Source organism: Cornus florida, unplaced genomic scaffold (assembly GCF_030987335.1).
Source record: "Cornus florida cultivar Cherokee Brave unplaced genomic scaffold, ASM3098733v1 CherokeeBrave_3.0.0_Hap2_Chr06, whole genome shotgun sequence".
Taxonomy (NCBI): Eukaryota; Viridiplantae; Streptophyta; class Magnoliopsida; order Cornales; family Cornaceae; genus Cornus; species Cornus florida.
The window spans coordinates 95,860,569-95,990,137 of NW_026775576.1; the positions used below are offsets into that span (position 1 = coordinate 95,860,569).

General features: G+C 34.1%; 8 protein-coding genes across 21 annotated transcripts; 4 read left to right on the forward strand and 4 right to left on the reverse strand.

The window, feature by feature from the left end:
• Positions 1-5,160: 5,160 nt before the first annotated feature.
• Positions 5,161-8,999, reverse strand: LOC132313086 (APETALA2-like protein 3). Its single transcript, XM_059811732.1, has 10 exons — positions 8,016-8,999; positions 7,768-7,793; positions 7,604-7,634; positions 7,412-7,499; positions 7,178-7,323; positions 6,931-6,975; positions 6,723-6,826; positions 6,458-6,594; positions 6,230-6,349; positions 5,161-5,602 (listed from the first exon to the last, which is right to left on the reverse strand). Exons 1-10 carry the CDS (start codon positions 8,531-8,533, stop codon positions 5,351-5,353), a joined length of 1,467 nt encoding a protein of 488 aa, XP_059667715.1. The 5' UTR covers positions 8,534-8,999; the 3' UTR covers positions 5,161-5,350.
• A 5,136-nt stretch (positions 9,000-14,135) lies between these two features.
• On the reverse strand, positions 14,136-18,421 carry LOC132313087 (large ribosomal subunit protein uL4-like). Its single transcript, XM_059811733.1, has 2 exons — positions 17,247-18,421; positions 14,136-14,523 (listed from the first exon to the last, which is right to left on the reverse strand). Exons 1-2 carry the CDS (start codon positions 18,351-18,353, stop codon positions 14,410-14,412), a joined length of 1,221 nt encoding a protein of 406 aa, XP_059667716.1. The 5' UTR covers positions 18,354-18,421; the 3' UTR covers positions 14,136-14,409.
• Positions 18,422-20,421: 2,000 nt separating this feature from the next.
• LOC132313088 (uncharacterized) lies at positions 20,422-26,195 on the forward strand. The gene is made up of 2 exons (XM_059811734.1): positions 20,422-20,626; positions 25,771-26,195. The coding sequence occupies exons 1-2, from the start codon at positions 20,467-20,469 to the stop codon at positions 26,040-26,042; spliced, it is 432 nt and encodes a 143-aa protein (XP_059667717.1). The 5' UTR covers positions 20,422-20,466; the 3' UTR covers positions 26,043-26,195.
• A 153-nt stretch (positions 26,196-26,348) lies between these two features.
• LOC132313089 (uncharacterized) lies at positions 26,349-36,549 on the forward strand. Its single transcript, XM_059811735.1, has 3 exons — positions 26,349-26,772; positions 26,872-27,038; positions 35,961-36,549. The coding sequence occupies exons 2-3, from the start codon at positions 26,924-26,926 to the stop codon at positions 36,197-36,199; spliced, it is 354 nt and encodes a 117-aa protein (XP_059667718.1). The 5' UTR covers positions 26,349-26,772; positions 26,872-26,923; the 3' UTR covers positions 36,200-36,549.
• Positions 36,550-46,186: 9,637 nt separating this feature from the next.
• LOC132313090 (zinc finger CCCH domain-containing protein 11-like) lies at positions 46,187-56,323 on the reverse strand. Of its 2 annotated transcripts, XR_009483386.1 has the most exons (9): positions 55,920-56,323; positions 55,540-55,624; positions 54,598-54,738; positions 54,376-54,470; positions 52,312-52,500; positions 52,088-52,218; positions 51,883-51,985; positions 47,412-47,640; positions 46,519-46,657 (listed from the first exon to the last, which is right to left on the reverse strand). XR_009483386.1 is itself a non-coding variant. In XM_059811736.1 (8 exons), the coding sequence occupies exons 1-8, from the start codon at positions 56,088-56,090 to the stop codon at positions 46,481-46,483; spliced, it is 1,092 nt and encodes a 363-aa protein (XP_059667719.1). In that variant the 5' UTR covers positions 56,091-56,321; the 3' UTR covers positions 46,187-46,480. The 2 variants fall into 2 exon arrangements, 1 of the variants encoding a protein (XP_059667719.1); XM_059811736.1 differs by lacking the exon at positions 47,412-47,640 and having other exon boundaries at positions 46,187-46,657; positions 55,920-56,321.
• Positions 56,324-61,541: 5,218 nt separating this feature from the next.
• On the reverse strand, positions 61,542-74,602 carry LOC132313091 (thioredoxin-like protein AAED1, chloroplastic). Of its 4 annotated transcripts, XM_059811737.1 has the most exons (9): positions 74,287-74,599; positions 74,040-74,181; positions 73,825-73,870; positions 73,001-73,060; positions 72,559-72,595; positions 70,626-70,705; positions 70,369-70,460; positions 62,362-62,422; positions 61,542-61,918 (listed from the first exon to the last, which is right to left on the reverse strand). In XM_059811737.1, exons 1-9 carry the CDS (start codon positions 74,582-74,584, stop codon positions 61,859-61,861), a joined length of 876 nt encoding a protein of 291 aa, XP_059667720.1. In that variant the 5' UTR covers positions 74,585-74,599; the 3' UTR covers positions 61,542-61,858. The 4 variants fall into 4 exon arrangements, with proteins under 4 accessions (XP_059667720.1, XP_059667721.1, XP_059667722.1 ...); XM_059811738.1 differs by lacking the exon at positions 72,559-72,595 and having other exon boundaries at positions 73,015-73,060; positions 74,287-74,601; XM_059811739.1 differs by lacking the exon at positions 73,001-73,060.
• Positions 74,603-80,094: 5,492 nt separating this feature from the next.
• On the forward strand, positions 80,095-92,861 carry LOC132313094 (two-component response regulator-like APRR7). Of its 4 annotated transcripts, none has more exons than XR_009483388.1 (12): positions 80,095-80,243; positions 80,511-81,111; positions 84,358-84,519; positions 84,643-84,776; positions 85,177-85,344; positions 89,664-89,838; positions 89,989-90,388; positions 90,497-90,711; positions 90,793-91,250; positions 92,238-92,287; positions 92,379-92,469; positions 92,593-92,861. XR_009483388.1 is itself a non-coding variant. In XM_059811742.1 (11 exons), the coding sequence occupies exons 2-10, from the start codon at positions 80,760-80,762 to the stop codon at positions 92,262-92,264; spliced, it is 2,091 nt and encodes a 696-aa protein (XP_059667725.1). In that variant the 5' UTR covers positions 80,095-80,243; positions 80,511-80,759; the 3' UTR covers positions 92,265-92,287; positions 92,593-92,861. The 4 variants fall into 4 exon arrangements, 2 of the variants coding, with proteins under 2 accessions (XP_059667725.1, XP_059667724.1); XR_009483387.1 differs by having other exon boundaries at positions 92,384-92,469; XM_059811742.1 differs by lacking the exon at positions 92,379-92,469.
• An 8,439-nt stretch (positions 92,862-101,300) lies between these two features.
• On the forward strand, positions 101,301-107,659 carry LOC132313095 (WRKY transcription factor 44-like). Of its 7 annotated transcripts, none has more exons than XM_059811744.1 (8): positions 101,301-101,556; positions 101,719-101,804; positions 102,278-103,282; positions 104,488-104,940; positions 105,032-105,163; positions 105,364-106,100; positions 106,264-106,422; positions 107,177-107,659. In XM_059811744.1, the coding sequence occupies exons 4-8, from the start codon at positions 104,725-104,727 to the stop codon at positions 107,361-107,363; spliced, it is 1,431 nt and encodes a 476-aa protein (XP_059667727.1). In that variant the 5' UTR covers positions 101,301-101,556; positions 101,719-101,804; positions 102,278-103,282; positions 104,488-104,724; the 3' UTR covers positions 107,364-107,659. The 7 variants fall into 7 exon arrangements, with proteins under 7 accessions (XP_059667727.1, XP_059667729.1, XP_059667728.1 ...); XM_059811746.1 differs by having other exon boundaries at positions 102,278-102,991; XM_059811745.1 differs by having other exon boundaries at positions 102,309-103,282.
• The last annotated feature ends 21,910 nt before the right edge of the window (positions 107,660-129,569 follow it).

Here is a 129,569-nt window from a genome sequence, read left to right on the forward strand (position 1 = left end):
TTGGTTTCTTTAACTATTGTTCTATATTCTAATTTTGTAAAAGAGCTGGTCCTTTAAATTAAATACCATTTTTTTTATTTGAAAGATGAATTCAGTTAAAGAGTTTGTATAATTGTGTGTGTGTATATATATATATATATACAGCTTATAATTAGCATAATTACTTTTGTTTGGCTATCTACAGAATTGACAGATGTCACAGATTATTTCTTTGATTGATTTTACTTGGTGATTGTCCTAAAAAACTCAAAAGTTTATTCTTTTTTCAACATGAATCAATAATGCTGTTGATGCAACAATGAAAAGATGTGATTTATAATTGACAAATATGAAAACCCCATTTGTTTTCAATGTCTAGGCAAGTACGCACTACTGTACTAGCAATAAAATTGGCGTTGACCGGACAATTTTGTAGTGGTAAAGCCATAGTTTTCAGTATGGGAGTCAACATCAAGTCTAATAAATTCGATCCTATCCATATTTTCTACTATTGATAAGAATAATGATATAATCTTTGAAATTTAAGGACCCAATGGGAGAGTTGAAACTTTGAAAGATCCCTTATCCTAGTGTGACTCGCAGGGATGGGTCTTAATATTATGACCTTTAAATACCAAAAGGAAGAGTTTTTATTTATTTTTATTTATTTAAATTTTTTTTTTTTCTCTCTCTATTGCTCTCTCCTGAAATTTATTTTATTTGAAAATGAGTTGTCTCACAAACAATCCCATTGGTGAGTGAAGGCTTGTGTTGAGTTAGTCTATTTATTATTAATTTTTTTTTAAATAGAGAACTCTTTTAACCTGATCAAAATTTTACGTATCGAATTAAAGATGTTTGAGTTTATGAAAACACGCCTTCACCACTTGACCACCACCAGGAGTTGGGCCCAGTCGAATTTGACTTCGAGCTTGAAGTTGTAATACAAGGCTACGAGGCCTTAATCACACAAACTTGGTATCGAATGGGTCAAACCATTATTGCAACTTGCAAGCTCTATAATAAATGGGCTTAAGAAATGAAACTACAATGTCAAGGCCCAATCGAAAGGAGACTCTCTAGACCAATTAAGTCTCATGGGTCAATTCTAGAATAACCAAGCCCAACATGGCCAGCCCACTGTTTTGTGTGTGTGTGTGTGTGTGGAAACGCACATGGCCAGCCACATTCACGTACTATTATTATGCAGTGTCTGGACCTAGAAAAGGAAAAGATACACAATTTGTAGTCAAATGAAGTGATGGAGTGAAAGGAAAAAAGATGGAGTTATATGATGCATGCATTGGAGTGGTAGGTTAATTTGTATATGATTGTTGAATTATCACATGTGGGAAAGAGGAGAAAACAGTTATTGCTTCCATCATGTTCATGTTGCTGATCGATATGCACTTATATATATATATATATGAACATACATATATATATATATAACAAAGTGACAATTGTATGTCTGTGCACTACAGAGACATTTTGTAGATATATGGACAATTGACAGTAGTTTGTGCGCACTAAGCTCATGCCCAAATTTCAAAGAGACGAAAAGCCATTAATAAATACACTGTGTGTATACATATATATGTACAAATTTATATGAACAAGTAACAATGAAAAAATAGGTAAACAAAACTTGCTAACTAGAGTGAAGTGACAAGTGAAGAAGAGTTTATAGCTTTGGTTCTAGGATTCTATTATACGTAGCGTGCTTCAGGAAGAGATCTCAGGACTAATAACCATTTAAGAATTCAATGGGTTGGCATAGGCTACCTACCTATTCATTCTTCTATATATAAGTGTGTTTTTGTTTGACAGGTGTCCAATTTTTTTTATTTTGGATTGTCCAAAATATATGTCTCGTTTTAAAAATCATATTATTATTTTTTTATAACATTATCAATTTAATCTACTTATATTAAACTTATAAAAAAAATACGTAAATCAATGAGAACTCCCGGATGTATTTCGAATGGAGGGAGTAATAATAATAAAAGAAATAAAGAGAGAAAACATGTCACAAGTACATATTGGTTGTTTTATATCATAAGAGACATTCTTATATGAGTGTCAAAAACCTCTCAATGTGCAATCGTCGTAGAACATCTAGAAAAATTAAGTTTTGTTTGACTCCACCTTTTGTTTTTTTTTTTTTTTTATTTAAATGATTTTTTTTCACTCTTAAAAAACGTCACATGTAAGTTGATGAGATTAAAAGTAATAATGGGTCAGGTTGAGTCTGGTTGGATGTCATTCAAAACCCAATTATTTTTAATTATTTATTTTAACCTCATACTAAAATTAATGCAATTTATAATTTCCAAACTACATATTATAATGTTACAAAAGTAGAAGTATATAATTGATAATAATAATATTAATTAATTAATTAATTAATGTAGTAGTAATTCCTCCCTCTATCTCATTTTAATTATCGCCTTAAAAAATCGTGACTCACAAATTACTACTTCCGTCTCACTTTAATTGTTGCCTTCAGTAATTACTCCCTCTGTCCCACTTTAATTGTCACCTTCAAAAATCGTGACTCATAAATTATTACCTCCGGACGATAATTAAAGTGGGACGAAAGTAATAATTTATTACAAAAAAAGTATAATTGACGACAATTAAAATGTAACGGAGGTAACAGGCATAATTAAAGTGGGACGAAGGTAAAAATTTATTACAGAAAAAGTAGAATTGAACAGTAACAAGGATGGTGACAAGTAAAGGGCCCGTAAAACCAAAGCAGTGATAGTGCACCGTACAACAATGGACAGCAGCAATTGTGGGTGTAACTGTTGTAAAAAGGTTTCCCACTTGGCCACGTGTCGGTACAGGGTGGGGAGTTCCTTGATGTGAACAGTACCGCTGATATTGACAATTCAGAAATAATAAATTCTCTTCCCCGACGCACTGATGATGCCACCATCTTCTTCACTTTCTTCATTCATTTGGCGCCAGATCTTTTTTTCTTCTTTTTTTTTTTTTTTAATTGCTGTGTGTATTTGAAATGAGAATTTAATGTGCCTATTGGCATGTTCTTTTAATTTATGAGTTGAGTTAATCTGAAGCAACATACTAGCACATTTGATTTAAATTTTTAAATAAAAAATAATTAATAATTACAGTAAATTAATAGACTTATTTTTTTTTAATTCGTTAATAATGTAACACATAAGAAAGTAATATCTCTACTTAATTGTATTTGATATAAATAATAAATTATAAATTATTTGATTAGATAATTCAATATAATGTTTGGTTAATACGCAATTTGTATTGATTATTTTATGTTGATAATGTCTGAATTCGTCCAACATAATCGCGGGACTGATACAGGTGATAGACACTGCCGACCATGTACTAAAGTTGTAAGGTTATAATTGAACCAAACATTGGCGACTAAACAAGGAAAAGAATCATTGTCAAAAACTAGCCGACAAAATGGAGTGAGGTCATTGCAAGGTACTAAGGGACCAATTTCCTTATCGTTAAGAGTTGAATTCATTACCCAACGTGGAAACTGAAACATGCACTTTTTTGAATCTGCTACTGCTACTTACTACTTAGAACACCAATTACGAGGTCTCTTAAATTTAAAAGACCAATCTCTCTCTCTCTCTCACAGAGGCCACAATCAGCAAAAACTCATTAAAACATATGTATAGAAACAGCTAAACATAGAGCCCAACAACAATTGAGGTGAGAAGAGGTAGAAGACAAGTCAATTTGGCCTTGAATTCTGTATTGATTCATCAGATCAGATGGTTAAGAAAAGAACAGTGTATCAGTAGTAGTAGTAAAGTGAGAGATACGGACGGCTTGTAAAAAGGCTGTTATTGTAATCTCTCTCTCACACAGTCACACACAGCTTTTCACGCTGCCCATAAACATAACCATACAAATATACGGACTTCTACTTTTTTAATCCCATGCAGGATGCAGCCAAGCAGGTGTACCTGTACCTGCTGCCTGTCTATATGCCAAAGCCGATAATTCCGGGTATCACTTTTCTTCTTTCTTTTACACTTTTACTCCTAATAAATATATATATATCCGCACACATGTATGTGGTGTTAAAAAAAGAGGAGGGAATAGAACTCAATTCATATTCCCTTTCACATATTCTCTCTCCCTCAATTGCTACAGTTGGCTTTAATTTTGAAAGTTTGGTAGTTTCTATACAATCACAGAAAATTCATAATCACTATAACTCAATTATTTTCTTTCTTTCTTTCTTTCTTTTCTCTCTTAGTCAAGTGCAAGGATTGATTGGTGGATTTATGGGGGCTCATTTACCTTCCAAAAGCCCAAAATAAAAGGTTGCAAGGCATGTAATACCGTGACAAAATACAATGTCAAAAGAGTAAATAATTTGTCATAAATACCCTTTCCTCTAAAATAATAATAAAAAAAGAATAGCAAAAACCATCTAAGATGATGTTTTAAGTACTTTGCTCCTCTAGCAATTATAATATATATATATATATATATATATATATATATATATATATTCATATTAGGCAAGACCACATTTTTTATTGGCTTTTGGTAACAATTAGATTAAAATTCAACCAGCATGATTTTTAGTATCAATATTTAGAGAAATCGTGGCCAATTACATGCAATCACTAAGTAAAAAAAATTAATTACACAATTACATACCATGTAATAATTTTTCCCACTATTCATATCAAAGAACAATAAAGATTAGATGTGAATTTTAGACTTTTCCTCCAACACACCGTACAAATAGGATCAACACGACCTTAAAACTCAACAAAGTGTTTTTCAACCAGTTAGAAGTCAGGCACATGATTCGTGTTATAAATACACCATTTCATAGGTTGACTTGAAAATAGTTTCAAGGACAAAATGATGACAAAAAAACAAAAACCATAAAAGGATCCAACCAAACAAGGACAATCAATGGTTCTAAAGAAATGATCAGATTGGGATAAATTGATAATAAATGATATTTCAATGGGTTTTAAATGCACAAAGACCCTCGGAAAATGACATTGCATATAATTTTTGGGAAGCTTTCCCACACAAATGACCTTGCCTGCGAATAATTTTTTATTCTGGAAAAAAGAATTTTCAGTGGACCAAAAAGAACAAGAGAACAGAGCACCATAATAACACAAGAACCAGGCAAAAGATGTATCCTGCGGAAAAGTAACAATTTCTCATACCACCAGGGGAAAAAAACCTAGATTCAGCAAGCTTTTGGTACAGTAGGAGATAATTCAATTAGAACCCTAGTTTGCTTCTTTTTTTTTTTTCCTAATCCACTTTGTTCCTATACAAAGGAGAAAATTTTGGATTATAGTTCTGTTTGTACCTGCTAGAGGTTTCAGATCCTGAAATGGTATTGGGATATGCTGTTAGTATTGGTGATTGGTGGAGAGTAGTGGTGGTGAAGGATATTAGGAATGTGAGGTTGATGAACAGCAGCTGATGAAGCAATCATATTTGAAGTAGCGAATCCTGATGATGCTGCAGTAGAGAAGAGCGATCCTGGGATAGCCCCGACATAAGGGCCCTGGAATTGCCATGCCCAGTTGGGGAAAGAATCAACTTCCATTCTCCTCTCTATTGCTCTTTCCTGTAACAGGAGGAGATCATGGCCTAGTTAATTAACAAAACTTGGAGTTCCTCTCAGCAAGGATTGACAATAATATCATGTATTAACTATCGACAATAACTAGAAGGTCATTTGTCAATGTGTCAGAAAAATGTGGCATAGTTAATTAACAGAAGTTGGAGTTCCTCTCGGCAAGGATTGACAGTAATATCATGTATTCACTATCAATAATAACTACAAGGTCATCTGTCAATTAGTCAGAAAATTAGATGGACATATGCAACATCATAAAGGAAATTTAATACCATTAGGAAACTTCATAAACTTCGCTCAAATTTCAGGCTAGGTGGAAAATTTGCAGAAAACTAACTTGTATCGATGAAATTAACAAGTAAGGTGATGTTGCTGTGAGTAGGCAGCTAGTTAAGTTTTTGGATGAGGTGTCAACATCAAAATATTTTCATATAAAGAAAAACCCAACAGAACTCATGGAATTCCTCCATATTATCATAAATGAATTGAAGAAGCTATGGCAACAAAATTGAAGGAGCCGGTTGGTTTAAAGTTCTGAGCTCGGACAAATGTGAAAAGGAAAATGCATTTATATACTTCAAGAACCATCTTATTGAAATATTCAAATAATATCACCTTATAGATGGGAAAGGTACTGATATTCGCACCACTCCAAAGAGGAGGAGGGTGCTCGGATATCATTGCTGGGCCATTTGGTGGTTGAGGCCGCATTGTTACTGAAGCAGAGTTCTCAACCTGTAAGACACACAGAAGCACGAGGTGAGCTGAGACCTGGCCTAAAATTTAAATTCCAAATGGCAGAACTGAACTAACAAAACTTTGGATATGTGATTTCATAATTACCCTTGTTCTCATGTCCTCAGGCATGGGATATGAGCCATGTAGGAAATGGAACTGCCCCACATTTTTGTTGTCCTTTTGGCTACCAGCAACATGAGGAGGTGCAATGCCCAAGTTAAGATCAAGATTGTGGCTACTGCCTGCATCAAAAGTGTTGAGGAACAATTTTTATCAGAACTATGAAGAAGGATTAGTTTCCTATTTGCAAAAGAAATGATGGGAAATTCTTACACAGATTAGAAAAAACAAGAACTTAGACAAGTGTTACCTTCATTATCAGCCTCAGAACCCAACTCCCCTTCATAAGTGCTTGCCTCAAAGTTGGTGACTGCTTCCCTTCCATTGCATTTGATAGCAGCCTTGTCATAAGCCCTGTTTATCACCGACCAAACAAGTATTAAGTCAAAATATCAAAATCTTGGCAGGCCAAAGTTACATCCAGCACAAAGAAGGGTAAGTTTTATGATCGCCACAACCTTGCGGCATCCACCTCGCTGTCAAACAGGCCGAGATATATATACCTGCACAGATGAAAATAAAAACCAATCAATGAATACAGTACTATTCATCACATTTTTGGTTCTCTCCCTCCCATCTATCCATTGTTTCATTTCACGAGGGGAAATAATTAGTGTTATTTCAGTTCATGAAATCACAAAATCTCAATAGGCAAATCCAAGAACAGCAACTACAAAGATAATTTCAATCCAAATTGTTCCTCACTTCTTGCCAAGGAATTGCCCCATTCGAGCTTCCCATCGCCCACATTTATGCAGGGTTACTCCCCTGTATTTTGAGCTTCCTCTTGAGAAGCCGGTGCTCTGACGACGAAGGATATGAACAAATTCTTCCTTTGTCAAGTTCCTCATCTGCAAAAAGTAAAAACAAAGCAATTCCTAACTAAGTGTCTTACAGAACTTGAGCATTGAGTTTAACTAACAATCTACCACAGAGCACCTGCTTAAGATCTTCCTCATAATCGCTGATAGTGAAATTGATATCAGCATCCACTCCACGGAACTTTATTGCCGCCCGATCATATGCTCTGAGATCATAAATCAATATTACCACAAACTTCCAACCTCAATCACACGAGAAACATCAAATAACAAAACAGTTTAAAAAAATTCAGCCCATTAAAATCATTACCTAGCTGCAGCATGTGCAGTGTCAAATCCCCCTATATAAATCAAACATACAAATTCATGAAAACAAGTCATATCAGCAACTAAGCACAAACACATTAATGACTTGCTTTCTGGCGGAAGTAATAAACAAAAGTGCAACTAAACTCACAGATTACATTTCCTTACCCAAATACACTTGCTTCCCACAGTCCCTGTTACAAACACAAACAAGGCATTAAAAAAACCCCAAAATAATGTATTACAAATAAAATCATAGGCACAAATTATTCTAAATTCAATTCCAAGTAATAATTTGCAAAGAATCAATATGCTCTCAGAAATTTCACTACCAAATATACATACAAAATAAATAATGTAGACTAAATCATACAAAAATGAACGAAATATTCCAAGAAATTGTTCCATATACTAACCAAATATGCGATTCCCATCTTCCCGTTCTCCGATAAAACGTAACACCTCGATATTGCGAGCTCCGAGACCTCGGTCCCCTCCGACTCTTCTTCACCTGTCGTGGCACGATCCTCTGCTCCGGCAAACCACCGTAATTCCCCTCCTTAAACGAATGATCCAACCACGGACGCTGCGAAGAAGACGCCTCTCCGCCTCCACTCGGCGGAAAAAGCTGCTGCGCGACAAAACCTGACCTAACGCTCCGATTCTCATCGTCTTCACCTTGATTACAATCTATATTGCCTTTCAGCACATTGAAGTTATACTCAATGGCATAGCTGTTGCGATGATTGGCGTGAGTAGAGCAAGAGTCCTCATCGCCGCCGAAGCTGGTGGTTTCCGCATTGACGACGGAGGAATTGGAGGTGGCGGAACAGTCCATTTGGCCGCCGGAAAATTCCAGAAACTTCTCCTTAACCATTTCCAGTCCATCTGAGGCTGAATCAGTCGAAGCAACACTCAGATTGAGGTCTAACATCTCTCCGCTCCTCAATTCTTATCAAATCCCTAGCTATCACGCAGCAATATAGTCTATATATGAACACAAAACACAATCGGATCAAAATACACTAAAGAGACTGAAATTTTATAGGAAATTATGAGTTTGATAAACAAATTCCAGAGAGAGAATCGAACGAATTGTATGAAAGAGAAACAAGGATCAAACTAACAAAAGAAGAAACGAACAAAAACATGCTTAAATATATATATATATATATATATAGAGAGAGAGAGATATATAGAGAGAGAGCTACGATATGATTACGGTTGGGAAGAGTGGAAGCATTATTTTTATCAGTTTAGTGAGAGAGAAGAGAGATTTATAATGGAAAGTAGAAATCGGTTACCGACGAGAAGAGGAATCCCGGCCGGCTGTCGGGACTCAGGTAGAGAGAGAAACAGTTGTAGAGAGAGAAAGTCGGACGTTTTTTGTGTGTGCTGGTGTCTGCTCCCGGAGTAAACAACAAAGAGGGAGAGAGTATTTTAAGTTAGTGGCGCGTGGGGGAACGCACGAGTCACGTGAGAGACAACTGCAAACTAGCCCTTGAACTTTCACACATTTCTAAATTGTTCCAAAAAAATTATTCCCAATAATTTCCAAAGCTTACCCTATTCAAACCAGCGTAACTCAATGATTAAGGGGGTAGTCTGAGCCCATAGCCCTTTAGTGATAGCTCGTCTGCCTTATTCCATAGAGGATACAGATGGAAGTGAATATATGATTTATGTATTAGTTGTACCTAATCACCTATAAAAGAGTATAAGAACCACAAAAAAAAAAAAGAAAAAAAAAAGAGGTTCTTTTAGCAACATCATGACAAGAGAGTATTAGTAATTTTATTTTATTTTATTTTTTGGATAAAAGTTCACAAGATTTCTTACAAAATCATTCTTATACACTAGGATAATATTTTTCCCCTCAAGAAAATAGAGGAGAATAATATTCACAATCTACTTCTTCTTTTTTTCTTCAATTGAACTTTTTAATAAATAAAATTATTAATGAACTCTATAAAACGTGAAATGTAAATTTTTTGAATAATCGTAGAGAATGTGTTTCGATAGGATAATTATTTCATTTTTTATTTTTTTTATTTTTTTATATATAGAAAAAGAAGAGTACAAGCACTCATCTCTCATTTCTGAAAAGAGATCAAAGTTTTAAAAAATGGATTTTTGTTAACGTTTTTGTTTTGGGGTTTACCAAAACATAAAAAGGAGGTTTGGGGTTTTTTTAACTGTAGATGATGGATCAAAATTAAAGGAATGAGTGACTTGAGTGTGACTACACATTTTTAACTTTTAAGTGGGGGGTTGTGGGACCACCCGCTAATAAGCCTATGACGACTGACACTCCACGCTCCACTCCATCGCGCGTGCTGTTTTGCATCTGCAGTAAGGAGATAAGGGAGAAAAATGTATGACAAATCCTGTTCACATAGTCACATTCTGAATTGTTGTAGCATCAGTATGAGTGGCTCTTACTACTTTTCAACAGTTCTGTCGATTCAAATTAGCAACTCTAATGCCACCAAAAAGATTGTGTCATTTTATGTTTAATTATGGTGATAATGCATATATATATATATATATATATATTTATATGTTTTAAGGTCGGTTGAAACGATGGACATCAATTTACGTATGGACCTCTCTTGGTGGTGGAGTTTCTTTGCTCCTTGTCGAATTCATACGTGAATTGAAACGTTTTATAGTAAACTCCAATTGAATTTGTTTTCCGGTAAAAATTCACTCCAATTAATCGCCAAATCAAGGGGACTTTATGCAATTTCATTGATTATATTTTAACAATAAGTAAAAAAAGTAATCCCCTCTATTAGTTAAAAGGGGTTTTTGGTGAATTTTTTTTTTTTAAAGGGAGGTTTATTGTAAAATTTGAAAGGGGTTTAATACAATTAGAAGCTTATTCCATACATTATGAAGATTATTGAAATGCTGACTTTTAAATTGATCTTACTTACACATAAAAGGTATTCTCAAACGGTGCATGCCAACATCATGGTATGTCCGACTCATTCGATATCTACTGAGAGTGAGACTATATCAAACGGTGAGAAAAGAAAACTCACATGAATTCGAATGATAGTATTGTCTTATGCTCCTTCCGTCTCAAAAAAAAATCTTTTTTGAAAAATTGTGACTCACAAACGATACATATCAATAACATAATATGTCCGACTCATTTGATATGTGTTGATAGGGAGACTATGTCAAACGGTGAGAATAGAAAACTCATATGAACTCGAATGATAAAAGAGAAATAAAAAAATATTTGGTTGTATTCATCAAACACAAGGTTAATTAATTTCCAGTGACATCAACTCTGTGTGGGAGGAATGACACTGGTGGATGCACTTTTCATCATGTGTTAGCTTGAACCAACCGATTCATGAGACTCACCAACCAAAGACTACATTATAAAAGGTCGGACCCGCCATCGAACATCTTCAACCTCACTTCTCACTTTTCGCTTTAAATTTTGTTGAACTTTGCCAAAAACTTGCATAGTTACTCAATTGAAATATCCTACCCAAATCAAATCATTAACTGGTGAATACTATATACACACACATATATACATACATATACATACATATATATTTGGATAGAGACTTCAAATTTTTTCTGTTCATTTTGTGTGAAGACATAAACGTGTATCAAGTAAGTCTAAAAAGGGCTGAGTATGAAATACACGGTTTTTGTTATATGGTTTTGTGTTCATAAATCTTGTAATTATTAAAAAAATTCAGAAGATTGATCTCTACATTGAAAAGATAAAAGAAACAATGAGTCAACATAATACAAACCATGTCTACCAGATAGGAGCTTAACATTTTTTTTTTTGTTAAAAGACGAATGTTTTTGAATTGAGGGAAGTTTTTAAAAGTTGCAAAATTTGATGTAATATATGAACAAAATTGAACTAAGATCAAGTTGTAGATGGTCGGCTATATTAAAATCTCACTAACTAGTACTAGTTTAGCAAAACATATTGCCTTAATGTTTGTGTTATTTTACATGAATATATAACTCGAGGAAGTTGACATTATGATAAACAAAACCACATTGGTTCTTTGCATATGCATTGGATTCAAACCAAATCAAAATGAAATTAAAATTCCTTAGTGCTTCAAAGCTGGATTCAAGTCCACTTGTGAAAGTACCATAATAGCGCCAGATTTGGACAATTTGGTTGGTGGCTCCCACAGCATTATAAACCGTTGATATCTAGAGAAAAGATTATAAAATTCGGGACTATAAATAGCGTACTCTTGACCAATCAGGACACAGAAAAACTCCACGCGACAAGCAAATAATTTAAATATTATAAAATAAATCACGTAGTCCTGACCCATCAGGACACAAAAAGGCTTAACTACACAATTAGATATCATTACCACTGGGACTCTAAATAAAACACTATATCTCTGATTTGGTTTACAAATAAAATATCTAAAAAGGTATGGAATAATTTACAAATAAAATCGATTGTGTAATTCATTTGTCTAGAGTTTGATTAGACTCCACAGAATTTTAGATGGCCATTCAATATGTAATCATTCAATCCATTTATCAAAAGGTTTAGATGGCATTTCTATTTTGAAAGAAATTATTTTTGACAACTCCGAAGAAATCAAGGCACTTTGAGACTGCTATTATTTAGGATTAATTTCAATAACATCTTTTTAGATTAGACCAAATATCACTTTGAGATATCTTTTGAAAGTAGCTACCATTTAAGTCCATTTCTATTTTTCGGTGGTAAAAAAAATGAAAAAAAACAACTTTATTCAAACAAATCAATATTGGGTTTGAGGGTTTTGTGTGGATCAGCTAGAAGTATTCAAGGACGATTTATTATCAGATTTTTTATATGGGTCCATGTTAAGCCATCGGTTTTCAAAAGGTTCAGAACAGAGTCTAAAGGAGTAAGGACAACCCACGTTAGTTTAATAGGTAAGAGACTGTAAGAGATTGTGGGTCTGTTGAATTTGAACTTCTCAAGATGGGATCGACTGTTGAGGTTGAAAACAAAGATCCATGGCATGTAACTGAGGCTATATGCCACCGAAATTTTGTTATATGGGTGATTGATATATTCTATGCAAGTTTTATATACTTCGTTAGTTAAGAAATAAAATTAAGGTTTTGGAATTTGTTTATTTTTACATTTCTCTTAGAATCGATGATATTGGAAGAAACCATTATCGGTAACAATAGAATAGTAAGAGTTGCAAATTCCAAGAAAAAATAGAGGGGCGGTGGAGAGTTGCAAATTCCGGTGACAAGTTGACGAACCAATGATGGGTGTTGGGTTGGGATTGGGATTGTGTGGGAGGTGGTGGTGGAGGATTTCTGTGTGTATATCTATATATATATATATATATATGTATATATGTCTATGTGTGTAATGTGTATATATATATGTCTCTGTATATATATATATATATAATTTGAAAATTTACAACTTTTTAGGGTTAGTTGAACAAATTTAAAGCGTGATTAAGTTATTTTATGCCGTTTATTTTATGCCGTACGCTGCGTACCAGAACTGTTTAACTAACGGTTAGGGTCTTAGTGAAAAACGGAACAAAGATTTGTAACGTGAATGATACTTATTTTCAAAAGACGATTGAAGATAATATTTGATCAAACTGAGGAGGTGTTAGTGAAATTAACCCTTTTCTTAAAATACTTCTAAACTTTTGTTACAACATCCAAATTCAAAGAGACATCAAAACCTTCCGACTATTGAAAACTTCGTACAAATAAGTAAATCACTTGCCGTCCAAATAAGTAAATCACTTGCCGTCTTTTAGGAAATCAAACAGACCTTAAGTAAAGCTCACTTAATCCACCCTCACACTCTTTTATGCATTTCAATAACAATCACAAGATCAACTTTATAATTGGGCTTCTAGAGAATTAATGGCCTCGAAGTTTAAAAAGGCTCAGAAATGCAATCTACAGGGAAGTACATTTTCGTAATAATCCCCTCCAAGCAAACCAAATATGATTAAATTTAAAAAATAGCTCTTTCTTTTCCCAAAAAAAAAAATCAAACACCTTACCCGGAAAAAAGAAAAAAAACACAACTTCAAAGCCCAATAAATTCAATCAAGATAGATAGCAGAGAGAGAGAGAGAGAAAAAAAAAAAAAAAAAAAAAAAAATCAAATCTGACAAATCATCAGTTCCACCAACAAAAGATCTACCTAATTAGGAAAAGAACTAGACCAGCCCTCTAATCCTACATTAATAAACAGTAAATTATAAATGACAAACACTATAATGAACCTTTCAACTTGAAACAGAATTACGCAAAAACACAGCAGCAAAGTTTAAACCGACCCACCAAACTTTAACAGGACAGGGGAGAAAGAGTAAATAATCAAATCAAAAGGGCACTGAGCCAAAAAATATGGAACAAGTGCTAGAATCACTGGCAAACATAATGGAGTACGAATAATAATACTAAGGGAACAAATGCTCTGGACTCCAAGCATGCTGTAAAGGCATTTAATTGAGTCCACACAACAAACCAACTTTAAACAATCATTAAGAAACTAAAACCAATTTCAAGTAGCAAACCACAATGATAAATATTCAACTTCCGTTTTAACAAAATTGCTTCACCGGGACAGAAAAGGAGACACCATAACATGGAAGGTAATTGACTCAGCAGACGAACAAAGTAACTTATTCTAGTAATTTCCCTCCCATTGAATCTAATTAATGTCTTGAAATGCAAACAAAACACAAAGACAACACAAAAAGTAACCAAGGATTAACTAAATAGATTCTAAGAGAATTTCAGTAGCTTAAAATCAGATCATTGGGAGACACCCAACCACTTTGAGAAGTTCTCGAACTCGGTGTAATCGCTGTCTGAGATCATTGTCTGGTACCACGCCTTGCCACCAGCCCTAATTGAAGCCGCCTCCTCCTAACAAAGTGAAGGGAAAAATGAAACAAAAAGAGGTTAGCCCAATTTCAAAAAAATCCAGTTTCCTCGACACACAAAAATTATATAAATTTAAAAAACTTCTGACATTCATGAATAAGCCGAGTAAGAAAGGCCACTGAACCAACTACCAGGAAAATAGACAGTGAAGAAGTACGTGAAGGAATCTCTCCAACCATAGGTTGTGAAAATTAAAAGAATAAGACTCACAAGTATGAAATCCATTTAAAAGAGAGCAATAACAATACACCTTTGAAAAGTACATCAGATTGAAAAACTCATAATATCATTGATATTAGAAACAATTAATTTAAGGTGGTGTAGGAAAGTTGTTCAAAAGTTTAATGGCAGAAGGATGCAGCACTAATTCCTTCTTTTTTTTATAAAAAAAAAAGAAAAAGAAAAAGAAAAAGAAGAAGAAAAGAGATAACACATCACGGATTTGCCTGTAAAAAAGCCCTAGAACAGACGTGCAATCAAATGGCACCAATAAACATTGAGTGACACTCTGGGAAATGCTAATGATAAAACCTTTTTTGAAATAATACCAGTACCACCAGGTGGTGTCACAACATTTGTATGACATACAAGTAGAGCTATTTGACAATTACTATGCTTAAAAAACTAAATAACCACTTCTCCAGACTCCTGTAAATGCTCTTAATTTCAATAATTATAATAAAAAGTAGAGTATGTAATCCTCAAACAATTCAATGTAAAAATGAAAACAGTATACAATTAAAGTAAAATAAATTTTTTTTAAAAAAAAAAGTCTTTTATGGAATCTGTAGGAAAAAGTCTTTTATGGAACCTGTAGTGTTTTACATGTTCATCAGCTGCACAGTTAATGGTCTAGTCAATCTTTTCTAGTTGAGAAGCCGAATAGAAAACACTCCCATATTACTCAAAGTAACTTGTGTGTTTTTCTGCCTTTCTAAATTTGGTTAGGAGTTAACGTTCTTTTTTCATTGCACAGATAAACAAAAACAGACACATCTATGTGGATGTGGGTAAATATAGACCTAGTTTCTATGCATATTACCTGAAAAAAATGGATATTACACTAAATGTGCAGTATGCAAAAATTTTGATGGTACTATGAACTCACTGAGATTGTGATCTATATTTGTTAATTTAATGGGTAATCCTTATTATGGATCTTTTTAGAATAGTTATGCATTCAACTTTTGAAGATTTAGTGTTTCTTTATTTATATAAACATAAATTGAAATATTTATGGAGGAAAAAAAAAAATAACAAGTTTAATTGAATGAACATTCCTTAATTAAACTTGGCAATTTTCCACCATGACAGGCGACAGTCGCCCTGGACAATCGACCAATCACAACTTTGAAATAAATAGGACTCCTTTTCCCACCATTCTTCCTCTTTTCAGTTGAGTTTAGGGGTAAAAAAAATGGAATGAAAGATTAGGGTTTAACCAATTTATGGCACAGAGAGTAAAATTCCAAGAGAGAAAAAAAGGAAGAATGGTTGCTGTTCACAGCTGTTGTGATTTGTTTAGGCAAGTGTCTAGTGACAATCGCTAGGACTCTTCCCCGCCATTCACTTGTGCCACAAATTGGAATCTATCTTGTGACACAACTTGGAACAACCTAAACCCTATCCAATTTTTTTTAACCCTAAACTCAACCGAGCTATGTCAAGACCCTATAGCACTCCCAACAAGTCATTGGGGAAAACAACAATAAAGTACCCATTGAGAACTGAAGAAGGAAAAAATAACAAAAGAAAAAGAGCAAACTAAAGACCAAAGGGCATCTATCCCAATGGTATAATGGTAGAACCTCCCTCTTCACAAAGAAGAGTAGAAATGTTCTACCCCGCGTAAGCAAAAGTGTGTGTGAGTACTTACTTGATTGAAAAAAAATAAAAAGAGAAGAAACGTGAAATATGGTATGTTTTTTTCAGGTAAGTACTCACACACACTTTTGCCCATGCCCAGGCTCGAATCCCTCCCCCTCCTATAGGGAGCTTATACTATTGGGCTCGAGGCCCTTTGGTTATGCCATTTATATTTAAAAAATGGCATTGCCGATCAATTAAAGTTGTTTTTTTTTCATAAATACTATTTAGACGATTCTACTCAATCTTCAAAACTTGAATTCATTCACTAAACATCCGTAAATTTGATTGTGTGGCCATTAACTTAGCAAGCATGGATCACAACCTCACAAAGTTCATGGTAACTTCATACCGACCTAATATGCATATAACCATATGTCTGTGTATTTGTGCATTGAAGTAGTCCCTAGGGAGTCGGAAAAACATCACAACAGTTAACATTTCAATAATACTAGCATACAACTAACAAAAAACAAAGATAAAACAAGTCACTAACCTTTTACCAAAATTTATACAGGCATTTATACAACTAACACAAGTAATATATGCATGCATGTGTATTGTCGATCAATTATATTGCATTCCACACAACATTCACCAAGCATAACCATAACAAAAAGTAAAACCAAGCTAAAACCATTCGTTTCCCAGACAGTTATCGCATCTATTTAATACGAGAATTCAACAAGATGAAAAACCAAACACAGACATGCAACATACATTTCAGCATTCACAGGGAGACTAAGATACGTGAAAATATAACAAATTAATAAAAAAATGTGCAAGCATGCATTAAAAAAAACAAATTAAAAAGTACATGAAAATAGAATTAAGTATACCTTCGTGATTGGCTTTCTCTTCTTATCAAGCTTCTCCTTCTTTGCCTTCACGCGCTGAGCCTCAGCCAACAGCGCCATCCTCCTCGCGGTCTTTGCGTAGGGATTCAGCTTCAACATAGTATTAAGATTCTTCAGTGGGTTCTTCTTCATTGGAGCTCTCTTCACCTCCTTCTTGATCGGCCTCACAACCGACTGAACCTCATCGGAGTTGATAATCCTAGCCAGGTCCGCATTGACCATCTTCGACCTGGGCAACACATACCCCTTCTTCTTCAGGGACGTCTTCTCAAAGGACCCATAAATCGAATCCAATTTCTCAAATGCAGACTTGGTCCAGATAATAAATCTTCCCAAATGTCCTCCCGGAGCGAGCTTCAGAAGATTCAGACGATCAACGTTTGCAACCTCAACTCCAGGGATGTTCCTGAAGGCCTTCACAAGCTTCGAGCCCTCAGTGCCGTATACAATAAGAGGCCCTTTGCGAGAAATGTAGCGGCGATTGCGCATTTTCCCCTTACCAGGACGAATCGAGTGGCTTTCCTTTGCCTTCTCGACGTCGGTATAAGCTCCAATCTGCTTGAGGACTTTGATAGCGCCCGATGTCTTCTCGACACTCTCGACTGAATCGTTGATGACAAGGGGGATTTCAGGAACGGTTTCGATGCGGTGGCCACGGGCCATGACAAGGGAGGGGACAGCGGAGGCGGCGATGGCCGAAGCGACGGCATATCGCTTCTGGTTGATGTTGATCTTGCGGTGCCATTTTCTCCAGATCTTGGTGGGAGCGAACATTCGGCCACCGCGGCACATGTTACCGAAGGCACCCTGACCTGCGCGGTGGGTACCGCCGCCTGGGACACGGGGGATACGGGAAACAGCACGGCCGGTACCCCATGACTCGGCGGAGGTCTGGTGGCCGGCCTTCTTGGAGACGGCGTAGGGCTGGCGGTGGTTCTTGGAGATGTTGGCGTGGACGAAGTTGACTATGTCCGGTCGGATCGAGGACTTCATAACATCCGGCAAGGGGAGGGAGTTGGTGGCTCCATCCGTGGCCATGTCCGATTCGAGGTGGTGGACGGTGACGAGAGGGCGAGCTGCGGCCGACATTTTACGATTGTTTTGGTGGGGATGGGAGAGTGAGAGCTAGGGTTTTTGGGTTGGAGGTGAAATTAGGTTTTAGTGTGACGTGACATATATATAGAAGTGGGAATGAGGTTTAATTACGGATGCGCCATTGGGTTAAGTGGTGTTTGGTGATGGGTTCTAGACAAGGTCTAAATTTTTTAAAGGCAAGGCCCACCACAACACTGGCCTTTGGGAGGTGGACTACTGGTCGTTCATGTTCCTTTTTAACAGGCTTCAATTGGGCTTGTAAATTTTTGAGCTTCCATTTTTTTTTTCGAGAGCTTCCACTTGCTTGACTAAAAAATTGTCTTATAATTGAAATATATAAACATTATATATTAATATTAGTATATAAAATAATTAAACTAGTTGTAACGTTATATCTCTTTGCCTTCTAGAGCAAAAAAAATCCAAGGTTGAATATTTTTATAGACAAAAATATAAAGAGATTGGTCTACCTTGCAATAATTTTGTGATGCTATATTTAACCCTAACGAAGTCTTTGTGTGCACAAGTTCAAACTTATTTTACTATTCGAAAAAAAAAAATTCAAACTTATTTTGTTTCAACTTGTCTAATAAAATTTGACATAAATTAGTTCATTCTTAGAGCTCAAATTTTCTAATCAATGATTTGAAGGACTAACAAACAAAGATCTAGGCAGTCTCATTCATGGATCATGGATCATGGATCGAGGTTTAACCTCAAAAAGAAGAATGTAAGTTCATGGTAGAACCCTCTAATTATAACTTCTAATCCGCTCAGATGTGGTACATATCAAAAAGTATGAATAGGAGTAGACATGAACACAGTAATACGGTAGATATAAAAGAAAAAAAGTAAGATAAGGATACGAACCGGATACGTTAAAAAATAATAGTATGATATGTATGTATATATATATATATTATTTTTATTTTTATTTTTTTACCTTTTTATTCATATAATCTTAAATAAGATTACTAATTTGAAGTTTAGAATTAGATGTTTGTTATTTTTGTTTTCTTAAATTTTATATTATTTTTAAATTGCATTGAATCATATTCTTTTAAAAAATATAATTACAAATTCCTATTCTGAAAGTGTTCTAAATGTATCCATATTATGTCTCGATCGTGTCAAATTAGAAAATAAAATATTCAATAATTAGGTATCTAACACATCCATGTTGTGTTGTAATTGTGTCCAATCAGAAAATAAAATATTCAATAATCAGGTATCTAAGACATGTTCAAGCCGTGTATAGAAGTGTCCAAGTGTTCAATAGATCGTCAAAAAAAAAAAAAAAATGATATACATATATATATATATATATATATATATATATAATTTTATTTTACCATGAATATGTTTGTTATTTTTTTTTTCTTAAATTTTATATTATTTTAAAATTTCATTGAATCCTATTTTTTTAAAGAAAAAGTATAATTACACATCTATCATTGAATCGTTTTTTTTTTTTTGACCATACTACTTTAAGCCCAGCCCAAAAAAAATAAAAAAATAAAAAAATAGTAATGGTAACCCAGTCCAAAGTTAGTTTAGCCCAAAATTAATCCACCCCATTTAGAAAGGCTGGATTCACCCTTAGTTATCACTATCATGTCCGTATTTTGAAAGTGTCCAAAACATATTCATGTTGTGTCTTAGTCTTGCTCTTTCACAAAACAAAATATTCAGGTATCTAACAAGTGTTTGAGCCATATTTGTGTGTAAGGGAAGTGTCCAAATGTTCCATAATGACACAATCGCATAAGATAAATATCATGTTTTTTTTGAAAAAATTATTTGTTGTAATAGTCAACAATGATGTGGTGTAACGGACTACTACAAACACTTAACCAAAACATATATATCATTTTATTGTAGGTTCACCCTCTTTTGATAAAGTGTTTGTAATCGTTTGTTGCACCGTGCTTAACTTTTCACGCATTTGTTTGTTCGATTGAAATAAAAAATAAAAATAATAATAAAAATAAAAATAATAGACTTGTATACGCGTCAAAATGTGATATGGTACAGAGATACTCCACTTTCTCTATAAAATGGTGTGGATTAGAAGTTTGGGGCTGAAATTGTGATCAGAAGAAACGAAATGGACATTGGACTGCCACTTGGAAACATTACGTCGAACAGTTTGTTGTCGACTTCTTCAAGAAACCAAAAGCTTTTCAGACTCAGCTCTTCAAGAAGGGACTCCCAACCACCACCGCAACAAAACGGTGACAACGACGGCAACAACAAAAACAACACAGGTAGCTCTTTCTTGCCTTCTTCTGTCACACTGTCACACACACATATGTCAATTGCTTTATGTTCTTAATTTGTACATTTTCCATTTATTCTGATTATATAGAACTCCAATTTAGCTGCTGGATTAACCACTGATGCAATTCCCATAAAATGAAATTCTGACCGTCTGGCTGAACTACTTTGTAACCATTCAAAAAGTCTTCTATGTTTGTGAAATAATAATTGGTCATACGTTTTAGTGTGTGCATATATGTGTGTCTACACTCTTGGGAACATTAAGCATTCAAAGTTTGACTTGATTGTACTTGGAATTTCTGACTGAGAAAATTGCTGTTTTTTGCCACTCAAATATCCAAGTATGGGTTTTGTCAATAAATAAATAAAATAAAATAAGAGACTCCTGATAAAAGGTTGAATTGCTCTTCCTTGTATTGTAGTACTGACCATATTCTATAGGTCGAAGATTTTTCATTATATAGAAAAAATGGTGTTGTAGGATTTACAAGATTAAATTCTATTTCAGTTTTGTTTTTGGGTTTGTTTGGGATTCATTAGATTATGCCACGATCTATTGGAGAGGGTGTATAGTGGGGGCCCAAGCTCGTGACTCTTGGAGGGATACTCCTTTGTGCATTTGGTGGTGTCTATGGCTTGAAAGAAATAGGAGATCCTTTGAAGGAAAGGAAAATCATGTTGGGTCATTGAAATTTTCCATTCTTAACACCCTTTTTTGTTGGGTTTTAGGAAGAAATTGTAAATCATTGGATGAGCTTGTAGAGTTTTTGGATTTGTTGAGGGTTTAGAGGTCCTATTTGGCATTGTGCTGTTTTTGAGGGACACGTTCCTCTTTTGAACGTTTTTAATGAAATTTTACTTATAAAAAAAAAAAAAAAAAGGAAAAGTTATGGGTATATATGTTCATTCTTGTGCAATTTATGATTGTAAAGTTTTTCCCATCATTGATAAGAAAAAGGTCCAGACTTAAGCCACGTAGAATTCTTGCCTAAAGAACGTCAAACATTTTATTCTTTGTGTAGTCTCCCCGAGTATTTCATTTGACATACATAGGAATTTTTCCGCTCTCCCTGCTCCACTGCTTTTCTCTAATAGCTGATGCATTAACAGCATTCCAAATTCCAATTGGATGAAATCAAGCTCTTCAAGCTTGCTAGTTACTTGATTATGACAGTATTATTAAAACCTTCAAGTATCTTCTACAACAATATAAGAAATGCAAAGGAGACATAACCAAGCAACAACTAACTAAAGAAAAAGTGTAGTCTTCCCATTGGAGTAGTCTAGAGTAGATCATTGCAGGACTATAAAGGTGGAATTAGTGAATGCTTTGATGAATATGCTTGTATTTGTAGAAATGTTGAAGATGTGCTTAGGAAGGTGCTGGAAATGGTCGGTCCAATGTACGCTCCTTTTATGGTGTGGTTTTGATGAGGGCATTAAATATTTCTTTTGATTGGATTTTGGTGCACAACCACTCCTTCCATGGCCGCCTATTTTTAAGTATGGATGACAATATTGGAGGCGATTTTGATCATCAACAATTTGGTGCAGAGGAGCTAAATTCTTACAAAATGGCGTTCTATGTGCAAAAGGTAGAGGAAATTGTTAGCCATCTTTTGCTACATTTTAGGTAGCTAGGGAGCTATGGTTCCTTTTAAAGTTCCTATATCTTGTTATGCTAAGTATGGCAGGGGATTTTGTCAGGTTGGTCGGGATTTTGTTTGGTCACACATGAGGAAGCTGTAGGAATTAATCCTCTTATGGTGGTGCATCTACAAAAGGAGGAATCAATAGACTTATGAAGGAATAGTGCTTTCTACACACATTGATGCTGAACACTTCTTTTTCCCCTTGAGTTTCCCTTTCTCATTAGATTTGTTTGTTAAGTTCTTGGTCAATATGTACTTTTCAGCAACCAAAAAAAAAAAAAGTTCTTGGTCAATATGTATTTTGACTGGGGTCTACTCATGCAATATATACTAGAGGTTGGGTCTATTTTCAATCGTTCTCTTCTAACACCCAGTGGATGCGGTAATGACCTTATAGAAGAAGTATATCCTTATAAGGACGCATTCATTGTTATGGGAAAACTCTTCAATTCAGTTGATATTACAAAAGACAAGTGGATAACTATATCCTTACAAAAAAAAAACCATTGCGTCTTCGTCACTGCTTGAACTTAAATTTTATATTTCAAGTTTCAAGACATCACATAAATAAGCATTGATAGCCCCTAAGAAGTTTAAGAAAAAGCACACATAAAAGAAAGAAATTTTAGAAGATAGTTTGATTTCATGATGGGCCCCACAATCAAGTCCTAGGTTGTTTTGAGTGATGGTTGATATTTTCTTTAATTAATCTTCTGCTGATTTGTTATACTTTATGCTTCATTTAATTTCATGAATTAGGAGTACCTGGTAATCGTGATGTTTCTGCAGGAGGGTTGTGGTGGTGGTCTGTGGATTCTATTTATCGATTATGTTAAAACATTTCCAAGTCCATGGTTATGGAGTCCTAGTCCTATTAGAGTGGTGAGTTTTTAAAAGTCTCTATATATTTATGCAACTCTTTGATTCAATAAAGAATAAGTTTGTGAAAACTTTCATCAATCGGCGGATATGTTATTTGGGGATTGCATGATGTAGTTCTCACACCAAGGGTGATGCCTAAGGGACTCTAATAGGAGTGTTCCTGACTCTGTTATTTTCTTCTTATTCTCTTGATTTTATGTTCTTTATTATCTGTTAAAGCCCACAATTAAACCTTCTTAACCTATTTCTCTAGTCAAAATTCTATTTGTCAAGCTTAAACATTGTCTACTTTAATCGTTGAACCTCATCAGCCATAAAGAACATAAACCTACCCCTAGTTACTCTTCACTGCTCAAGGAAGGGCCCAAAGTTTTTGTCTTTCCTCGCTAACTCTGAAAGCTGTACCCCTTCTTACACCATAACAATCCCTAAAACCACATATTTCCAATGACATTCAGCTATAAGATACTACAATTTATCAGTCCTAAAAAATCACTTTAATGCCTCCCTATTTCAAATTTGGTACCATTGGTAGCTAGGAAAGGTTTTTTTTATGCACTTTCCTTCATCAACTATATCTCGCCATAACCTGGAAATACTCATCAAATCTCTTTCACAACCCTACTGAAATCCAAATATATTGGTTCACTGTGAGGATTTCACTTTGTATCAAACTTAAATTCTGAAAAGAAGAAAAAAAAAAAAAAAAGTGATTGAGTAGCCTGATAAACCTTGTGCCCTTTTCAGGAGGAGTTGCTTTTCCTTGATGTTAGGAGTCGCTAGACACTCACAGGACAGAGATACTGAAGTCCTTACAAAGCCAGTACCACAACTTAACCAAAAATATGAACCATGGATCTCTACCTCAACCCATGTTCAACAAATATTAGATTACCAGACTACTCTTGAATCTAAAATAGGAGAAAACATATATTGAAGTGACCAATGGCATCTCAACCTAAAAATAAACATGTTAGGAATTTTTTTATAACTGAATACCGCTACATAATATTCCAAGTGGATTTCGGTTAGAAACTGAATCAGTTTTCAATTTATTGTTGCTTCTCCTTTCGTTTCTTATGGACTCCATCACGGGTATATCATGAGAGTGCATATTCCATCACCTATGTAATTATAGCGTCTTTTGGTGTTCTTTTCATTCTTTCCTCATTCGGAGGGACTTCTTTAAAATGGGAATTGCAGTTATTTTTGTCTCATTGTACTTTGAGGGAACAGATTGGGGATTGATATCCAATTTCAAGTTCTCCTTCCATTTGGAGTTTAAGATTCCCTTCTTCAGGTGTTGATTTTATGATGTGTTACACAGGTTTAAAGCAATTTCAGTCTCATTGACATTCTTTGACTCTTCAAAAGTTCATCCCATCGGGGTCTTGTCCTGTCTTCATGTTTTTATGTTTCATCTTGTTTTTTATATTGTTGTAGTGCTTAGCTGAGCCTAAGCAATGGAACTGCTTTGCAAGGTAGGTGCTAATCATATGACCCTACGCGCGGGAATATATTGCCAAGCTCATGTTTATCTCATTATGACATTTGGAATATAAAATATCTTATCATGGTAGGAGAAGAAAGTGAATCCTACTTCCTTCAATTATGGAAAGGTTCGTGACTGAGAAAACACAACTTAGGTAATTCCTAGCATATTTATGTGTGGGCCATTAGGAGTTAGGACTAGCCAGCTTCCTCATCTTCCAATTATGAGAAACTTCCCACTCCCCCAAACACTTGCCTCAAATATGGTAGTTGTATCTGAAATTGTAATCCTTCAGTTTGGTGTTCGTGTTGTACTGTTTCTAGATTGTGCATCAGACATGTATATGAATAACAAGAATCAGAACAAGCATGCTCAACCATCAGTTCGAACTCAACTTACGTACCATAAATTTGCCGATTACGGTAACTGCATAGTTGAATAGGCTTGCATTAGTTGTTTGCTATGAGAGAGCTACTTTTGGGGCTTTCAACATGAAAAATAAATGTATACATTCTACTTGAGAGAGTCATCGATACATAAACTCTCAAAACTCACTCAAGTTAAAAGTTCTGGGCTACATAATCCAAGCCACTATCGTTCGACATTTGAGTCTTTACCTTTACCCTTCAAAACTAAAGGCTTTTTGTGCTGAAGACAACATTGCACACCTATGATAAGATTTCATCATCATCCTTGCATTATTCCCATATGATAAGATTTCTTATTAGCTTATGATCTCTTTTTGATCCCACAAATGTGGGATGCTGGGAGGGGGAAACCAAGTAAAGCATGAAAGGGAAATAGACGATGCCAATGTACAATCTAGAGTAATACATATGATATCAAGTTGAGGTTGCAAAGGCACTAATCTGTTATCATCTTATATTTCAATTAAATTTTCAAAGCAATTATGCTGTAATTATAGGCTTGTCTGCGGCATGCTTTTCATAATTCTCTTTGGAACAAAATGAACTGATACTTTTACTGCATGTTTGGTTCTTATTTATCGATGACATCTTACTTGTTTTAAGGTATTCACATTGCTTGCATGCGCTGTCCAAACGGAATAATAACTCTTGCTTGCATTGTTTATGTGCATTATCAGGAGGTGACAAATTCTCAACAGATTGGGACAAAGCCTGGTCAAGCTTCAAAAAGCAAGGGAAAAAGACATTCTTCTCTCAATTCTCTCCAAACAAGTATGTGAGCTGGAATCCTAGGCGTTCCAACTATCCGCTGTCTGAGGAGGTTGATCCCATCAAGAGAACAGAGAAATCAAACCTCATGTTATGGACCAGTCCAAGGTTCACTCTAGCAGTGGCCATTGTAATAGTCACATTTCTTTTGGTGTACACCATTCTTGCTCCAATTAAGTGAATTTTACTTGATTCGATATTATGGAGGTCCTGTGCTGTAAAGATTCGATAATGTTTCCAAGGAGATGGGCATAGAGGAGGGATTTTGTAAATTGTATATTAATGCTGCTACATCTATAAATAAATGCAGCTGATCATTGTTCTTCTTCTATCATCTCATCCCCCTCCAATTTTCTAGGGTTCTCTTTAGTGGCATGTAATTTCATTGCTTCACTGGAAATTTGGCAGTCATTGTTATATTAATAACATCCTGTAAAGATAATTTGTGATGGATGTCACCCATTAATATGTTGGTAGGAGACACTCGAATTTATTGGCTATTGAATTGGGAAAGGAACTGATGAATTTTAAGGATGCCAACAACTTTATATTGAAGATTTCTTCTCAAACAGATTGTCTGTTACTGATAAGGGTTTCGAACGGAATGTGCAGAGACACTCACTTGGCAAATGGGAGGTTCTAAAGTTTGGGTTATAATTTCTCCACTCTGTTCCATTTGAGGCTGGTGCTAGCTTGCTGTTTCCTTTTTCTTTTTCTTTTCCTTTTCGTTTTTTCTCCATAAAGGAGGAAGGTAATTTTCACCTTAGTAGCCTTTATTATTTTCTTCTTTTCTGTCACTAGGTGGTTCATCACTGTTTTTTACAATTTCTTTGTTGCTGATCTGAGGACTAATGGTAGCACTAGAAACAACTTTGGGGTAATCAGATTGGGTTGGTTGAAACCTTAATGGGGTACTTATCTTTCTTTTGCTATACATGATTTATTAGTTTACTGAAACGTGGCTCTAATACCTTTAATGTTTCCACTTTGTGTGTTCCCTTCTTCACCAGAGTCACCAGTTTGGCTTCTCTGCTATTCCCACCTAGGCCGTAGCTGAGCTTTATGGGAACATTGAATCTCGCATGGATTTGGAAAAACTCAGATATCGAGTCTTCAAATGGTAGTGTCGTTAGTTTGTCTGCTGATACAGCATTTGATGAAGTACATTGGGCAGCAGGTGACTTGACTTTGCTTTAAGCTTTTGATTCTTTAGCCAGGCATCACAATACTCTTATTACCTTGTATTTCAAAACATGTTCATTGCACATTGTTTAGTTATCCAACTGTGCTGTGGACCCAGATGCTACATCATGAATTGATCACTTACATGCGTGTGTGTCTTTATATATACATATATGTATATGTTATGCATGCATAGTCTGCATTATTGTGGAAGCCAGGTTTGCTTGGACTGAAGCACGTGAATAAAACAAGCTTCAAAATTATACAGATTGCAAAACTATTGGGGATGAAAAGATGTTTGTGTTCGGAAACGTGCTAGTTTTTAAAACTTTTCGAGGGATTTAAATTCATAGATCTTGATTCATCACATAGAGACAAGTTTTATGCAAAAAATAAAATAAAATATGATGTATTATTCAACTAAAAGATTGAATACTTACATCAAGGTTTGAGTAAACCTCAGATCTCTCCTCTAAAGTGAATGTTCTCACTTATTGTAGATCCCTTTTGCTACATGCATTCTCCTTGGATCTCCATCTTCTTGGTAATTGTTTTGCCTTTAGGAATCACTCATATGCCTCCATGAATGACCTTGGAAAACTAGGCTTGTGGGAGCCTCCATTAAATGAGAACATAAACCCTAATTTTCTAGAGAGAGAAAATTTATTCCTTTTTCCTTCTCATAAAAATCACACCCTAAAATATACATAGATCATGTATATTTATAGGCAACATAAAAATAAAGAAAAGGAAACAACAAATCCTTCTCCATCTCTAATTCATATGTCTCAAATCTAATATGATTCCAATATCAAGTTGGGCTATGAGTGAGAATCCATTGGGCCTATTATTTTATTGGCTACAATGAATTAATAATTGGCCCGGTCCATGGACCCAATTCAACTAATTCATAAATTAATTTCTACTCCACTAAAAGAAATTAATTGAACTCCAATTAAATAATAAATAACCTCTAAGTCAATATTGCACTTTGACCCCTCTATGCATAATTAGTTATCGGATAAATATAGCCATCAATCCGACTACTTAATTAATATATTTATTTTGTTACCTTTGATTATTTCTGGCTCGATCACAATAAAACATTTGTTTGACAAAAATAATAATTTAAATAAATAAATATATAATAAATCATTTTGTCTAAAAACACACGAAGGCCTTCGAATTTACTTTGTGATCAACCATAATCAATACAAAATAAATACAAGTAGCAATGATGCAAATATTGAAAATATAACCCTCTAACTATTAATTACATAACTACCCAAAGTGTCGGTCTAAGGATCCCGAAGAATCCGCCGAACAAATCAAAGTAATTATTAATTAATAAAAGAGTCTATACTTTTCTCATGCTTAAGAGTCAAATGCCAAGACGGTGATAGGGAGTAATTGCATACGACGGCTCTCGCAATATATCTCAACCTAACGCGGATCCAGTTCAAGTCTTAATTAATTATGAGTCCATCCATAATTACCGACTATGAACAATTTATAATTACTATTTATATATCATGCATTGATTGTCATCACATACATATATATGAATATTTCTTGTAATTAACTGGACACTATCAATTTCATAGTGAATCGAAACATAATACATTGAATTCACCAATTATATAAATCATAAATATTTCAGATATGTCAGGAACATATGTCAATACAATCCAGATAGGAATTTGCTATGCCAGGGCATATAAATCCCAACAGCTCCCACTTGCCCTCATAGCCAATTCAAATTGCACCTAACTCCAATGTTATCCAGATGATGATCAAAATTATTGATCAATGACACCTTTGATAATGGATCAACAAAGTTGTGTTCCAATGCAATGTTCTAGCTATAAGTACATTTTCTTGCCGGACAATATCATGTAGAACATGATACTTCCTATCAGTGTATTTTGTTCATCTATGGAACCTTGGGTAATTGGTTTGGACTACTTCTGCACTATTGTCGCAATATAGCTCGATAGGCAAGCTAGTATGCTCCACAACCTCTAAATCAGTGAGATCAAACCAATAGGCTTATATTGCCACTTTTAAGGCTGCAATATACACCACCTGCAGGTTTGAGTCAACAGTTGAAATCTGCTTGACAATCTACCAACTGATTTCCCTTCCATTAAGTGAACATACACTAAGTCATGAACCTCATAGTATCTACTTCTGATTGAAAATCAGAACTAGCATACCTGACTAGGACCATATCATCACATCCATAAATGGGTATGATGTCATTGATTCTCCTTAGGTACTTAATGATATTTTTCACAATAGACCAGTTGTCAAGTCCAGTATTGGACTGATCTCTACTGACTATCCCTACCATGTAGCGGATGTCTTGTTTGGTATAGACCATGGCATATATGAGACTCTCATTTGCCGAAACATATTGTTCCAGTCTCATTTGCTCAATCTCCTCTGCTAGTCTTGAAAAACTACTTACTAGAGAGAGCTATCCATATCAATAAAGCAAGAACTCATTCTTTGAGTTATGCATACCAAACCTGGTCAAAACTTTATCAATGTAGGATTATTAAGATAAGCCTATTTTCCTTTTAACCTGATCTTGCAAAAGCTTGATCCTAGGAATATAGCTTACATCTTGAAATTCCTTCATTTAAAAGTAATTGAACAACTACCTTTTAATTGATGACAAAACTTCCACGTCATTATAAATGAGTAGGATGTCATCAATATATAGAATTAAGAAAAATAATGACATTCCCTTGTACACTCATGATTTATTCACTAAGAAATCTTCTGGTATCTTTTTGTAGATTAACTTGCCTTCCATAGGAATCACCCTACTAGAAAGTTCTACAAGATCCCAGAATTTATTAGAATACATAGATTCCAACTCTGATTTCATAGTAACTCACCAAAACGATCTGTATCCACATCGGTTCACGCTTCCGTGTAGCTTACTGGGTCCAACTCATGTTTAACAGGGATGTCCATAATGGTCTCACCTAAAAACATGATTCTGTCGAATTGGATGATAATCCTCCCACTACATCAATGTACCGATGCAAGAATCTGTGTAGTAGATGATGCTAACGCATCAATAGGGAATTCATATATTATTCTCAATCTCTATAATAAGTGTGTTCACATGTGGTACATCTGGTACTCATACCAAATTCTCTAACATTATGCTACTAGGTATGTGATTCATAATATGATTCTCCTATAGATAAACAGTGAGTGAAAACAATCAACTTTTATCTTTGAGATCATAAAATAATCCATCCTAGTGACATTTAGAGTAGCTATCAAATCTAGCATGCCTATGATCTGCTTCCAACTTACTTGTCCATATCAAGCGCACATGTGCAAGACTACCCCATATGTGCATATGATTCAAACTAATATTTAGTCAAAAACACAGCTCAACGGTATCCTTGAGACAGACTAAGATGGAATGCAGTTCATAATGCGCATCGATGTCATTAACGCTAAACTCTTAAATGAAAGAGATAATGTGGCATTACTGATCATAGATCTAACCATGTTAAGTGGAATTCTGTTATTCCTATTTGACACCTAAATTAATTTAGCGTCAATTGCGGAAAACTGGTACACAACACCCTCATTGACCATATAGTCTTTGCACTATCCCAAGAAATACTCAAATACTCGATCAGATCGAAGTGTCTTGATAAGTTTACCTAATCTGAGCTCCACATCAGTCTTGACCCTCTCAGAATATACCAAAAGTATAAGACTTGTGTCGCAACAGGTAAATTTATCCAAAACGTGAGTAATCTTGATTGGATGTTCATAAGACTACACGTGTACGTGTGTACCGACTCCAATTGTTCTTTATGTCTATTTCATTTGGCTGATTAAGCCCTTAGAGTTATCTATCCTTCAAAACAAGATTCACAAGTTTGGTTTAGGCTCCTCTGCCTCACTAGGTAATAAACCTTCTTTAACCAATCTTTAAATCTCATTTTGATTGATTACAACCCAAAAATAGACACCAAAAATACAATGAGTCAGGAATAACAAATTTTCTCTTAACATTCAATCTAGAAGATGCAACATTAATTTCTACATCCTGCAAATCTTAAGAGCTTGTGATTATAGTATATTAACCATCTTTCAATACACCAGAAGCAATCACATATCTATTCAATTTTATAAAACCAGTTTTACAAAATAACGATCTAGTTTTTTTTTATAAGCCAAAAGTGAAATAAGAATGAGATTGCGTTTCACTTCTGTGCATAAAGATAGTTCTCTAATACTAATATCCTCATACTCTCTAATTTCAGATGTAATACTCCCACTGACTTAGTTACAACCTTGGCATCAGGTCAAAAGATAAATATATACACATATCATCAAGGCTTCTGGATTCTTGAAATCCTTACAATAAATTGCAAACATGTTTAGTGGCTCCAGAATCTATCCATCAGGAATCAATAGATACAACCACATAACATGGCTCAATGATTAAATATATATTTTCCTATGCCACGTCATTGCTTAGACAGTTTGTCCTTTAGTGTCTTAGTTAACGGCAAAAGAAACAGTTTCATTCGCCCTCCACATACACTGCCTTATTCCCTTTAACCTTTTAGATACCTATGTTTTGTGCTAGCCTAGTCCTATTATCATCCTTCTTCTTTGCTTTGCCCATCCACTTGGGCCTAGAAGAAGATAGTATAGACTAGGTTAGATTGATAGGAACGCCCATACTCTTGATTATCCCTTCTTCTGTTACCAATTCTATAAGAATATCAGCGAGTGTGAACTCAAACTGATTCCTTATTTAGTTCACTCTAACAGAGTCGAATGAGTTTGGTAACAAGGCAATAATCATGTCAACTTGAAACTTACCACCCAAGTCAGCCTTATTGATCTCCAGCTAATTTTTAAATAATAAACAATCATTTTCCAAAATTTGATTTCAAACTGGTATTCATCAGGCTATCTTGATGGTATTTAAATTTGACACAGTACTTAGGCATATGCTCTATCTAATCTCACCAAAATATCTCATTGACATTTAATATGATACTTGAAGAAAATAAAATAATACAAATGTTAGCTTTGGAGTATATTCGAGCTAAACTCTAGAATATTGCACCAAGTCATATCATTCGCCTTATCTAATTTATTAAAAGCATTAATGTCAAATTTGGTATCTCAAAGTAAAAGAGATAGGTATAGGAGTAATAAACACATTTTGTACCCTTACGTTGTGAATAAAATATCTAAGTTCATTTTCCAGTCATTATAAATAAGGTCCAATATCATAGAATATGTAAGCAAGTAGATAAACTGGATTAGACATAATTAATCTGAATATAAATGCATTCATACAATATGCAAGGTGAACTATTAATAATGTCATGCATATTTAAAATTAAAATGAGCTTGTTAACCACATAATACAATAAATCTCAATCGAATAGGAGATCATTATCATTATTGGTGAACAATCCCTTTTAATTAATGCGGGTCCCTCAACTCTGTAGTATAATAAATCAACCAATCAATATGTCAATAACTTATCCTGTTGGAGGAGTTCATTATTACTATTGTTGAGATTCATTTACTATTAGGTGAGCACTTCCATTAAAATAGTATGTGGGTCCCTTAACCACTGCATGAAAAATCGGACAACCAATACACCAATAACTTATTCGGTTGGCGAAGTTCATTATTGCTATTGGCAGGCAAATCCCATCATCTCCATATCTCTTAAGACAATGCCTTGTCTATCTATATGAAATGACTCCCGATTATGTTTAGCCTTTCTAAAATCACCTAGTGTAGACCACTCCGTTGGGGAGCTAACACTATTGATTTTAGATTGAGTGTATAACATTATTAATGCTCTAATGAAAAATAAAACATTAAATATGTTGTCATTATAATTTAGACTCTTTAAATCATGCGTAGGGCCTTATTTTTAAAGATCTAATTACAATGAACATTTAATATTTTTATTTTCATGAGACAACCATTCTTGTAATATTAAGACTCTTCAAATCATGCGTGGGGCCTTATTTTTGAAGATCTAATTACAATGGTTTTAATAACGAAGGCCATTGGGTAATGTATAAAAATCCCCGCTCCCACTCAATTTTTAGTCATTAATAATTAGGGTTTTCAATTTACATGATATAATGCATGCAAAACGTCTTGATTTTAATCCCATTAAATTTAGAAAATATTTGGACTTTAAACGATTCACTAATATTTAATTTGAAGCACACTTTAAAAATAATTTACAAAAATAATTTTTCGTTTCCCAATAAGTGCCCTCAAATTAATTAGTAATCTAATCCAATTAATTTTCATAATTTAATTAATATAAATCAAGCCATTTAAATAAATATCATGGATCCAATGCATGAACAATAATAATTAGCAATTAATTATTTCATGCATCACATACAACAATAAATGACAGATAAAGCAAATTAAATGGCCAATGGATTCAGCTTTTAACATTTAAAAACTATTCTTGCTGTACGGGCATCCTTCAACTGTCTGTAAACACCCATAGGAAGCTTGTACGCGTCAGGAGAAGCAAAACGCCGCTTAAAACGAGCCCGGAGGACCTTACACGTGCTGGCACGCGCCTAGGGCAAGCTGCACGTGCTCCCACGCGCTCCCACGCGCCGGCATGCGCCTGGGGCGCGTGGAATGCACACTCACGCGCTCCCACTCACCGCCGGCGAAGCTCCGGCCACCGGAAAAACGCCGGAAAAATTCCAAAAAATCCAAAAAAATGCCAGAAAATTAAATTAAGCCTCAAAAAATTCCAGAAAAATTCCAAAAAATTCCAGAAAATTACTGAAGCATAATTTAACCCTTTTGGACCTTCTTGAAGCTTCATAGCATCCTTTGATGAATATTACATGGCTTTAAAAATATTTACAACTTGAAATACAATGGAAAAAATAAATTACATCATTGAACTTTCAAACGGCTAAATCAAAGCCTTAATTACATTCATCCAAAGATAAAATTACATTCATTTAACCTATAAGCTTCATCCATGGCCCATCCATACATCATCATTCATTCACAATTATTCATACATCATTATATATCAATATATATCAACATATTAAATCATACATCAACATACATCAATAAAAATATATATGAATATAATTTTGGATCCATGAATGATGATTTTCATAAAATCATGATCTCTAGTAATGAATCAAACCATGCTCTGATACCACTGTTGGGAAACGTGCTAGTTTTTAAAACTTTTCGAGGGATTTAAATTCATAGATCTTGATTCATCACATAGAGACAAGTTTTATGCAAAAAATAAAATAAAATATGATGTATTATTCAACTAAAAGATTGAATACTTACATCAAGGTTTGAGTAAACCTCAGATCTCTCCTCTAAAGTGAATGTTCTCACTTATTGTAGATCCCTTTTGCTAGATGCATTCTCCTTGGATCTCCATCTTCTTGGTAATTGTTTTGCCTTTAGGAATCACTCATATGCCTCCATGAATGACCTTGGAAAACTAGGCTTGTGGGAGCCTCCATTAAATGAGAACATAAACCCTAATTTTCTAGAGAGAGAAAATTTATTCCTTTTTCCTTCTCATAAAAATCACACCCTAAAATATACATAGATCATGTATATTTATAGGCAACATAAAAATAAAGAAAAGGAAACAACAAATCCTTCTCCATCTCTAATTCATATGTCTCAAATCTAATATGATTCCAATATCAAGTTGGGCTATGAGTGAGAATCCATTGGGCCTATTATTTTATTGGCTACAATGAATTAATAATTGGCCCGGTCCATGGACCCAATTCAACTAATTCATAAATTAATTTCTACTCCACTAAAAGAAATTAATTGAACTCCAATTAAATAATAAATAACCTCTAAGTCAATATTGCACTTTGACCCCTCTATGCATAATTAGTTATCGGATAAATATAGCCATCAATCCGACTACTTAATTAATATATTTATTTTGGTACCTTTGATTATTTCTGGCTCGATCACAATAAAACATTTGTTTGACAAAAATAATAATTTAAATAAATAAATATATAATAAATCATTTTGTCTAAAAACACACGAAGGCCTTCGAATTTACTTTGTGATCAACCATAATCAATACAAAATAAATACAAGTAGCAATGATGCAAATATTGAAAATATAACCCTCTAACTATTAATTACATAACTACCCAAAGTGTCGGTCTAAGGATCCCGAAGAATCCGCCGAACAAATCAAAGTAATTATTAATTAATAAAAGAGTCTATACTTTTCTCATGCTTAAGAGTCAAATGCCAAGACGGTGATAGGGAGTAATTGCATACGACGGCTCTCGCAATATATCTCAACCTAACGCGGATCCAGTTCAAGTCTTAATTAATTATGAGTCCATCCATAATTACCGACTATGAACAATTTATAATTACTATTTATATATCATGCATTGATTGTCATCACATACATATATATGAATATTTCTTGTAATTAACTGGACACTATCAATTTCATAGTGAATCGAAACATAATACATTGAATTCACCAATTATATAAATCATAAATATTTCAGATATGTCAGGAACATATGTCAATACAATCCAGATAGGAATTTGCTATGCCAGGGCATATAAATCCCAACAGTTTGACATTTGACAACCATTATTCTTTTTCTTTTTTCTTTTTTTGGGTTCCATTTTCTCGCAAACAGCTAGGTGCTATTTTATGTGAGGCCTTGTGAGACTAAGGAATTGGCTGATACCCCCACAGCAATTATATATACCCCTCTAGTCTCTCCCCTACATCTGCTCCTCTCCCACACTAAGACCTTTTGGATTCGAAAGTTCTTTCTTTCTTCTCCTATCATTTTGAGGTCGCTCTGTTTCTTTGCAGAGCTTCCCAGTTCAGCAGCAATGGCCAGTGCCAGCGGATCTGAAGGTCCCCAGAAGGAGCAGAACGTAATGCTTCCTCCAAAGAGAGGCCAGATCAAAATTAAAATTTTTAACGGTTTTGTCAAGACGGTAAGCAACGTAGTTGAGAAGGCAACGGCAGTGGGAAAAGAAAAGATGAAAAAACAACGGGAGGTGAGAGCAGAGGAAGCTCCGCATCCACAATCCCTTTCCAAGGGGTAAACAATTCGTAAGGTCATTTCCCCAGCATAACCTTGTCCTTCACTGAATCAAGCTTGTTCGGTTCCTTCGCTGCTCACTTCTAAGCATGAGTTATAAGCTTAAGAAAGTTACATGTAACAGTGACCATATTATTCTCAACGTATGAATAGTTTTTCTCTCTCACCCTCTGTGTGTATCCCATAAATAAATGTTAGTGAAGTTGGCAGCATAAGTTTTAAAGTTAACCATGGATCTACTGAATTATTGATGTGGCTATAATTCCATATAGCTTCTGTTGTTGTAAATGTACCTCTATCCTTGTCATTTGTGCTAGTTTAAGAGGAAGAGATAATATATAATGAAACTGTGATTTCGAGTTGATCCAGATTTGTTCTCTCTTCTTCTTAACTCTATATAGCTTCTGTTGTTGTTAATGTATCTCTATCATTGTCATTTGTGCTAGTTTAAGAGGAAGGGATAACCTATGAAGAAACTGTGATTTCAGGTTGATCCAAATTTGTTCTCTTCTTCTTAATTCTATATAGCTTCTGCTGTTGTAAATGTATCTCTATCATTGTCATTTGTGATAGTTTCAGAGGAAGGGATAACCTATGATGAAACTGTGATTTCGGGATTTCAGGTTGATCCAAAATTGTTCTCTCGTCTTCTTCTTCCAATTTTTTTTTTTTTAATTTTTTTTTAGCAAATAATATTGTGAAATTCTGTTTGGATACTGATCATTGTGCACGAGTGTGGGATGATGAACACGCTGATAGGAAACTTGTGAAGAATTTATGTTTTAACTTGTTGCAGTTGAGGTGGCAGACCAAAAATGTCATGAGTGAGCATTTTTTCCACCTAAAAATACAGAGTTGTATGGCTACAATGGGTACATAAACTTTACATGTGGGGCAATTGCCTTTATTTTTGTCGGTAGACTTATCTATTTATTTTGACAAGTCTATTTTCTGTAGACTTGTAATTAGTTTTATCTTGGAAGAGTCCAGGTACTGAGGTTTGATTTGGTTGACTGAAGTTCAATTCTACTTTCATAAAGTTTTGCCTTTCAGAGAAGATGTTAACCATCCTGTGTTGAAACAGAGCATTATCCTTATATTTATGCTCCCCATTATATTTAATTATTTATGTTTCGCATTATTTTAGTCCCAAACTGCTGTGGACTTAAAATTATTATAAGTTTAATTCTTGGTTGGTTGAATGAAATTTTAGACTACTTTTCTACAGCTGTTTATACTCTGGCTCTGGCCATCTTCTGTTGAAAGTGGAAACAGAACATTGTTGTTATGTTTTGGTTCCCCAAGTACTTGACAATAATTGGGAGAATTTTATAACTCTTGAATTCAAATGGGGAAAGTAGTTCTAACTATTCTCATGGTCAAAATATTACAATTTGTACTGCATATTTTAAGGAGTTATCCTAATTTGTGCTGTTGAAAGCATTGTTTGAATACAAAGATTTGAATTTCTTTACATACATCATTTATCAAATTTGTTGGGGCCATTTCTTGGTTCATGGTAAAAACTCGTGAGCTACGTGAGTCTTCACTTGAAGATCACTTGATAGCGTCGGAACATTATCGTTATAATTATATTTCCCATTATATGTAATTATTTTTACTGTGGACTTAAAATATTCTTGGAAGTGTTAAGGTACTGAGGTTGGGTTCGTTGAATGAATTTTAGACTACTTTTAAGAATTTTGTTCCTTCCTGAAAAGATGTCCGGACCATCTTCTCTTGAAAGTTAGAACAATCATTATTGTTATATTTTGGTTTCTCATTTACTTGATCAATAATTGGTAGAATTTTACTCACTCTTGAATTCAAATGGTGAAAGTAGTTCTAATTGTTACATTGGTCAAAATATTACATTTTAGTGGCGGCATTGCAACAAAACTTTCTTGTTGCACTCGAAAGCATTGTTGAATACAAAGATTGAGTTTCTTTACCATATATGATTTATTAAATTTGATTGAGGCTTTTACTTGGTTCATGGTAAAAACTTGCGCTTATGACCTGACTCATCAATTCAGTTAATGACATAAGTGACGCCAAGTTCAATATTAGGAACAACTACTGTTGACTAAAATAATAGCAAATGCCTAAATTTGTCAAAGTTGATAATTCTACTCATTTTTGTAAGGCAAGCTTGGTGGTTGCTCTAATAAGTACATTTTATTTTGCTGAAGTCTATGTTACATAGAAAATCTACTTAATTTTTTTACTCTTATAAGAAATGCTTAGAGCTTGCAGTGAAATGAGGTATCAACAAGGACCGATTTAGTTTATAACTCTGAAAACAGTTAACTGTTGAAACCTAAAAACAGAAAATTGTACAAAAAAAAAAAAAAAAACTATGTTTGGTTTAATTTTTTGATAATTAAGTTATAAAAAAACCTATTTTTAAAAAACAATTTTTTATAATTCACTGAAAATAATTTTTTATTCTCTAAATTCTTGAAATCTATTTTTAAAGTTACAGCAAAATTTTTGTGAGAACTCAAATTTTTACTCTCAAATTTCAATTATGAAAATTCAACAACCTAAGAGTTGTCAAAAGACTCAAAATTGTCATTCAACACACAAATCTTCTGTTTCACCAAACATCTGGCTTTTCAACTCTTAAGATATGATACAAGATTTGGTTATCTTGATTGACACAATACTTAGTATTTGGGGGTAAAAGAAGACTTTTGCATACAGAGCATATTCACTGAATGTAAAGCAAAAACTTACATTGAATGGTAATCCATAGACCTCTCTAATTATGTGGAGTGATGGTGACCACAGGACCACCATGAATCATCGTGCCCTCTGCATAACATTTTGCCTATTCTTATATTAAGAAGTAGTAATAGCATCTTCAATGCAAAAAAAAATATTTTCGCTAAGTTAAAATTATATTTTGTCAGGTGTTATAGTGTCAAAATGCTACATTTAAGCAATTCTGCCCCAATAATACATTTCACTCAAAATGCTAATTTTTAATACAACCATTATTCTTTTTCAACTACTATTCATATTTGCATCAGTAATTTTAATATTAGACACATTCCAAGTCAAGTTGTAGACATTAGAAGGAAATCAAAATTAAACCTAATTAAAAAGAAGTACAAATCTAAAATATCTAGTCAAAAAAGGACAAAAAAACAAAACAAAACAAATTTTTTATAATTTTTTTACCACTATTTGTGAATTATTTTTTTATATAATTTTTTTTTTTTTAAAATTTATATATAATATATATGTATATTAATATACATATAGAGATGCGAATGGGTAATGACTGGTGAGAAACGACACTGTTTTGGAAAATGTGAGACTTGTCAAAAAAAATTTAGCAGCTGCTATATATGAGAAGAAATTTGAGAATCTCGAATTTTGAAAGCTCAAATAAGAGTCCATTGGAGAGGCCAACTCTCATATTTTGAGTTTGAGAGGCTCAAATGAGAGAGCATTAGAGTTGCTTAACACTTTTACATTTAACAACCCAACATCCTTTTGGAGTCAAGTTTCCACATACCCTAATTTTTTTTTTTTACCCATGTTATCAAATACTTACTATTTCAAAATCATATCACAAAAATTCCGAAAAAATACATGGTTTTTTTTTTTTTTTTTTTTTTTTTTTTTTTTTTAGAGTTAATCCAAACCAATCACTAGTGCATAGATAAATAAATATGTCAATTTTATTAAAATTTTTATTTACGTGTTAGCTACTAATTAAGCCTAAGAGGGAGAAAGAACGCGCAAACATGTGAGACACTGTCACATTGAGTGTGGGATCATCAAAGTTGTGGAGAATGGACACACTTAGGCACACGTGAAGAGGACAAAGCATTTATGGTGTTCTAGACTTCGTCTGATTTTCCGAACAATATTCACTGTAAATGACCAAGATCATACAGCCAAAACACTTCACATTTATGATGAACTTATAGCCCAAAATCATACATTGGCCATATAAGTATCTATGTGGTTACAGCAGTGGAGTCAGGATTAAGTTTTAGGGGGCATAGTGTATTTGACGAAGAGTAAAAAAATTCAATTAATATTAGAATTTTTTTTTGTTTTCACATCAAAAAAATCCAACTAACATCATATATATATATATATATATATATATTCAAATCAAAAGGCAAACAAAAAAACCATTCAATGCCAATATTGATTTATTGAACTAAAAAGGACACTTAAAATACTTGGCAAATATAAGAATCAAATATAGATTTTGATAATATTTCCACTTAATACCAAAATAAATATTTGCAAATTGGAACCATAGATTTTGAAATTCAAACCCAAAATGTTGACACACAACACAAAAAATCTGCATTCAACTGATATACATATACATGCAATATCTTACAAATTGTAATTTTTATTTTATTTTATTTTATATATTTACAAGGGATAATTCCAAAAAAATGGTGTTTTGGTGGTCAAATGCCAAAAAGGTGGTGTCAAACTCAAGTTTTCCAAATCAATGGAGTTTTATTAAATGCTGACTTGGACATGAAAATTTATTGTAAATTTTCTTTCGATTCCCAAATTGCCCATCCTATTATTGTTGTGAAATTATACAACTACCCCTTACCAACTTTACTAATTAAATTCACATTTATATATCTATATCTGGCCATTACATATCACCCTTTCTCTTTGATTTTTATTACTTTTGTTTATATATTTTTCCCCTGAATGTGTGATTTTTATTCAACAAATAAACTACATGAAAAAAAACCTTAGAAATAGGACCAAATGAACATAAATAGGAAGAATTAAAAAAATGTAATAAAATTAGTAATACAAACTATAATGAAATCATCAAATAATCAGCACATAGTCACACAATAGTAATGAATTTTCATAATAAAATAGGACAACTGACAATTAAAATTAATAGGACAGTTTTTTTTTTTTTTTTTTATAATTTTTTTATTACAACTAATAGGGCAGTTTCAAACAAGCAATTATGCATTCCCAAAAATCTAATTGGACAAATAGCTCGCCAATGTTGAATCAGCTCATGAATGGCGTGTCTGATGAATAGTTGTTCCCCTACCAAATTCGTACTTCTAGTCAATTTTTCACTTATAAAATATATATATATATACTCCCATCAATTTCTCATTGAAATTTCAACCCCTTTTTAGTATATAGTTGCAGTTACATATACACACATATATATTTTTGGTCTTATAATATTGTCATACTTTTACCTATTATTTTGACATATTTGTGAAATGTAGAACTTTTCTTCCAAGAATCCTCCAAGGAATCAATGGTTCTGCCAATCTAAGAGAGATGGAGAGAGAGAGAGGGCAATCAATTGAATGGGTAGTTGGGTTATTTCGCAATCGACAGTTTAGAAATTAAAAAAAGATTTACAGGAAATTTTCATGTCCATATCAGCATTTCATAATTCTCCACTAATTTGGAAAACTTAAGTTTGACTCCATTTTTTTAGGTATTTGACCACCAAAACACTATTTTTTTTAGAATTATCACTATTTACAATCAAAGTAAGATAAAAACTAAAATAAATGTGAATCATGTGAAATTCTTTAAAGAAATAAAAATAAAAAAAACTAACTAGGGTTTCTGATTCTTAATTGTATAAATAAAATAAAATAAAATAAAAACAAATTTTATGGGGAATAAGTGCAAATGGTTAATTCTTTCAATCTATCCTTTTGAGTTCTGACTGGTTATGTCTGGTGACTCAATCAGAGCATAAAGTTCCAAACCAAATTAGTGAGTAAGAGAATAGAGATTTGGACTCTGGAGGTTGTGAATGGATTTAAAGGTTTTTTTTTTTTTTTTTCTTAAAGCCGACGCAATTATAGTATAAAATAGTTAGTACAATAATGCAAATTAAATGGTTGAATATTTTGTTAAGTAAAATGATTAAATCATCCTCAATATATCATTAAATATTTTTTTGAGAGGGGCATATGTAAACTTTCAAAAAAATATGCACATAATAGAAATAATTTTTTTTTTTTTTTTAGGGGGCACACTGTCCTTCCGCCCCAGTGGTGGTGAACATGGACGGTGACATTAATAATGTGCTAATGGCCAAGATAGTTGGCTCACATTCATGGATTTTTAGTCATCCATATCATTATGCCTTTTGGGAACTTTGTTTTATATGTAAATTTATTTCAACGTTGTTGCGGATGACAAAAATGGTTTTGATTACGTACATTTCCGTATAGATTACTTATAAAGCATGTGTAAGCATGACATAAATAACTTTAAGGGTGTGTTTGGTAGGGTTGATTTGGAAGGATGGGGAGAGAAAAGAAAAAAAAAAGATAGAGTGTGAGTGTGTTTGGCTGAGTTAAGTGGAGAGAAAAGGGATAGAGTGTAAGTGTGTTTGGGCGAGTTAAGTGGAAATAAGGAGGAATAGCTATCCCTCCCTGTTTCTTATTTGGTTTCTCTCCCATTTTGAGAAAATGGAGAGAAAGAGAGTAGTGAAGTAGGTGGTATTTTGATAATACCAAAAATAGCCTCCACAAATCAACATACAAAAAAATTATTCCATTCAAGTCCCAATTATATAAAACTTCCTTGTTCTCACCACTCTCTCTTTCTCTCGTCCAATGGCGTCAATCTAAGTACCTATGTTATTCATTAACAACACTCAAACCAGAAAAGTTGGTTCTATGGTACCAGTATGTTACTTCCTTCAGGCCAAGATATTTCAATTTTTGCTGGTTTAGTTTGGTATTCCAAAATGGTGTTATGTAAAATCAAATCATGTTATAGAATGAAAATGATGAGAACAAACATATTCCTTTAAAAAAATTTAATTGTTGAAAAAACGTATTATTTTTTTTTTTTTGGGTTAATAGCAAACTTATGTAACATAGCTTAACTAGATCTCTTGACTTCTTGGTTTAGCTTATGCCAGTAGCTTTTTCACATAGCATAAGCTAAATCATGTATACTTAACAATTTGTGCTGGACACGTTTTCTATTTAGTTTTTTCGCTTTAATTTTAATTATTTTTTAGAGCATTCTTAATTTTGTTGCATTTTATATATTTATTTATTTATTTGTGTACCATTCTTATTTTCCAAGAAGGTTATGAGCTTGATTTGTTCTCTGTTTGAGATAAACTTTAAAAAAAATAAAAAAAATTAATTTGATTAAAAATATACGACTCACTTATGTATGAAGAACAGAAAATTGATCATCAACTGTGATTTTCTTTGGATTCTCTTTGTTGCTATTTACCGATCAAATAAAGACATCATGTTGCTATTTAAATGACGTTTTTGAGTTATTGGCTCTAACAAGTATTTTTAGGGACATTATGAAAGGAAGGGTAGGACAGTAATTTGTCATTATCCTTTTTTCTTTTTTCTTTTTAATCTTATCTAAATAAGAATAACTATCATTTCTTTTCTTTTATCCCCTATCTCTCCAAACATAAATAGAAATTATTATTATCATTTCATTCATTTTTCTCCTATGCATCCAAACGCACCCTAAGGGATAATCTAATGACCAACTTTCGTCTCCCATTCTAAAAGTTGAGAGTTCGAATTCTCTTATTAAAATCACTTCCAGAACCCAATGATAGATTACGAGCCACTCTACGAGGCCCGATACCATCATCATATAGGCGTGTTTTGATGAAAATCGTCAACAGAGTGTGCAAAAATGAACAATATCTACATGAATTGAGACGGATCGTGAAAAAATACAGAATAAATAAATAAATAAAATTGATAAATAAGATAAATAAATTTGATTAGGTACATGCCCGTATAGATTACGTTATTATAAACCACGTGTAAGGATGACTATGTGAACCCGTATAATCGTAGACAGTATTATACCATCTATGTTAAGAATAAACTCCATTTTATTGCAGTGTCTTATCTTATCTTAAGCATGACCAGACATGTTTACGTAAGACCAGTATTCGTACAGTAAAATATGTCTTTTGGTTGCTGTAGTGGAACTCATGTTATCAGAGTGTTTCACGTTGCCGTCAGTCTGCTTTTCATATTTCATTTGTGACCAAGGATATTTTTTTTACCGAAGTTACTACCTCAACAACATTAGCGTCCTTCCCTTATTTTTTTACCCATGTTTTGTTTAAGGGTGAACAAATAACTCGTAAATTCGTGAATTCAATCTGATTTATACAGATTGGATCAGATTGTTACACTCACAAATCGGTGGTAGGTTCAAAAAAGTTGAATCCGTAATTCACGGATCGAATTACAAATTAGAGTGTTAAAATCCGATCCGATCAGTAAGATTTATATATGTATATTTAAATAATGTATTAGTTAATTTAATTGGTTATTGATAATTTAATAGACTCAAAATGTATTAGTTAATGATAACTTAAATATATAAATTAATGTTGATAAATTGAAATTTAATCTATTGGGTTATGGTTAAATATAAATAATACTGGACAATTTAAGAAAAACTCCAACCCGATTTGATCCGTCATTCCATGGATCCAATTCGATTCGTTATTCCATAAATCGGTGGCGGATTAAGATTTTTTTAATCCGTTAGGAGCGGATTGGATTAGGATTGATGCCTAATCTGATCAAATGTGTGGCCACCCTAATGTTTTCCTTTCTTTCTTTCTTTTTATTTTTATTATTGATTTTTACTTATTTATCTATGAATATGAATTACTCGATATTAGTTTAAATACCTTATGATATGCAAATGCAAAAAATTCTTGCTAACTGGTTTAAATACTATGAAATCAAAACAAGATCTTGTTTACGGTAGAAAGGGGGCTTTGAATGTGGGGAGCTGTTCTTAAATTATTTTTACAATGAATTGGGTATTTTAAATGTATGCAAGTCTTTTAAATTTATTATTATTAAATATTATATGAAACCAAAAATAGAAATAAGTAGATAAATTGTGAACATGAATGGAGGTGGAAGGAAACAATAAGGATGCAGAAAAACAAGACAAGTTTTGTAGAATGATGGTGCCGAGCAATTGAAGTGATGTGGACAGCACAAATGTCCTTGGAGCTGGGAGTGGGGACCCAACATTCACTAACCGGTCGGTAATCTGTGTGTGTGTGTCTCTCTCTCTATATTATATGCATATGGCAATGGTTGGTTGTATCGGATCCAATATGTGATTTTTTTTAAATTTGATATGCAATTTGTATTGGTTAATTTATATTGATTTTAAATCACAACCCATTACATCGTGACTGATATTGATACCACAACCATGATTGATGCTGTGAACTACTTGCTAATAATGTTAAGATAATACAATACTGACTTGTAAGTTTGGATGTAAAATATTTTTTTAAATATATATATATACATATATATTTGTTTTGAAAAAATATATTAAAAATTAACAAAAATAATTTACTCATCAATTTTTAGTAAGTTATTTTCGATGAATTCGATCTCAACCTCAACCTAGATCTTTGCCAAATACAATATATATATATATATATATATATATATATATATAATCTAAAACAAAAAAATATTTTCCAAAAATAATATTTTTAAAAAAACAAACAGATAAAGATGAAAATTATTGTTTGAAACTATGTTCGTACAATACTTTTTCCATTCTAAATCACTGTACTTTCTCCATTCTATATCAGAGCTAGTGCTAAGCTGTACTTCTTCCATTCTCTATGGAATCAGTGCTAAGCTGTATGTATCGATGACATGTAATGAAAATAAGGCCGACTTTATCATTTCTAATTGTTATTATGATCATTTTCTTATTAATTTGAGGACTTAGCAACAATGGCGTGCATAAGAAAAAAACCAAGTGCACCACTTACGAAAATTGACATGGTCCACAGGACCATTGAAGATGACAATGGAAGAAGGGAAAGACCAAGAATTAACATGGATATTCAATATATATACGTGTGTGTGTGTTTGATAACACGTGATTTGAGGAAATTGCTTTCTTCATCAGATTCAATCATGTAGAACAAACCACGCAGCAATAATGTTAATTATACTTTTATTATTGATGAGTAAGGAAACCAGAGTCAATAAACTAGTATCAACCAGCAGAAGTACAATAAGTTCCGAGCAACATGAACGGTATTGTATGGACCAAAAGGAAGTATGACAGATATATATGGGAGAATTCATTTCAATTGGAGAAGCATAATTATAAGTACCTTCAATTTCCCTCTTTGAAACTAACTTCAGTTGAAGTGGCTATAATTGATTACCATTGCCATGAACGAGCGCATCGATTCAGTACTCAAAATTGTACACTGCATCTCTCGTGATTAAGCATTCACGCCTGGCTCACTGATCTGAATTGACGTTTTTGACAAGCTTTCTTCCAGCTCATTTAACTCATCCATGTCCAACTCGTCATCGTCATCATCTTCAGGAAGAACTTCGGTATCACCAGCAGCCGATGTTGAGGAACTTGGTCCATCTGAAGCAGAATTCTTAGCAACCTGAAGTGGACGCCAGTCATTTCAGTTTATAAATTACAATGAATGCTAGCCACTACAAAAATAAATAAGTCCAATGATGTCAGACATTTAACAAGCCGAATAGTGTGGACAACCAAATAAACAAGCAAACCAGTACTTCTTGCAAAACCTGTTCTACAGCAGATTCAGCGCATATAAAAGGTAAAAGGAGGCACAAATCATATATCCTCAAATTAAGTAGCATTATTATCAGTATGGTTCCACAAATGGAGAATCTAACTACGCTCTAATTAGAATAATTGGGTTATGCAAATCTGCTATTTCCTACAACCAACAAAAGCAAACTGAATTAGCTACAACAAAGAAATTCCATTTTCTGAACTTTTGACTATGTTCACCTATTATGCCAACTTTTTACTATGGCAAGTCATAATCTATCATTTGAATGTTGCTTCTAAATCATTTAAATTTGAAAATAAACCTAAATTTGTCCAAGAATATTTCTTCTTCTATGTCCAATATATCCTACTTCGGCTGAGAAAGGCATATGCGGTATAACCCTTGAAAACAAAATATGAACCAATGCTTCTCCATCATCTAATCTTTATATGGCTGCAGAGGCGCAAAAATTGGTTTAAAGCAATGCAAAAGTAAATATTATTCTACTTGACCATGCCACCACTGCTAATAAAGTACCACAACAGCCTCAAATCATTAATATTCCCATTATTTCACATATAAATTTCAGCTTTTTTTTTTTTTAGCATATTATTACCTTTCATCACTATATTCTCTACATGTTGAGAAGATAACTCCTTTAATGGGTATAATCAACTTCACTGGTTGACATCTATTAACATTGCTCCACCATATCTCCTGAACAATCTGAATTTCTTAACCCATAGAGTCCTTGTCAAACGAACAAAAAATTTCTTTCCATCTGTGCTTTCAGTCCTGCTAAGCTTCATGTACACTTCTTCGTGCAAATCCCATTGTAAGAACTCCTTTCCAATTAAGTTGCATTATAGGTTAGTTCAAATTCATGGAGAAATGAACAATATAGTTGATCTAAAAAGACTAAGAACCCTTGGCCACAAGATGAACTCTACACATGCCAGCAGATTTTTAAGGTCAACAACCACCACTTAACATCTGAATGGTCTGTGCGCCCTTCCATCATTCAAACTTATCTTCTATGTCATCTCTGCTGATAGTTTTGAAATTCAAATAAACTGGTTAGGATAAGATAAGCTTTGAACAACTCTAGCTTATCAAATTAGTTTTCCTCTCTCTTGTCAGTCTATTTAAGGAAGTTATGTAATCAGAATTCCATGCAGCAAAAATTAATAAAAGATGCTTTTTATATTACGTATTTTCTCCTCATCTTTCTTGATGTTTTAATTCAAGTAGCCAAAAGGCAAACAGGTTTCTGATGAGTGATGGATGACCACAATATGAGCTTTAATATATGCTAAAATATTTCTCAGATTGACTTATCAAAAAATAAATAAAAATTCCCAGATTGGCCTCTAACTAGTACTATGGTTCTAGAATGAACTAAATACGGGCGCCGTTTAATGAAACCTTACTTATCAAAAAAGAATTTATTAATAGGTTCAAATGCATCATTTTTTCTAATGCTGTGTCTTGCACAACATTAGCTTATCCTTGGATACTAATGCTTTCTACATAGCACAAAGCAAAGAACTTGAAGCCAGAAAAGGCAGAAAAAAGATGATACAATGATGAAAAAGATGTAAGCGGAAAAATAATTTGACCTATTGTAGACGGACAATACTTGCCTACTCACCGGTGAGTAGGAAGCTTATACTCACCATGTATGTGGCGCAATGTTAAACTGACAAGTGTCCTTACATTTAAAATAATAAAAAATAAATAATTTGATAACTATTCGGGTTAAACCCAGATGAATCCGAACCAAATTCTAATTATCTCTCCTCTTCCTCTTTCTCACGCTTCCCTAATTTCAGGATTAATTCTTGCTCTTGTCCCGCTCCCTAACATGAATTTTGAATAATTGTTAATAATTTGTATGATTTGTTAGTGCTGTCCACCAATATTCTGGAACTCTTACTATTTGTGGTGCCAAGTACTTGCCATGTTAGTCAGTTCTCCGTTAAACAGTTTCCTATGAAGCTTGAAACTATTTTTCATTGACAAATTATTTTTTTATTTCATGCAACTGATTTCTGTGAAATAAAGTACTGGACTCTCATTGCATTTTAGTTAAACAACCTCAAATCTTCCTTCTCATATACAGATCATGAAAGAAAGAGAACTTATTGTGATAGCTTTATCTCTGTTGGTTCCTATATCTTGGTTCGCTAGATGAGAGGGAGAGGCAGATGAGAAAGAGGAAGCGTGAGGAAGAGGAGAGAGAATTAGAATTTGATTCGGATTCATTTGGGGTTTAACCTGAATAGTTATCAAATTATTTATTTTTTATTATTTTAAATGTAAGGGCACTTGTCAGTTTAACATTGCGCCACATACATGGTGAGTATAAGCTTCCTACTCACCGGTGAATAGGCAAGTATTGTCCATTGTAGACACCCCATTTTGCACCACTTTTGCAACTAAATTTAAATATTCATTCTCTAAATAAAAGAAGAACAAAACAAATAAAAACAAACAAAAACAGAAAAAAAATTAATAAGAGCCTTCTTTTCTTTAAATGTAAAAGGTGGCCATGTGGCCACCCTTCCTAACGTAAACTCCAACCAATGACAGGCGGCCACGTGGCCACCTGTCCTTTCATTTAATTCCTTGTCACAATTACATTCCCCCCTTTCAAATTCAGCTCACCCAGCCAAAATTTCACTCTCCTCGTCAATTCAACTCATGAGTATTATTCCCCACATTAATATCTTACTCTCTCTCTCTATCTCTCCATCATTTTTATTCTTTATTTCTTGTTATATTCCTTCTGCCCCTCCAATCTCACTCTATAAATAGACACTTGATCCTACCTAAACACGGACCCCAAAAACCCACTTTCACCAACACAAGGCTACTTGGCCCAACACCAATCCACCACCCTTGGTTCACCCTCTTCAATTTTCACACAGCCACACGCACAAGAATTAAATCAAACAAGACCCACTTGCACAGCTCCTGCTTTAGCCATTTTTAAAGCTCCATATTGGTAACAAATAATAAGAAGATCCATTCTCATTCTTTCATTATCAAAACAAGGCCACTACTCACAAAGAAGGAAAGACCCACTTCACTTTCACAAACACTTGCAAAACTCACTTTCTTAAACCCATTCATATTTCTCTCTCTAAAACCGTGGTGAAAGACCCATTTTGCTTACATTTTCTACCAGGTAAATTATACTCCAAAACACAAACTCATGCACACAGTTCCACATATAATAACACACACACACCATGCACACACTGTAACACACACGCACACACATGTTCCACTGTTTTTCTTTTCTTTTATTCTTTTTATTTCTTTTTAATTGTTATCTTCCTTTCACACATACTAAAACAAACACTCACACCAGCACATACACACACTTCTCTCATATCTATTATTCTTTTTATTTTTTAATTTTCCTTTGTCTCCCCTTTTACACACATACATTCCATGCACTCACCAACACACACACACCAGCACATATATACCCATTTTTTTTACCCTTTTCTTTTTGTTTTTCTTGTTTTCCTATGCACACTCACATCAGCACACACATATTTCACTTTTCTTTGCTCTCTTATTCATTTTTTTAATTTTTGTTCTTCATTTCACACACATCCATGATAAACTATAGAACACACACACATACCACAAACAATCCGTTTATTCTTTTTTGTTTCTTTCTTTTCTTCACACGTTCATGCATACACCCAGACAGACAAAGACACACACAAACATACTACCATGCATTTTCACTCCTCACTCGCACATTAGCACATTTTAGTGCCTAGACGGAAACGATTAAGCCTAGCATTGGTTTTTGTTGTATTTTCAGAAAGGCAGATATTTAATATATACATGTATGTCTTTTGTTGTGTCATTCTCACCCTACTAATGGGTTAACACTCTCCATTTTCCCCTGCTCTTCATTTCTACGCATCATTCATCTTTTCATAAAACTCTCATGTTTTTCATAAAAATAATATCCAAGTTAAGAAGAGATATGGTAAGAGAGGACCACAAATCAATTGCTTTCCCCCTAGAGTTACTGTATTTCTTCATTAAGTCAGACTTTTCAAAATTGCATCTTTTTTTTTCTGAAACTCGTGCATCATTAAAACTCCAAGAAGGCAAAAAACACAGTTTTCATGATTTTTAAAACCTAAATTTTCCATCAGATTGAGTAGTTAAATCTTTAATTATTTAATTCCAAATCCATCCGGTAGACATTAAAATACCCAGGTGCAAAAAGCAAAACCATTTTCTAAATATGACTGCAACTTTTTGAGAAATTTCAAAAGCATACGGAGACGGAAATATTATTTTAGAATTTGGTAACCGTAAAGTTTTGTGGATGTTTCAAGGGTGCCTAACACCTTCCCCTGGCATAATTGAACCCCCGATTACATGAAGCTACTATAACAAAAAGGGGTGTTTTCAAAAATTATTTTAAGAAATACTTCAAAAATCGTATTTTGTGAAAAATCTATTTTCAAGGTGAGCTAACACACCAAAACCCAATGTTAGATGGCAACTCCATGAATTTCTATGCAACGCCCTGCATCAAATCATTTTTGTTGCATTAAATCAACATTTTCATTTGCGTTGTTCCATTTTAAACTCACTTCCCAAATCACCCCATTAGAAATGCAGGTCGAAATCTGGGCGCGACACCTATGATGCCTACTAGAAGAAAAAAAATAATTAAAAAAAAAAAAAAAAAAAAAAAAAAAAAAAAAAAAAAAACAACTTATTCTAAGAACTACAAGGTAAATAAGAACCATCAACATTACACAAAAGCAAACAAGTTGAAGGGGATGCAATTAACAAATTCTGCGCAATAGATTCCTTGTCAAGGTGATTTCTTTGGCTTTTTTATTGTGGTAGTGTAAAACCTTGATGAAAGAAATATATCTACATGCTATCAGCAGTTATAAAAATGCTTTTCAAGGGCAATATTGATGGATTTAATAATTATTAGCATTGCATTGTTAGTCATGATGCATGAGCATGAGAAATTTGTGGGGTCTCCAAACCCCCTGAGCAATGCATAACAAAGAGACAGATGAAAGATTCACCTTCTGTTCAGTAGCATCCGATTGTTCCTCTCTTTGGTACTTTTCATAAGCCTCAGCATCATCCACGAACAGGCTAGAATTTGACAGGAACAGCTCACGGCCACTGGAATGGAAATCCATTTAGTAACTACTTCTGACAAACTACAACTGCATGTACATGCAAAAACAGATGCATAAACACACTCATAGGTGCAGAAGATGATACCTCATACGGTCATTCTTGGCCCTATCTGCCTTCTCTGCAGCCATGGAAGCATCTCTTGCTTCCATCTTTTTCTTCTTCCATTGAATGAACAACTCAGGAGTCATAGGAGTTGAAGTAGTTATTTTTGCACGCTAAGACCAAAGCAAATATTCCATTAGGAGAACTGTATGAAAAACATTACCATAATGACAACAATAATTATAGGGATGCATTCCAATGATCACCTGATTTTCAATCTCTTCCTCAATGGGTATCTTTTCACTCTCTTCTTCAATCAGAGCTTTCATTTGAGATTTTAAAATATATCCAGGAGGAAGAGCATGCCTGTAGTGGCAATCCTTACCACCATTTGGACAGACCCAAAACCAACCGTATTGTTTCTTCTCCACTGCTTCCAAGAAGTATTTACATACCTGCACATACGTTGAAGAACAATAAAAAAGTAATTTTATGTTTTATAAAGGACATGTGATGCAAGGCTAAAATATGTCTAACAGAATACGGACAAAATGATGCAAGGGAAATAATAATGAGCCATACAAATAAAGTCTTCTATGCAAAAATAATCCAGTTTTGCTTTATCTAAACCCAGAAATATCTTACAACATACATTATAAGGTTTATTTGACTCATTCTTACCTTCGATCTTCCACACCTTCAAAGCTTGCACTGATTAAGCCATAGTTTTTAAAGTCACATCCATGCCCCAAAATAACCCCTGGCTCATCAAGGCTCAGACAAAGCACCTCAACCTACTTCAGGCTTGGCCCATTCAGTCAAGCTCACATACCGCACCTTTTAGTAGGCTCCAGTCTCAAATAACGAAAAAAAAAAATGCCTTTAATTTTCATTCAATCTTAGTCTTTTCTTTAACTTAATGGCCATCAACTGATTTTTCTATATCATATCACGACCATTTGCGATGGATCATTTTGTTCGAAACTTATTCATGACCTTACAATTGACTAATTACTTCTAGTACTTGATTATTTATACTTGTGATTATAGCTTATGTTTAAAATCTAAATGATTGCAAGTTCTATTATTGAATACATATAAGGATATTTAATTTAGTTGATAAATGTACACACTGAAATGAAATGTGCACATTGATCTACCTAACCTTCTCAGTTGAAAGGCTATAAAAACCATTTGTAAATTGTTATGATGGACAATTCCTTCTTTTCAATTTATTGAGTTCATATTCATGTTTCAGAATCTTCTGTTCTAACTACATTTAAAATTTAAAATGTATTCATATTAACACATACTTTTATGCTCCAAGGGCCTTTTAGCCTTAAGCCTGTAATAACTACTATGAATCATATTGCACATTATTAACATTGTCATTATTCTTTATTGAAAATCTAGTAATTACAATAGCATTAGTCACTGTCACTATCAAAACGGTCACCCCACTTTTAGACGAACAAAATAACAAAATAATATGTCAGTTAGATTAAAAGTTGCCTGCCTGGTTCAGGTGTAAAATATATTTTCAATAAATATTCATTTTTGAAATTTCAAAATGCTTATGAAGCATTTCAATTAAATGAGGAAAACTTAGCAGCTTTTAACTAATGTCTTTCCAGTACCTGTGGGTACAAGAATATTCTTTGATCTCGGCAAATCCATTCATTTGAAAGACATATCCATAACTCTTCCTCAATGTGCCACTGGAGTTTTAGTGTTGATTTATAACATTTACGCCCATCATTTCATGTTTCTTTCGCCATAGTGCTCCTATGTTTCCCTCTGGATTCCCTTTCTAATACCAAATGATTTCCTCACTCCACATTTCCCATGCATTTTCTCTGTTATTGTATTTCCATTTCTGTTCTCGATGATGTTTCACAAATCCACTTCACATAATGGTAACCAAGATTTGACTAAAGGACTTATGTTAGCTTTGCAGCATACATGGACAAGATCAAATAGCCAGATAAGTGTGCAGTTACCACCGTATATATCAGAGAAAAGGTAAGTTTATAATTTATCAAATAATAAAATCAAGCAAGATCATAAATGCTTCTACTATTACACAATCAAACACAGAAATTAAACGATATTCTTAATTTTTTAATATATCTCCATGTAAGTGAAGTTTCCATAGACAACTAATGCCGGCATAAAAAAATGAGATTTTGCTCTGATTACATAATACAGATTGAATGCATATTTCAAACGAAAAACAAGTAAGAAAAAGGCAAGCACATTAATCCACCAACAGTCTTCAAGAACTGAATCTGAGATCGAAAACAATAAAAGACGTTGATGAAGAAGCTCACAATCTCAGTTGGTTTATTCTGCTTATACTCCGCTTTCTTGGACTCCACGACTTGCTCCAAAGTCTCTTGATCCCAATCTTCCATTGATTCTCTCTCTTTTCCCACAGGAAAAAAATAATAATAAAATAAAAGAAAAAGAAAAAAAAAGAAGGAGTATAATATATAACATTTAAATAAAGATATAATATAACAAATTAATAAAGCAAGATCTTTGTAACTAACCTTGATCGCGCTTATCACTATAGATATCAATCTTCTCGCCTTTCCTCTGCACATTCAAGTCATGCGAGAACTTGCACTTGAAACCCTTAGCACATTGGCCCGCTTTATAGAACTCACACAATATGGACTTTGGATCAACACCTAGCACAAAAAAAAGCCACCACAGAGTACATCAAACCTACATATGCATGTAATGGTTTCGTGCGGGCGCGCGCACACAGAGTAAAAAAGATCAAATACTCTGTTGTCTGTTTCCTTACCCAAGTAAATATATATATATATATATACATATTTTTTGACACTGCATGTGGATTGATTGACGCTAAGGCCTTAAATAGAGCGGAATGGAAACATGGGATTCATGTAGCCGACCCCAAATAATTGGGAAAAGGCTTGGTTGTTGTTGTTATTGTTGTTGTATATTCAAATTGTTTACACTAAAATTTATTTTCCTTCTCAGTTTCTTGTTTTACACAGAAGCTTTGAAAATCTACGAAGATTAAGAAAATTCCAGACAAGCTTATACAAGCATACACATGGATGCAAGTATAACATTGGCATACAAATATGCAAATATATAGGCATTGATATAAGTAAATATAAAATGCGTATGCATTTTTAAATGTGCCTGTATAGGTTACATATGCATGTATACACACACATACACATACGCCCATATGCACTAGGTGAAAGACCATGCACCTCTACTTGGCATGTATCCTGATTTCCTACAAGGACAATGGCTTCCGGGAACAGAGTACATAAATCATTTTTCAAGTCTTGTAAGCAAAAATTTTTCCCTCCACAAAAAATTTCTAAAACTACTAGCAAACATACTAAAAATGCTGAATACATTCTATGGAAAATTTTATACGTCAGAATAAACAGAGTGAAAATCAACTATAAATCTCCCCCAAACAAAAGACCAATCTTGACAATTACCAACTGGCACTTTGGGCTGACTAACAGCAACTTTGAACAAATCATTCAGCTCCTTCTCTTTTGCCTTCTCTTCTTCCTTCTTTTTCTGTTCATAAAAATAATCACATAATCAAATTTAATCAATTAATTAATTGATAAACCATATAACCATATTCATGGCACAGGCTTACACACAACACACATAAAGCAAGACTCTGAGATATACAAATATGAATATATAATTATAAACAATATATGGATTACTTACGTTTTTTTTACAAATTCAGATGATAAAAAAAAAAAAAAAAAAAAGGGTCACAGAGTATGCGTATATATATGTATGATATACAGATATAAAGTATGTGTATATAATTTGTTTGAGAGAAACAGAGAAATGGGACCTTGGCGGCGATTTTGGAGGAATCAGTTTTGGGTTGTACGTTTTTCTGGAGGCTCTGGACATATTTCTGGACATTTTTGCTCTTGTTCTTGTTCTTGAGACCGAATGTCTTGTCTTCGACGATCTTCTGCTTCTTCGCTAAATCGACTTTTGATTGCTGCTTCGGAGGCATCTCTGATTGTCATCAAACGCTTCGCACCTGCTCAGGTGCCCCGAAATCGAGCTGAATTGTATTAAAATTAGGGTTTTGTGTACCCGATTCTCAGTTTAATTTGATTTCTCAGAAGATAATTAGGGTTTTGAGAGGAAGATCGATGATCGAGCTGTGATTTGAATGTGTCTGATTCTTTCGATTAGAGAGAGTGCAAGAAGACAGACGGTTGTTTGTTTGGCAAAAACAAATGGAGGGGCTGCGTTCACTTTCGAGAAGGCACGTGTATGGTTGAATTACCCAAACTATCCTTCATACAGGTCAAAAGAATTAAATAATAATATTTTTTCTGAATTAAATAATAATAATAATAACTACATATAATCTCCTGCGTATATCATAAACATTTTTATTATACGGCGGGTAAAGTGAATTAAATCCCTTGAACTATTGGGATATTTGCAAGAAATCCCATAAATTATAAAAGTTGCAAAAAATTTCACTGAACTATTGGGGTATGTGCAAAAAATTCTCTGGAACTATATATTTTTTTACAGTTTACCCTATCAAAGCGAATTGATTGACTGAAAGGGACGAAGAAGCCGAGGAATTTGTTGCTGGGATCTGTGGGTCTCCTGTCATAGTTCCATCATAGCCGTTGCACCACTAGCCAGATCCGTCGGCCATATATATCGCATTTCTCTGCACCGTTGCGTCAGCCCATCGCCATCACCGCCTTGCCCGCCGTTCAGCTCACCTTGCTCGCCGGTCAATTTCACCGTCCATTCCAATCTCGCCGGCCCATTCCGCCATCTCCATAGCCGAGCACATCACCGTCCGTGTTTCGAGCACACAGCGGTCCATAGTTCACCGTCGAGCCCCCTTGAGCTCGCCGCCACCTCCACAGTTCATGGCCGAGTCAAGCTCTCATCACAGCCGAGTCCTCCGCGCACAAGCCGCCATCATTCGAGACCGAGCCATCCTGCCGACCTCGAATTTCTTTGGTCTCTTCTCTCTCTCTCTAACTCCCAGTTTTGGGTTGTGTTGGGTGAAAGGCATCTTTTGGCAGAAAAAAAAAAAGTAAGAAGTGTATAAGTTAAAACGACGCAGTGTACGTGTTATAAGGGTAAACTGGTCTTTCAAAATTTTCGGTACCGGAAGCTAATGTCATGGGGGTAAATTGCAACAAAATCATAATTCAGGGAGGTAAATTGCAACAAAATCATAGTTCAGGGGGGTTTCTTGCAAATGACTAATAGTTCAAGGGGGTAAATTGCAACAAAATCATAGTTCAGGGGTTTTTTTTATATTTCAGGAGGGTTTCTTGCAAATGACCAATAGTTCAGGAAGGTTTAATGCACTTTACAAATAACAAATAAATTGTTACTTCAGTTTTGGCCCTCAACAATTATTTTATTATTTTAAGCAGAAGCAACTAGTTAAGTAAAATATAAGCAAATCTAATTACTTTGTAAATTAATATTGCTAAGTTTAGCATATTCATCTCCTACTGAATGCTAATCATCAGTCAGGTATTGTCAATTTTAAATCGATTGAAAAGGTGACTTTTGAGAATAATAATAATTTATCTAATAAATCAATCATTACTTATAACTATATATATATATATATATATATATTTGATCATTTATAGTTTAAAATTTTAGATTTGCAGCTGACAAACAATAGAAGAATATGTATGTATGTAAAAAGAAGGGTTGTAAAAGTTTAATCATAGAAAAACATGTAAAAAGAAAGGTCCAAATAGTCATAACAAGGTTTCATCATTGGCCAATGGCAACCAATTATATCTGTATTGTTCAAAATTTTCGTTTTACTTTGGTTCTAAAACTTTTCAACTTTCATTGTAATTTGTTAGTATATTTTCTCTACTTTCTTTTAGTTTTTAGTTTGTCACTAGTTTTTCTTAAAAATAAAAAATTATTGTTGAATAATGAATATAATGTTATGACATTCAATTTTAATTAATCTATATCCATTTTGAACTAGAAAAATCTTGCATAAAACTATGCTATGACTTTGGAATTTTCGCCACAAAATAATTAATAGTACATGAAAATTAATCACTACATAAAATTTAGTTTTAAGTTGAAGATATTTAAATAATTTTACTTATATTTTTAAAACGACTACCCATTCAAATTATAGTTTAATAATTGATTAAAAAGTCTAAATTGCAAATAATAAGATTTTGAACATTTTGGATACTTAAATAAAAGGAATTATACAAAATTATCACTTCTAAATTATAATTGAGAATTTTTATTCTACTTTTAAAAGGGTGAAAATAGAAGATTGAGAAGTATGGTTGATGTGAAAAAACTATTCCCTGTTTGGGAGCTTTACGAAACCTTAAAAAAGTTTTTTTAAGTTTGAAATTTTCATTTAAAAAAATTTGTGATGTTTAGACTTTTTAAAAGAGTTAATTAACGGTTAGGAAACTCATTTTAGATTTTTGAAACCTCCTTTTAATAAATGTTTTTTTCTTTTTAGAATAAATTTATTATTTTACTAATTTGTCCATATACTTTTCATAGATTGACAAGACTGTCCTATATTCTTTCTTTGTCATTCCATCAATACCGTCACGACCTTCCACCACCACCATCGCCGCCATCACCATTGCCACCTTCCACCACATGCACCATCACCCTTCACTACCATTGCTACCAACTACTACTACCTTCCACCATTACCTTCAGCCATCGTGACCTTCCACCACTGTCACCTTCTACCACTGCCGCCACCGCCACCTTTCACCATTTTCACCACCATGACCTTTTACCACCACCACCATCGCCATCGCCACCTTTCGTGCTTCCACCATTACCACCGTTATGGGTGGCAATTCGTGTTCACGGGTCGTAATCGTGTCGTGTCGATTTAAGGTTATTCTACTAAATAGCTCAATTCGAACACGACCCGTTTAATAATCGTATCAGGAACTTTCAATACTAACTTGATCTGTTTATTAAATGGGTTACGCTTGTAACCCGTTTAATGACCTGTTTAATAAAATTTAATATTTTATTATTTAAATTATTAATAATACTCGATCAAACATTAAATACTAGAAAATATAATTTTCAATTCAATCAAATTACTAAATAGTCTCTAATCTACAAAATAATAAATTATAAGATACAAATTTAAATAGTTATTTTGAAACTTAAATAGAAATTTGCTTATGACACGTAAAATAATTAAATGGGTTGAATCCCTCAATCAAACATGACACGATTAACTAAACGGACTAATTACGTCGACCCATTTACAATCCGAACTCATTTAAGGTTAACCCAAACCCGTTTAACTCGTGTCAGTTTCAAGTCATGTTTGTGGGTCATGTCAAACTTTGCCACCCCTAACCACGACTACCGCCACCCTTAATCACGTCCTTTCATCACCACCGGCATCGTCACATTTCACCACCATCGCTAGGGATGGCAAATTCCCCGTCCCCACCCTATTTATATCGGGGATGGAGACCCTTTTATGTAAACGGGGATGGGGATGGAGGTAAATTTTGAAAACCCACCCTGCTCCGCACCGATTAAGTATTAAATTACTATAACCTTACATTTAATAATTTATTACTAAATTAGATTTATTATATATATAAAAATAAGAAAAATTATGTTTTATTTAAAAATAATATATGTTAATCGGGGTCAGGGCAAGGGCCGGGGATGGGGATAAGAGGTCGGGGGCGGGGGCGGGTATGGGGGTGGTGGTGAAATTTTAAGCGGAGATGGGGATTGAAAAATTCAGCGGGAATGGAAATGGGGAATAAGATCCCCGCCCCGTCCCATTGCCATCCCTAACCATCGCAATTGCCTTTGACTACCACCACCACTAACAGCATTGCCATCGTCTTCCACCGTTGTCGTGTTTGCACTTTTTATTAGAGGCTTTCAATAATTGTCAAGGATAAATGATACTATTGTCAAAAAAAAAAAAAAAAAAAAAAAAAAAAATCAAAAAGTTAAAATAAATTGAAGAAATATTTTCGCCACACGTCTTTTTTCTTATAAAAGAAGGGCCTATCTTGTTGAAACTTGATAGAAGTTATATGAAAATAGTATTAGAATTTAATTTTCCATTATCTTCATTTATATAAATCCTCGACATGAGAATGAGAACTTAGAAAGATGAGAATAAGGAATCTAACAATATTGCAATTTGAGACCATTTATAGAATCCTATATTATACTGAGTCTTCTTGTGGGTAGACATCATTGTATTAATGTTTGAGGTAAAAAACTAATATCAATTATGAGATTATACGAGCTTAGAGAGGGGAGGATTACAACTTATATTTTGCGTTTGGAGAGCATAATGAATTTTTATCTCATTGTAATTTACTTTATAACCATTCCAACTTTGTGTATTAGATGTACGACACTGTCTCATAATTTCAGATTTGGAATCAGGAGGATTATGTTAAATTTGATCTAAGCACAATTTGTAATTAAGCAAAATGTCACTTCTAAGCATATTTGCAGGAATGTTATGAGTGATGGTTAGGAAGACGTGATTTCTAGTCTCTTCCAGTGTTGTGTAATGTAAAGTGTGAGTATCGAAGAATTTAATGTGGAAAATACTATAAAATAGGGACGACGCTTATAAATAGGTGAGGAGAGTTTAGAGAAAGGCAGGAAAGTATAATCTTTTCTGAGCAAAGAATTATTTACTGTTCTTGTTCATCAAGAAAAGAATTATTGAGTACATTTTTATAAAAGAATTATTGAGTATATTTTTTAATTTTAATGAACTCAAACTATTATTAATAGTGATTCCTTAATTTGATAGATGTTTCATACAATAATTCATACTTATTATTTTTCCAATGTTTGTTGTAAATTGATTTTACAAGATTTGATGTGGATCATTAGTGAGAATTATATAAATAGCAATTTAGTGTTCATGTTCAATAAACAATAAAATTGTGACTTAGTGAATCCATTTTTCACAAAACCTGGAATAAATTCCTAACTTTGTCAAGGATTAGGTTAGGGTTTTAAAATGTGTCGCGGAGAGCCTCCTTTATGCACCCCAATTGCTAGTTTTGCTACATTTCGATGAAGGAAAAAAATCATATTCCCTCGGTTTGATTTTCACACCCACCATAACACACAACACAATTTATTTCATTTATGTCCTAAATAAGATTGCGTTTTACATTTTTGGTTGGTAATTACCATAATTGGGGAGACTTGATAGCATTATTTAAGACAATAGAAGTTATTTAGATAATTTTTGACACTAAATTTGCAAATTGAGCTATTAGTTGTGCCGAAACCAGAGAACAATCTCTTAAAAAAAAACACTGGGTGGATGATTTTTGTTTGCTTCGCCAAAACAAGTTTTCAACTGAATCATCAATTTTCTGGGAGGATGAATTTTCTTTGATCCTGCTCCATCAATACAAGAAGGCGTGCTGCCACAAAATTATTGGAATAATGTCCGTATTACCATAATGATCAATGTACTGAATGTGACCAAATTTATATACAAATGATGAGTTATTGAAAATACATATTGGTGATGTTGAATGGAGAGCAGCCATGAAACCTTGCTGTTGAGACGTTGTCCTTCGCTGGTCGCGGGGTCTTTCTCCCCAGTAATAGTTGAGCTTTCCCCACCAACCATGAAATACTTAAATTATAAGCAGCCAGTATTTGTAACTCATACAACAGATTCAAATCCATAATAACCATGTCATGATGTGTCAGCCCTATTATACAACATGCTAACACTGTGTCACCTTAAGAGCAACATACTTTCAAGATAGATTCGATATCTGGATCATCCCCTGCTTCTTTATCCTAAAAAACAAAAACAAAAAAATGCAGTTGTAATTTAGATAAAATTGCAATATATTCCTGGCACTAGAGAATACAAGTTCAATAATGTAAAATCAAATTATCCCAAAAACACCAAAATGATGCTAAAAAAAATAGAAACGAGATCATTTGTTAAACTATCAAATGGCTATCTTTCAAAATAATTTATGAATGCTTTGACAAACCAAATAAAATGTATAATATCAGATAATCACAGGCCCTCCAGGATCCAAGCATTGTCCAACTAATGCTTTAATAATGCACGCATGTTAGAGTGTATTAGTTTGACAAATTAATCTAGGAATTAAAGTTTCGAATTGACCACAGCCACACCAAAGAATCAGCAAAGTTATCACTATAGAAGCCAAGACAATTAAGAAGGAAAGGAAAAGGAAAAAAAAAAAAAAAAAAAAACAGTGTCTAACCTTGTGGACATATGAGATGTTACTTTTCCCTGGACCCGCGACAATTATTCCACCTTGTTGCCTGAGAAAGTAACCAGTAAGCAGCTAATTTCACATGTTCTTTCAAGCATGATGAAAATAATAATAATAATAATAATAAGATAATTATATTCCACCCCACTTTCCTCCACTTGGACTTGACTTGAAATTTTTAATAAATAAATGACAAAATTACCCTCAAAAGTGGAGTTTATGGGTACTTTTTTTGAATAATTATAGGGAGTGTGACATGTAATTGGTGAAAAAGTGTTCAAATTATGCTAGGCAAAGTATGAAATGCAAACAATCAGCAAGTCTAGATCCATGTATCATAACCATATAATCATAATAAAAGTCTATGCAACAAGTTTCAACTGAAGTCACAAAATATCACTTGGTAAGGTTCACGGTTTATGTTCGGGCGGGTACAGGTTTGCTCAAGGTCAATTACATTGTAACTACCACTATTCGTACACTTTCTGAGTCATACAGAGATATCAATTGTTAGAGATTATGTTCTTGTTCCTTTTTGGTAGATCATGTTCTTTGAAATCACAAAAAATAAATAAATAAATAAATTGTTTGTTCCATAATTTTGCCCAATGGAAAGAAGACAAGTGGCGAATTTTGACAAGCTTACCATATTGGTTTAGTGTTCTAATAATTCAAGAATATGAGAATGTGACGTGGAATTGTTAAGATGGTATATTAATAGAAAAGAGTGACATGGCATGTCTCAATGGAACTTGCCATGTCAGAGTGTAATACTAATAAATATTCCTTTGGAATATTAATACTACGAGGAATTAAAAGGGAGTGGTGAGTCCCACTAGGACTTACCAAACTTGGGATATAATGTCCTAAAAGAATAAGAAGATTGCATGAGTTATTACCATGAGTGCAACCTCATGAGAAGGATAAAGTCAAAGATTTAGCCAACCAATAATTTATCAACACATGGCGAGCTTTATTAAACTTGCCACGGTAGATTAATTCTATTGGAATTTATTTGGAAGATCCTATTTTTATAGGATACCAATTAAATGGATATTCTCCATTTTTTAGACCAAAGTTGACCAAGTCACAAAAAGAGAACGTGGAGGCAGTATTATCTCCTTATTTTTAGGAGACAATCAGCAACTGCCCAAGCCAGGTCAACCTCTGTTGCTAAAAATCAGCAGGACGTGAGAATTCAGTTTATTTCTATAGATATATATATATACAAATATATATATCTAACCCACGATGGAGTGATTATCGTGAGTCCATGATGCCTTTAATTCTAATGAGGCAAGGTTGAAGAGAGATTGCTAGAATTAGGGAAGTGCACCACAACCATGACACCATGAAATAAATATGGAAGTTTCAGCCTAAAGTCCAGAAATCGTCGTCTGCAGAAAGAAAGGAAGTGGGTTGGATAAATTACCCACGATGGAGAAGTTGCTAAAATTAAGGAGGTTATGGCACCATGAACTCCAAAGCATAGAAGTAATCAAGATGGAAGTTACCAAAGTTTGAGAGATATGGACAGTTATATTGTTGGAATATTATTCACGATAAGAAGGTTACTAAAAGTTAGAAGCCACGACGCCATGAAAGTGAGGTCGTAACAGAAGGGAAAGACTACTAGAAGTCATGGGACACTTGGCCAAACAGGAATATGTCGGTTGAAAGTGGTGGAACTTCATAAGGAAACTACCACTAACCGAAGGAAGTTATTAAGGGTCATGGATGACAAGGCAACAACTGGTGAAATCGTGTCTGAAAGAAAGGGAAGAGGTTGACGACATGATGAAGAAGAACAAAGACGTGGGACACTTGCTAACTGACAAAGAGGACACGTAGGAATTCACTTTGAAACTACCCATGACACAAATTTGTTGAAGGCAAAAGAAAACGTGGTTGAAGTCTACAACAGAAGATGGATAAGATGGAAGAAGTTATAACTGTTGAGGAATCATGGGACACATGGCAGTCCGAAGTCATTCCACGTGGAAGCTGCTGAAGCTGCCACATCAAGCTGCTGCATGCATGGAAAGCTCTATAAATAGAGCACTTATGCTTCACTTGCAAACCTTGTTCAACACACACAACCAACAGCACTTTAATTACTTTACATTCATGTAATGCACTTTCAATATGTTTAATTCAAGTCTTGCACTTATTATTCCTACTTTCCAGCACTTTACTTTGAAGTCCTGCACTTTCAATACAGCTTTCCTTTCCACTAGCCATAGTTCAGTCCGAAAGTCCTTTTTCAAGGCAAAAAGAACCCTTGAAGGTGGTAATTCCAGTCCTTCATTCAATCGCCTAATCCCTACAATTTCCTACTGGATAGTTGTTCGGATATCCATTTTGGAACGACAGCAATTCCTGGCACGCTCGACGTTCAACCTCCTTTCCTAATTGGAAAGGACCACGGTTTTTAGGAGCCGAACATAAATCAATTAGTTTACATTAGCAGTAGACCATTATGGCCCATTTGCTTAGGTAATATTCTTTAAATAACTTAGACGTTTCATGGATAATGATTTCATCAGCACCATTGTTTTGCTAGCATGTCTAGGAAGGAAATCTAAGAAACAGGCTACCATAAACACATTCATTCAAGTAAACGCGTGGAATAAATGGAAATAGTGAAATTACTAGTGTTTGAGGTAAAGAAACGCTGCTTGAAGTTGTTAAAGGGCAATTATTTACCCTGTTGATTTTAGTGGCAAAATGTTTTGATGTCTATTTTGAAACACCATAAAACTAAGAGCAACTTTTAATCAATAAAGCCTTCTGTAAGTTTGTGTGGAAAAATACGAGTTAGTCTCTCCTTGATTAGTGGTAGGTTAGCACTAGAATTGTGTAAATATTTGTTTCCTAGAGTTTAGGGATTAGATTGATAGAGAATCAGGGATTCCTGATTATAGGGTTTTCAAAATTTAGTTAGTTGCTGATTTTTCTCTCTGTAATTTGTTATGTATAGCCCAACAGAGGCTCTTGTAAAAATATTAACAAATTCAATATAATTGAATTCATTTCACCACATGATATCAGAGCCGTAAGGCTTGGATTTCCTGAAGAAAAAAATTCAGCAGTTTTTTTTTTTGTTCAGGCCTTCATAGCCAATTTTCTCTGTGATTTGCCTTCATTGTAGTCATTCTCTGGCAATTTCTTTTGCCAATTTTCGCATAACCCTTCTGTCCGACCTTCATAGCCTATTGTTGAAGAATGTCAAAAACTACTGTTCAATCATCCCAATCACCAGAGGAATAGCAGGTTCAGCGCTCCACAAGTGAACTGCAGAATATTCAACCGGCGTACCGACGTAATGGAAGAAACTACTTGAAATGGTCTGAATTGGTTCGAACTTTTTTGAAAGGAAAAGGGAAATTAAGTCACTTGCTGGGAACGGGACCAAAGAAAGGTGATGCAGGTTTTAAAGCGTAGGGCGAGGATGACTCAATGGTCATGTCCTGGTTGTGGAATTCCATGACACCCGAAATCAGCGATACATGCATGTTCCTACCAACTGCAAAGGCCATCTGGGATGCTCTCAACCAGACTTACTCCAAGGTTCGTGATGCGGCGCAAGTATACGAGATCAAGACAAAGACAACGTCTACAAAACAGGGGAACAAGTCCACTACTGAGTATGCCAATTTTCTGCAAAAGCAGTGGCAAGAACTGAATTACTACTAGGTGATTGATTTGAAGTGCAGTGAGTGCGCTGTAATTATCAAAAATTTCATTGAAAAAGATCAAGTTTATGATTTTCTCGCTGGCCTAAACTCTGAATTTAATCAAGTTAGAATTCAAATTTTGGGCAAGGAGGAGGTACCATTTCTTAATGAGGTGATTTCATTGATTCGGGAAGAAAAGAGTCGGAGAGGAATCATGCTTGAACCTCAGTCGATTGACAGCTCAGCATTCGTAGCCTCTGGTGACAACAAGCAGGGTTTCACTCTAAAACAACCGCAAAATGCTGAACATGGAAAGGCGGAATTATCAAAGGGGGCAAACCGAGACAATCTCTGGTGTACATATTGTAAAAAGTCGCGACATACCAGGGATCGTTGCTGGAAATTACACGGGAAACCACCAACATCCAGCCGAGAATGGGGAAACAAAGGAGGACAGCAATAGCGACAACAAGGACAAGCCCATATGACCTCACAAGTCGGTCAAGACCAGACAAAAGAATATGGAGGATTCGACAGTAAAGAAATAGAGAAGTTAAGAAACCTGCTGGGATCCCTTGAGAAACCATCTTCTGGTGCTTGTTCTTTAGCCCTCTCGGGTGAGTCCTTATTCTCCCTTGGATTAAATGTTTCTGATAAATTATTTGTGGATACATGGATCATATACTCGGGAGCCACAGACCACATGACACATGCCTCAAACCAGTTCAGCACTTATACCCCATGTCCTAGCAATAGGAAAATCACTATTGCTGATGTAACCACAACCACGGTTGTGCTGGTGTAGGAGATATCCATATGTTACGTTTTATCCCTCTTACTGTGAATTTCAGGACCAGGATCGGGGAGAAGGATTGGATATGCTAAGGAAAAGGAAGGACTCTACTACCTTGAGACACCGAGCCTTCCGAGTATGATCAGGACAAATTTATCCTCTTCGTTTCTCTCTTTTTCCAATAAAGATGTCATATGGTTGCATCATTTTTGTCTCGGACATCCTTCTTTTGCAATTCTAAAAATCACGTATCCTTCTTTGTTTAAGGGATTAAATATTGGAACATTTCATTGTGATATTTATGAGTATGCAAAACACACTCGTGTAGCTTTTCCCATTAGCAATAAAATAAGTTCCTCCCCTTTCTATTTAATTCACAGTGATATATGGGGACCCTCCACAGTCCCAAATGTTTCTGATTCATAGTAATTTGTGTCCTTTATCAATGATTGCACTAGAGTTTCTTGGATATTTTTACTCAAAAACAAATTAGATGTGAGTAATATCTTTCTCAATTTCCATACAATGATCCGCAATCAGTTTGGTACCAAAATAAAGAGGTTTAGGTCTGATAATGCGAGGGATTACTTCAATCAAGTCTTGTCACCCTTCTTTCAAAAGGAAGGAATTATTCATGAGTCATCTTACATTAATACTCCACAACAAAACGGAGTAGCCGAAAGGAAAAACGGTCATCTCCTAAACACTACTAAAGCACTCTTGTTTCATCAAAATGTACTAAAACACTATTGGGGGGAAGCAGTACTTACATCTACCTACATCATAAACAAACTTCCTTCACAGGTTTTAGGGTCAAGAAGTCCAATGGAAGCCCTTTCTAAATTCTACCCCGACCTTAGTGCCACAAACAACCTTACCCCTAGGATATTTGGGTGCACTTCATTTGTTCATGTCTATAGCAACAACCGGGGCAAATTAGATCCTAGAGCCATTAAGTGTGTGTTTGTAGGATACTCATCCACACAAAAAGGTTAAAAATATTTTCATCCTCCTACCAGGAAACTCTATATCTCAACTGATGTCACATTTGCGGAAAGGAAACCGTATTTTATTGAACCTTATCTTCAGTGGGAGTCGTCTATCATGGAAGATAAGGATTTTTTCCAGCTCGCTTTACCGTCTTCGTCTCGTTCACCATCTCTCTTACCTGTATTAAACACTCAATCCAACTCAGTAGCTGAGCCTGAATCTCCTGTTTTGTCACCTATGTCCCCTGTGAAGGATAATATGACTCTTGATCACGTACGGTATAGGAAAGGGAAGGTGTACTCGAGGAAGCAAGGTCTAGCTCCTGATCCGGTGCAAGCCTAAACCTCCAACCTGACTCCTGAGAATGAGGTAACGGTATCTGAGCCTACTCCACTTTTAGAACACCAGCTCATTGGACCTCAAATAACTGACCAAGATTTGCCCATAGCCGTGAGGAAAGGAACTCGAGAGTGTACTAAACGACCATTATACCCTCTATCTCATTATGTATCCTTCAAGAAATTCTCACCAGCCCATAGGAGTTTTCTCACGAGTCTAAATGAAATCTCTATTCCAAACACTTTATTTGAGGCATTATCCAATGAAGAATGGAGGAAAGCAATGAGAGTTGAGATGGACGCATTGGAAAAAAATAGGACGTGGGAGGTGGTTGATCTACTAAAAGGAAAGAAGGTAATAGGGTGTAAGTGGGTTTTTACCTTGAAATATAAGGCTGATGGATCGTTAGAGTGCAACAAAGCAAGGCTAGTTGCTAAGGGGTACACTCAAACATATGGAGTTGATTACCAAGAGACCTTCACTCCAGTTGCAAAAATGAACACTATGAGGATCTTGTTGTCATTAGAAGCCAATTTTAATTGGGAATTACAGCAGTATGATGTGAAGAACGCCTTTCTACATAGTAACTTGGAAGAAGAAATCTATATGAGCATCCCGCCAGGATTTGGAGGAGTTGAAGGGAACAAGGTATGCAAGTTAAGGCCGGCCTTATACGGTTTAAAACAATCGCCCCGTGCTTGGTTTGGGAGATTTACTAAGGTGATGTTAGCTACAGGATACAAGGAGAGTCAGGGAGATCGCACTCTTTTCATCAAACACTCGGTTTCAGGGAAAGTCACAGCCTTGATAGTCTATGTGGACGACATAATTATTACTGGAAATGATAAGAAGGAGAAACAAGCCTTGAAACAATGTTTGATCAAAGAATTCGAGATAAAAGATTTGGGGAGATTGAAGTATTTTCTAGGGATAGAAGTGGCTCATTCTAGACAAGGTATCTTCATCTCGCAGCAAAAGTATGTCACCGATCTTCTCAAGGAAACAGGATTGCTCACAAGCAAACCAGCTGCAACACTTATAGAGCTGAACCATAAACTTGGAGAGGCTATTGGAGATCAAGCAGTAGATAGAGAGATCTACCAGAGATTAGTTGGAAAACTCATCTATCTTGCCCACACCCGGCCGAACATAGCATATTATGTTAGCGTCATCAGCTAATTCATGCATGACCCCAAGGAGATTCATCTTCAAGCTGCTTACCGTGTGCTTCATTACTTGAAAGCTAATCCTGGGAAGGGGATAATGTTCAAGAGAAACTTTGAGCTTGTCCTTGAAGCCTACACAGATGCAAATTACGTAGGGTCCCTATGGATCAGAGGTCTACTTCAGGTTATTATACATTCCTTGGAGGCAATTTGGTAACATAACGAAGCAAGAAGCAAAATGTTGTAGCCCAGTCAAGTGCAGAAGCCGAGTTTAGAGCAATGGCACAAGGTGTCTGTGAGTTGTTATGGCTGAAGATTATACTGGAAGACTTGAAGATTAAATGGAGTGGGCCAATGAGACTCTACTGTGACAATAAATCAGCAATCAACATTGCACATAATCTAGTGCAACACGACCGAACTAAGCACATCGAGATAGACAGGCATTTTATCAAGTAAAAACTAGAAAGCGGATTAATTTGCACACCATACGTTCCCATGGGAGGTCAAACGGCAGATGTTCTTACAAAGGGGCTCAACCGTGTTATCTTCCAAGAAATTATTTCCAAGCTGGGCATGGTTGACACCTATTCACCAGCTTGAGGGGGAGTGCGGAAAAATACGAGTTAGTCTCCTTGATTAGTGGTAGGTTAGCACTACAATTGTGTAAATATTTGTTTCCTAAAGTTTAAGGATTAGATTGATAGAGAATCAGGTATTCCTGATTATAGGGTTTTCAAAATTTAGTTAGTCGCTAATTTTTCTCTCTGTAATTTGTTATATATAGCCCAACAGAGGCTCTTGTAAAAATATTAACAGATTCAATATAATTGAATTCATTTCACCACAGTTTGTGTTTTACTTCTTTTGGTCAATGAAATGTTCCTTATCTATCTGAAATTATTTATTCCTTTCTAATGAATTAATCAGTGCAGTGTAGTACTAGAGGTTAATACCAAACTTTTCTTCTAAAAGGTGACAACTAGTGTATAAACATCATAACAATGCATTTATAAGATGGTGCACATACCATCCACCTCTTGTCCTGGTGTCCTTTTCAAAAGAAAGCCCCCAATCCTGTCGATAACCTTCCATGTACGCCTGTATTATCTTCAAACCTGCCTAGAATAATAAAGAGAGTAAACAAAAATATTAGAGCACAGTGAAAAGATCCAATTTATTTCAGAAACTTCATATTCTTAAGCTGATAATATTTGTATTCGCAACTGAAAAAAAAATGCATAATAAATATTTATAAACATGTACACGCAGATGATTCTTACATACCCCAGGAGTAAAGGTGGTTGAAACCCCAGAAACAAATCTCAATGCCTCATATGATGAGTAGCTGGGATCGGCATACACTTCTGAGACAAATAACAAGGTTCCATTACTATAACTTGTTGCTTTAATAAAATTTCATAGACAACTGATTTCCAGAAATACCAAAGCTCCAACAATTAGTTGATTCATTTCCTCACTTCTCTCTCTCTCTCGCTTTGCACTAATTGGTTACTTCATAAATGCAACAGAAGTTCTAGTTGATTATTGAACAGGTTCTTGCATATGCAGGGAACGCAAAGAAACATCTAAAGTACAGTGACCATACAAAATCTAATAGCAGGAAGGGCAAAAAAAAAAAGTGAAAATGGAAAACTTTCTACTTGACACCCTTCCAAAAGAAGGGAAAAAACCAAGATCTCCATGGAATGATTTCAGTATGCAAAAATAAATGTACAGGGATTTAGGCCAAGGCTTTTGCATATTACAAATCACATAGAACTCAAAAGAAAACACCCAGAATTGAGGCAAGGATTGTAGGCTTTTGTCCAACTCCCTTCGGTTGTGTGTTTCGGATAGGATCTTCCCTGTTGCTCAAGAATCAACAATTGCCCGACGCAAACCTAGACTGCAGTTGTTTTGACACTCTGTATGGTTTATAGGGGAATTTGGAAATCAACAAAATTCTTGGTATTATGTCCATGGAACAGGTGTCAGTGTGCACAAGCCAAAACAATATTTGCAAATTCACAAGCTGTAATTGTGGTTTACAAGCAAAGCTCGCTTAGTGCAAATGATTTATGATTCTTAGGTGGTTTTTAACCCGTGTGTGACCTCGGTGGTCACCCGAGATATCGGTTAGCTGCAGATATTTCTATAGACATAAGCTATCCATGTCATGACCACAAAAATCCCATTAATCTGCAGATTCTGCAATCTCACAGGTTAGGCATGCCTGTGTCATGACACGGTTTCCTGGTTTCCTGTCAGGCATGTATCATGCCAGACACTAATCGTGCATAATGGACTACGGATGTTTGAGGAGAGTTTTGTTTGCCGACTTGAATACTCCAGTAATCCTCAATTACATGTTGCCACAATATCATTTCACTGTTGAGAGGGTGGCTTAGGATCCATTGAGATGAGAAGCATCCCATTTTTTATCATGCCTCAGTGTGCATGTGAACGCAGTTAAAGTCCAGGGTAAGCATTCATTATCATCTCTGGATGTTCGAATCAAATATTGTTGTGTCCTATATGAACATTCAAGTTCATTTATATCTCAAAATGTTCACGTCCAAACATTACCATGCAACTTTATATGTACTTGAGTTTGCATATTGTACCCAGGCCAAGGGAAATGTGTCAGCATATATATTTACCCTGCCCCCACCAACTGAAAGAGCCAATGTTTATGGGTCTTAAAACTCAGAACTCCAGTCTCCAGCCTACATTTTTTTCCTTTTTCTTTTCATTATTGTTAGTTACTATCAATTTATTGTTGTCTTTGAGGTTTTCCTTAAACCACTGCACGTGTCTGTCATACTATCTGTGACCACCTCATGCTTCTCCCATAGAATCAATGTGGTGAGTGTTGGAAAATTAAGCCTGCCTTATTTTTTTCTGCTGGCAAGCCAAAAACTCGAGGCAAGTTTGTGGAGCTCACCTTAGATAAGATGGTTAAAGTACAGCAACAAATTTATATTGAGTATTATAAAGAGATAGCAGAGGTATTGTGGTTGTATATATGCTTTTGTGAAATAAGGATTTCATCCACTCCTCCTTCATGCTCTTTTATTGCCAAACAGGGATCTTCCCCCTGCTTTGGGACAGCTTGCAAAAAAGTTCCCCCCTTCATTTGTTTGTAAATGTGATTTAGGTGTTACATTGACTATGATATGCATCCAACAACCTCCTTTAAACTCTTTCTGAAACATACCTCCTTTAAATTTTGTTTGCTCGGAGAATGCTTTTGCCTAGACAAAAAAAAAATAATAATAGTAATAATTATAACAAAATTCCGAACTATTTGAATAGTGTATTAAAATGAAGGAGCTAATTGAAGAAAATTGGAAGAGAATAGAAATTTTTTTTTTTTTTTTTTTGGGGGGGTGAAGCTAGATAAAGAGTTGCATGTCTGGTTTGATAAGTACATTCATGAACACAATAACTGAAAATAAAAGAAGATTATTCTCATGATCCCAGCATGCATGCTAAAAAATTCTAGCCAATCCATTTTAGTAGATGATAGAAGCAATGCAAAGAGATAACAAATACTCCGTACATTTTAACACCACATATATAAGTTTCTGACTAAGCTGACAAACATGTACAAGTATGCATCAAAAACTGATTGATCTTCATCAGGATTCAGGATATACCTGATCTATGCTACCTGGTCCAATTAAAACAAGTGCCACACCAGATGCATCCATTCTATCCTGTTCACATAAGAAGAATTACAACATCAAGCCTCCATTGACCAATTTCCCAATACTATCCAATCTGAAATTTTAATATTCATTTCAACCTTCTCGCTTGCTTTGATTGCAAGATTGTATCCTCTATATCATCAATCAATGGAAGTGGGTGGTTTAAGATGCAGCTTTTGACCTAGTTGAGTGTCCCATTTGGTAGTGGTGCTATTACGTCCAACCAATAAGCATATAAATTTTTGAGCAATCATTTTTTAAACCAACAAAACTAATTATGATGACAAGTGAGAGACTTGTAACCAACCCAACAATTAGAAAAGGAATTTTTAATAACATGCATACCCAAAAAGAGAAAAAGATATGATCTCCGCAAGAAACTTTTTCATAGACTAAAGGTTCAACCTTAGAACATGTAACATTATGCTAACAGAAAACAAAGAAGAAGATAGAAACAACAAATTTCTGCTAATGAAAATATATCAATTTCCTGCAACAAAGAAGATAAATAGTTTAAAGCATCATACATTGCCAACAGATACCAGAAATCACACTTGAGCATAAGAATTCAGTTATTTCATAATGCTATGTTCATACTAATTGGTTGAACTAATTTTTCTCCAATTCCAATTCAATGCTACTGAACATTGCCTCATAATTAATGAAAAATAACTTCACCTGATTTCAGAATTAACAAAGAACTTGCACCATTAAATCGCTTCAAGAACAATAAGTAATTTTATAGAACTAACAGCATCATAACACATCATTACCTTCTTAGCCGCAAGGTAATCAGCGCGTTTGCGACAAAGAACACATCTGCAACATAGAAGCCAAGCTCAATCATCATGCAGAAATAAAATATGCATACAGCAGTTTAATCAGCAAAACAGTTAGAGAAAATTCTCTGATGAGTTGACAATATAGAAGTTTAATCGGAAAATTATCAAGTACAAAACAAAGTATAAATTGAGCTAACAGAAGTTACCCGAAATGACGAGCAAATGCAACAACAGCTTTCCTATTTTTCCACAAATCAGAAATCGCAATGGCGTTACCATTCAAATCAAACACCTTTACTCTGTCTAATAATTCCGTGTTGTCTTCACTCACCACAGAAGACCCAATTCCTGTTTTTTTTATAATCAAGCATTTTTATAGCGAGTGTGTAAAGCCGACAATATCTATACAGCATTATTATTATATGGAAACAAGAGATGATGAGTGGAAATTACCGGAAGAACCGGAGATTGCGTGTACAGTGAGGCGCTCTTGGTGTGGTGATGAGATATTGCTGGGTCTGTTGGTGGAGTACAGGTTGAGAGAGAAAGTGAGACTGCGATTATGTGGGGATTGTTTAGTGAATAGGTGGGTTGAAGGTTGATTGGTTGTTCTGGTTGGGTGGAGACTGTTGGAGGGAATGATGGTAGGGAGAGAAATCGCCATGAGTGGTCTCACGGGAGAAAGTAGAAGCTCTGTAATTGCGAATTCAAGAACGACATCTTGTGATCGTTGCATTTGGGAGATATACATATCGATGGAGTGGAAGGTGAAGTTACACGTGGCAGTAACCACGACCTAGTTGGACTATGCAGCAACAATGTGATCCTTTTGTAGAATGTAAGTGCAGGGGTCGCAAAATGCGCCAGAACCATCTATCCGTCTATGCCTGTTTGCCTTTTAATGATTACGGGTGAATCATATTTAATTTTTAATGATTACAAATTAATCATTTAATCACTTAATTTGAAGGTCAAAACTCAACCTATCATGGAATAAACACACAACACATATCTATTTCATATTGTACTCAATTCATTTCTCTTTCTAAAAATCTGTCACTCAAAATCCTTTCTCTATATTTGTCTCAGTCCCCTCTCTAAATTTCTCTTCTTCTAAAAAAATAAATAATTAAAAAAAATTTAAATTTTAAAAATTAAAAAAAAAAATTTTAATTAGATTTTTTTTTGACAAATTTAACAGGGCGAAGGAGGTGCATTTCAGGGGAACACCACATGATTTGTGTTTGTGGCCCCAACCAATATGTTAAAAAAATTATGCTGAGTAATTTTATTTTATTATTATTATTATTATTTTTTTGTGTAAATTAGCTAGAAGCGCAAAAACGGTAATATATTAAGTGAGGGTGAGAAAAAAAAAAAGTACGCTCTGAACAGCCTGGGCGTAAAGTAGCGTGAGTATTACTTGTTTAGAATAATTGTACAACCTAAAACAACGACTCTCTTTATCAATTAACGTCTCTATAACTTATTTCGGAATTTGATTTTCAGTTCAATAAATAATTATTCTAAAGAATTGGACCGAACAAACCTATTTCTTAATTTGATATATATGTGTCAAATATTATATATTATAACATATAAAAGATCATTTATTTTATTTATAGTACGTGTTGTATATTCTCTACCTTTCATCAATGAGATCCTACTTTGTGAAAAAAAATGACCGACTCCTCCCTCTCTTGAAATGAAATTGTTTACAAGACAAGACACGAAATAATCTAATCAGATTATATGTTGTAAGCTATAATCATTTCCTGGTAACTCCCAATTGCTCACAATACCTCCTTCGCCACCGCAATTCTTCTTCTCTCTCTCTCTTACCACTCTCGGCTTCTCACTCTCGGCCACCTCAACCCCAACCCACCAACCTTTCACCATGCATGCCCTCAAGCACACCACCCACACCCATGCACACCTCCATGCATGCACACCATGCAAGCCGCCACCATCCCTCATCAACTCTCTTATTCCACAACCCACCATCACCAATCTACACCCCTTCAACCTTTCCCTCACTCACTGCCAAGACTTCGAGCACTCGAACTCCCATTTCGAGTGCTCGAAGTGTGCAGCACAATACACCATCCTCACATTCCGAGCCTTCGCAACCAACCTCCCAACCTCATGCATCTCCTTCCTCTCGGCTTCTCTCCATTCCCTTCCCTCCCTCGGCTTCAAACACCAAACCAACCTTCCTCATCTCATTTCTCTCTCTCCACAGCACAACCACCCCCTCAACACCATGCACACACCACCCCCAAGCAACCAACCTCCATTCCCCAAACCAACCACTCTCGGCATATCTCTCTACAACCCAAAACACCAACCGACAACTCCGACGCTGACCAGAGAAATCAACCCCTCACAGTACTTCTAGTAGCAACAAAACAACCTAACAAACCGACCAGCCATGGTACCGATCGGCAATCTAACTAAAAAAAACCAAAGACGCTAAGAAGACCACCAGATCTAACACAACGCCCAAGACACACACTAGAAATTTATCGGGAGAAAACGCCGGCATAAGAGTACTATAACGGAAAATTTTTTTTTTTTTTTTTTCCCCCACATGCATTCATAGTTTACTTATATTATCTATTGAAAAGAATACTTTAGCAAAAATTAAATAGAATAATCTAATTAGTAAATTTCTATTTCACAAAGCAAAAAAAATAATTTTTTATATACATGAGTGATTTAGGATGCTGAACGAGAGAAAAAAATCAAAATCAGATTTGAAGAAAATGAGGGAGCGATCACACCCTAAAAGAGTCAAAGAATTCGCGGAGTGTTGTTTGATCTACCAACAATCCTTTTGCAAGAGTCAAGGTTAAGTCTCAAGTCAAGAGTTATTGGATGGGAGAATCGCAGAACTGAAGAAGGTCAGCAATTGGTTCTTGGTAAAGCGAGAAGATGTGAGTCTAAGTCAAAGTCTATTATATTTCGCTTCAAATATAGTTGATTGTTTCGCTCAAAACTCCGTAGCAATCTCAGAGATTTCTCGAATTATTTAATGATTTCTTGGACTAGGTTTCTTCACTAAAATTAGTTGTCTCTCAAACTTTACTACTTGCATTTATTTTTACTTATTGTAATTATCATTTTGTAAGTATGTATGCTTTCCTTGATATCTTTGCCATTTTTATGTATGATGTATATCATAGATGGATACTAGTATGGTAGGGTGGTAACTTATCAAAAAAAAAAAAAATGGTAGGGTGGTAGAGTGTCTTACCAGCACCATTGTTATTTTCTTTCATTCCATCATTCTTGATTGTTGAGGGACTTGGATTCATGTTTTAGCACACCTTTGATGCATTCATGTTGGCCTAGGAGGTGCCCAAGGCCTTAGGCACCAAAAACTAGATTTTTTGGTGCCGTAGGACACCCTACGATCGATTGCACCTTTTTAGGTTTTTGGAAAAATAAACACAAACCCTATTTTCAAACCCTATTCACGTACAGTGAAAATACAGAGAGTTGTAGAGTGCAAACCAATGATGTCACTCCAATCCTCATTAGCATACGTCAACCAACGGCCCACCGGCAACAATTACTTATTTAGCTACTCCACCAAAATTATGATATAAAAATTACATTGAAGAGTGGAATTAATGAAAGCTTACAAAATTTTACATTTTAAGCATTGAGCAGTGATTCTTGGGCAAAGTCATAAAGAGAATTATTTGAACTATAATTTTTAATTGATTATTTTTACTAAATTTACTTTTTTATAAAAGTATACATAATTAATTAAAAGTTGTCGGTCAAGTAAATCACTTTAATTAATTAACTTTAAAATTATGCAGCAAATAAAATTTTAATATAAAAAATTGATGATATTATTCATGTAAAATCCTTTGAAATAAATATCTTCAAAAGATATTTTTGAAAAATACCCCAAGAAAGGAAAATGATTATGAAGAATTATGCATCCATGACCCTATGAACAACGGGAGCAACTAGAGTACTTTTCGACAAAAGTAAGAATACATATTTCGTGTAAACCACTTAGAATGAAGGTATGTGAAGTCAGAAATCAACTCCGAGCACGAAAAGTGAGGTTGTGCCAAAAAGTGACAAACGGGGAAAAAGACGAAAAGTGAATAGTGTCCAAAAAGTGAAAATGTGGAAATGACTCGGTCCTTAAAGGAAGTTGTCGATCCAAATGAAAGAGTCTCGGAAGCCATTTCGAAGCACTCAAGAAGACACTCAGTGACGAGAAACTGAGCACACCGTTGGAAAGACAGCGAAAAATTAGTCAAGTTCAAAAAAAAATTCACTTGAATCGGAATCCGGACGAAGGAGAAAAGCCCAAAAGAAGAATTGACGTCGCGGCGGCCCGACGAGGGGCCATGGCGCACACAGCGCCCATGCACGAGCCCACCGGCACCCAAAGACATGGCTGGTGGCAGCCCTTGGCTGCTGTTACATTTTTTTTTAATCTTCCCAGAACTGAGGCTTGAAACGGAGGTCAAGACGAGTTTTTATGGAAAAACACGAAGAAGAAACCCCCCCTAAAATTGGTCGGGGACCTTTTGCACAGATGTTTTTGGGTACTATTTATAGAAAAAATCTTGTAGCGGTTGAAAGTAGTTGCTACTTTCATGTTGTTTGAATTCAAATACGCCAACACAAAATAAAAATCACATCAATAAGAAAACAATTATCCTCATCGGAAGGATGTTGAGTTGCATGAAAGATGTGAAGTTTGACTCTAGAGTTTTTCTTAAAGAACTGGTACGTTGGACCTCATTTTTTAGCAGTTTATTTTTTTATGACCGATGTTTGATGGTTCACTGTGTTTTACATGTGTGTGTCAAAACGCGTTAAGTTATTAAGGTACCCCACCTACGTTGTTCTCTCACAGAAGCAGTAGTCCTCACGCCGTGTCACATATTTGTTTGCTGTGTCGCCGTTGGATTTGGCTCTGCCGTCTCACGGTGTACTATTTAGAATCAGTGTCATGCGGCGGCGAAGTTTCAAAAAATTAGTCCTCACGTGGCGGCGACTTTCCAAAAAGAGAAAATTTAGTTCCAAAAAATTTAAAAATAAAATTTTAAAATAATAATTAATAAGTTTACGGGCCATAACGGGTTGACCCTGCCTATTCTTAACCCGTTCATTTTTAATCCTTTCTGAATGAGTTGAATATGAATATTGACTCATATTGACCCGTCCAACCTAAATCCAACCCAACCCACCCATTTACCACCTTTATGTAGTTGTGATCCTTTTGTCACAGGAGGGGTCTTTTTCGCATGACAGGGATTCTGTCTATTAGTATGCTCGGTAAATGTACTCCCCACCTCTCCAGCCAAAAACAAAAGTCCACGTTTTTTTTTAGCGACAACAAAATTAATGTCTTAATTAAAAAATTATTTTTTAAATAAATATTATTAATTTAAATTTTTTATATTAATTTTATAAAAAATAAAACATTACATCATTGTGAAATCATTATAAATAAATTGATAATTCATTTAATGTTAATATAATAAAAAAAATACAAACAATTATCACTTTAAATTTTTAGATTTTAAAAAATGAAATATTTTTTGTAGGATGGAGGAAGTAATTGTCATTCCATAAATTTTTTGACTTAATATTGGATCAAAAGTTAGGTCTGATTCTCATATTTATTGTAATGAGTTAATTATTGATAAATAATGCTTCATATTCATTCATATATTATATATATATTCATTTCACTTGTTTGGATGTCTCGATAGTTCAATGGATTGGTAATTTTGATAAATTTTAGAATGTCAGGATTCGACTCTCTCTATCTACTAATTTAACTTTTAATTCTGGTTGTTTTGTTAAAAATAAATAAATAAATAAAATTGCATTAATTAGATAATACGTGAGATTTTGTGTTAGATTTTGTGTTAAGTGGGAGTTTTCGTAAAGGAGGATTAGTTTTATGTAATTTACCCGTAATTTTAATACGTGGATTGTTTAACGCTGTCACAACCAATCTTGATCTCTAGCTGACAATTAGGCGAACAGTTGACGTCCATGAGAGCGTCGTTCCAAAATCCCAAACCCGAAGATATCTTAGCCATCGTCATTAGATTGCATCCAGCTCATCAATCCACGTCACCAAGTTTTATCCACGCGTAGACAACGTGGCCCTTTCCGAACCTGCTATTTGTCCACGTCATCATCCTTGGACAAGTCCAAAATCTTCCCTTGGATGAATAAATTTGTCTCAATGTCTTCATCACTTCCAAGACTCCAGCACAACAAAGTAAATCTTAATCTTAGATCATTTCTAAAACCTAATTTATATCAAAACAATCATTATTCCAACCATTTTGGAAGCTTAATCGAGCTCGATGATGGTCGTTTCACTCCTTATTGATTTTCTTGATTTAATCATAAAGGTCGCATAATCGTTGTAATTAAGCTGTGTTCTCATAATCATTTTGTTCAAACCCTTTAGAAAATTGTTCTCCAATCTGCCAATTTCTTTCCCTAATTTTTTTTTGACTATTTGATGATTATTTAGATACTTACATGTGTGTGTGCATATATTTTCCTTTTTATTGCAGTGTTTATGGTTACTAAATTGAGAACAGTTATTTGTTTTGGTTTGAATTGGGGTTTAGAGTGTTGAATTTTTGTCTGATACTATGTTCTGGTTTATACAGGGTTATGAGAATTTTATATGGGGGATGAAGAGTTTTTAGCACACCAAGAGCGGTTTGATCTGATTATAAGATGATATGTTTACATTTGTATTTGAATATGCTTTATGTTTGATTCATTATCGGTCAATTTCCGTTGGTATCAGGTGTAAAGGGTTTGTATTTGAAGAGATTTAGTTATTCAAGACGTAGCTATGTATTGGTTTTATCAGTGCTTCAATCTTGTCCCTTCTTCATTATCAGTCTATTTAAATGTGCTTGGGAGGATGTGTTCTGATGACCCTCGACGATGGTGACCACAGTAAAGAATTGCTGGAACTGAATCTACGCGTTTGTGATGAGGTTAAGAGAGCTGGGGATGGAGGAGTGATGGGTGAGGGACAAGGTGACACAGGGATTGATAAAATTGGTGAAGATGGAGGTGGACGGGCGATGCAGGGCCAATCTGTTCTGCAAGTGTCACAACCGCAGCGACAGCCTCAAGGGCCTGTTATTGGTTGGGAGAGGTTTCTCCATGTTAGGTCCATTAAGGTTTTGTTGGTGGAAACTGATGATTCAACACGACATGTTGTAATCGCACTGCTTCATAATTGCAATTATGAAGGTTAGTGACTCATATCATTGATCTGCAGAAAATCTTCTAATGTACATCTTTACAATCAGCATTCATTCCCACTTAGTCCTCTTCTTTTTGTTTTATTAAATTTTTTTTTTTCCTGTTACAAGTTGTGTTTCATTTTATCTCATGCTAGTTATACATGTTTTTTGGATCACTAACACTTACTTAAAAGAGTGATCTGAATATTATGCTTAGTACGATCATGTGGGATTAGTCGTTACTTGTTTAATTGTATGGAATGATTTTTCTTATGTAGTAACTGTTGAGTTTGATTTTGTTTACAGCTGTGACTGACTTCTCAGTTCAATTTGATGCCTCTATCTGATATTGAAATAGTCTTGTTCTAGCTATGTTTCGCATTTTATTTCTGCAAATTCCCTCAGAATACAAGTTAAGTTAAAAAAAAATAAAAGAGAAAAAGAAGGATCAGAATTCTAGCACCTGCCTGACGAGAGGGAAAAAAGTAGCTAAGTATTATAATTCCTTCTCATTCTCACACGTGTATACACACATGCACACCCACACCAATATGTTATTTTCATATAAGTAATCAAGCAATATGAAAAAGGTTTTTTCTTTTCTTTTCTTGCTTTGAAGGCCTGAATACGGCCTGATTGTGCCGTAGATTGACAAGACCTTGAGGACCGACCTAGGGTCGAGCCGTCGTTGGAAACGGGCCTGAAATCCTTTAGGTGATCCCTATCCAACCTGTTTTGCATTCCTAGTTCCCTACATAGTGGGCTAAAATGGACGTGAGTATTAGTTTAAGAGCACATTATATCCAGCCCTTATGGCCTTATGAATGAGTGTTTGGAATTTATGTGGGCAACGAGGCGTGAAGGTTAGATAGGCTACAACGTGTAGCTTACCTTATCTCTCTACCTGTTCGAATTGGATGTATACATGATACTTAACAATCCCTCCATTGTGGAATCATCACAAAGTTAAAGCTCAACACATGGATCTCTCTACAAAGATAATCCTCTATCATTCAGTTGACGTGTGGATGCGTCTTCATGAGAGGTGTTTTCTAGAATTATTTCAAACATAGTCCTAGACCTCGGATTGAGACAAACAAGTCAAAGCAATGGTTATCACTGCCCCCACATTCTTTGCTAAGTGGGTGGCTCTCCATAATTGGTTAGTGTCATGCAATCCCAGCTGCATTTCTGAACTCCATATGTGGAACCAACCATGGGCCCTTTGGCTGTGTAACGGTTTTTCTGTAAAGGCCCTCCATTACCTTGATCTCTAAATCAATAAGTTGTCTAATTGCACTGCACTCGACATATCTTATGTCTGTTTAAGTTGGAAGCAGTTCAGGTAGCTTTTGAGTTTGGTGAGTGGTAATAGAATGGCCATTTGGTTGTGCCATAGTTCGTCAGGAATCCTAAGTGTTTGTGGCTTGGTGGTTGAATCCTAGAGTTCATGGAGGTGTGGTCCCCTGTGCAGTCTGTACCTATTTAAGCAATAGGTGGTGACCCTACGCTTTTTTCGAACACAAGAATCATAGCAAGCAGATCAACAGATCACTAGACAAGGTTGAATCATTTTCTCTAGGAGGTAGAAATCTTGAGAGGACAGCGTGACCTTGAAATTCTCTGTTTCTCGTCATTACTGCCACTCTTTATCTCTTGCAAGGCTGTGCCATTTTTTACCCTAACCTAGTTCGCAGGGACTTCCATTATCTTACATGTATTTCCTGCATCAACACAAAGAAATTACAAAAATTAATAGCTAATCCTTGGGGTTGTTGGTAAGGTTGGAGTTGCAACATTGGCATCTTCAGAATTAATGTAATGCATCTGTGAAGCACAACCTTGTCTCGAACACGAAATGGCATCTTGCTCTTTCTCGAGTTGGCTAGTGGAAACTTGGATGGGTTGATGGCTATTAGTTTTAATGTCCAAGTTAAGTGCCCCAACAATGGAAGAAAGATATTTTGGTCACATTGCTGACATGCATGAAGCTTGTAGAATTGTCTGGGCCCAGATCTTGACAAGGGGTCTGGAAGGTATAAAGCATTGGGGTGCCATATGGTCTATTGTCTTCTGGAAATGCTACCCATTGGCACCTTTGTAGGAGGTATTCACACCCCTGTGCATCCAGCTTCGTGATAGGCATTTATTATAAAAGCAGGAGACTGGGGAAGCTCATTGAACTACTGAGGATTAAGTCCTTTTTGTATCTTGCTTCCATGCCAATTGTTGAGCCATAATTGAAGGATGCTGGCCCACGTGGGTCTGTTTTATATGGATTGTACAACATTTTCCTTGCCACTATGGTTGTTAATGGGAAAATTTTGATTCTTATGTGTCCACTAATACAATTTATGGAATGCAAATTTTTGAGATGCTTAAATCCATCATTAGTGTTCCCTTTGTTACTCTTACTTGAGTACATGGTGATGATTGAAAATTCTTGATACATAAGTTGGACATTTAACACCTTAATCTCTCATGGTCTACATTTTACTGTGTGTATATTATATCTTCTACAACTTTTCTTTTTTTTATTTTTTATTTTTTTTTTTTATTTTTTTATTTTTTTTTTGGTCAATCGATTAGTGATATTACTGGTTTATCTTTGTTCTGGTGGCCTTGGGTCTTGACTTCGAAGTACTAGATCAAGGTTTCAAGACTAGTAGAGACAAAAGAAAGGATTTGCATGGTATTAAATTGGTAGTTTTAATTAAGAGCATCTCCAATGCAAAATGCTATTTTTCCATGCCAAAGCTATATTTTGGGAGGAGCTACAGTGTCAAAATGCTATATTTTAGCAATTCTACTCCAATGATGCATTTCATCCAAAATGATATTTGGAGTGTATTATTTTCATCCACCTGCTATTTTTTGAGAAATGGCACTGTATGAGAAAAAAGAGACCTCTCAAAAAATTTTGAGAGCTGCTATATATGGTAATACTTTTGACAATCTCTTTCATTTTTATAAGTAAGCAATACTTTTGACAATCTCAAAATATGAGTGGTCTTTTGAGAGCTCATTGGAGTGTATTATTTTCATCCACATGCTATATTTTGACTTTGAGAGGCCCTTTGAAAGGGCATTGGAGATGCTCTAAGGTTTTTACTGGAACCAGCCTCCTATTTTTTTTTAAATGAATTAAAATGTCTTTATAGAGATTTAATTCTACTTATTAATTTACTGAATTTGTGAAGATCTTGCTTTATTTTTCATTTTGATGATCCCAACATTCAATTGTCCTTGACAGTTATGGAAGCAACCAATGGATTACATGCATGGAAGATTTTAGAAGATCTAAACAATCATATTGACCTTGTCTTGACTGAAGTAGTCATGCCTTCTTTATCTGGCATTGGTCTTCTATGCAAGATTATGAGTCACAAAACACGCAAGAATATCCCTGTAATTAGTAAGTAATTTTTCTCTTTTCTCTTTCATCGGTTATTCTTGAATCAAAAGTTTGGTTGCTTTGTCATGGAATCTTGCTAAGCTGTTACTATTAACCCCTACACCTGATGAGATTTGTGTGCAGTGATATCATCTCACGACTCAATGAGTTTAGTTCTCAAGTGTTTGTCAAAAGGTGCAGTTGACTTTTTAGTGAAGCCTATTCGAAAGAATGAGCTTAAAAACCTCTGGCAGCATGTTTGGAGGAGATGCCACAGTGTGAGTTGTTATAACTTTCTGCTCAAATAATAAGATCCTTCACCATGACCAGCTTTGAACTTCATGCACCTGCCAGTTTTTTTCTAGGCATAGAGATACTAGGAAGCATGCTTGTCTAATCTTTTAACTTTAAGATTGACGTCATCTGGCTTGCAAATTCACACCGCCGGCTCTTTTCAAGGCACAGATAAGTGAGCATGCTTCAGTGATATATCTATTCTTGTTGATCTTAGGGATTATGTCATCTAGCACCAACTTTAATACAAGAAACTTTTACATCTATTCACCATTTTTATCATAGTTGTATCTTATATTATCGATTATACAATTGTGTTAACTTTGTAGAGCGTTACTTCTTTCTCTCTTCTATCATCAATTAATCACTCATACATACTTTCAGTCAAGTGGTAGTGGTAGCGGGAGTGAAAGTGGTACACAAACTCAAAAAACAGTAAAATCAGAAAGTAGCAAAAGGTCTGACAACAGCAGCAGGAGCGATGACAGGGATGATAATGGGAGCATTGGATTGGATAGTGGGGTTGGTAGTGACAACGGGAGTGGCACTCAGGTATTACAAGTCATTTATGATTACAATTATAAAACCGTGCATGGTCATGGTGTGTTCCTTTCTGCTAATTTATCTTCTGCATAGATAAAGAATATTTCGTGTCATTTGTTTTTAGCTTTAGCTCAAAAATATGATTTACCCTTAGGAACCAGTAACTTCTGCGTTGGCTTCCCTGTATGGAAGTGCTGAGATAATTTTTTTAGTATGGAAATAGACAATACCTGGTAACATTTGAAACAATATTTATCTTTTGTGGTGTGGGTCTTTTGGCTAATTTTTGTTCCATCTTTCCATATCTTTGCCTCATAGATACGGTCTACTCTTGATTAGAGAGAGAGAGAGAGAGAGAGAGAGAGAAACAAAAAGATGAGTTGGTTTGCTTGTAGGAACTAATAACTGCATTGATTTTTCTCATACTGCTGTGGCGTTTTTAATTATTATAGAAAATATCAATTCTATGTAATATTCAAAACAAATTTTACTTTAATCATAGTTATTCATTATTATTTGTTACTACCAAGCTTTGGGTTGGATGGTATGTCCTCTACCTCCTGGAAAGGAAGTTAAGGGTTTGAATCGCTATTGGGACAAAATTAGGTGTGTGAATTGTGATTGTGACTTGCCTAGCAAAAAAAGAATCACTAATGTTTCTGGTCTTTTTTTCTTCTTTTTTTTCCCCTTTGTTAAGAGGATCTGTTAGCATTTTAAAGTCCACTTGTAGGGCTGCACATGAACAGCTTGGTTATGAGCTTGTCCAGACTTGTTCCTTTCGAAAACATAATTCGAGCTCATTTTAGGACTCGTTTGAGAGACAAGTTGAGCCTGAGAAGTGTCCAGTTCGGCTTGTCGGCTTCTATAGCCCACATAAGTCACCTTATCTAGTCTATCTACATTATTCTCTTGTGATTTAGAAAGATCGGCCCATTTAATGGGGCCAAATTGGAGGTCCACAGGAAGCCATGGAGTTAATGCACATAACTCATGACGTATCTTCATCCAAACATGTACCTTCTTTGAATAAGATACGAATATTATCTCATCTCTTTCTATATCTCATATCTTTTGAAGGTTTTGCCTATGGAGCTATTTACATAAACCGGGTCCTAACATCCCTCTAACTTTAGTCGAGCTCAAAAACCCAGACTTTTGCATGGCTTTTTATTGACTGAATTATTTTTTCGGAATGCTTTTTAGTTATGGAAAGTAATATTTTCCCCTTTAGTTGCCTTCTGTAAATTTTATTTGGCGTTGAGAGTGTGCATTTGAGGATAGGTGTTACAAGGGTCATTTGTCCCACATCAGATCCGGATGGGAAAGTGATTGGGTATAAATGGGTAGGTATGCAGCACTACCCAATAACTTGAGCTTTTGGGTAAATGGGCAAGCGTCCACCTGTTACAATTGGTATTAGAGCCAGACCCAATCTTTGATTCGGTGCCGCACCAAGCGCCTTGCCCAGAAGGCGTCCGAGTGACTCACCCGGGTAGGCAGAGCGGCCCGACCGCAACGAGGGCATTGCGAGTTCGGGGGGAGAGAATGTTACAAGGGTCATTTGTCCCACATCGGATCCGGATAGGAAAGTGATTGAGTATAAATGGGTGGGTATGCAGCGCTACCCAATAACTTGAACTTTTGGGTAAATGGGCAAGCTCTCACCCGTTACAATAGGGGTGTTAGTATTTATTAAAATATCCATCACATACAACCACTGCAAAGCTCAAGAAGAGTCCAGGTATCATATAGAATGCTAGGATTTCCAAAAATTATAAAAAAGAGGGGCTATAATGTGCAACAATTTGGGGAGAGTAAAACTGGTGTCCCGGGTAATATTGAATGGTTAAAACTAGTTAATCTAATACAATTATCATATATTAATATGTAGGCAAGCCCCTTGGAACATTGTCTAGCAAAATGCTCTAATCCTGCAATGTCGTGTACTCCACAAGGATGAACAAAGTCTTGTTACAAAATCATTCAATTTCACAATTTATATCTTTTGAGGTAAAATCACTTCCATTATTCCATATGAGGTAACAGATGATCTCTTTGATTTCAAAGAATGAGCTTAGTTTATTATATCAATGGGTTAAAGGGTTAGCGCCCATTGCACAAGGCTCATGCTATTGTAGGGTCTGGGGAGGTTCAAATGTATGCAGTCTTACCTCTGTATGCGGAGAGACTGTTTCCCGTTTCAATCCTCTAACCTTCAGGTCACAGTAGAGTATCCTTACCATTGCGCCAGCCGCCAAGGCTTACCCTTAAGTGAAACTTTTAGTGCTTAATTTACAATATAATAAAAAAGCACCAGACTTAAACCACAATAAGACCCATGGTCCACTTCCATCACCATTGGCCACTATTGCAGCTTTCAAAATATTTAAAATTAAAATTGCCATTTATGCTAAAACACAACCAATAATTTGTAGGATTAGAACCTGAGATTCTGATTGAGTGTTGCACAAGGTCCACTCATGTAGAACCAGGAGGTGAATAGGTATTCTATTACTAATTTATGAATTTATTTATTTTTCAAAATAAAATTACTTAAATAGAAATTGAATATAGCAGATGATAAAAAAACTAAACAATCCACAACAATAATAAACAATTAAAACATAAAGCAACTGACACCAGATTTTTACGTGGAAAACTATAAGAAGGGAAAAGTGTGGGACCTAGTCCAGGCAAATTATCAGGAAAGAGATTACAACCTAGGTTAATAAATTCTACCCCAGAATTCTGTAGTTACCTCTTGACACAGAAGACTCCAATTTTTTTCCTAAAAGTCTCCAAGCAACCCTTATGCTTGTCAAAAACATTTGTTCCTCACAAGTAGCGATTTGGTCTTTAGCTGCTAGTCTTTCAGGGTTCAATGAGATGGTGGATTGAAAAGTATTGTTGAACTCGTCCTTTTAGTATGCAACAATGGATGTCAACAGATATAGACTACATTCACCAACTAATAGAGATGGTGAATGTAAAAAGAAAATGAGATGCAATCTGACAACCTCACAATAATCTGCTGTCTATATGATGTATAAGTTGTGTTTTAAGTCAGTCAATGGTGTCATGTATTTATAGGAAACAAAGTAGTATTGAGATATTAGGGTAGCTAGAGTATAAAACCAACTTGAAAACTGCTTTTCCGAAAGGTTTGATCAATCAAAATTGTCGTTAATCGATTTCATCACTCTAGAGAGCTTCGATTGATACCTCGATAGATCAAAATCTTCTGCAGTTTTATACTCAGAAATGTTCTCAGTAAGGAAGTTTCCAAAACGCTTTTCATGCAAGTTTAAAACAATTTAGGGAATCAAATAAATTGAAATCATGAAACTTTAGAAACCCTAAATATGCATATATGAACCATAATTTGGTGAGTGAATCAATAAGTCAATTTACCTTTGTATCCTTGTCGAAGATTACCAGAATAACCTTGAATGTAGCATGAATTCCATTTTCGACCTTGGAACTTTTGAAAAGTTCTAACCTAAGCCTAGAAATTGAACCAAAACTCAGTTTGGATCTGCGAAATATGTCAACATAAGTCTTATTGATCTAACAATGACAAAGCGTGTATAAAACTGAATCCGAAGCATAAAATTAACAAAAACATACAACACAACTTGACTTGGGAGGTCTAGAATGGGTTCCACTTGAAACAAAGTTCGAGTTTTCTTTCTTTTTCAAACATGCTTTTTCTAGCTTGTTATGGACTGCATCAGCTAAAGAGTGCAATGCCTTCAACAATTACAACTGCTACTAATACTACTATAAACATGTTTTTTTCTGAACTCATGCTGGTGTATGTGTAACTTCTGATTGTGTATGTCACAAGTTCAATATTTGAGTACCCATTAAATTCTTCTTATGCAAAAATTCTACTTATATATTAGAGCCAGAGGAATTCTCCAACTCCTGCAGTCTCTTCATTCAAGAAGTGGATTCAACCCACAGTCCTGCGAATTATCTTCTATCAATTGTTTGATCCCTTTTCTCTGTGAGATTCATTAACTTTCTTATCAACAACAATTTCAATATACATGCTATGCATATATGCATATGTAAAAACAACAATAACATACGGTCAGTATTCTGTATTAGTAGGTGTCTGTGTACAGAGTTGCATACTTGTGTTTTTGCACACAAGCTCCTATGAAGTTGTTATATAGAATATTGATAAAATAATGGATGACAGTTTCATATCACTATGCCATTTTCAGGTCCAACTTATAAGCTAGAAATCAAGGAATGAAGTCTTAGTGACTTGTTCTTCTGGATATGTAAATAAGAGGTATTCTGAAGTTCTTGTTTTGCAGAGCTCTTGGAAAAAACAAGCTGCAGAAGTTGTCAGCTCCCAAGCAATCTCTCCTTGGGATCAAATACCTGACAGTCCAGGTAGCAATTGCGCCCAAGTTATCCACTCAAATGTTGAAACTTCTAGTAACAAATGGTTGTGCATGACTTCAACAAGGGAATGGCAAGAACAACTTGGTAAGCATGAAGATATGTGGACTCTTTTATGCACAGTTTTGGTTAATCTCTCTCTCTCTCTGTTGTGTTATTCATTCTATTTTCTTTTCTTAATTTACTTTTTGTGTACCTTTTGGAGGTAAATATTCTGCATCTTATTTTCTATTTTAGGCAATGCTGAGTTGATGATTGACAAGCCTAAAAAATTAGATTTACTACCAGAGGATCCACTTGAGGTTCCGTTCAAACTTATAGGTACAAAACAAAATACTCTGCCTGAGCTAGGTAAGCGAACAGACAAAGGACAACTGAACCCTAGTGGTGAGAGTCCATCCAACAAATATGGAGCTGTCTTTACCAACCCATCTGGTCCTCAGATGGACAAAAGAGAATCTGAGCCTCCTAGAGAACTTGCTAAGATTTTGGAAACCAATCATGAAGCTGTTACTGATTCTAAAGAATTACCAGCAATTGAGCCCTGTTTAAAGAGGCTTAGGGTTACAGACAATGGGACCATTATGCAAGATGATTGTAATGTCCTAAGACATTCAGAGCTTTCAGCCTTCTCGAGGTCTGAAATAAACTAATGGCCTGGGATCAAATTTTCAATTCCCTTAACATAATACTGCAATGATTGTTTTCTAGTGACTGTCTCGGCTATTCATGTATTGCTTTGCAGGTACAATACAGCCTTAAATGCTTGCAAGGCTCCTAATAGGATCACCAGAAGCAGATCTCCACTTGCTGATGATCGATCTCTCGCCAATGGGGATCCTCTCCATCAGAGCTCACATGTGGGTAGCAATAAGATGGTTATGGGCTCTGCCACAAGTAAAACCTTTATCAAGCCAGTAGTTCTGAAAGATCAGTCAGAAACAACATCAACAGTTAATGGTATGCACCAATTTTAGCTTCTAACCTTATATCAACCCCACAGAAAGTCATATTATGATGCTGATGAAATGGAAACTACAGCTTTGCTGGCTCCATCAAGCGTCTCGCACTCGGAGCTTCAAGTTCAGCACATTCATCAACATCACCATCACCATCACCATCACCATTTTCTCCACACAGAACGAAAACAACTGCTGTCCAACCATGGTGATTTGTCAATAAAGTTTTTGGCTGTAGATGCTCCATATTGTGGGTCATCGAATGTGTTGGGTGGACCTGTTGAAGGTAACACTGCAAATTGCAGTATGAACAGAAGTGCATCAGGCAGTAATCATGGGAGCAATGGGCAGAATGGAAGCAGTAGTGCTGTGAATGCTGGAGGAACAAACAGAGAAAGTGATAACGGGTTAGCTGGAAAAAGCAGAAGTGGTGATGCTAGTGGAAGCAGAAAAAGAGAGGACGAAAACAAATATGCACACAGAGAAGTAGCCTTGACCAAGTTTCGTGAGAAGAGGAAGGAGCGATGCTTTTGTAAGAAGGTAACTACATTCAGTTGTCATAATTTGTTTATGTTGTGTATATAATTATCTTAGGACAGGCGATGGTATTATACTTGTTCATCCAGCTTTTCTCATTTGGCCCCTCTTTTATCTGCTTATATGCGTGTAAAAGTGACTTTTCTCAATTTAATTAGTTTGCTGTACAGTGGTTGGGAATGAAAACATAAACCTAGTGAGTTGGATTGCAGGATAAAAAACACAAGCTAATGAGCAAATAGGCTCCCACTTCCATGATTTTTTGTTTATAAAAAAACATGCTGTTTTTTTTCTCATGTCTCACGCTTATTTGCATGATCTCACAGAAGTTCCAACGAAAGCATCTTGGAAGTATGTTAATAGTCCCACGCTACCTATTTCCCACAAAATACAGAATCAATTTAAGGACTTCATAATCTAAATTGTTTGTTACGCAACTTACTTGAAGCCTTTCCTACCATCTTTTAATGCTTTGACTTTAGCTGTTATTACTTAGGGTTGGAAACAAATCCGATGATGGAAAATCCTGGCAAGATATTAAAAAAAAAAAAAAAAAAATTGTATTACTATTGTGAATCTTGCACTAGACTTTGTGATAGAATTCAGTATGTGATAGAATTCAGTAAGGAATTTTCTTTCTTTTTTTAAATCAGTTCTCCAGGTCAGTACAACTTTACATATTGGACTGGTTTGGTGTATATTTAAGTACCTTCTGGTGTAGCCAACATGTACTAGGGGTTCAAGTCTTTTTGTTTTGAGTTGAGGGAATGGCCACGTAGAAGCCTGATAGACGATGACATTGATCAAGGGAAGGATACATTTCACCCTACAGATTACACTCAAAATGCCTACCTACCATGATCAGTTAGTTTCACTTCATGTTATTTTTGCCCATCCTATGTTTGGCATGTATTATGATGTAAATTATATTCCCTGTACTGTAGACATATTTTGCCTTACCAATGTTCTGCCTTTCCAAAACCTAAACAGGCTCTCACCACCTCATTTGGAGACTGAAGGTCAAAGGCAACATACTATTGGTATTTGACCTTTCTCTCTCTATATATATATATATATATATTTTTTTTTTGTGGTTTTAATTGTATGTAAACCATATGCCCTGTACTGTAGAACAGATTTTGCCATATCAATGTTCTGCCTTTCCAAAATTTAAACAGACTCTCACCACCCCATTTGGAGACTGAAAGGCAACATACTATTGGTATTTGACCTTAATATTTTTCTTTTTTGTGGTTTTAATTGTAGTCTTTTGATTATGGGGAACTTTAAGAGAGGTGAACAACAATTTTTTATTTTTTATTTTTCCCTCTTTCTCCTCTTTCAGGTCCGATACCAGAGCAGGAAACAACTAGCAGAGCAGCGGCCACGTGTGCGAGGGCAATTTGTACGGCAGGCAGGGCCTGAAAATTCACTCAAGGATGTGGATAGCTAACACATCTCTTTCACTACATTGCACAAAGCTTGTGAATTTAATTCGTGTCAGCATATGTAGGGAAAGTTTATACAGTATTCATGGTTCAGGTACATTCGGTTCTACGTCTTGTAAGAACTCAAAATAAATATATTGAAACAAAAATGGAGCAATTCAATTCACATAGGACCATCAGACTTACCTCAAGAGTAGATTCAAATCAAGCACAGGTGTGAAAAAAAGGCTGTGTTTGGTTCACCTTTATTTTTGGAAGTGCAGGGCTCAAGAATGGAAACGAGAGACTGGAGTGTGAACATGGGACCCATCATCAGCTGTATGGTACAACATGCTGTTTACAAGGTTTATTTTACAGGTTGGACTTAATTATATCATCATGAAGTTAGCAGCACAAACACGTGTATCTATATATATAGAGAGAGAGAGAGAGAGAGACCTTGGATTCCTTTGCAAATTACTTTGTACACATGCAAATGAACAGTTTTGAGAATTGCTAGCTGGACTGCTTAATCACTGCAACACCAGAACTTTTAAATATTCCACTAGATTTGTGTGTATTGTTGATTTGTAGTAGCAAACAAATAGCAGTAGCGGTGTGAGTTGATACTATCACTATTACGCAGAAAGTCAATGTGCATTTTTCGCACGTTGCTATTTACTCGATCAAAGTGTATGACAATCGGAGATTTTGTCAAACACAGCTTTTTGTGGCCATTTTTAAATACTAGAAAAGGTAACGTGCAAATGCGTAAATAAAATTTTGTAAACATTATGAAATATTATATATATATGTCACATTATTAATAAATTTATGAAATCATTACAACCTTCAAATTTTAGTTAAAAAAAATAACTTTTGAAGAGATAAAGAGAGTTTGTCTTTTGTTTGCTTGTACATATCAAATAAAAGTGTAAAAAAATTGCCTTCAAAAATACAAAATTATGATATATATATATATATATATATATATATTTGAATCAACATAAATTTACAAAGACACTAAAATCTAGTTAAAGGACAGCTATTTGGATTATAAGGTCAAACTCAATGTTGCTCCACTTGATTGTTAAATATTATATATAGAATATTAAATATTGAAACTTTGAGGAGATAGAGAGTTATGGTTGATATGCGGCAAAGGGAAAAAAAATATAGAGATATTTCCTTGAGAATAGGAAATTAAAATGAAAAAAGAATGAACTCTGGAGAATAAGAGTAAAAATACTTCACATTTAAAACAACACAATCCATTTATTAATTTGCAACAGAACAAGCAAAGAAAAATTGCAATAACATTTATTAATTTGCAACAGAACAAACCAAGAAAAATTGCTATAAAGAATGATACCTAAAGTGGAGATGTTTTTCCTAGCCAATGAGGATTTGCAAGTCAAGGTCTAGTGGACAAATAAAAACATAAGATTTGATGATAATCTAAATATAATTTTAAAAATTTGATCAAAAAACATATCACACTAATAAGCCATTCTTTAAAATATATAATTTATAATATCCTTTTAATACTTATCTTTAGAAAAGGAAAAAAAAATTAATAAGGAAAAAAAAAAAAAAAGAAACTTGAGAGAGAGGTTGATTAATTTTGCATTCAAATGCCTACGTTTCAAGAACTATAGTAGATTGTATTGAAAACTATAGTAGATTGTATTGAGAGACCGAACGAATAATTTGATTAAATACTAATTAAAAAGAGATTTATAAAAGGCGCAACTCCTCAATAGTAACAGATTTGGTGGTACAATACAAACTCTTAAATAGCAGATAGTATCAAACTATTAAGAAATAACAATAACAATTGTACTTAAATACTAATTAAGAATAAATTTTTAAAAGTCACCACTCTTCAATATTCAGATATTTTAAAACACATAAGTCTTGATATTTGAAAATACACAACTCTTATATCAGTTAATACCCAAATTATTGGTGACTCTTAAAACATGAAAAGTCACATAAAACAATTATTTATTAAAATAACGGCTTTAAATTCTAAATAATTATGTTAATTTGGAAAGAATGATTAATTGATAACCATCACAGAGAAATCTAAAAAGACACAACTCTTAAATAATAGTTAGTTAGCAGTTATAATAGACAACTAATAACCTAATTTTCAAAAGGTAACTCTTAAAACATAAAAATACAATTAAATAATTTTTAAATTAAAAGATCTAATTTAAAATGTATATAAATTTTATAAATCCAATAAAGCTATAGATTTATATAAAAAAATAACAATAGTTTAAATGTGTATAAATATTAAAAATTTATGCAACATTGGTACTAATCATTAAGATCGGCAAAGAGAGAAAAATGATTCACCGTTCACTTTCGAAACAGAACGTGACAGAAAAGAACGAATTTTAAAATGCAAATAAAAATATATAATTCATAATTCATAAATATTTATATAATTTATTCTCATAGGATTTACAACATAAAATAACTAACAAAATTATAAAAATAGTAGAACAATAAACATTACACAATTGTTTCTTTGTTTTAATACTTTAAAGATCTCATCCCCATCACGTGCAGTGCTCTGATATTGCATCTCCTTTTGTAATGTGAGCACTTTAAAATTTTAAAAAGAAATAAAAAACTACCATATGAATTTTAGATAGACATTTATGCGCAATAAAAGTACGAAACTTATCTTCATCTGTGATTCAATAATGTAATATATTTTTTTAAGATGAATAATGTTAATATATATTGTGTATTATAAAAAAAATCATCTGAAACGCACAATGTAAAATTCGAGTCACACATGAGAAATACTTTTTGAAAAACATTAGAAGAGAACTAAACTAATGAATATTGATAGGGAAAAATATAAACCTACTCTACCCTCGATAAGATTGATTAGAAATCTAACGTGGTTCAACTAGATAAGAATAATCCTATTATAATTGGAGGAGGTCAAAAGGATTAAATCATATCCCGACAAATCTGGCAACAAATCTCCTATGATCTCGCACAAGCGGAAGATAAGATCAACCATCGACAATGGCGGAACCAATTTGATTCCAATCTACAGCCATAAATAGGGCACCAAGCCATTAAAGAAGGTACGAGAAAAACCCCTAAACAGAAGATACATAATTATTATGTGATACGATTACAAGTACTAACTTGATCGTCAGAGGGTCCTCGGCCGGTACCCCACCGGTGCCATTCGAGGTGACGTCCCTTTGTTTTGCAGGTAAACGCTGTCGTTCCGAGTCGTGAGGATTTCCGCATCAACAGCTAGCGCCGTCTATGGGAACGATTAATTCTCTGAATAAATAAGTTTCCGATCATGGAAATCATCCCAAAGTCATCAGTTGACAACGGGTTTCCATATTCTTATATAAGGACGGGACTCTACATCTTGATTACTCGTCCATCATACTGGGGGCAAAACAGGGAGTTGCGTGATGCCACCCAGTGTACGATGACAATAATCAAAATTTGGCACGTCGACCCAGGCTGTCTAATATGGTGTTTTCCATCTATCAATGCTTGGTCCCCTTATTACTAAGGTTTGGTCGTGTAAAACCAGACTCTATCTCATATAGGGTAGCAGCCAATTACCAAGGCCTGATCGTTGAAGACAGAGAACTGGTCATTCTGCACCTATATAAATGGGTAGGTCTCCACCCATCAAGAAGATCACCACCAACAAGGGGGTCTCTACCTACTAGTAAAGCCTCTACAACTAAGGATGTCTCTAGCAACGGAGTCTCATTACTCCGTCCGTTCATGCAATCAGGGTGGCCTTCTACACCCAAGAATGTATCGAGGCCTTCAGGTCCAAGGAGTTCAATTGTCCCTCAAGAACCCATGAGGTTTGTATCCCCAAGGAGGTTCTTAAGTTAAGGGCGATTATTGGACCAATAAAAAAATGTATATAAAAAATACAAATAAATTACATTTTTATAAGACAAATAGATATTTTCATAACGTATATGCGATCATACATTATTATAAACCGTCTAATACAGTACTACAGCTGGTGGAACAAGGAACTAAGAAGTCTTGTCGTCAATTTACTTCGATTGTACGACACACATTTGGTGGAACAAGGGATTGAAAAGACTCTTGCCCTGTCGGTTTACTTTGATTTTCAGTAAATGATAACTCTTTGCATATTTGGTTATAAAAATACAATTTTTTTTTATATCTCTAGGCATATTTGGTATAAAAATACATTTTTTTTTTAAAAAAAAAAAAAAAAAAACTGATTTACTTCATCACCCACCTTTAAAAAAAAAAAACTGATTTACTTCATCACCCACCTTTCGTTCATCCTTGTGTAAGTTTTTTTCTTTTCTCTTTATTTTTTCTCATTAAAATTAAAAATTTAAGAGTCAAACCATTGGGGACTGGCCAACAGCTTGCAACTTTCAACTTCTTAGAATTCTTAGGATTCCTTCTCTCACATGGAGAGAATTTTGCAGGCATTGACTTTGGGTAAAGTAAGTTGCAGTTTTTCAACTCAGTATCATCAAGAGTCTTAATTAAATGCTTACTTGGTATACCAAACACAATTACAAAATTGTTTCACCTCCAACATGTGATTTAAATAAATAATGAAAGCATTGTGTTAGCTAATAAATTTTTCAAAAAAATTTGTTCAACGCCCACCAATGGTTTAACATTCTTGAATTATATGTGTGTGTATATATATGTATATTTATATGTATATGAATATCTGTAATACAAAATGGTGATGGGATATTTCATAAATCTGGATAACCGCAATTTTGTTTTATTAGGCATCACCTTATTTTAATTTTTGGAATATATGGTATTAGAGGTTTGTCCACTGACCAAGGCCATTCTCAATTTTATTTTTGTTTCATTCAAAAGTTCAGAACATATATATATATATATATATAGTTCACAAATATATACAGTACTATAGTGGTGGCAAGTATTAAGAATTGAGGCAATGCGCGCGTGGAGAATAAAACACCAACTACCAGTCAGCATTAGAATTTCCGTTTAAAAACGGGAAGACAACAACCCACGTGTCCCCATCTGCCCCAACTAACTTTCCAAAGTCCAACCAACTATTTCTTACATCTCCCTCTTCCTACATCAATTCATATTAAAGACAAATTTTTTTTTTTCTTCCGCCAACAAACAATTACACGAAAAAAAAAAAAAACTAAAAAAATACAAACAGGAAGCAGAACATTCAATAATTACGAGTCATATACTCCATTCTAAATCGCCGTACTCGACTCCAAGAGTTAAAGACATTTTTTTCCTCTCCCTTTTTTATGGCTGTAAGAGTACTTGATTGAGAAATATGTATATATATATATATATATATATATATATATATATAATGTAATTTTCTTTTTAGTTATATGTGTTACTCTACTAGAAATTAATCACAATTAAATAAATTACTAAATTTACAATAAATGATCCCTTTTCGGATTCATAGTAGGAGTGAGCATTGAGTTGGCCCTAGTTTCTTTATTATTATTTTTAAATCTAATGTCACTTTATAATTTATCACTAGATATTTAGGCATATGTAATTGTTCTGTCGCACATGAGTCAAATAACTATTGAATTTTTTTATTTTTCCTTTCTAAATGTTATCATGCTTGGAAAATGTCAAATTTTGAATTGATCTTAAAGGTCGGCTAAAAATTATATACATAATTAGCAGTTTGTCGGCCTGGTTTCATCCCTAATAAATTTTTTCCCTGTAAATAATTAATTGATATTCACCCCTAATTTTATATCAACTAAATCTACGATTTTCGAATATTTAGAATCAATGACCTGGATGGACTTGTAGCTGGAGAAATCTTAAATAAAAACAAGTTTATATATATAGTAATATGGTGAAGCTCTTACACAATTACATAATGTCCTGTCCCACTACAACACTTGAAGGAACGAAAAGAAGACAATATATTGGTCAGTACAGTTCCATTATGCGGGACGGTAGGAGATGAAAAGCTTATGTTTTGATTTTAATTATACAAAGTGACATCTTCAACCTCTTATCTTATTAACCAATTTATATACATCGGATTTGAATTGAAAGTGAAAGAAGTATAAATAGATAAATATGCACTACTACCTAACGATTTAAGCTTTTAAGTAAATGAGTAATCTCCAACATGTTACAATCACGTACAAGTTGATTATTTTTTTAATAATGACACCTCTGTCATAATTGTCATTCAAATAAGGCCTTAAATGGTTAAAAAAAAACAAAATTGCCCTTCCATATCAAAATCAGATTTATTGAAAAATATCAAACATGTTGAAATGTCGAAATTACCCTTGAGTTAATATAAGCCACAATAGCCCAATTTATAATTTTGAAATTCATTAATTTCTCTAAGGTATTGTAATATTGTGATTGCTATGAATTTTTTACTAAAAATTCCTCTACCAGCTACTCTATGAAAATTTTGTAGTTTTTAGCCAAACAGATGTTTTTATAAAAATTCCACAAGAGCTGTTGTTGTTTGGAAATTTTCACTTTTTGAAATCAGATTTTTAATTTATTTATTTGACAGATTTCTGGATATCGAATCATTATCAAAATTTTCAGTTTTATATTTTCGTGAGTTTACTTTTCAAAACATTTTCATTTACTCTATTTCGATTTGAAACAAAATTTCTATGAATTTTTTATTCATTATTGTACAGATTTTTCTTTTAACTTAATATTTTAATTTTTTTGCATCAAACGTTAATGAAGGATAAATTATTAAGTTGTAAAGTTAAAAATCTTCGACTAAACGGTTATAGGACAAGTTAGTGAATTCCTCACATATCATATCTGACAGGTAATAGGTGTCCTTGTTGACCTTTTCAAACCTCAATAGTGTCATTTACTTTACTCAATTATTCAGACATGGATCGAAACAATTTCGAATGGATCGGGGGTTTGGATCCGGACAGAGGCTAAGCAATGCAGGCTGGGATTGGAAAGTGACAAGACTGCCATCATTAAATTTATATCATACTTTTCAGTCACTTGAACGATTGCACATCCCAAATCAAACCTATGTAATGACTAGGTTGGCAGACTCAGATTTTTCTATGCACTCATTTTCAATTTGACCCATACCTCCAATAGAAAAATTTTCAAGTCATTCTTCACATTTTTCTCTATTTTGATTTGTTTTTCAATTGATAAAACAAATGCACATACTTCTTTTTGTTCACGTTCGAACCGTCTCTTCTTTTTGGGACATAAAGATTATATTATTAAGCCAAAAGTCCTTTAATTTTATTTTAGATTTTTTTTTTTTTGGGTTTATTATAATTTTCTTGTGGGAAGTTTAGTTCCAAGATGTAATTGCTTTATTTGTGTTGGCTTTCTAATCAATTACAAAGTGCAAATGTTTCATATAAGAAGGGACACCAAAACACAGTACACTTCACCTCGTGTGGCTTTTCCATAGATGGTTACTTCCTAAATTTTTTTGCCATATTGTCAATCTACCCATCTGCTGCCATAATTTAAATCATTTTCATTGCATTGTAGCATCTGGTGCACAAAAAACGGTGAAGATCACTCTGCTAACAATGCAACATCCTATATAGTGTGTACTTTATATCATTTCTCATAACGTTTAGTTGTTTATTATAGAATGATTTCCATAGTTTGCTGGACAGAATTTTGGTTCCTCGCGTTTTAATAGTTTTTTTTTTTTTTTTTGCAAATTTCTCTTTAATAATAAAAAATAAGAATTCCTTGAGATATTTAGTGGCGTGGCTGCCTGATTGGTTTATTACTCAATAAATAATTCTAAACAATTCAAAATTTCAGAGGATAATAAAAAATATTTTTTCTGAAAAAATAAATCTTAAATTTGTCAATCAAAGGATATTTGTACAATTTTTTTTCTTTTTTTTATATCAAAAGAGTACAAATATTTCCACCTACTACGGAGGCCTACTATTTCTGCCTAACCAAAAAAAAACCATTATATATTATCGGTAATTTTTAAGTTATATAAAGTAGGAACGAAAGCCAGCAAAAATTTAAGATCAGATAATAAAAAGTTGAAAAATTAAGTCATAAGCAGTGATGCGCAGAATGTGAGAAGAGAAGCCACACTCAGAATTTGAAAGCAATACCACGGCGGCCGTATTTTAAGTCCAAGAAGTTTTGCCCACACATGCTGTGACTCTCTTGCCCTCTGGCCTCTTTATCCACATTGTAGACAAGGAAGGGTAGAAGGGTATTTTTGACTTGACAATCAAGGATCACGGATCTTGGGTAGCACACACTACTGGTGGTAATAAAAACCCTATGACTATTCTGAGCCCTGCAGGCTAATCCCAAAAATCCAATGAGTTGGCGAGTTTTATTAACGCGCCAAAATGGTGTCTGGGCTAGTGTATTCATTTTTAAGCTTTAGACATTGGGATTGAGATAGGATATCAGATGGTCAAAGAGAAACAGAGACGGTTAGTTGGCTGGACATAGCTAAATCCCAATAAAAAGAAAAAGATTTTAAGACCCAACCAATAAAAAAAACAAAAAAAAAAACCTTATTATTAAAAAATATAACTAAAAAACAACAATAATTTGGATACCATATTTTCTTCTGCCTATTTTCAGTGTATGCACCTCATATTTTAGCTGCAGAAGCTAAGACAACTCTCTCTCTCTCTCTCTCCCTCTGTCTGTGTGTGTGTTGTAATCCCAAAGACACTGTTTAAAAGGCTCAAGAACCACCAACTTCATAACCAGCGAAAGTGTTCTCTCTCTAGATTCTGCTTGGATCAAAAAGAGACAAAACCCATGTAATGATGTAATATTAGCCCGGTGTTTAGATTGAAGTTCTGAATGTTTTCCAATCTGAGGTCAAGTTCTTGTTTCTGTGTCATGTGTGTGTATATATATATATATATATATATTCTAGTTATGTTATATATGTGTTTGTGTGTGTATATATATATTATATTTTTTTATAAAAATAAATTTCTATATTTTTTCCTTATTGAATTCTGGATTCTCTAATGCAGGTAGAGTTGAATGCTGTAAAGTGGTTAGTAAATGAGATTTAATGTGAGCAAATCAATTTCATAAGCTGTTTGTTGTTACAACTCTGGTTAGTTCTCTTTTTAATTTCTTCTCTCTCCTCCTCTTCTTACTGTGAATGTTTGTAAGTGAATCTTTTGCTTTGATCTATGATTTTTATGCTTCTTCTTTACTACTTGTTTGGGTTTGTTTTAACTTTATCACAACTCACTGATTTTATCTTATCCTCAAATTTTGTTCTGTTTTTCTTTTCTTTTATTTATTTATTTATTTATTTTTTCTGTTCTTAAAGACTTGAACTATATAATTTCTCAACACAAGAAGGTATTAAAAATGTTAAATAATATGCTTTAAAATCCAGGAAAACGAAATAAGTACTTTAATATAGAATTTGTTTTTTATTGCTACAAAAAATACTTAATTTTCTTCATTTTGTTGCTAGTTAGCATATCGTTATGTGTAATATTGCTGTTATATATTTTGAATTGGCTGAAAATTTTTATTTTATGTAAAGTAAGTAAATTTTTTTATTTTTTTATCTAGGTTGGAAGTATTAATGTTTTCATGATTAAAGATTTCAGTGTCCAAATGCAAAAAGATTTTGAGGTGATTTGAAATGACTCAATTGAATCTTTTGCTACATACAAGTGAACACGCGGCTGATATAGCATGTCAAGAGGCCTACTTTTCAAAATCTAAAAAGCAATGCAAACATTTGAGAGAAGGATCTTAGGATTTTGAAGATTTTGAGGTGCTTGCTTGTGAACTCATCGTTGAGATTCGCTTTTCATAGAGCAGGAAGCAGATTAGTGCCATTAATTCTATTGCCAACATGAAGTGGAGATTGATAGTATCAAATTAATATGAAGTTCCATGTGATTCAGTGATTGCAGCAACATGTGCATCGACTAATGTCTTAGACCTTCATGGAGAGCTGGTTTGATGATGCAAGGGAAGCATGGGAGATTTCAAAGAAAGATGTTTTGTGGAATACAAAGCCTAAAAATCATTTAGCTATGGCTAAACCTTCCTAAGGACAAGACATGGTTAGGAAGAATGCTAGAGATACAAATGGGAACTTGGAAGACGCTATAAGCTACTGCTTATTCCACAAATCTACTAGATTTGTGCTTAAATTTTTTCTGCCTTCTGTTACATGGGCTGGCATGCTCATTTAAAACTTTCTTTACTGAGGTATTTGATGGTCGATCCCATTTATATGGGATAAAGGCAAGGATGACGGTGATGATTACTGAGGTATTTCACGTGTTGCTGTTATCTGGTTTCATAACATATAATCTGCTGTCAGGCAACGAAATATTTGGTGGTCAAGATGCGAATCTTGTTTGTAAAATTTAGACAGTCTTGACTTATTTTCAAATGACCAAGTTGAAGGAAAACAACCCCCTTCATTGTGCAAGCAAATTGCTTTCTCTGCAACATCTGTCTAGCTTAAATCCTTGAAGTTCAGGAAAACGAATTCAGAGAAAAAAGTATCAGTGGTTTGGTGTCATCCATTGAAGTAATACATACAAGAACATGAATGGGGTTTGTATATCCTCTCTGCGTTAATATCCTGTGCAATCAAAGTTAATTCCTTTAGTTTTAGATAGTTCAATTGTCTTAACATGAGATGCAACAAGATTCTGTGAATTGAAGTTAATTGATGTACTTGTAGATAGTTTAGTTGTTTAGCATGAGATGGGACTGTTGTGATAGTTTAATTTTACATAGCATGAGTCCATGACAGATGGCTTTAGGGATTTTGAGTTGAAGAGGAATTATTGAGTTGGATTCACAACTTAAGACCAATGAATTCGTAAATAAGACTCACTCGATGTATTTCCAACATTGAGATTTTTGTTTGGCCTCTTTACATCGTCTTCGATGCTATATTAGTGTTTGGTTTATTGACATACAGTACAGGAAAACAAGATAATGAGTAGATATTTTTTGTGTGTTGGATGGCGTGTGGTTGTTGGCAGTGGCATTGTATTCAAGCATGTGGTTAATATTCAGGTAATAAATGGATAGATTCTTATGCAAGTGATATATACTCTGTAGTATTACTTCTCTTATTTGATTCAGATAATTGACTTGCTATTCTAGTTGATTTGGGATCGCATTTGGACTTTATATATGTCAATGAACCAATATCAGAAATTTTTACTTCTGCAATTTTCATGTCATGGAATTCGAACATGATGAACCACACCAGTTCTTAAGTTTTGCTTCAGATTATTCATTGCTAAGTTTGTTTTTCATCTTTTGTGTCAAAATTGATGCCAAAATCACTTCTATGGCCGTCTCTGTATTCGTTTATTGATTATTTGATAACATGAAGCTTTCTCCCTGGGCTAGTAGTGGCAGAGCTTAATGGAGTTCCTACACTGTCTTTCTTCTTTTTCCCTTTTTCCTTACTTGTAAGAGCATGTTTCATTCAATCTTTTGGGGGGTGGACTATCTTGTCATACACAAAAATTGGGGAGACAGCTATCAATATCAACTATAATTACTGAGTTCGAATATTACAATTTTTTTTTTGTATCACTATGGGACTATGTGGCTACTAATGAGTTTGAGCACGTTTTGGAAGGCAGCTTATTTACAAATAATGAGTTGATTTTCGTTCTTGCAAAATAGTAGTTTTCTCCGTGTCCTTGTGATTGGATACGTAACCCTTCCACTTTTTGCTTTTGTTGCTCTGTTCTTCAATTTTGACTAGTCATTCACCTAATAACTGTTCCCTGCAGTTTTGAAGAAGTCATTTGCGGGCTTTGACCAGTTGGAGATAACATTAGCTATATCCTAGAGGTTGAACATCATTCAAAATCAAGTTCTCCCTCCCAACTTCTTGTGCAACTCTATCTGCTATCTGAAGAATCAAAAGGAGTTCCATCTTAAGATGGTTAGAGACCCAAGTTTTCTTTAGCTTCCACTGACATACCTTGTACCAAAACAGTGACTAGCATTTCACATATTCATCAAAGATGGAGGTTAAAGAAGAAAAGACTGTTATAGCTAAACCGGTCGCTTCAAGGCCTACTTGTTCAACTTTTAGGTCCTTCTCGGAGCTCCTTGTTGGTGCCATTAATGCCTCACCCTCTAACTCGTGTCCTGAAACTGCTGTCACTGCCATTAGACCAAAGACAGTGAGATTCAAGCCAACTGCAAACCATGCTCCAAATAGGGTGTTTTCCTCCCAGGTGATCTCTTAGTTCGTGCACTTCTCTTCTTGATGTTCTCATCTGTTCAAAATATTTTGTCTTCTGATTTTGTGGTGTTTAACAATATTAGGCTGAGGTATCTGGAGCTGTAGTTCCTTATTCATCTGATGCGATTGTGAAGTCAGAAACCAAATCTACTGTAGTATACAAACCCTTGGCGAAGCTTGTATCAAAGGCAACTGTTTCTCTCTTAGCAAATCTGGTCAGTATCTGCAAAATTTATGTATCCGCAATATAAAGGGATACATATATATTCTTGGCATAATGGCACTAGATAGTCTGTTTATGAAAATCTATTTCTCTATATGATGCCATGCATAAAGACAGACTAGGCTTTGCAATATATGAATTCACATCTATGGTCAAGATATTAAAGTATGGCCTTCTGTTTTGTTTTGTTAGGGGAACTCCACTATTAGTCATCAACAAGCGCTAGCTCAGGTTGAGGCCCGTGCTCAGCCTATAAACCAAGTTAAACCTCATTTCAGATCCGACCTTGGTTCAAATCTTCATCAAAATTTTGCTCCAAAATCACAGAGAGAGAAAACAATTGAGCCCTCAAAAACAGCTTCAGAGAACCTGGAAGACGATCAAAAATCTTTGCCACCCTCAAGTAGTGTGGATCGACCTTCATATGATGGATATAATTGGAGAAAGTATGGGCAAAAGCAGGTGAAAGGAAGTGAATACCCAAGAAGTTACTACAAATGCACACACCCAAATTGCCCAGTGAAAAAGAAGGTTGAAAGATCACTTGATGGTCAGATAGCGGAAATTGTATACAAAGGTGAGCACAACCATTCAAAGCCTCAGCCTCCTAAGCGCAACACATCAGGGGCACAAGGGCAAGGAGTTGTAAGTGATGGGACTGGTCTAGACACAAACAATGCATTATGGAGTAGCCAACTATATGAGAGAAATGAAGGCTCTGATGGCCGGATAGAATGTCAGAATGAAGTCGGATTGTCTGCTCATTCCACTTACTCAGGCAAAGCTCCATTATCCTACGATCCTGTTGCAGCTGGAGCATTCAATACTGGTGTTGCAACTCCTGATAATTCTTGTGGTCTTAGTGGTGATGGTGAAGAAGGAAGCAAGGTATTGGAGGTAGAGGATGATGAACCTAAAAGTAAAAGAAGGTAAGAAATTAACGAAACTTCACTAGCTGCTATATAAACATTAAAGCAAGCTGCTTAGATTTACAAAGTAATCTATATTATCTTTTGCAAGGATAGATTCACATAACCCCTTCCATTCATGTTGAAGACCCTAAGTATGTTGATTAATTTCTATTTTCTTCAGGAGAAATGAGAATCAATCCAATGAAGTTGGCATATCAGGGGAAGGTGTTCAAGAGCCCCGCATTGTGGTGCAAAATTCGACAGATTCTGAGATCGTTGGCGATGGCTTTCGCTGGAGAAAATATGGGCAGAAAGTTGTGAAGGGAAATCCTTATCCCAGGTAGATTCTTGTTAAAGATATACATTGAATGCTACACACTCTTCTTTGGTCCAATGTTGAGGCTGAAGGATGCCTGCTAATATTTACTTTAAAGTATTAGGTCCTTTCTACAATGTTTAAGTTTTTTTCCCTAAAAACAAATAAAAATCTTGTGATTTTAGTATCCTGGTTTTTTAATTAATGTCCTCCAAAATTGCAGGAAGGATGCAACTGTATGGTTGTATCATTGCTCTAAATTTTTTTACTCATCTCACTCAAATTTATTGTTGTTCATACGTAATTAACACCCCCTCTAAAAAAAATTTAAAAAACAAAATAAATAAATAAAACAAATAAAAAAGAAAGAAATGGGATCTCATAATTATTATGATAAGATACATCTTCCCTGAGTTTCTTAAAAACCAACAATAACCTTTTTGAGGTTATTGAATAATTTGTGACACCGCTGCAGATTGCAAGTTAAGAAACACCAATCTTGCCTCTTTACTTTTTCATGACATAAATCTTACAACTATTTTGCTCTAATAGAATTAAGCACATTTTTTCTCCTCTGTGAAAATAGGATGAATTTTATAAGGGCCAAGTAAGGGAGGAAAGGAAGAGATTCAATCCCCTACTGCTGACTCGACTTCTGTCAACTAAAACGAGTTGAAAGGCTTTTGATAAAACTAAAATGAACTGTCTTTTCATTGTTGTGGTTAATGTGTGGCTCTGTTACAATTTTCTCACACCATGGTTTAATTGGTCTTTGCAGAAGTTACTATAGATGCACTAGTCTCAAGTGCAACGTGCGCAAGCATGTTGAAAGAGCATCAGACGATCCACGAGCTTTTATTACAACATATGAGGGAACACATAACCATGACATGCCAATCAGAAGCACAAATCCAGTGGCATCCGAACCAGATTCACAGGTTGCTACTTCTAAGGACAAACTATGATTAATACTGTGGAACGAAAACAACTACCAACACAAAGATTGATGTGGCAAAGTATGTCAGATGTAGTTCAAGGGAAAATGACATCCCAAACTAAAGTAATTCCTGACATGATGCCGGTTAATTTCCAATCTCATATTTCGTGTGAATTTTGTAGCTTCCTCCTAAATATAACATAGTTAGAGTTATCAGGTGGGTTATTTTACTTCCATATTACCTCTTGCTGCTTATTGTTTAGCTTGTGAGTACATTATTAATTATTTCTGAGTCATATATAATATAACTAGAGTTGCCTTGAATGATCTACTGTCTGATATATATATTTATATACACTTATAGTTTTAGTTACTTCCCTTTTTCTGGAACTAACTACAAAAAGTTTCTGGCCCTTTGAGATCATTTCTTGAATTAGTAACAGTATCTGCATGAAAGTATTAATTTTTTCTGTTTAAATTCTTTGATGAGCTTAAATTCTTTTTTGCCAACATTGCATGGTCTTTACACATATGTTTTCTTTTATGGATTATCATTTTGATATAATTAGCAAAACTGGTATCTGCATCAAGTCTATTCAAAATAGTTTCTTGGATCTGTTGAAAGCAGAAGATGTTGGTAAAATATATGCTTCATGTGACATTTAAGATATAACATCCCTTATACTAATATGTTATGAGATAATTAACAATATGTTAAGAAATGATTAATTAAATATGTAATTATATATTTAATTAAATATGCAAAATAAAGTAGTAAATTAATAAATAATAAATAAAGAACTTGGACCGAGGCTAGTATTGAATACTATATCCTAAAGATAAATTTGTCCCGCTATGGTGCTAACGGACTCAATGGCGTCTATCTCTCAGGATATAACGGTCTACATTCACCAGTAGCAGCACTACAAACTCGTGGATACGACGAACTTTCTCCGTGTAATACTCTCTCTGACTCAAAAATGTATTTATACTATATAAATGCTAAATTGGTTGCATTCCGAACCAAAATGGTTCGGACCAATCTTAATATTGTGAAAACAAGAGTTACGCGAGGTGCGGAAACAATCAGTTGATTTTAATTGTGATTAACTTCCTTAATGACCTAGATCTGATTATTAGGTCAACTTGCTCAATTTATGATTGATTAAATTACATGACCAATTTAAACATCCATAATCACAAATATATGAAAAGTAAAGCAAGTTAGAGTTAGAGAGATTGCACCAGGATTTTAGTGCCCAGTTAATAAAAATACGTTAACTGTTATGAGAAAAATCTCGTGGACTGTGCAATTCAAAGTAAACCAATCCATTATATTTGAAACAAAGTATATCGAACTGTGACTCTGCCTCATACTTTATCGTCCTACACCACACCAACCATTGACGATCCTCTGGTTTTGCAACTCTCCGTCAAACAGCAACTTGACCTTAGGCTTACACTTGATATTTGTAGAAAAGTAGCAGGTAGATTGGACAGCACTCTGCGAATGCTCTAACCCTTTCAAAGTGTGACTGCGTTTACTTCTGTTCTTCAAGATCTGAACGCGATTGTAGAAAAATTAAATCCTGCTGATCATCTAGAATATCTGAATCTTCAATACAACTTCAATTCCGATGAGATAGAGAACATCACAACTAAATCATTCATGAATATATATGTGTGCTCTCAAAAATAAATTCAGAACAATCAGATTTGATTTTCTGAATTTTCCCTCTCTAAAAGGCTTTCTCAAAATATAGAATTGATTGTCCCTAAAGCCATAATTAAACCAATGTATATGACATGGTTTATATAGAGTTTTGAAAGTTCTAATTCCTCAGAAAATATGATAAATTTCGTGCATAAGACTTGGAAGGAAGCTGGGATAAAAAAGGAAACATCAAAAGAAGGAAACTTGAAAACCTGATGCATCCGCATCCAGGACTTCTTGAACCGGTTGAGCCATCTTGAACCGGTTCAAGATGGCCAGTAAGGAATCCCACGGATTCTTGAACCGATTCAACCCTCTTGAACCGGTTTAAGATGATCAGTCTTGAAATTTTGCAATTCTGATGATGTTGAACCTGTTCGTTAAATCTTGAACCAGTTCAAGATGAACAAAATGTAAAAACTTGTTCCGAATCTTCCAAAACCCTTCCTAACTGTTCTCACCACCTCTCAACCTTCTTAGAGCATTGTTCTCATTATCTCGGAGTGTAGTATATCATGAACACTTGACCTTCTTCAAATCCGCATTTGATCTTCAATATTTGAATTTTTATATATATAAAAAAAACTCGATCGGACTTGTTTTGACAACGAAATAAGCCAATTACAAAATATATATCTCACAATCTCTCCCTTTGGCAATTTCATGACAAAACCCTAAAAACAATTCAGTAATCTACACAAGCAGGAAAGTAAATTACAATGATTGTTAAAGGAAATAAAACGCGAAAATTTTCTTGAACCTCATGAAGCTTCAACATTTGTAGCAACCTGTAATCTGCACATTATCTCAAACACAACTACCCCTGAAGCTTAATCAAGAAAATAAACACAAGCATAAAATAGCAAAGCTAAAAATGCCAGAATGTTAATGTAAGGTAATGCAATGAACAATGGTTATCCCCCTCAATGCAAAAAGAATCTCTCCCCTTGAATGATAAGACTCTAAACTTTAAATATCTCCCACCTTTTTGTCACAAATTAACAAGGGTCTCTGGGAAGAAAAATCCTAGAAGTAGGAAGCAATCAACCATATAAATCTTGTAAATTGAAATCATTGAGAATGTTGACTCCACAAGATTATATGCATCAACAGAAATAACCAAGATCAATTCAATAAAGTTTCACAAACTTAGTAAGTGTAGTAAAATCACTACCAAGTTCAAAAAACATATAAACTATCAATTGTTCAGATTTCAGATAATAAATCAATGATATTACATATCCTTAGAAATCAAACAATCAACATGTGCAAAAGACATTTTTTTTTATCTCTCTTCGTGCTCCATTTTTCTTTTACACATTGGCAGCTTTCACGCTTATGGGCAATCAACTCTTTCCCTTATTCCCATTTGTTTCGAGTCAATGTAGCTTTCGAACAAATCCCAAAGGTAGCCTTTTCCATCTCACCTTTTTCTAAACAGCAAATATTTTTCGTTTTTTTTTCAAAAACTTTTTCATTCCAAACTGTTTTTCAATTTTCTTTTATTTTCACTCTTTTGGTCTAAAACACATAAATCAAGTTTAACTTCCAAAACTATGATCAATCATATCAACATTATCTTTGACCAAAATAATGACATCAAACACAAGTAAATATACTATCAATTATTCATTTACTATACGAAATAAGTAAGTAAAACCACTTTCATTAATTCATAGCCATTGTATGCTTTCCACATATAATCTATGTGTCATTAAACTCCTCGTGGTCAACATACGCAATCAATATGGTTTGTTTAACTTCCCAAAAACATAATCTAAACTCTCGAGGTATGCATGAAAATCCTTTCTAGACTATGTCTTTGCAATGTATCTAATCAAGACAACAGACACCAATAGATTTCCTAAAATGAGAAGACTTAGGAGCATCTAATCGTTTAGTGAGAATATCAGCCAAATTTTGATCAATATGCACTTTTTCCAAAGACACGACATTTTGTTCAACAAGTTCCCTAAGAAAGTGATGTCGAATGTCAATGTGTTTAGTCTTGGAATGCAAAACTGGATTCTTTGAAATATTAATTGTACTAGTATTATTACAAAAGATAGAAATAGTACCTTGATCAACTTCATAATCCAGAAACATCTGTTTCATCCAAAGCAATTGTGTGCAACAAGTTCTAGCAGCAATGTATTCAGCCTCACAAGATGATAAAGATATGCAATTTTGCTTCTTGCTGGACCATGAAACAAGATTAGTACCAATATAGAAACAACCACCTGAAGTACTCTTTCTATCATCCTTATTTCCAGCCCAATCAGCATCAGTATAGCCTGCAATCTCAGAGTTAGACTTAGAAGAATAACACAATCCATAATTCAATGTACTATTGACATAACGAATAATGCGTTTGACTGCAAGAATGTGTTGTTCTCTAGGATCAGTTTGATACCTAGCACAAACACCTACACTAAATGAAATATCTGGCTTAGTTGGTGCCAAATACAACAAGCTACCAATCATACTCCTATACAAGAAATGATCAACCTTGTTAGGATCAGAGTCTCTATCCAATTTGGATAAAGTACTCATGGGAGTTTGAATATACTTTGAATATTTCATACCAAACTTCTTAACTAGCTCATTTGTATACTTTGATTGAGATATGAAAATCCTATCATCAAGTTGTTTTACTTGGAGACCTAGAAAGAAAGTCAGTTCACCAATCATGCTCATTTCAAAAGTTTTACTCATATCTTTATAAAAAGTATGAACAAGGTTATCACATGTAGCACCAAAAACAATATCATCCACATATATTTGAGCTACAAGAAAATCTTTTCCTTTCCTGAAAATAAATAATGTTTTATCTGCTCCTCCTCTTCTGAAGCCCTTGTGCAATAGATAAGAAGTCAATTTCTCATACCATGCCCTAGGTGCTTGCTTTAAATCAAAAAGAGCCTTTTTAAGATGAAAAACAAAATCAGGTTTATGTGGATCAATAAAACCTTTTGGTTGTGCTACATAAACTTCTTCCTGCAAAATGCCATTTAGAAAAGCACTTTTAGCATCCATTTGAAACAATTTGAATTTAAAGTGACATGCAAGAGCAAAAAGAAGTCAAATAGACTCAAGTCTAGCAACAAGTGCAAAAGTTTCATCAAAATCAATTCCTTCAACTTGAGCGTATCCTTGTGCAACTAATCTAACTTTATTTCTCATCACAAGACCATGTTCATCAAGTTTATTTTTAAAGATCCATTTGGTCCCTATGATATTAACATCACTAAGTCGAGGCACTAATTCATAAATATCATTCTTCACAAATTGAAACAATTCTTCTTACATAGCCATAAGCCAATCAGAATTTTGAAGAGTTTCATCAACATTTTTAGCTTTAAACTTAGTTATGTGACATGAGTGAACTATATCATCTACAATGCATGAGTGTCCTACATCATCACGGACTATACTCCTAGTATTATACTTATCCCATGGACCTATCACATTGTCAATTGGATGACTCAATCTAACTCTAGAATTGCTAGATGTAGGAATATCTAGAGGTGGTGTAGGAATTCCTATGGGTTCATCAGTGGTGACCTCTAATTTCTCATTCTCATCTTCTTTAACCTCTTCATCTTTTCCACCTAAATCCTTAACTATTTCTTCCTCATGAATTGTAGGTTCTTTCATTTCTCCTGCAATTTCAAAATTAGTTTCTTCTTCATCAAGTTGAGAAGAGGTTATCTTAGATTTTGTATCATCAAATACAACATTTATAGACTCCATAACCACTTTGGTTCTAAGATTAAAAACCTTATAAGCCCGACTGGTTTGTGAATAACCCAAAAACACACCTTCATCACTTCTAGAGTCAAATTTTCCTAAATATTTCCTATTTCTAAGGATATAACATTTACTTCAAAAGACTTTAAAATATTTAACAGTGGACTTCCTATCATACCACAATTCATATGAAGTCTTGTTAGTTTCAGGACTAAGATAAACTCTATTTAGGATATGACAAGCAGTACGTACCGATTCAGCCCAAAAGTGACAGGCAATCTTATTCTCCTGAAGCATAGTACGAGCCATACCTGCAATTGTCCTATTTTTCCTTTCCACTATACCATTCTGTTGTGTTGTTTTAGGTGCTGAAAATTCATGCTTAATGACATTCTTATCACAATATTCAATAACCTCCTTAGGTTCGAATTTAGCTCTATTGTCGCTTCTAATCCGATTAATTTGATATCCCTTTTCATTTTGAATAAGTTGGCAAATAGACCTGAAATTCACAAAAGTATTAGATTTTTCTCTCAAATATGCAACAAAAGTAAATCTAGAAAAATCATCAACCATAACAAGCATATATCTTTTTCCTCTAATGCTATCAGGTATTATGCGACTCATCAAATTCATATGAATCAATTCTAAAGATCGAGTAGTGACTTTATGAATAAGTGTGATACCCCCGAATTTCCGAATGTGGGTTGGCCAGGCCCACGCCCGAATACCCGAGGATATCAAAACAAATTGATAATAAACGAACACAGAGTACAAAAGAATAAAGAAGAATAAATAAAATGCTGACAAGAAACTAAAATGATAATCTAATAATAAACCTCATAATATATTTCCATTAATTAATAAACTCTTCTGATAAAACTGATCCTCCAAAATACAACTCGGGAATCCATACTGTGTGGACCCCTAGAAAATCCAAACTAAACAAATGACAGTAATCTAAAACAGGAAACTGAATCATAAAGGAACTCCTATGTAGCATCGGAAGAATGAAGTAGACTGATCCCCGCTCAGCACGAATAACCTCTACTCGTGACGAACACCTGAAAAATAATGGTGGGTCAGGCCCACAAACAAGTTCTACTCTACTACAGTCCAAGCAGAGATCCGATATACGTATACATCCTAGTCAATCCAACAGTAACTAATAGTCCGTATATATATATATATACACACTAAAGGAACCTCACTAGACTATAGGGTTGTCTCAACCTGAATAGTAGGCAACATGCAAAACGCACATATAGTGGGCATGAGTACCTAGACCTACCAGGGTACACAACTACACTATATCTAGCTACACATCCCTGGCGATATACGCGCCCTAACCATTGATCCTGAGACTCAAGCTCATATCATGGCACCATATTTATATATATAAAATCTAGTAACCATCCTATCCAGCATAAATTAATCCTCCATAAGTCATTCAACTTGTTCAGCCGACCTGACTTGAATATAAGTAGGACTTAACATTTTAGTTAATCCATTCCCTTATATAATAAATTAATCCTCCATAAGTCATTCAACTTGTTCAGCTGACCTGACTTAAATATAAGTAGGACTTAACATTTTAGTTAATCCATTCCCTTATATAAAATAGGTAGGACTTAACTGATAAGTTAATCCGTCCCTAGAATGCCACCGTCCCATACCGGTGCATTAAACCACACAATCCAACAATTGATGTAATAATTAAAGAAATACATCAAACATTCCAGAAATAACTATGATAATATGATATCAAGTTATCACAGAATATGAATGACTTATTATTTATTTAAGCTCATATATCATATGTCCTACACAAACTGAATCTTATACATGATGATATTTTATTATATCGTCAAATAAGCATTCTCCATATCCAATTCATCCTACACATTTATTCTCAATTGCTAAAACATTTTAAAAGATTAAATCCATTCGTTTGTGTAAACATTTAAATAGCAAGCATCGTTATGATTGAGTGTATTTAAATTTATTTAAACCCAAACCTAGTCCCTATTTAATGTTCAAGAATCATAGGCATGTTTCTACGTTCCATCATTCCACATATATGAAAAATACATAATTCAAACATATAAAAATTCACACCAGAAATCAAATCAAAATCATGCATTTTTTAATTTATAACACAAGAACAGATATGACCCAATTTCACAAAAACCTATACTTTAATCCAATTAAACATGCATTATTTAATTTTATGTGTTTAGTAAATCCTGGAATTTCCTAGGCATGTACAGAAACACGAATCAAAGGGAAAGAGATAGAAGAAGAACTTACCTTAAACTTTCGGATTGAAAGTTAAACTTCTTCTTCCTTGATCTTCTCTCTAAAGGGTTTTCTCCTCCTTCCTCCCTCTTTCTCCTTCTCTCTCTAACTCTCTCTCTAGAATATATTACGTGATATATTTTCACTCCTTTTTCAACCTATAGTTGTGTATTTATAGGCTAAATAATAACCCTATTCCTTTTCCCAATCCAAGTCAACTTAATAAAAAAAATAAAAATAAAAATATTAAAAAGGTAACTTAAAATATGTTACGTATATAATCTATGCATATCCTTATTAATTAAATAAAATATATACATTAGATTATTTAGTAATACTAAAGTTACCATAATATTAAAAGGTAACTTAAAACATGTTAAGTATATAATCTATCTGTATTCTCATTAAATAAATAAAATATATACATCAGATTATTTATTTATACTAAAGTTACCATAATATTAAAAAGGTAACTTAAAACATGTTACGTATAAAATATATGTATATCCTTATTATATAAATATATAAAATATATACATCAGATTATTTATTAATACTAAAGTTACTATAATATTAATAAATTACTTTCCTTTTTATATATATGTATATACATATATATCTATATATATACATATACAACTATCCATGGATAATTATCCATACCCATCCAACCTCCTATCCAAGCAGTCCATGGGATCCAATTGGTTGGCCAATTACCACTAACCATAACCATAAAAGAAAAATAAAATAAAATAATAAAAGAAATGAAAACATTTAATTTACAATTAATTAACATTAATCAAATACATCATTTAAGCACACAATCTAATTAAACAAATAATACAAATAACACCTAGACAAAATACAAATAACACATAGATAAGTAACCAATTAATCAAGTAACACTTAATTCAATTAAACACATAAACAATTAGTCAAATAATCAATTAAACAATTAAAAAAAATATAATAAAAATAAATAAATAAATACCGAGACTATCCTTTTAAAATTAGGGGTATTACATTCTTCCCCCCTAATAAAAGGAATTCCGTCCTCGGAATTCGCCCTTACTTTCTTCTATTATGCTTGGAAACTGTGAGCGAAAAACATCATCATATTCCCAAATAGACGCAACCTCACTATAAGGGCTCCACTTAACTCTAATATACCCAGTGGTATACAGAGTTCCTATATTTTAAGAAACACAATAATCATACAATGTGTAGGTCGTATCAAATAACAACGTAATCCTCCTATGTCGACAAGGGAATGATCTACATACCTCCAAGTGCCATAGAATATACGCACAAACTCCTTCGAAATAGCACTTTGCATCCACTAATATGGACATCCACATGCTATAACACCACTATCACTGAACTATAAAACTACTATGAAGTTCTAAAATAAGCATCACTCAAATTTATGTCCTCAAGCAATCTTTCTCAATCCACCACTCGGATTCCATATGGAAAATTGAAATTCCAAATCAATGTCGATCATTCCCACCGACTATCACTCCTGTTTAGTTCAACTTCCATATTTGGTATAGGAAGTGGCTAAAGATTCCTATGATATCTAATGATCAACTTTCCACCTTTGTAGCAGGTTTTACACTTAGGGCAATTATAGACACGTCCCTATCCGTACCTGTTCACCAAAACCGATATTTGATGTCGTGATGTACCTTCTAACCGTCTGGGTGTACCAAAAAAAAATTATAAATTTCTATCTCAGTCGCTCGACCGTCATATCACTATTTATAGAAACTACTAACTTCTCCTCCAGTACCTTAAACTCCATCTGAGTAAGGTAACACCTTCTCGAGGGTCAGCTCCGATATTCAAAATTGAACTCCTCAACTACCGTAGTAATAACAAGTGTTATTATTACACCTGCTATAAATGCATCTAATAACTCAACAACTAATCGAAAGATTTAAATATTCTATCATTTGTTAAGAGCATCCACTTCCATAATTGCTTCCACCAGACGGAACTTGATATAAAGTGTGAATTACCACTTCTATCTATCTAAACCATCTCGTGATCCGTTATATTCGTATGAACTGATATCTTACCAGCTCGATCAAAATAGATAAAATGAAACTGATTTAATTTTATCAGTCAACCAATATCCCATCTAGAATCCTGACCCTTGTATCAAATCAGCAATCCCTTAACTAAATCCGTGAAAATGCTCTGTCATTTCCACTTCAGTATAGAAAATAGCTGCAAGAATCCAGTGATCTCTGATGATCCATCTCTACTATTTAATAAATATTAGACTTAGAGAAAAAACACTATATTCCTCTTCCTGCCTGTCCTCCAAACATCTGCTTCATACTGTGAAGCATCATGTTTCTACTAGGGTGAATAAAGTACTAAGAGTTGTGAAACTCAGTCTTTGCATCCTCCATCCAATTTGTCTGCAGAAAGTACTGTTAATCCAGTACCACCAGTTTTCGTCTGTACCCATTATTTAAATTGGAGCATCTTCAAAAGCGAATTCTGCAACTAAATCTATCCACTACTGATCTGTGATAAACTTACCGATATTGAAAGTCAATCGGTAATTCCATTTATCAATAGTCAACTATGACTTTAACTCAACAAAAGTCAACAAACTACGACCTTTCCATATATACCATGCACCTCATCTTTATATAGGTGTTTGGTCTTACCATCTTATCTTTGACACACCCTGCTTCTTTAAGACAAGTTAGTGCCAATCCAACTTCTTTGTCTAACTTCAAAAGAATATGAAATCTTTCCATCCTCCACATAAGTCATCAATTTCCTTGCAACAACTATTTGTTGCAAATTGTGACTAAAAAAATAATTCCATATTATTTATGGAAATAAAAATACTTAGCTTCCTCTTCCATGTGCAACACCGGTAAATTCCTCCTAATGACACACCCTCTTGAATAAATTCTTGATTAAGAATTTAGTGCTGAATATTTATTCAGTCTCCTATCCTCACTCGGTGTCATTCCAATAAGTACTTAATCCAGTACTAAATCCTCCTTCCGACTTGGTAACAACTTCTAAAATTTTCAAGAAGATGTTCAGCAAATCCAGCACCTCTGATATATCATCATGGCGTTTTAGTGATCTTTATTTACCACTACCTCACGCATACCGAAACATTAACAATCACCAATATCATGGCGTTGTAATATGATACGAATCCACACCTAACGTAAAGTATATCAAATTAATCGTTCTAGATTGTTTGACTCGTAGTGATGGTTTAATTATCCCATCCCAAAACGCACCATAATGAAACATGTCCAGGTACAATAGATTGGTTAGATTTATGTGTATCTACCAAATCCTATGACCGTATGCTCACAAATTTAGCGTAAATAGCGCTATGACTCCATGTTATTAAAACAATAATTGATTGATCACACACTTATGTCCCCAACTAAACCACATACCAAATCCCGAGTAATTAACAAAAAAAAAAAAATAACATAAAGCACGTATGATAAACACAACAGAACAAAATATACTCATACTTAGGACATCGTTCTTTCTAGAAAAGAAAGTCTCCTTTAAAATCAACCTTACTAGATTGTTACAAAATTTCCTTTTATAGTTTTGTAAATAATCATTCAACCTCGAAACATATCCTTTAAAACATAGCTTAAAAGCAACATTTGTTAGTCTAAGCAAATACTAAGGGCTTAACCCTCATCCTCCCTATACACGGAATGTAAACTATCTAACTTGGCTTTATAAAGTGAATTAGAACGTCACAACATAATCCATATGCCTTTTTGTATGTGATTTAAAAATTATGTATTTCGTTCTGATAAGAACACATCCGATCCCCAAACTCCTGAACAATACTTCTTATATACCTCTTTTAGAGATGATAAAAAAGCTTAATTATTTGTAGATTGATCAACCCTAATTCTACTAATAACATTCGCTATACTATTAGTAATTCAGATCACCTCGTGCGATCATCCATCTTCAAGATTTAGTACCCTCTCTACTGAATGCACATAAATCTCTTCCATTAGGATCCTCTTCGGCTCCTACTCTTCGCTTGTCTCCTTTTTGAGATCAACTGAAGTCGTGTTGGTCCCGATATGCGGTGACCTATCACGTACACCTAAATCATTCCTTGGCTTATACTTTTAAAGTAACGCTAAACGAACCTAAACCGTCAATCCTTAACTCTGCTTTCGGGCAATGAAATCGATAACTTACTCCTTTACTTCTTTAGGTTTTTATTGCTTTCGCCTTGAACCCAATCCTCCTCCTAATGCCAACCATTCTGTAACTACAGAATCTAATTGACATCAGCTCCTCCTAACGAACCGTAAATAGAGTACAACAAATCCTAATATGAGCTCTAAGTTTTAAGAGACGCAACGCGGAAGTCACATAACGAAAGACACTCCTAAGGACACTTGAACCTGGAGTGCTCTGATACCAACTGTGATACCCCCGAATTTCCGAATGTGGGTTGGCCAGGCCCACGCCCGAATACCCGAGGATATCAAAACAAATTGATAATAAACGAACACAGAGTACAAAAGAATAAAGAAGAATAAATAAAATGCTGACAAGAAACTAAAATGATAATCTAATAATAAACCTCATAATATATTTCCATTAATTAATAAACTCTTCTGATAAAACTGATCCTCCAAAATACAACTCGGGAATCCATACTGTGTGGACCCCTAGAAAATCCAAACTAAACAAATGACAGTAATCTAAAACAGGAAACTGAATCATAAAGGAACTCCTATGTAGCATCGGAAGAATGAAGTAGACTGATCCCCGCTCAGCACGAACAACCTCTACTCGTGACGAACACCTGAAAAATAATGGTGGGTCAGGCCCACAAACAAGTTCTACTCTACTACAGTCCAAGCAGAGATCCGATATACGTATACATCCTAGTCAATCCAACAGTAACTAATAGTCCGTATATATATATATATACACACTAAAGGAACCTCACTAGACTATAGGGTTGTCTCAACCTGAATAGTAGGCAACATGCAAAACGCACATATAGTGGGCATGAGTACCTAGACCTACCAGGGTACACAACTACACTATATCTAGCTACACATCCCTGGCGATATACGCGCCCTAACCATTGATCCTGAGACTCAAACTCATATCATGGCACCATATTTATATATATAAAATCTAGTAACCATCCTATCCAGCATAAATTAATCCTCCATAAGTCATTCAACTTGTTCAGCCGACCTGACTTGAATATAAGTAGGACTTAACATTTTAGTTAATCCATTCCCTTATATAATAAATTAATCCTCCATAAGTCATTCAACTTGTTCAGCTGACCTGACTTAAATATAAGTAGGACTTAACATTTTAGTTAATCCATTCCCTTATATAAAATAGGTAGGACTTAACTGATAAGTTAATCCGTCCCTAGAATGCCACCGTCCCATACCGGTGCATTAAACCACACAATCCAACAATTGATGTAATAATTAAAGAAATACATCAAACATTCCAGAAATAACTATGATAATATGATATCAAGTTATCACAGAATATGAATGACTTATTATTTATTTAAGCTCATATATCATATGTCCTACACAAACTGAATCTTATACATGATGATATTTTATTATATCGTCAAATAAGCATTCTCCATATCCAATTCATCCTACACATTTATTCTCAATTGCTAAAGCATTTTAAAAGATTAAATCCATTCGTTTGTGTAAACATTTAAATAGCAAGCATCGTTATGATTGAGTGTATTTAAATTTATTTAAACCCAAACCTAGTCCCTATTTAATGTTCAAGAATCATAGGCATGTTTCTACGTTCCATCATTCCACATATATGAAAAATACATAATTCAAACATATAAAAATTCACACCAGAAATCAAATCAAAATCATGCATTTTTTAATTTATAACACAAGAACAGATATGACCCAATTTCACAAAAACCTATACTTTAATCCAATTAAACATGCATTATTTAATTTTATGTGTTTAGTAAATCCTGGAATTTCCTAGGCATGTACAGAAACACGAATCAAAGGGAAAGAGATAGAAGAAGAACTTGCCTTAAACTTTCGGATTGAAAGTTAAATTTCTTCTTCCTTGATCTTCTCTCTAAAGGGTTTTCTCCTCCTTCCTCCCTCTTTCTCCTTCTCTCTCTAACTCTCTCTCTAGAATATATTACGTGATATATTTTCACTCCTTTTTCAACCTATAGTTGTGTATTTATAGGCTAAATAATAACCCTATTCCTTTTCCCAATCCAAGTCAACTTAATAAAAAAAAATAAAAATGAAAATATTAAAAAGGTAACTTAAAATATGTTACGTATATAATCTATGCATATCCTTATTAATTAAATAAAATATATACATTAGATTATTTAGTAATACTAAAGTTACCATAATATTAAAAGGTAACTTAAAACATGTTAAGTATATAATCTATCTGTATTCTCATTAAATAAATAAAATATATACATCAGATTATTTATTTATACTAAAGTTACCATAATATTAAAAAGGTAACTTAAAACATGTTACGTATAAAATATATGTATATCCTTATTATATAAATATATAAAATATATACATCAGATTATTTATTAATACTAAAGTTACTATAACATTAATAAATTACTTTCCTTTTTATATATATGTATATACATATATATATATATATATATATACATATACAACTATCCATGGATAATTATCCATACCCATCCAACCTCCTATCCAAGCAGTCCATGGGATCCAATTGGTTGGCCAATTACCACTAACCATAACCATAAAAGAAAAATAAAATAAAATAATAAAAGAAATGAAAACATTTAATTTACAATTAATTAACATTAATCAAATACATCATTTAAGCACACAATCTAATTAAACAAATAATACAAATAACACCTAGACAAAATACAAATAACACATAGATAAGTAACCAATTAATCAAGTAACACTTAATTCAATTAAACACATAAACAATTAGTCAAATAATCAATTAAACAATTAAAAAAAATATAATAAAAATAAATAAATAAATACCGAGACTATCCTTTTAAAATTAGGGGTATTACAATAAGTCTCTTATGTGACACTCTAGTTTATTTTCCTAACTGACATGGACCACATATTTCATTCTTAGGCATCTTCAATTTAGGTAAACCTCAAACAAGATCATTGTTAGATAAATTCAATAAATCATTATAATTCACATGTCCAAGTCTTTTATGCCATAAAACAACCTCATCAGTAACTGCAGAAAAACACATTAGTGAAGGATCTGAAAACACAACATAGTAATTATCAGAAGTTCTAATTCTTTTCAAGATGCATTCAACTTTTTCATAAGTTACAAAACACACTTGTTGAGTAAAATTGACTTGAAACTCCTCATTACAGATTTGACTAATACTCAACAGATTATCAGCTAAACCTTTAACATATATAACATTTTTTAACTCCCCAATTCCTGAAAATTTGATCCTACCTTTACCACTTACAGTAGAAACTTTACCATCACCAAAAGTAACAGTACCAACTGAGCCTAGAGCAACCACTATCAAAGTACCAACCACATGGATCTAGTGTTCTAAATGCTGTGTGCATAGCAAGACATTTAAAATCTCTTTCTTTACCCAAACAATTTTAGATTCATTATGCAGTGATTTCCTTATTGTTCTAGGCAAAGTGTCACAAGGCTCAACAGTTCTAATCCTCTTCTTCCTCAAATTTGAACTCTCTAGATTTTTCAAATTCTTTCCTAGTTCAATTTTTCTTTTCTGACACTTATGCTTGATTTGCCTTTTTTCACCACAAAAATGACATGTTGAAATAAGCTTGGTTTTAACTTTCACAATAATATTTTTAGATTTTTGTAAATACAAATCCATTGAAGTTGATGCCAATTCTTCATTACTCCTAACATTCTTAACCATTCCTTTCAACGTATCAATTTTGCAAGTGTCAATATCAACTTCCTGTAAAGACTGTTTTGATTTAACAAATTCACTACTCAAATTATCAATTTTAAGTTCCAGTAATTTATTAAACAAATTTACCTTCTTAAGCTCATTTTCCAGAAAATTAATTTTATGAAGAAGATTCAAATTCTTATGGCCAATTTCTTCCAAATTCTTATTAGAGACAGAAACTTCTAATTTAAAAATATCTCTATCAAGTTCCGCAAGATTTAATTTCTCTAACAGATTTTCAAAATCATTTTTAAACTTAAACCATTCAATTTGCATGCTTGTGACAGAATAAAAAACAGGAGTTAAAGGCAACACATCAACAGATGAATTTTCAGACATGATGCAAAAATCAACAAATAACCAACAACTATGATCTACTCTGTATATCGAGTATCCCGCTTTGATACTAAATTGTGAAAACAAGAGTTACGCGAGGTGCAGAAATAGCCAGTAGATTGTAATTGTGATTAACTCCCTTAATGACCTAAATCTGATTATTAGACCAACTTGCTCAATTTATGATTGATTAAATTATATGACCAATTTAAACATCCACAATCACAAATATATGAAAAGTAGCAAGTTAGAGTTAGAGAGATTGCACCAGGATTTTAGTGAGGAAACTCCAGTTAATAAAATACGTCAACTGTTATGGGAAAAACCTCGTGGACTATGTAATTCAAAGTAAACCAATCCACTATATTTGAAACAAAGTATATCGAACTTTGACTCTGGCTCACACCCTATCGTTCTACACCACACCAACCGTTGACGATCCTCTGACTTTGTAACTTCCCATTCAACAGCAACTTGACCTCATGCTCACACTTGATATTTATAGAAGAGTAGCAGGTAGATCAGACAGCACTCCGCAAATGCTCCAACCCTTTCAAAGTGTGACTGCGTTTACTTCTGTTCTTTAAGATCTGAATGCGATTGTAGAAGAATTAAATCCTGCTGATCATCCGAAATATCTGAATCTTCAATACAGCTCCAATTCCGATGAGATAGAGAACATCACAACTAAATCACTCATGAATATATATGTGTGCTCTCAAAAATAAATTCAGGATTTGATTTTCTGAATTTTCTCTCTTTAAAAGGCTTTCTCAAAATATAGAATTGATTTTCTCTAAAGCCATAATTAAACCAATGTATATGACATGGTTTATATAGAGGTTTGAAAATCCTAATCCCTCAGACAATATGATAAATTTCGTGCATAGGACTTGGAAAGAAGCTGAGATAAAAAAGAAAACATCAAAAGAAGGAAACTTGAAAACCTGATGCATCCAGGACTTCTTGAACCAGTTCAAGATGGCCAGTAAGGAACCCCACAGATTCTTGAACCGGTTCAGCCCTCTTGAACCGGTTCAAGATGACCAGTCTTGAAATTTTACAATTCTGATGATGTTGAACCTGTTCATTAAATCTTGAATCAGTTTAAGATGGACATAATGTAAAAATTTGTTTCGAATCTTCCAAAACCCTTCCCAACTGTTCTCACTACCTCTTAACCTTCTTAGAGCATTGTTCTCATTATCTCGGAGGGTAGTATATCATGAACACTTGACCTTCTTCAAATCCGCATCCGATCTTAAATATTTGAATTTTTACATAAAAAAAAAAAAAACTCGATCGGACTTGTTTTGACAACGAAATAAGCCAATTACAAAATATATATCTCACAAATATGGTTCGATGAAATTGGATTAGGGTCTAAGTGGCTTGAACCACTTGACCTATGATTTGAACCCACTTGGGTTGAGTTCAAGTCTAGAGAGGGAGAAAGAAAAACAAAATTGAATTGAATGAATTGCAAATGGTAGCCCAATGGTGAATTTATAAAAATAGAAGTGGCTTTTCGGATTGGGTGTCTATTTATCATTGGATACAATTATTTTTATGTGTCTCTTTATCACTGGACACAACCATTTATATGTATCTCTTAATCACTATACACATCCACTCCAATTGGTTGCAATGGTTCACACGTGTCTGTTCACCACTAGACACATCCACTCCAATAGGTTATGTCTGTTCATTTTAAGTTGCATCTTTTCATCCCACAACCAACCAGTAATCACACATGTTCAGTAAAAGACATCTGTTGATGACTAATCAAACAATTTTCATTCACAATTTCTAACAGAAGTTTCTTCTCCTCCTGCTCTCGAAAGCAATAAAAATACACTGCAGTGCAACTTATAAATTCGATCTTCTTACAGTGAAGAAACATTTCATAAACCAATAAATACGTATATAAGTATAAAAATGTGCATATCATTCTCTCATAAACTGAGACAAAGGCAGTCTCTTGATCGCGCACTTTATAGAGTAGTTAAAAGTTTGTACGTGAAGGCAATTGAAGTGGATTAACTTCACCTGTTTCCTGCTATATGCTCTTTTAATGCAGTTGACATAGTTACCAAGATCAATGCTCAAGTTGGGTTTAAAAACTTGTAGTGGATGGTTTAATAAAGGGGTCTGGGAGTTCTCACTTGGATTGTAGGGTTTTATTATAATATTCTGATAATTGTCTGCTCTATCAGTAAATGTGGAGCCTGAACAGAAGCTAAATATACACACACATAAACACAGTGAAATATCACTCACTGGAGGGGTATTAGAGAACACTAAAAGACTTTTGTACTTGAGACTAGCTTAACTACTTTGAGCATTGAACTAATGCGTATTTTTGAACTTGGAATTTTGGTTGCAAATCTGTTTATTATTCGATTGATCAACTTCTTAATTGGACCATGGTCCATGGTCTTTTAAATCCGAAATAAATATGGGTAAAATACGCTGATTTTCTCTGAAAGTTGGATATGCGTGAAGTTTAAAAAAAATTACACCGTACTCCTTTCATCATTACGGAAATTTGGCCTAATTTCAATCGTCAACGCTTTTTGTACCTCCTTATAGAAATGCTCTCTTTTAAAATCTTTACTCTGTTTTTTGTTTTTATATTTGAAGTGAAGTTTTTCTTGCTAATATTATAATATTTTCTTATATGATATCGTGAGTTTTCAATTGGGTAGGTTTTGTAGTTGAACCATCACAATGGAGTGTTTCCTTTCTATGATTCAAACTTCATTTGCTAAAAGGAAGTGTGGTGGACAAATTTGTCTATATTCATAAGACAAATGAATCAAACATTTGTATTTAAATATTTTACTTCACTAATAAGGTTTCTTTTTATTTAAATACAAGGTGTCACCTACAATTATTTTAGATTATTTATTCTCTGTTTGCTTATTAAAATGTCATCACTTTTTCTCTCTCAATAGATGATTATTTTATAATCACGTTCATAGGATGTAATTTTTACTAGTATGTATGTGTGTGTGTGTATATATATATATATATATATTTTATACACATATAAACATACAATCTGTGTATAATTCTTAATAGATGCGTTGAGATGTGAGAGTTCATATTCAAATGATTAACTGATTCTTCATAGCTCGAGAATTACTTTTGCTTTCCTCTATGCTTGAAATTCAATATAAAATGAATAAATAAATAAAAAGATTTGGTCTATGCTTCACAAGTTGACTAACCCTTTACTTTATTTATTTCTATGTCCTTTCATTTATCTAATCTGCATAGCTTACAACATACGTTAAACAATTAAAAAACGCGTATGATTGTGTGGATGTGAGTAGAAATCAAATTAATTTATACATCCACACAAAGTTTTATATATATATATATATATATATATATATAGGAATGAATATGGCACAAATGCAGTGATAATTGGACTTGTGGGCTACTATATATATGTGGAATTCTTCCACTGCTATCATGACTATATTGCTATATATATCACTTTCATGGGTGGACAAATGGTCAATAAATTGTGGAATCTCAAATAAAATCTTATGCCCAAAACATAAGTTGCCTCTATGTATTTTTTTTTTAATTTTTTTTTTAATTTGTAAAAAAATGACTGTTCAGACCATCAGAGACCATTAGATTATATGGTTGTTGAAAAGTACATTTTAATTCAAGAGATGATCCAAAGTTTACAATAACACCAAGCAAGCAATAAAAACAAATTTAAATTAACCTCTTTAATTTTTTCATCAATCAAAAAAATTGAAAATTATATAACAGATTTTACAGTTTTTAAACATTGAAGAGTGAAGAACGAACAACTCATCAGAACGAAATTTACCTCTTTCAAAAAATTCTCAAGTCTTACATTTGTAAATGGAGATCAACTTATTGAATGAAGCATGCACGGTGAGATGAAGGATGGATGACTCGAATTATCCAAAAAAAACAAAATTGAGAGCTCATATTGATTCTTAATATAAAATATGATGTGTGTAAAAGATTTTTTTTTTTCAACCACCACCGATATAACAAAATAATAACACACTGAAAAATATTTGAATTCATTTGACTATACTGAAAAATATTTGAATTCATTTGACTATACTTATGCTTCCTAACAATAAATGCAAAAAGAAAAGAGGAAAAAATACGAGGAATTGAGAGATATATAGATTTTATTAGAATAGAATAAGAATGATTGAAAATTTCTATATCAATTGATCAATAAAGGTTATAAAGTTTAATTTGAGAGAAGATGAATTAGAAAAGAAATGATGAGAGAGAAACAAATAAGGAATAAAAGAGATTTAGAGAGGCTTAAACTAAACATTGAAGATGCTTCGATAGCCCAATTGGTTAGTACCTCTGGTGGATTTTAGAATGCTAGGTTTCGACTCTCTGCATCTACTAATCTTAACTTATAATACTTCTTGACTAGAAAAAAATAAAAATAAAAAAATAACATTCTCAATATATAAAACAAGAACACTTCTACCTAACTAATTACTTAGTATTTAAAATACGGGTGTGTTCGACTACTTTGAATTAAAATTTAAAAAAATATTCAATTTTCTTAATTATTTTTTCTTAAATTCCACCAATTTCAATTACAAAGCTTCAACCAAACACACCTAAATATAAACATCACACTGATAGTCTCACAGAGTACCTTTGAATTGCTTAGATTGTAACTTCCATTAATTTTTGATATATGACATCTAATACTATTGTTATGCTTTTAATTACAAGTAATATATTTGGTGAGTAGTTGAAAAAATATGAAAGCCAAGCAAGCAGAGAGGTTGGACAGAAAAGGGCGGGGACCAAAATCAAATGTGGCCGTCGGTCAGTGTGTGTGAGCTAGCAGCTATCATTGCCAATAAAACTTTCACTCAGAGGAGGGAATTCAACAGTGCCATTTCAATTATGAACAATGTCACAAACCTGTGCCCACATATCCACACCATTGGCACTTTTTTAAGCAAGTAATTATTATTTATTTATTTATTTTGTGTGTGTGTGTGTGTGAAATTAGGGACAATGAAATTTGAATTCTGATATTTAATTTAAAAAGATAACAACCATTAAATCAAGACATTAATTTAAATAGTAAATTATTCCAAGCAACAGGTTTAGTAGGTGGGCTTGATATTCTTTAGTGTGTCCGTTGCTTTTTACAATTGGAAGAAAATTTAATTGCATTGGCTAGAGTAAGTATTTATTTATTTTATGATGATGGTGTATGGTCACTTATATCCCAAAATTCATTAGAAAACACATTAATTGAAATCTAAAGGAAATTGTTAAGTAATTACTTTTATATAAAGATATGCATATAATTTACTTTTTTTCTTTTTTTTTTTTTTTTTTGGCATTTCCACAGAAAGAACGAAAAGTGAATATTGAGTTTTTTTTTCCCCTGGGTAAAAGTAAATATTGAGTTTTTAAATTTGGCTTAACTATAGAGCATGAATATTACCTAAAGTTATTACTAGATTAATAAGTTATGAACTTACTGGTCACTTGTCTTATTTTCACATATTTACTCGATTTAAGCATTCTTAAATCGAGATGAGGCAAGTTACAATTCATCAAATGAAATGATTTGGGTAATGATTATGAAAATTCTATAATGGCGACATCTGATTGCTATTTATGCATGTAAGGTGTGGCTGGATAGTTGAGTATTCACCCTTATAGCATTGCACGGTCGGCCTTGAGATTCCCAAAATTTTAAGAAGCCTTGGACGAATTTTTAAATGCAAGACACTTTATAAGGTTTCATACACGTAAAAAATTTACAAAAGTGCAGAATTTTTATTAAAATAAAATGATAAACACATAAAATATATTAATGTTGAGAACACACAAAACATAACTACGTCTTTGTGCATTATAAAGTGCGCGGTCCGGTTTACATAAAAAGAAAAAATTAAAGAATATTTGACACAACTTAGTCAAAAAAAATTAAAATTCAATTTTATATCAAAGTGGATGTGACGGTCTTGCATTTTTAGTTGTAAAATAATCAATTAAAAGCTCTTTATACAACATATCCTTTTCAATATATTAACCAATCTATTCAATCTCTCTTATGACATCGTCAGCCATACGTAAGA

What these genes read in the sequence shown, in the direction of transcription:
- LOC132313089 (XM_059811735.1), top strand. Translation starts at nt 26,924, where the DNA reads ATGGGAACATTGAATCTCGCATGGATTTGGAAAAACTCAGATATCGAG. An exon ending in TGAAGTACATTGGGCAGCAG is followed by an intron (nt 27,039 to 35,960) that starts GTGACTTGACTT and finishes GTTTCTTTGCAG; the next exon opens with AGCTTCCCAGTTCAGCAGCA.
- LOC132313090 (XM_059811736.1), bottom strand. Translation starts at nt 56,090, where the DNA reads ATGCCTCCGAAGCAGCAATCAAAAGTCGATTTAGCGAAGAAGCAGAAG. An exon ending in TAGTGATAAGCGCGATCAAG is followed by an intron (nt 54,471 to 54,597) that starts GTTAGTTACAAA and finishes CTGTGGGAAAAG; the next exon opens with AGAGAGAATCAATGGAAGAT. An exon ending in GCCAAGAATGACCGTATGAG is followed by an intron (nt 51,986 to 52,087) that starts GTATCATCTTCT and finishes TTTCCATTCCAG; the next exon opens with TGGCCGTGAGCTGTTCCTGT.
- LOC132313091 (XM_059811737.1), bottom strand. Translation starts at nt 74,584, where the DNA reads ATGTATATCTCCCAAATGCAACGATCACAAGATGTCGTTCTTGAATTC. An exon ending in GCATTTGCTCGTCATTTCGG is followed by an intron (nt 73,871 to 74,039) that starts GTAACTTCTGTT and finishes TCTATGTTGCAG; the next exon opens with ATGTGTTCTTTGTCGCAAAC. An exon ending in CAACCACCTTTACTCCTGGG is followed by an intron (nt 70,461 to 70,625) that starts GTATGTAAGAAT and finishes TTATTATTCTAG; the next exon opens with GCAGGTTTGAAGATAATACA.
- LOC132313094 (XM_059811741.1), top strand. Translation starts at nt 80,760, where the DNA reads ATGTGCTTGGGAGGATGTGTTCTGATGACCCTCGACGATGGTGACCAC. An exon ending in TTTGGAGGAGATGCCACAGT is followed by an intron (nt 84,777 to 85,176) that starts GTGAGTTGTTAT and finishes ACATACTTTCAG; the next exon opens with TCAAGTGGTAGTGGTAGCGG. An exon ending in AGCGATGCTTTTGTAAGAAG is followed by an intron (nt 91,251 to 92,592) that starts GTAACTACATTC and finishes CTCCTCTTTCAG; the next exon opens with GTCCGATACCAGAGCAGGAA.
- LOC132313087 (XM_059811733.1), bottom strand. Translation starts at nt 18,353, where the DNA reads ATGTCGGCCGCAGCTCGCCCTCTCGTCACCGTCCACCACCTCGAATCG. An exon ending in AGAGAAAGCCAATCACGAAG is followed by an intron (nt 14,524 to 17,246) that starts GTATACTTAATT and finishes TCACTTTGTTAG; the next exon opens with GAGGAGGCGGCTTCAATTAG.
- LOC132313088 (XM_059811734.1), top strand. Translation starts at nt 20,467, where the DNA reads ATGGACATTGGACTGCCACTTGGAAACATTACGTCGAACAGTTTGTTG. An exon ending in CAACAACAAAAACAACACAG is followed by an intron (nt 20,627 to 25,770) that starts GTAGCTCTTTCT and finishes GTGCATTATCAG; the next exon opens with GAGGTGACAAATTCTCAACA.
- LOC132313095 (XM_059811744.1), top strand. Translation starts at nt 104,725, where the DNA reads ATGGAGGTTAAAGAAGAAAAGACTGTTATAGCTAAACCGGTCGCTTCA. An exon ending in ATAGGGTGTTTTCCTCCCAG is followed by an intron (nt 104,941 to 105,031) that starts GTGATCTCTTAG and finishes TAACAATATTAG; the next exon opens with GCTGAGGTATCTGGAGCTGT. An exon ending in TTTCTCTCTTAGCAAATCTG is followed by an intron (nt 105,164 to 105,363) that starts GTCAGTATCTGC and finishes TTGTTTTGTTAG; the next exon opens with GGGAACTCCACTATTAGTCA.
- LOC132313086 (XM_059811732.1), bottom strand. Translation starts at nt 8,533, where the DNA reads ATGTTAGACCTCAATCTGAGTGTTGCTTCGACTGATTCAGCCTCAGAT. An exon ending in TGGGAAGCAAGTGTATTTGG is followed by an intron (nt 7,635 to 7,767) that starts GTAAGGAAATGT and finishes TGATTTATATAG; the next exon opens with GGGGATTTGACACTGCACAT. An exon ending in CTGAGGACATGAGAACAAGG is followed by an intron (nt 6,350 to 6,457) that starts GTAATTATGAAA and finishes TGTGTCTTACAG; the next exon opens with GTTGAGAACTCTGCTTCAGT.